A 129,127-nucleotide genomic window follows, 5' to 3' on the forward strand; every position below is an offset into this window, starting at 1 on the left:
ATTTTAACCTACATATCCATGAATTTAAACTGTAATTTGAGTATGACACCATAAATAATACACATTGTTCCAAACAACCTGCTATGCCTGCAAATAGCTTTTTGACTGATGACCAATGACTTTTACTAACTGAATGTTTAAATCATCATAAAAGTGTCCTGACATCACTGCACAGAGTTGTTAATTATTGTTGAAAATTCTGACATTTAACACTGAAATGTTTGATTAAGAAACACACACAAGACTAGTTCAATTCAATTCAACTTTATTTATACAGCACCAAATCACAACAACAGTTGCCTCAAGGTGCTTTATATTGTAAGGTAGACCCTACAATAATACATACAGAGAAAAAACCCAACAATCATATGACCCCTGTGAGCAAGCACTCTGGCGACAGTGGGAAGGAAAAACTCCCTTTTAACAGGAAGAAACCTCCGGCAGAACCAGGCTCAGGGAGGGGCGGGGCCATCTGCTGCGACCGGTTGGGGTGAGAGAAGGAAGACAGTAGTTTCAACTATTTATAAGAAAAATAATCAAAATATAGTAAAGTGACTTTGATTGAGTAATCAACAGGGTATTTAGTCATGTGTAAACTATTACGTTGCAAAAATAACCTTCCCAACAATGGTGATGATACTCTATGTCAGTATTGTGTCATAGAAGTGTTGCTGCTTCCCTCTTAGTGGCCAATACTTTTGCATCAGTGAAAAACAGTGAATTAATGTTAAAAGGTGTGTCTTCCCAAACAGGTTAGTGCCGTTACCATGGCGAGGGCTGGGCGCCCTGCATCTGAGAGCTACCAGCCAGCTTGCTTTTCTGTCAGTCAGTCGCTCTCTTACTCCAGTGGAGCTCCAAAGGTGGAGGATGAAGATGATCAGGCACCGATTTTCTCCCTCTCTAAGAGCTCCGTGGATGTTTTAATGGCTGCAAGTCCGCCACACAAGCGTGATCCAGCGTGGACCAGACTGGACCTGAGGCGCAGCTCAAGCACAAACACCCACTATGAGCAGAACTCCGTGACACTGCAGCCGCTGCACGCTTACATGTGGCAACATGTCAACACCACCAACAGCCACCAGTTAGCATCCACAACCAATAATGTTAACATCAATAGCTCTCCTGCTCTCAGCGAGCATTGGGTTTCCAACATGCAGCGATGGAGTGGGTGTAGTGGTAGCACACATAGCCGCAGCAGCACTCCAGACACAGTCGTGTCACGCCCCTCCAGTCTCATCCATGAAGCCACTTGTTCTGCAGCACCAGATTCTCCGATGTCCAAACTGACCTCTCCAGAAACCACACCCTCACCGTTCATCTCCCCGCTCAACACGCCTACTTTACCACCTGTACAGACTTCTTCTTCACCACTTCCACTGAACTCACTGCAGCAGGAAGATTTACTAGAACTTTCACCTGCATTCTCATCCCCAAAGATTGACAACTCTTCAAGCTTTCAGTCCCACTCTCCTGAAACACTCCAGCTCACCAGCACAGAAGATGAAGGCTTCTTGGAGAATAATTCCCTTTCATTTCAGTTCCCTTCCCCAATCCTGTCCTCTGTTAGTTTAGATGAAGCAGGAGTGTCTTCAAATCCCGAATGCCTTGTTGATGACGTGATAGAACTGCTGTCCAGCCCTACAGGAATACTGGAGGGTGAAGAAGCAAGAAGCCCTGTGCAAATGCTTAGCTACCTGACACCTGATTCTCCAAAGCAGCAGTCAAAAACAGGACCATCTGTCTGCTATCTTGAGCTGCCGTGGCAGCCAGAGCAAATCTGTGCAACAGGTCGAGGTTGGGGGTCACCACTTCTCTCTTCCCTGAGTGACTCACGGTTGGGTGACACTTGCAGGTGCTGCTTAAATGCCAGAGAGGGCACTGAAAGGGCAATGAAGGTAGAGCTGTTCAGGCAAGAAGCTCCACCAGTGTCACGGCCAGAAATGGCAGATGCAGCTGTGCAGACGGTCTCTCCTGTTGGCTCATGGTGGGACCTCAAGAGGAACATTTCCACATCCAACATGGGGTCCCATTCTATCTTGGGCTCGCCACCTGGATCCAGACTGAACCTGAAGTCTTCAGCAGGGTCTAACTCCAATCTAGTATCAGCATCTTCCAGCATGTTCCCAGTTAGCAGTGCAGAGGAGGAGGAAAAACAAGTTGAAGACCCTGCATTGGAAGTTACCTCTGTTTCTTCACATGATCTGGAGAGCAGGAGGCCGTGTCTGAAGATTCAGGCAGAGGATAGGGATGAGCTAGGTGGAAGGAGGAGCAGTATGAAGCAGGTGCAATGGGATGAGGATGGTATGACATGGGATGTTCATGGGGCATCTGTGGACCCTGAAGAGTTGAACACAGCCATACTAAAACATCTGGAAAGCAAGAACAGCCCAGAACCGCCAAGACGTTCCTCAAAGAAGAAGAAAGCACCTAAACCTCCTCAAAACCTTGATATCACTGTGTCCCCTAAGAATGAAGGAACAGCAGAAGCAGAACAGGGTAGAGAAGAAGAGCAGGAAGGAGGGGGAAATAAGATAGAAATAGAAGAAGCTTCACAGAAAAAGAGTACAGCAGAAGATGACAAAGCAAAAGAAGATGAGCAAGAGATTTGTGGAGAGGAAGGCAGCCACCATTCTAAGTCCCCCTCATCTGGGAATGGACACAGCCGGAAGAAGAGTGTGTTAAGGTCACTGAGGAGGCCAAGATGGTGTGGAGCCTCCACAAAGGCAGATGACTAATATAGCTGGCTAAATTAAATCTATGATAACTAATTAAATCCTCAGGTTGCACAATATTCATAACCTTGGATTGAAGCTGAAAGAGTTTCAGAGTTCTGTTCAGCTCTATTCTAGACTTTCTGTCAGCATGTTTTCTGTTATTAGGTACATCTTTCAACAGGTGCAACATTAGTAATGTTTTCCTCTCTCACTGGTATTCACTGTTTAGTTGAAGATAGATGTAACTCTGCTAAACTTTTCATAAAAGTCAACAGTCATCACTAAAACTTGTTCCTGTAGATGTACAATAAAATATTGGTGTCCATTGCTGAAATTCTTTGGTTTGTGAGTGATTACTACAAATGAGCAACACAATGGACATAAGGATAAGAAGTGAAGGGTAAGAGTTTTCTATGTGCAAAGACATGCTTTTTGGGTTCATTCGTCATTCTAAATTGAATCTAAATATTTTTTATGTGTCTTATCGAATTCACAGCCTCAGACATCTGTGAGACCCAAGTCGAGATATTTTCCACACTCTCCTTCAGACATACTCGTACTACTGGAAAAACTCTGTTGTTTAGGTCAGGGAGTTTCCTTGATGTAGCCTTTAGCAAGGCAGTACACACGTTGTCCACTGGTTGGCAGTGAATGCATTATTATTCTCACACCGCTACAATCTGACATTACTTTGACTTTGTACAAGAGAATTGGCGTGCTACCATAAGACCAGTTAATGTCTGATCCACTTGGCCATTTGTATTTTCAAATGCACCACTGTGGGTAAAGTCAAAAGTACATGTGTAAAAACAGCCTGTTAGCCCTTTGAAGGTTTCGTAACTGTCCAGGGCTCTAGCCTCACTGAGCCCTAGTGTAATAACCAGATCAGAAAAGAGATTGATGGATGGATTGATGTTCCTACACACATTGGAGTTGGGGGCCAGTCGAACTATTGCCCAACTCTTTTTGCTTAGTTTGTTTAGTTCAAGCAAAATAAATACATACATTGACATTTCACTGCAAATAATTGTTATGTACTGGGCAGGTTGCTGGTTACCAACCACTCCGCACATTATGACTTTAATAAACACAACAAAGGAATATACACGGTAGCTAAGTTAGCTCTCTGCACAAATATGTGTTTTATGTTATTAAGCACGAATCCCTTAAAAATGTACTTTTGCGCGTTTGTGTTAAAACTATGAATGCACGAATGTGTTTGTAAATGGGTTTTTTATTTAAAAAGTGCTACCTGGAGTAAAGGTCTGAGTCCTTCAAAACCTATTACAAAAATCTTCAACAACAGCAACAACAACAAAATAATAAAATGAAAATGTTTCAGAAATACACATTTTATAATTTTGGTCTCTTTTCTAAAATGTGTAATTGTTTGGCTACTTTGTTGTTTGAACTTTTGAAGCAACACATCACCTCACTCAACTCGTTCACTGCGGGGGGAAAAACACACACACAACGTTCAACTGTATGTAAACTTGGTGAACCACAGTTGTGAGTTTTGGCCATTCAGGCATTGCCATTCAGATGAGCAGGCACATTCTCTCTCATTCACCAAGGGTAAAAAGGCTCAGCTCACTAGTGGCTTCTACTGCAGTTATTGTTGTCATATTTTCACAGATCTGGATTTGTGTGTAGAAGAAGCAGGAGGGTCACTTGTATTTTTATGAAAATTGATAAGCCAATAAGTTATAAATAATTTACAAAATAGTCTGTCAAAAGAATTTAATTTAGGTGACATAAACACATGAACACGTTGTTGTTAATATTTGGGTGAACGGACTGTAGTAGAATCAATAATGGTTCTTTAAAGCTGATATATTTTGTGCTATTTAAAAGTTCATAAAATTTAATAAAGATGTAAAGTATTCAAACACTTGTGGCTTTTAACGTCCTTCACCAAAATACCCACGAGGTGAGTGACAATTCAAAAATAAACCTAGCAGCTCTGTGAGGCTGGAAGTGTGATTTGGCACACAAGTGCAAATAACAGTCAAGGTCCATTCACAAATGAATAGGAAAGCAACCCTCTCAGCCACCAGAGAAGACCTCAATATAGGAGCTCAAACTGCTTTCCAACCAGATGGTGACGCCTCCAAACCATCATGGTAGATGGCTGCAACTCTCAGACCTGGTTCTGATGGAGGTTTCTTCCTGTAAAAAGAGAGGTTTGCAAAACTATTAAAATTATTGATAATGCTATCATTAGTTCAACAGATATTTAAATGTAAAGCAGTGGAATTTTGACCTGATTGTGGACATTATGATCGGGAAGTTGACGTAGGAATCATCCTCTGCGAAAAATTCATGTTCACACAAAATATTATGCCAGTCTAGCCAAAAGCTATGGGTTTATTTTTTATGTATTTCTGTAAATAGTGAGAAATGAATTTAATCTTATTGAAAATTTGTATGTGTAAGAAAACCTGAAAATCTAAAAACCTAAAAATGAGAACAACTGAAATATTTGACATCTCTTCACAATGATGTTGACAGCGTGAGATCTGTTACGTGTTCTAGCTGACCAGAGTAAAAGTTTGTTTGAGTTTATATGAGTCATTTATACACTGGGTGTTGTATTTTGTCCTCTAGAATCCACCCCAGTTTTTATTTCCCCACTGCCAGTTTCGAGGGACACTACTAATCATAGGAGCTCAAGGTAAAAACATGTTTTCTTCTGGGTCATCTTTACACAGTGAGAACTACACTGGTTATTTGGAATACCAGTTTATCTAAATAGTCCACATGCAGAGATAAAGGTCATTTTCAGGTCACTATGTCACTGCTTTAAGTCACGTGACATGATGTGATGTTTGTTTGCATACAGTACTATGTTGTCTTTGTCTTGCATGCAAATTAGTGTCATGTGAGCAAACTATATGTGTGTGAAAGTGCTGATGGGACTCCCCAAAATCCCCTGTTTTTCATTTACAGTGGAAACTCCAAAGCTAGAGGAGAACTATCCAGCGCTCAGCCTTTGTTGTGACACGGCTCATTGTCCCTGGAGGTGTGTTGTTTTTGCGTGTGTGTGTACCTGTTTATGTACATCTGCATGTGCTTGGTATAAAAAGCGTGGAACGCAGGCCGGCCGGTGATTCTCTGGAAGACGATGGCTGTACCAGGACCTCCTCTGCTTCTGCTGCTGTCTCTGTTGCTGCCGCTGCTGTTGAGCAAGGCGTCCCTGCCTGCAGCTGCATACACACTCACCTCTGAACAACAGCCAAAGCATAAAATCCTTCACCTGGGTGAGGACTTGAAAACACTTCTAAATATATGAGGAAAACAAAATATTTGGTGCTCATATTTTCTGCCTTTCTCTTTTTAGACTGGCCTAAGGATTGTGGTATGGCCCACTTCAAGCCCAACATGGCTGAAAGGATTGTGTCTGGGAATGAGGCCAGGCCTCACTCTTGGCCCTGGCAGGTTTCTTTGCAGGTAAACCTCTTTGACGTGGCTCAGTATTCAAAGAATCTGGAGGTCTTACATTGACCTAAAAAGGTCATATCAGTTCTAGACTGTAACTAATCATTATTTTCATTATCATTTTAAGTGATATGTCTAACCTATCTGTATTCTTAAGGAGAATTCAATTGTGGTTTAGGGATGGGAATTTTAGGAGCTTCTGAGAATCACTGGTTTATTCAGAAGTGACCATGAAAAGCCTTTAAAGCACACAGTCTTCACTTTTATTGTCATCTCAAGTAATATTAATCTGCCAAATTGGCCGAAAACAGTCAAAAGTCATAGATGACCTGAACATTTAGCCAATTACCCAGCACATGCCTTCCACCCAGAACTACATAATTTTTGGACTCTAATTTCCACTCAGGTTTTGGACCACCACACAAGGAGGAAAAATCACAAACAAATTTACTTGATCAGCAGATGCAGTTTTGTTTCTGATTCACACCCCAACCAGGCGAGACAGATGGTCGCCCACTCGGAATTTGGAGACTCTCCTCTTTACTGTAGCCAATTGCTGCTCACAAGGGAAACTGATGAGTTCCTCTATGTGATATTCAGTTTATTTGCTCTGGAACTTCTTTGCAGAACGTAGTATTTAAAATTTACATTTATTAGTGATGAGAGAAATATGTATGACTAGGCTCATTTTTTTTTTAAAAAATAAGGAAAGCCGGTTAATTTCAGTATCTGAGCAGTAAGAAGCCACGTTTTTTGAGCTGGTTGTTTCTCACAGGTTCGGCCTAGAGGAAGTAAACAGTACATTCATGTCTGTGGAGGCACTCTCATCCACAAGACCTGGGTCCTTACTGCTGCTCACTGCTTCCAAAAGTAAGAAAACATTTAGTACACTTATAATTTCATGCTTATACCAATTCAACAACTACACAAAAACTACACGTGTTTTTCGTCTATCAGGGGTAAAGCTGAGGATGCTGGGAGCTGGAGGATTGTCCTGGGGAAGCACCAGCTGAAGCGTTCAGAGACTGCAGAGAGGATTATCCCGGTGAAGAGGATCTACCGGCACGAGAACTTCCGCTATCCCACTCACAGCGAGCTGGACTACGACATTGCCCTGGTTAAGTCTGCCACAGATATCGTCCCCTCAAACTTCATCCGCTACGCCTGCCTGCCGCGCAAGCAGACCAGCCTCAAACCAGGACACTACTGCTGGGTGACTGGCTGGGGAGACACCCGGGGTGAGTAGTGCAGAAAGGTACTGAGATGCTGTGCAATGACAGAACTTTGAGCTTAAATCTTAAAAGCAACTTAATGCATTTTTTAGGAAAATTTCTAGGGTCTAGGGTTATTGGTAGAGGGTTAGTGGTAGAGGAACAGCAACACCTTTTTAAAGAACGATCATGTTTGGTATAATAAGCTAAATATTTTTAGCCTTCTATCTCAGATTCCAGCTGGTGCTTTAAGGGATGTCAGAAGTATTCATCCACCGAAGAAAATGTCCATTGATATAATGTAAACACAGTTAAAAAGTCAAGAAGAGCAGAAAGACGTTAAGAGATATAATTTCTTAAATCATGTCATTTTTCAGGTGGGAAGGAGAACGTGTCTCTGGCAGAAGCTCTGAATCAAGCCCGTCTACCAATCATTGATTTCAAAACCTGTCGGCAGAAGAAATTCTGGGGAGACCGCGTCCGAGACTCCATGATCTGCGCCGGGTTCAGAGACACCGAGGAACCACCAGCTGCATGCCAGGTAGGACTACACTTTTAACTATCCTGAAGTCAAATTTCATCCACCAGACTCAATTCTCATCTCATCTTCCAACACCTGTCTCCATCCTCCTTTCTCAGGGTGACTCTGGCGGTCCTCTGCTGTGCCAGCTGGACCGGGACCGCTGGGAGGTGCACGGCGTGGTGAGTTTCGGCCCCATCGGTTGCACTGTGGAGAACAAACCCAGCGTCTTCACCCGCACCGTCGCCTACATCCCCTGGATCGAGGCAACGCGCATCAGGGACTTCTTCCTGCACTGAGTGCTCGCAGCAAGCATAAGCTCTGCCGTTAAATGTCCGACGTCTACAGACAGTCTCACAGCCAGTTCTTTCCACTCCATGATGTTAATTCATGTTCTGAATGTGTTGTCATCTTCTTACAGTATATACTTATATTCTGGTGAAGCACTGCATAGTACACACTGCTCACCACCTTTTACATCCAATCTCATTTATGCAATAAAATTGGTTAAAAGCAAAAGCTCTGAACCGCTCCTTTGTTTTTGTTTTTTATTTTAATCTATAATACAGTGGGTTTGATGGACACATTAACAGCATGCACTTCAAGGTACAGTTTACAGAGATTTCTTCTTCCACAGTGGGCCAGAAGCCAATACGTTTCAATAAATAGAAGAGTAAACTGACCCCAAGGCTTCCCTCTGACTGCAGGTCTGAGCTGTTCTTCTATTACAGAAGAGTCTTTCAGTCCAACATGAATCAGAACATGAATCTGTTGTTATTCAAGGGCTAAACAACACGACAGATGCTGGAGGTCATCTTACAAATTGACTCACTGAACTCAAATATCATGGGTGTTTAAAATCTAGCGTAACATTAACAATCATCACAAAAAGTCATATTTTTATACCGCATCCTCACAGAGTGCTCTCATTACTGATCAGATCAGTGACAGGAACACCTCAGAGAATCAACATAAATGAAAGGAGAACTGTCACTGGATGGTCTACGTCTGGATTTCATTTTAATTCAGTTCAAAACTTTTCCAAGACACATCTCATAGTTCCCAGAATGCTCCTGGAAAACAGCTATGATGGGAAACCAGTGAACTGCGACCAATTCGCACCATGAAAAAACCCAAAAAATCAAACAAAAAAGAAAAAAAAAAGAAAAAGCATTTGACCAGAGTCTAATGTCTTTTAGCGCTGTGGTTAAAGGCTGTGTCCTCAAAATATTTGGCCCTAATGTTGAAGCAGCTGTGTGGGGGAGTTTAGTACAGCCTCGATGAAGGAGAGCCGGTGAGATGGTCCCAGTTGTTGTAGAGAGCGTAAGCACCAGACAAGGCTAAACCGACCAGACCTCCACGGGCTACGCCCTTTAATCCACCTGAGAAAACAAACAGAGTGAGTCATACGGCTTAACATGCATCACAATAATCATTTTAATTACAGTAAACAATAATTGCTTCAGCTTAGCCAAAGTACCAGGTGGGCAAAGATAAACCTAATACTTCAAACAGCATGAAGTAAATTAATAACACAAAGTTTAGGTGCTTTCCAAAGATAATCTCAGTGCCTGCGCATTCACTGTACTGCCCTTTGTAAGTCACAACATGCCCACACAACATTTATACAGCATAAGATGAAAAAGTCAGTGCAGTATTAATGATTACGACATGTGGTTCAAAATTTAGCCTTGATTTAATATAAAGAATCCCTGCTAACAGCTTTTCAAATAAGAGAATAAGAACACTGTATGTGTCACATTTAACAAATTCTTTTGAACAAACTATCATTTTAATAGGATTTTAAACGTCTGCTAACTGACAACTTAAACCAGCATCTTCACTGGCCCTTTTATTTAGTACACCTGTTCACCTGCTTGTTAACGCAACTGTCTAATCCGCCAGCTGAATGGCAACAGTCACCAGATCTCCATCCAACAGACCACCTAAGTGGTGAGTCATCGTGGAAGTGCAGCTGACAAATGCACAGCAACTGTGTGATACTATCATGTCAGTGTGGACTAAAATCTCCAGGACGTTGTTGAATCGATGCCACGAACAATTAAGGCAGCTCTGAAAGTAAAATGGGGTCCAAGTCTGTACCGGCAAGGCTTACCTAACAAACTGAGCATTTCCATACATGTTTGCGTTTACTTTGTTTATGTTGTCACCCATTTCGTAAACAAGGACCTAAGAAATTTTCAGTCTTTATCAAACTGCAGAGCAAAATAAATGACAAATAACTGATGAACACCAACATTGGTAAATGCCATTTTGCTTGCTGACAGCCTGATATTTGCTCAAACTAATGTTTGGATCATTTATTGGTAAAAACTAATATTTAAAAGGTTAAAAACACACAGAGGTACATTAATATACATTAATGCCAGATATAAAGTAGAAGCAGAAAAAAGGAAAAGACACCAACCGCCGGATTTAAAGAGCATCCCCGTTAATGTCCCAGCAGCCACTGTGTTGATATCGTCTTCTGCTCCTCTGGCTTTCTCTATTGCAACACCAAAAGCACTATACAGCAAGGCTGCAGTGACATAAAGAAAAACAAAATAATTAAAGTATGATTATATACTGATTTAGAAAACTTAAAATCCTATAAATACATCCATCCATTTAAATCAGTAACACTAAGATCTTCCAACCATGGGATTCATAGATATTCTTGTTACAGTAACACCTCTACATCATTTTTAAGTAACAATAAAGCTTTACCAATAGAGCCCAGAGTGTTGGCCCATGAAGCGCCCTGCCTTGTCACCATGTTGAGAATCCTGGGAAGGGAAGATAAACATTTGAACAATATGCAACCCAAATCCAAGCGTAAAACCATTCGATAAACTGAATTCTGTAACCAAACTTACTGTACGTTACGTGGTTTGGACCATGCCATGTCTCTGGTCTCCTTCAAGCCCATTCTAAGGCCATTTAAAGCCCCAAATGTCGCCCCTGCATTTCAAACAAGGATGCAGAACAGGTCAACAAAGAGTCAGTGAAAGAATTATTTCACACTATTCCACCTGCATCATGCTTTGGGTTTAATAAATAACATGGACAGATTTATATGCCATTAACTGTGTGTGTTCTTGTTGCATTTGTGTTTCTATGCCCACACTTTATGTCTGTCTCTTGTGTTTTTGTTGTTTTGTTTTGCTTTTTAAACATAGCTGAAGCTCAAGGTCTGGAAGATGACCAAAACTGTCACCCTCATATGACAGGAAATTGGTTAACACGTTCAGGAACAACCTAGGAACCACCAAGGCTCAAGCCTACCATGAACTGGAAACCGAAACACCAGCCTCACTGTCCATAAGTCAAATTCAATGTAAAAGCCAGTTTTACATTACCATGGGCTGAGAAAGTGCCAACCATGAAAGATCCCCTGCTCCAAAAACCTTCAAGCTCGTCTTAAATTTGCAGTTACCCATATGAACATATCTGTAAATGTTACATGAATATGTTCCAAAGTTACAGACTCTGCTTAAAAGCCAGGTCCATGCGGGAAACAGCAAATAAACTCTATCAATTCTGCCAAGAAGTGTCATCAAATATCCAGCCACAGTTATACCAGAAGCTTGTTGATGGAAACCAAAAGCATCTGATCCAGGTGGAACTTGCTAACCAAATAATAGCTGGTATACTATATTTGAGCCTCTACGTGCAATTTAGACTCTGTCAAAAATAAATTAAATCTTGATTTCACTAAAGATGTATGCAGTGCAATCATTCCTCCTTTATGTAATCTTCTGACCACAGCTGTCGCTCTCAACAGAAAAAAATGTAGATCAATTGGACAGACAAAACAAGGACATCAACATACTTGTACTTAGTCTGTACTATACAGTACTTTAATTTGTATTTCCAAGTCATATTCAGCATTAAACCCGTTTTGTCAGTGTACCAGTTTCTTACCAGTCATGCAGGAGCCTCCGATGGTAAAGAAAGCCAATTCAAATCTTCCTCTTGTCTTATTGGCCCCTGTAGGTAAGATGAATTCATCTGTGTCCTAAAACACAAGATTCAAACAGTGATGCCCGGAAAAAAAATCCAAAACATTCTCACTCACAGCAAAGAAAAGGAGACAGACTCAGCTTTACCTGAACCAGAAAACGTGGGTCCACGTTCAGATAAGGGGACAATGGGCTCATTCCAGTCACTGTAATGTAAACGATCAATTATCGACCGAGTTGATTTTTCAGATACTGAATGACAGTACAGCAACACTGAAGTAATGTAACAGCAGCTAGCATCACAGTTAGATTACATGACACTTACGTGGGACACCTGCGAGCTCTGTGTTGGAGTATTGAGGTGCACCCCCTCCAAAAAGACTCCCCAGGCCTGCTTTAACACCCCCTGATCCTTGTGAGTTGTTATCCATGCTTGGATAAATGTTCCGAGTGTCAAACAGGAGGCTGAAGGGGAGCTGCTACAGCAGCCGACTGGCTAACGTTAGCAAGATATGTCGAAACCCTTAAGCTATTAGACAAACGTATATCAGACGAGCTCCTGAATTCACTGCTGTCAAAAGGAAACGTCAACACAGGTCGTATTTGTTGGTCTTGCTGGATTTTTGGAGCGAAAACTACGTCTTTTTTGCTTCGATATTACCAATCTCGCGTTATCGTCATGCCTCTGACCTCTAGCAGCACGCTCCGCCGTAAAGCGATGACCGGTGCTGCACTGTCGTTACGTCATCAAAACCCACAGTAACTTGTGAAAAATGAGAGAAAAAATCGGCTCAGACTTATTTTTAACACCAAAAGTTCGTACTACTGCGTATCTATTAGTGATAAGTCGACTAAAAAGTCTTTCTGATGTCGTTAATAAAACCACGGTTTTACGACAGTTCAACGGATCTGGGATCTGTTGACTTAACTGAAGGGCAAACTTGAGGAGCAGGCAGAGCATAAAAAACTGACTGCATGGTAGTTGTGGACACGAGATCCTTTTAACCTATGGAAATTCAGAATTTCAACCCTATAGAGATCATATAATATAATAATATATGTAATATTCTGATAAATCAGAATTCTGATGAATCAGAATATTACATATACCAGTGACAGACTTTGTGATACTTTGTGAAACTACTCTAAGGTAGTAGTATCCAATAAGACAATGTGGTTATTATGGTATATAACATATTTACACACAAACCTGCATATCACCAGTCACAGCCAACTGCTTCATGGTACTTGGTGAAGCTATTGTAATCTCAAGTAAGATAATTTGGCAAATGATTTATACATTTCTTCAAATATTTAAGTTAATGTAAGTTCAGTCACACAGTTTTGTCTAAACCCAAATATGTTATGTTATTCTCTTGCATAGTACTGAATGGGCAAGCTTCCATACAAGAGCCAAGTAGACCACTGCAAAAAGAAACAAGAAAAAAAAAAATAGATCTACCAAAAATGAAATGATAAAATATTGACGCAGAAATTTTAAATATATAATACAAAGTGAAAAAACATTAGAACTACTGGTGGTACAGTTTTTTTCTTACATGTAATGAAATCAAAATTAAGTAAATCAAATCAAAATTAAGTAAATCACAAATATTGAATTACTAAATCATTTTTAGCATTAATAAGACTAACAGGGAAAATAAACACCAATATATGCAACTTAAGTATAATAAAAACTGCTAAAAGGTAAAAAAAAAAAAAACACGTAAAATTACACATATTTAACTATTATAGCCTGAAAATGTCTGAAATACGAAATAAGTACGGTTCACAGATCCATCCGGTGTATGTCAAAAAATGTTCTTACCATTGCTTGCACTAGTTTCAGGTGAACAGGGCCTGTGATCAAATAAGGTGCCACCATTTTTATGCCACAAAAAATAGAACAACTTTACCACTGTTAGTTTCAATGTTATGACCGCAGGTGTGGGAGTTGGTAGGGGGTAGAAAAATTCAATTTCCTGAAAGAACACTGAGGTGTGAAATACCCCAGGTCACTGCTGATTGATTGCATGCAATAATGTCATTATCTGTCACATAGCCTGATCTTTGCTGATTGGCTAGGATAAATCCATATTGTTCTGCAGCCAGCCTCATGATTCCTTGCATAATAAAAGCAGATATAGAATGTTTTTAAGATAGAAACTGCATTGGTAGTACAAGAATATATTCCGTGTAAGTAAAAGTAATTATATGAAAATGTCAATAATGGTCAAATATAATAAAAAAAAGAGAAAGAGGAACAATCAAGTAATCTGTTTTAACATTCTGCTACTCCTGGTAATAATGATTATACAGTATAAACTGGTAAATATATAATATTGTTCTTGCACTTGAAAACAAGTTTGACTTCATGATTTGTAAGTATCCATTGTCAGCTTCAAAAATGCTTTAATGAGCAATTTGCAAATATACCAACAATTATTTTATGTACAAAATACTCACGGCACACTTCTTTTTACTTAATGGGTATAAAAACTTGAACGTCTTAAAAATCCAATCATTATGCCTCATTGTCTGAGAGACACATCTATTGAATGAACCGATAACATCACCAGATGAAGTAGATGAATTTCAGATGTTTGACATATGGTGCAATAAAACAAATCAGATGTACAACAGATAACCCCATGATTATTAATCATTATTTAATTCTCATAGATTTACTGCAACTTTTACTTATTTTATTTCTAATCTAATCCTTCTATCAGAAGTTTGTGAAATTGTGAAAAAAAAATCCCCATCAAGACTCATTGTCTTACCTTTCTTGGAACTAGTCATTCAATCAGATAACGAATTGAGCTCTACTGCTGACGCATGCTGTGGGTTTTTTATTTTCCTGTCTTTTAACTCCTTACCTGTTCGGTTTATTGCAAACATTTCGCGAGTAAAAGGTGCAATTCCTCACATTCGGCACAGGGCGGCAGCAGAGAGCCCACCGTACAGATGAAACCGGTTGCAGAGGGTCAAACCTGCTGGTTCTGGTCCTTTCGGTCCTCGCTCTAATTAGGCTTGATTTAATTAAATGATTAGGTTAAATTTGTTACCAGTCGTGGCACATACAAGTTAAATTTGCATGACGCCGTTTGCATTTACTTGAAGCAGGGAAGCAGAGCTGAGGAGGTAAAACAACTTCCACGACACCTGTCACACCTTTCAGGCCAGCTGGGTGCCCTACCTGTCGTGCAACACATGACGTGCACGTTCAGTGCAGCTCGGACCAGGCCATCTGCTGCTGGCCAAAGGGATGGAGGCACTGAAGGAATGTAGTGTGTTAAATTTCACGAATAACAGAGCATCTTATTTGGATTCTGCCATTGTATGTGTGTATTCAGAGGGGGCCAAGTGGAGCGATGAAGTTTGCCATTGTCGCCCAGTGTGGGTGTTTTCAGACTCTCTGGCATGATCTGTGAGTTAGTGTTCTCTGTGTTACTGCCCAGTGTGCCCACTGTCTTTCCCACAATGCCCCATTCAGCCCTGGGCCTCTCCCCCCCTCTCTCTCAGATTGAGCTGCTACCCATTTTGTGCCTCTGGCTACTCATCATCATAGTCATCATCACTGTTGGGCTACAAACCAAATTTTCAGTTGTGGGATAAAATAGCAGTGATGTCATCTTTGTTGTCTTTTTCAGTAAGTCTTGTTTTCGTCTCCTTCCTCTCCTCTCTTCTTCCTCTCCCTCTCTCTCTCTCTGTCTCTCTGAGCTCCCAAACACAAAAGACAGAGAGGCCACGACAGGACCCCAGTGTATGCTGGTTGCCAAGGATACAAGGAGACAGTGTTGGGTCTTTAAACTGCCTCAGAAGGGTGTGTGGAGTTAGGGGGAGTTGGCCTTATTTACATGGGAAGAGGACAAGAGAGGGAGAGAGAGGGGTTTGAAATACAACTTTTAAGCAGCTTGTAGGAGTCCTCTGAATTTCAGCTAAAATCATTCCACCGCTCAGTCATCAAATATTTACCAAGCAGAGGAAATCAGGGGTTGTTCATTATGTGGAGAATGCTGTGCATACATAGCAATGTAAATCAACCTGTCTTTCCTTCTCACTTTTTGCTCATTTTCTCACACACACACACACGCACACGCTAACACACTTTGATTGTAAGCTCTGGGAGCCCTGGGCCCCAGTGTTGGCAATGGGGAGCGCTGACTGCAGAATACATTACCAGATGCTTAAAGAGTGTTTCATACCAGAGAACAAGAATTAAAAAAAAGCACAAAAACTCAAGTGAAAACAGGAAAAACGAAGACAAGGGTACACACCCATCCAGACATGCACGCACCCCCACCCATCTCTATCCACACACACACACACACACACACACACACACACACACACACACACACACACACACACACACATTCTCTCTTCTCTTTTTTTCTCTCTTGCTATGTCCACTCAGTGCTTCCACTCTGCTTCTTCCTGTCCAGAGGATTGTCAGCAGCGGTCACATTATGTCCCCTCTCTCTCTCTCTCTCTCTCTCTCTCTGCGATCAGTGGGGTTGCCTCCACAGTGCAGGCTCAACTCCAAGCCTGAAGTTCAATATCAACCCCCCCACCCCCTCACCCCCCGACTCCACAATGAAAGCAGGAAGGGCAGGGAGAGGGCGAATGAGCCACCCACGGGTTCATTCACCACAGAAAAAACCCTCATGTGATTTTTTTTTTTTTTGCATGTGAGAAACTTTAAATCTGCAGTTTTAAAAAGAACTTTTACTTAACTACAGGTGTCGACAGGCTCAAATTTCTCAGTTTAAATGAAAACAAGCAATAGCTACCATGACACACAGCATGTGGGTTATTAGCTGTGGTTTTCTGAGGCTTCAGGGACGGACCGTGATCATGTGGAATATTTACTCTGCAGATGTTTAAGGGCGAGCTTGCACAATCAATTTCCCTTCAATTCCCCAGCCATCTCGTCCCCCAAACCTGAAACCCACACGCCGGTTTTATTTTTTTTTCTGTTATACATGTGCATGCCTGTGAGAAACCATGGTGAGCTGGGTGTTTTCTTCTCTCTTATTACACACATCAATGTGTGTAATGTCCACTTAAATAACAGAGGAAGACAGAGAGCCAGAACACAGGAAGAAAAAAAAAGGAGAAGTGGGAAAAACATGTTTTGGCCCTTTTCCCTCCTTTTTGTCTTTAAGTATCAGCTTGGGTTTTTTCCCCACCCCTTGTGAATCTGAGGAGTGTTTTGTGATTAGTATGCGGAAAGGAAGCCGATTTGCATAATTAAGTGCTACAGAGAAAAAGCAACAAAGTTTGTTAGTTTTACAACTATGAGTTTAATCGTTTACAAAGAGTTATTTCTGCTCAGAATACTTTAAAAGTTAAAAGATCATCGTTCAACACGTATCTTCCTGTTTTCATTTTAATTCTTTTTAGACACACATGTATTTTTTTTTAAAAGGCAGAGACAGATACCATTAAAGAGGTTAATAATCACAGAAGTGGTAACAGTTAGTAACCTACACTTGGCACTGAAGAGTAGATTAATGTTGTACTACACTGTTAATTGTCACACTCATAGTATACAAAAAGGCACAGAAGGCAAGCAAAGGAGGCTCAAGTTAATACAGAGAACATCAGAGACTCCAGTTTATCAGGACATTGTGACATGATTACTTATGACACATGAAGGATAGTGATAGTTATCAAATTATTCTCCATAATAAGGCATAATGTTCTCATCTGAAAAGGTCATTTAATGTTATTTTCACGTACAAAATAGGATATAAAAATACATTATAAACTTGTTACAGATGTTACGAATGCATGTTTTCTCTTATATCAAGGCATCACTTGGCTTGTGTGTGTGTGTGCGCGCGTGTTTGTAAAACCGTACCACACCCTCGAAAAAAAACAAAAAAAACAACACATGCAGAGACATAAGGACGACTTCATCTCCAGCAGCACAATCACCCAAAAGAAACAATAAAACAAAGACATAAAATGTAACACTGTTCTACGGAGGCGTCCGAACCTCACATAAACATTTCAGACGTAGCTTCGATACTGCGCTGCACTTCTAATTCAAATGAGCCACCTTTTATTATTTTTATTTATTCTCTTGGCACCGTAATTTGAATTGAGAAGAGCCGTGGATGTAAAGTCGTAAAAATGGAGATGATATAATACCAAGCTGGGCACAATGCCATGATGCCATAGTAAAAGATTTAGGTGTAACATTGTTCCATTGCTCTCAATAAATAAAGGCACTGTTGTTCAAGCTCGCTGAATACTGTAGTGTGGAGAAAAAAAAAGGCATCGTTGTGTAAGTCCTCGAGAATTTGACAAAAGGAGTTCAACCTTCCCTCCCCTTTATGTGTGTATTCATACTGCACAGGCTTGGCATTCGTCCTGTATGTGTCGTCTCAGTATAAAGACACGTTACCTATTAGGAAACACTCAGAGATACTTTGGCATTTTGGATTCCAGTTTGTTCTTTTTCCCCATCGAGCACCTGTCGCTTTATAATGAAAGAAGTTTTTTTTAAAAAGCTCCACGTTGGCATTTTATGTGTTACCAAGAGGAAGTAAGAGACATTTTTGACGGTACGTGCTGTGCAGTATCTGACCTGTCAAATGCATATCTGGAACCGTCTTTTTAAAAGGAAAGCATGACAATACGTGAGCATTTGTAAATGAATTATAAATGTTATAATGTGAATAAGGTAAGAGAGGTGCCCGCTGAGGAAAAAAATGTATCAAAACACCAACATATCTCCGTCAGTTTAGTATTTATGGAGGGTTTCTGTGCTGGATAAGTATCACCATTATCAGTTTAGTTACCATGTTATTATTATTGCATCAAATGGACTGAAGGCATGGCAGCTCAGAGAGACAGTGTGGCACAGCCGGGGGTTATTTAGGAGCCCTTCACCAGTTTGTGGCCCATCCTCAGTAAAGTCTACTGCTTAAGGTTGTAATTTCGACTGGCTTTGGGCTATCGGAAGAAGGCACGTTTGGTAAAGTTTGGGTTAGGACTCGGTGATGGGCGGGGTCCTGAGGTTTATTCCCATGATCGCTGTCGTCTGGTTGGTTGGTTAAACAGAAGCAGCTGGGTTGCTCCCAATGTTCTGGTCTCTGGTTGGCTGAGCTTGGGGGAGTGGCAGGGCCGCGGGCCAATGAGCGCGCCAGCGGGCAGAGATGGGTGGGTCATCAGTGGACGGAAAGGTCAGAAGGTCAAGGGGTCATGGGTTAGTTGCCGTGGCAGCTAGAGTTAGACGGACAGAGACGGACAGACGTGGAAAGGAAACAAAAAGGGCACATAAAAGGGGGGACATAAAAAGAAAAAAAGATAGAAGAGAGATTAGTGTCAGCTAGTGGCGTCGGGATGACAACAAGGCAGATCTACTGCAGTCACACAGCAGGAGGCGCATTACACAAGAGCTGCACAACACCTTCATGAGCTCCGCATAACCATTCGCGCAAACTTACATCAACCTCTGGGTGTTGACATAAGGAATGGCTGGTTAGCAATGCTCACATGTGCTCATGAATGCGTTAGCAGGGCTGAGGTTTAGGAGGCGCCCCTCCTGTCATGAGACTGCTGCTATAGTGATACTACTCATGCTAGCTGGGCTACGTCTAGCACAGACAGACAGTGAAACCATGGACAGAGAGGGAGACGGCATGGTTTCATGTGGGTGAGAGAGTGACCTTTATGTCCAAGGAAAAAAGTGCTCAGGCCTCAGAAAAACTTTCATTTACTCACAAGTGGAGCTCATGTTTAGCAGCAGGCATAAGATCTTGGTGATTAACTGATTATTGATTATGGTTTGATCCATTTGCTATGAAGTATTAGAAGAGCGCCTAAAAACTACAGTAAGCAAAGAGGCACCGTAAGAGACAGCAATGAGAGGTTAAGAGATGGTGATTTTAGAGGGACTTAAGAAACAGTTTCACAATAGACAAGTCTATCTGCAAGAATTTAGAGGCTTTGGTTTTCCTTAGAGATGTTGTTTTTTTTTCAATAGTCATCTTTATTGCCTTTTAGTGTTTTTTTGTCCATTGTGTACAACAAGAGCGCCACCGCTCACACACACATATATTGTAGCTAGCTAAGTCCATTTCTATTGCATAAAACAGTCACGAGGCCCGTGAATCGAGAAGGTCACCTCATCTTAAATACACAGAGCAAAACACTGCCTTCATTGCCACCTTCGCGGTGACTAAAACAGTAGTAGCTACACACTTTGAATAAAGTTTTACATGGAGACACTTCATCTATAAAAAGCATACCATAAAAACAAAAATAAAAATTTACAAACTAAAAAAAAAACAAAAACAAACTACAAGTATTTCCAAGCGATCTTGTTCCATAAGCTTTATATAAGCACTTAAATCCTTACTTAAAATCCCTATATACAAATTTATTTTGCAGCTAAATACATGGTAACAGCACCACTCTGGCTAGGAAATAAATGAAAGATGTAAACAGCCCCAATGATAAAGTCCAGTGGGCGACCGATAAGACCACAAACAACAGTATTTCGTACAAAAGAGCTTGTAACACAGACTTCAGTAGTTATCACACGCTGTGTTTTAGTAGTAAAAACTAAAGATCGCCATGAATTGAAAGATCTTTAGAAGAAAGAAAATCCGTTTAAGTGTCATGTAGTAAGTGGGCGTAACACAGGATTTCATCAGTAATAAAAAAATATCTGTGGAATCTAGTGGAATGAAGTTGGGTATAAATATGTTTCCCACAGTATTTGCAGGGTCAAAAGTAGTACTGAAGAGATAAACAACAACAACAAAAAAAAAAAAAAGTTTCTGAGAGAGGACTCCGAATCCAGAGTCACAAGGACCGAGTCACATGAATGGAACGATCCATTCTAATTGAGAGGTTCCCGGCCTGAGAGCCATCCAGTTTAAGTTAACAGGCGAGCACAGATAACCGCTGCAGCTGTCACCCCTAACATGGTTCCTCCCAATCCGCTCACTTATTTCACTTTCACTGCAACAAATACTGTTTCACATTGTGACCTTTTCGCCTGACACAGTTACTTCTTATTTAGGCATGCCATATTACAGACACATGTAAACTGAAATTGGTCCATTGGTCTGCATGCACACACGCTAACACTCACACATACAGATACACATACACATAAAGTGGCTGGTGAGCTAACTAACCTCTGTCTGTGGTCACTACCCTTTGGTAAGGATGGATTCTCTTGTCGTGGCGTCGTACCTTAGTGGTCATGGCACCTGCTAACAGCCATTGGCATCGCCAAAACAGAACACAGAAGGTTACTCATCAGAAAGACATCAGACAGTCCACCCATGGCACCAACATCAGTGAAACCAGGAATTTACAAAGTGTTCAAGGCTGAGGGTGAAAATAAGTCAAACACATCTCGCTTCTAAGAGAGAGAATCTTTTGTTGTTTTGTGGTCTTCTGTTCTCTAAAGAAAATATTAAACCAAACCACTAATTTCTCATTAAGCTTCACTAGTAGATTCAACATCAGCTGTAAGCAAAGTCACTCTATATAGCTCTGTGATCAAAATAAGCTTTAACATAGGTTAAATCACAAACAGCAGCTCTAAAATATCTATGGGTTCACTAAAATAGGTTAAAAAATTACAAGCGGAAGCTGAACTATTAAAAAAAGTTAAATAGCTGTCACACCACAACACTAGTGTGCTAATACAAAGAGGAAATTAACAGGAATGGACACTTGACTACATAATGACTGTTGAGGAATCTGTCATCCTAAAGTATAAGCAAACTTTGCATGTTTGCTCTGTGGGATAAGTGTGTAGGAGGATGGGAGGGAGAGGAGGAGGAAAGGGGAGGAGGGGTCTCTGCAAGCCAGTCCGTGTGTGTGCTAGGAAGGGTTGCTATCGCTTAGCCTTTGGTTGGGAAAGCCATACCTGCAAAAACACAGGGAGAAGGGACTGTTAGCCCAGCAATGAGCTTCTGCATGCATCTATATATGCTGTGGATGTATTACAAGAACTGGATATGGTAACCAATTTGTCCCTGTGGCAAACTGGGCCCTTTAATTAAGTTAAACTGAAAACTTTGTCGCTAAAGTGCAGTGAATAAATAATTTATTCCTGCTTTTTATCTTTTGAAAGGGTTTAGAAACACAGTTATCATGATTTATCGTAGTTAACTGCCTTGAAATGCATCAAGATTGGTACAATTGCTGTATTGTAACTGTATAGTGATAGTGTCCAGTGGCGATTATAGAATCTTTTTAGCCCTTGGACAAAATTTCACAACAGGGCCTCTCCAACTAAATAATCTGATACAACACCAACAGCAGTCCTGTAAAACAAACAGGTAACACATTAATCTAATTTTTATTTTTGCAACAGCACCAAGCTGACTGATTATGACGTTTTAATACTGTAACTATTAGCTTCTACGTTCATCTAGCCTGCAGGCTACATTAACAAGTAAATTGTAAACAGACTTCCCAACTCACATTCAACTGTCACGTCATGGCCAGCAGATCTGGACACACCAGGCTGCTCTGCTAGCTACGATAACAAATGGCAAACATCAAAGTAAACAAAACAAATTATTTGATGCTTGAGGAAGTTATGTTATTTAAGTGTCCGTTAACCAGCGTTAAAGCTAGACTAGCAATTAGCATTATATTCTGAGGGACACTTTCGTTGAGTCGTTAGTAGGGTTGTTTAAACAGATTCATGCGTGCCACAGTAGAAGGGGAGTGAGTGGAGTCAGGAGAGGCCCTGTTAGGGAGGTCAGGTCTCTCCTACTGTCATCATAAAGGATGCACATTTCCATTGCTGTAGTTTAAAGTTCGTCAGCCCTGGGGCCGGGAGCCCCAAGCAGCACCTCTGACAGCACTGCACGGTGAGCTACACTGTGATAATCTTATCTTTAAATTAAATGTAGTAAAATAATAATGTGCACTTTTATATGACTCTGCTAACCACAAATCTATAAATGTAGGTTTGGTGATGCTAGTGCAGAACTTTGCTGTGGCCCTGTTCAGTATTTCAGTGTGAAATTTTGGGGGTAAATGGGAAGGGCAAGGAAAAGAAACCCTTACGGAAGGATTTTCTTTTCTAATGTTTGGTAAGAAACTTTTATTGGAGTCCAGTATCCAGTTCTCATAATACATCCATTGACTACGCATGACAGTGCAGGACTTTCCATTTTTATATACCTAATACTCCAGTTGAGTCAATCGGGTATTCCAATATGGAGGGCGTGAGTGTGTAGGGATACTCATAGGGCGTGTAGATGATTCCAGATTCGGGCCCTTGCTGCACCAGCGCCGGATGTGGATTGGCTCCCGGCACGAGAGTGGAGCTCTGGATCTGACGGATCAGAGGCATGAGTGTAGGTGTGGTGACAGGGGCGGGGTTGCGCAGGGTGGGGGGCAGGACGGGCGTCGGGCCTGTGATGATCCGAGGCGCCTGAGGGGTCGCTAGAGGAAAGGCAGCGGTGGCTGTAAAGCACACAAACATATAATAATGAAAAATCTGAGCACACACCCACATGTGAGCGCACACAAAGTGCACATACAATAGACAGAGAAGAAGAAGGGAGAACAAACAGTCTATTTAAAAGGAGAAACAGAGGCATTGTTCATATATACAGTGGACTCCTGTACCAAGACCCTTCCTTTGTCACCCACCAACCCTCCTCCACATGTATCTATGATGTCATCCTTACGCGTCTTGACATTGGCGTCTCTGTAGGTCCCATTGAGAATGGCCAGCTCCATCAGCTGCATTTTCTTCAGGTTGTCCTCCCCCTCAGCCTACACCAGCACATGCAAGCAGAGCAGCACAATCAGCTTCCTTAGCCATGACTGTCACTGACCAATTCACAAGCAAATGAATGAACTTTTGTCAGATTCCCTTCAAGAAGTCATCAAATCTTACAGTATGCTAAATGTTTTCTAAAGGGAAAAACGTCGGGGATCTTAAACACTGCCTGTGACGAAGCCGAGCAGACCTTGAACATAGCCGCCCCACCACACAAGACATATTCAGTGTCAGCGACACTAGCTTCTTAGCTCTAGTTACAGCGTGGTGAAAAGCTTGACTGATTTACATTTCGAGAGGAAGGTCATCTGGGTTAAACTAACACATATCATTGACGTTATCCTGCACACAAACACACATACATGCACAACCATAGATTAACAGGTGTTTTAGCTCCTGACTGTCTTCACACACTCCTCACATACTTTAAAGCTGAGGGCTGGCGTGTACCGTGCTGTGACGGAACGGGAAGTGACGGCTGATTGCTGCAATAGACCCCCCCCCCCCCCCCCCGCTGGGCTTTTCATTCTGTTTCTATTGTTGCAAATAATGCAGAGATGAAAAAGGAAAGGCTTTGTGATTTCGAAATATGTGCCTTTGTGGTTATGTGTCAAACACGGGATAATTTAGAGTATTGGTGTGTGTGTCCCTGTGTCTATATGCCCGTGTGTGCGCAATGTTCCAGTGTGATCACTGTGTACGTTTATGTGAGTCTGTAGGGGGGCAGTAGGTGGGCTGGGGAATGTGAGAAATGTTGAGGAGTGCAATCAAAATGTTCTCTTGTGTGGACAAAAAAAAAAAGAAAAAACATGGAGAAAAAGGAATACTGTAGCCAGTAGTTGGGAATGAAGTGAGTTGTGAACGAGTGAAAGCAGTGATGGAGTGGGGAGAACGAGTGAACAGACTCTCCATTCATTCCCTCAGCCTTTCAAACAACCCGGGGTTTCCATGGAAACCCCTTTATGCGTGTTCCCTAATTACCCTAACCCTTTACACATACTCTCTCATACACACAGAGACACACACAAAAAAAGGCACAAACACACACATATACACACACACTTTTGGTCTGACAATCCCCCTTCCCCCTTCCATGCATACCAACACAGCGAACTCTGATCCAGTCACACAGTTTTTCCCTCGGTTCTGTACGTAAAACGCTATACTGATACTCACAGCGGGCACGAGAAGTTTCTTGACCTCGTTGATGGCCCGCTGGAGTTTGATCTTGGCGCGGTTGTGTGTGTCCTCCACTGTGATCAGGACGTGGAGGTCCTCGCTGAGGTGCTCCCAGTTGGGCTTCCCTCGGTTCATCTCCTCCTGAAACACACAAACAGTTTAAGAAAAAAAAGAAGCTCTTTTTTGAATGCACCACACACAACCTCGGTCCTTTTGCTACGGAGAGGGAACAGGATTTTCACTTTTCTTTCTTCTTTGGCTCTGGTTCTGGTTCGCCCTCAAACTACACACAAGGCTCAAGGTTGTCTAATGCAACTCGGGAGGCGTATCAAACTCGTGGAACAACGTGCTGTTCTTCAGTGGTTACACAAGATTGGTGTTGCATTGAACTGAACTGAAGGTTTTGCACTCTCGAGTTTTTGTGTAACATCTCCCTAAATCTCTTTTGTCTTTAACACCTCCTTTCTTCCCTTCTCCCTGCTCTGTCACTTCGTTAAAACTGATAGTGAAATGACTAATAAATCAACGCTTATGAAGTCGTTGTCAAGTAAAACACCAACGACACTGCAGCTGATTGCATTTGTCGGTTTCCTGGTAAACCTGGTTACACACATGTTTTGGATGCATCTGTGTTCCAAATAGCTCCATTATCTGCTTTTGTGTGTTACAGATAATTCATAGTTTTCATGTGACACATCATTATACAAGGGCCCACCTGGAGGGCAACACAAAGCTTTCTTACACTGCCCGAGTTATTTTTTTTACCAGCTTTGTTTTGCCGAAATGCCGGTTTTTCGGATGCACTAATGAGCTACTCGTTTTTTTCGCAACTGATAGGGAAGAGCAGAGTGCAGCTATGCAAACCAATTGATCACAGCAACTCTGTCAATGGTGGGTCATTAAAACCGACATCAGACATGGGTTTTGATTAAAAAACGTCATGTAACCTTTTCAAAATATTACTGCCTTGTTTTTAATGCCCCAGAACAATGACTCTCAATCTAACAACAACCAATCCATGTTAGATGGCATGCTTCCCTTAACTAGTCCTTACTATTGCTTTGACAAGGAACAAGTCCTTTTCCTGTCTCATCTCCCAAATGTCATAAATGTTGGCTCAGATTGAATAAACTGTACGTAAAACTGCTGTTCTTCCAAAAGAAGGTATAACCCACAACACATATGTAAAACACTGCAAATGCTGAGCTCTGGCACAGACTTCACAGCTTTTAGTGAAATGCTGTGACAGATGCAGTATATGGATTGCAGGTACCCAAAACTTGCAGTTTGTTTACACATCTTTTATTTTTTGGGAAGATCATCTAAATATTTAAGGCTCACAACAGATGGAAAAACCAACAGGCTTGTGTTGGAGTTTAATGGAGTGTGTCCAGTATGTTGGAACAGGCGCCAGTCATGTAACTGAAAACGGTGAATTGCAATTTCCTATCATGTAATTCAAGCAATTTGAAGAAAGTCTGTTTGGGAATAAGCTTGTTATCGTCAGCCTCACATGGACACCTGGGTTGGCAAAATCTGTTGGGTGATTCGGTCAGCCATACTATTAAAAACATTACATTAAAACTTTATTTATTAAAAGAAAATACCAGAACTCTGACACTCCAAAGTTTTCTCTTTCTTTAGTGATGTAAATAAGTACATTCTGGAGATTTCCTCCTAAAAGCTGAACACTGACCCCATTCTTTTAAAAATCTGCCAGACAAAGCAAGACATAGATCTTGGTTAATAATTTTCACATTTAATAAGTGATCCATTTAGAAAATGGATGATGAGCAGCATGAGATGTCATAAGACAAGGTGCGATTTCAGTTCAACTCCACATGTAAGCCTATACTCACTCTGTGTGGATAAGAAATTAAGAGATTACAGTGGAGAGCCACAAACTCTTCACTTGCAACAATACTAGTGTACTTTTTAAGATTTACACAACTTATTTGCAGATACACATACTCTTTACTTTCACACAGCAGGTTCCTTCTCCTGTGTAGTAAGTATCTTTGCTGAACTTCCAACTATTTTTCAGACTTTGCAAATCCACCTATTGGACCAAATTAGATCCCTTGATGGACTGCTTCTGGCCCCCGGGCTGCATGTTTGATACCCTTGGTCTAGACTAAAATATCTGAGCAAAGGTTTCAGATTTTTCTTAGGCATTCATGGTTCACCAGAGATCTTTTCCACTCAAGTCTGACAGGAACATTCTTGGTTTTCAACTAAATAAAACAGCATGTGAATGGGACTGCTGTGGAAATTCACGTCCGCCCCCAGCATCAACCGCTACAGCTTTGCCTACAACTTTTCCTCCAGCAACTCTGTCAGTACAAATTTCCTTTTTTCAAATGCTTTGGTTTGCCATTGTTGTTGTTGATGTTAGCCTTAGCTTCAAGCACAGCGGTGCATAGAGGAGCAGCACATTGTTTGCAGCAACTTGAATAAACAAGCAGACACGACACTCGCAGTGTAGTGCAAGGGGAGGGAAACATGGGTTGAGCCTAGAATAACAAAATCCGCCGAGTAACAAACCAAACAACAAAAGTTTGACAAAATGGCAAATTCGTGGCTTATGTGAGGAAACATTTCTTGACTATGCACAGTTTAGTTGCCAGGCTTGCTTCTTTCCTTTCAGTCTTCATGCCAAGATAAGTGAACCCTCTTCAGTTTCAAATTTGTTATACAGAAATGAAAGTGATAGCAATCTCATCATCTGACTCCGAGGAAAGAATGAGCAAGCTTGTCCTTCAGAGCTAATCCTCTGAGTGAAGCTTCACACAACTTCTAACGCGACAGCAGAATCGTAATTTTGTTTTTCAGAATTGACTGCCAGATATTACAAATTATAAATAGACTATTTTCCCAGTGAAGATAACTGCGAGGTGCAGCTACAGTTAAAACAGAAATTCCGAGATCTCAGTGTGGCATTCCGGCAGATTGTGTCCTCTGTGGCTGTTTTGTCAAGTGAGATGTATCATTTTTGAAGAGCACTAAAAGTCAACATCTTTCTCCCTTCTCCCCCAGTTGCCTCCCACTGTGTCTCTGTTTTCCTTCCCTCTCTGTCTCTGTGTGTTTCTGTATGTGTGAGTCTCTGACTGAGGGGCGTGCAGGGTAGGGAATGTTCTGGAGAGAGAGAGAGAGAGTGACTGGGGAGGGGGGTGGAATGCTGGACTTGCTCCACCTGCCGTTTGGAAAGCTTGAGCCGACTCCGTCCAACAGCAGACACCAGGGGAGAGGAAGGGAGGACAGATGGACCGAACACCAGGACAGGAAAGAAAAACGGAGCAGCAAAACTCAGTTTGAGAGAAGGAACAGACAGACAGACAGACAGACAGACAGACAGACAGACAGACAGATAGATAGATAGATAGATAGATAGATAGATAGATAGATAGATAGATAGATAGATAGATAGATAGATAGATTTGCTCCCACTTAATCTGTCTCTCAGTTTCTGAGCCAACTCATCTCAACTCACTGCCTTTTCCAATTAGCTAGAAAATTATATATAACCTACATTTTATTTATCTATCCGCCCTTCTTTCTGTCTTTCAGCTCTTTGACCCATCATGGGATACATGGTCTGCTTCTGCGTGCACGTCAGCTCGTTAGGATGACAATTATCATGGTCTCGGAGAAACATTAAACTGTGTTTGTGGCTAGATGTGGCAGAGTGGTCAAAAAGTCATGCATAACTATGCGTCAGTTTAATCATTTCACCCAGTAAGGCCCCGAGATTTCCAAAACTGTTACATCTAGTTGCTCTCTGTCAGGGTTTTTCCTGCATAGGGGGAAATTTGGGTATTTTTAATTTGGAGTTTTACATGCAAATAAAATATGAAGTGAAGGAAAAAGGACTCATTGTTTCTCCTGTGCATGAACCACATGTGCGTATATTGTTGTCTCTCCCCCCCCCCCCCCACGACCTCAGAAGTCCCATTCTGGGCCTGGAAAAACCCGTCTCTCTTCGTCCACTTCAGCCTCGCTCTCTATATCTATCACACGTCCCCAATGTCCTGAACATAGAAGCTAATCGTGCATGCTGCTGAACATGGATAAAATTAAGCTACTCGTTAAAGGTTAGACACTAAGATCATCTAAACCACAAAATAACATATTTTTTTTAAATTACACTTACTAATATAAACATTTTTCATTTAGAATTATATAGACCCACATGGAAAAGATATATATAAATCTTATAAAGTTTGTATCTGTCTTGTGTGAAAACAGATATAAGATCCCTAGAAAAATTATATAAATGAAACTTGTATGTTTTGGATACTTACTAAAACAATATATGAAAGTGGACACTTTCATGAGTGAATCATATAAGCCTTATATGATTCACTATATGAAGTAGGCCACATCTGATGCAAGGTTTTTCTATTTCTTTTCCATATGGGGATGCTTGATGATTCACTCAGCTTATATATCATATAGATTTCTACAATTTTAAGCCATGTTTCAGTGTGTGGTGGGTTAAAACATTCTTTCTCCAAATCACAGGTACTGTTAACAAGTTACAAAGCAAGTCTTATCAGTTTTTAAATCTCTGGAGGAGTGTAAAGGCTTTTCAGATTCATCTCATTGTTGAGCTGTAAAGCATCTAAAACTAAGATCTATAGGAAACACACCAAAAATGAAGCTTTGACAGTAATGTCTTGCCTCAGCCAGAGTTTCTCCAAGTCGACTTTCAAGCTAAAAGGAATGTAAACCTGCCATGAAACACTATTACACTTTGATTTGATTTCTTCCAGAGTTACATGAAGAGAATACCATCACTGCCACAGCTAAAAGCTTAGATTGGCTGCAGACTGAAAAGAGAGGAAAACAGCCAGCTTTGCAATGCCCCGAGGCAATAAAATCTACCTACCTGGGCCCCACTTGTTAAAATGTTATATCATTTTCTTTAATATGTAAAAAAACAAGTGAACAATGGATCTGAGGTGGAAAGATTGGAGGTGCAATCATTCTATACCAGTTTCCTTCATCAATAGTCTTTCAAATTCATATTTCCCAAAATATATTTGCTCACTCCCACCTCCATGCTGTCAGATTCTAGTAGAGTAGCTTTGCCTGATTCACCATGCAAAGTAATCCTTCTTATACTAGCTATTTATGTAGACCCTTCAGGTCATCTTCTGCATTAAACAGCTCATTTAACTCTTCTCCCTTTAAGGCTCCTTTTAGCTAGCCTTCTTCTCATTGGCTGCCCCTCAGAAACAGAAGGTTTGATCAGCAGGTGGTTGGAGCTTCAAAGGTCGCAACCAGAATTAGAATTTCACAGATCAAAGAAGAGAAACCAACCAAGCAGTTGCATTTTTGGTGCAATGGTATGACCTATTAAAATTAACCACATCATTGAACCTGTGGATAGAGATGACTGAAAATCGAGAAAAGTACATCAGACTCACTTTTAAAAAAGATAACGTGAAGATGTACGAAAACAGTCCTAAATGTGATGATAAAACACACGTATCTTCAGCGTTACTTGGTGCGTTTACCTTCTTCTTGTCTCTCATGGAGCCCTTTCCTCGCACCATAATCTTGCAGCCGGTTTCCGCTTCCAGTTGCTTGGCCGTCAGTCCACGTGGGCCCAAGATCCTCCCAACAAAGTTGAACTGCGCAAAAGGGCGAAACACACAGATATAAACAGAGCTGAAGGAAGAAATGATTTGATGCGCACTGCAAGCCAAAACTGTGTCTTTACTATGTGCCAGTATTTGTACGAGCGAGTGTGCCTTTGAGGTTTGTGCATCTGCGATGTGTTTGTGTTACTAAGAGAGACAAAAATAGCTCATTATATGGGTGCTGGCTGGTGCTCGTGGCATGACAGGATAGCGACATTCTCTTAACCTTATCTGTCACTAAGACTGAGTGATTAACTGGACAGCTGCCCCCCTGTGTGTGTTTGTGTGTGTGTGTCTTTTTTTTCTGCCACTATTCCCTATTGCTCTGTCTTTATCCACTTGTCTGATAACAACTATCCAGCTTCTTCCACCTTTTCTTCCCTCCAGTTTAACCAGAAGTTAACTTGAGTAATGGCTGCAACATATTTCAACCTCTAAGGTCACCCTCGACTTTCACCTACACTCACACAAATCCAGGTTTGTGTGCACACTCCTCTCTAAATTTAACCCTGATCTCAACCATTTTCCAATGTAGTCCTGCATGTGTCCTGTTAGTCTCTTGTCATGTGAGCGAGGACAGCCTGTCATTGTATTTGGTAATTTGGCGAGCTGATGCGTGGAGAAAATCATGTGAGTCGTTCAATCTGGATCAGCATAACTCATATTGAAGTGCTTAGCTTAGCTGTACTTGGCGTGAGCAGGGATGTGCTGGATGGTAAAGTCTCTTCGCTGCAGTGCACTTGTCTTTATATTTGGTGGAAAATCTTAATCCACTGTTTTGAGCTCCTGTAAATATTTATGGTATAAACCTAAAGGTGAAAACAGCGTCACAGTGGGGAGATTTACATCACAATATTGGCTTTTGGAGTAAACAAACCGAGATATTCCTGCAAATTATTCATTTATATGCCATTGGACCCACTGGCTATGGTTCATTATTGATCTATTTTAAGTTCAGATTACATCACTGGGTGTAGACAAAGATGATCTCAGAATGAAATCAGCTTTTAGATGAAATCTAAATCAAAATGTCCCTGTGATCAGGAGCCACGCTGATTTTCTGGCATCCTTTCTGCACTAAGAAGAGATAAAGCGACAACAGTGAAAAGTAAACAGAAAGGTCAAAGGTCACTGATTTGCCCACTCACATCTGGGTACTCTTTGACAGGCACGAAGAGCTTCTCCTGCAGCTGAGCCACGGGACCGACAGCTTCGGGAAGTTCCTCCATGTCCCGTCCGTTGAACATGCCGCCGTTCAGCGTGTCGTTGTACATGTCTTTGCGTACCCTGCCAATTTCTTTGGGGGGGGGGGGGAGAAAGAGAGAAAGGAGGAGGAACTATGAAAGTCTGTCCATGGAGGAGGGGGACAGCAAGTTTCACATTTCTTTCTTCTCTTCTGTCCGTTTCTTAGGACGATGACTCACCGTCGCCAGAATTAAAGGAAGCTCTGACAGACAAACAGGCAGGAGACAAGCATTCTGCACCACAATGTAAAATCTGAATGCTTTGCAATAAGGTGTCCTCCATTTCTGACAGCCTCCTGTCTATTTCTTTCTGTGTGACACACACACACACACACAACTATAGATCAGATCGCTGTGTAAATAATGCGAGTGAAAAACAGAAGTTACTGGGGGCCTTAGTGACCTACCAGTCAATGAGGGTCCTGTGCAGGGCAGTCGTTCAGAGGCAAATATGGAAAAGGTATCTTATAAAGCAATATGAGTAAGTATTAGTATTAATACTAGTATTAGCAAGAATTTTAATCTGTAATCGCTTTTTTCACTTATCAGCATTTTTTTTGTGTACGAATATCTTGTTTTGTCCAAATATCACTTGGATAAGTTACAATCAATGAATTTGGCTTTAAAATTAACTTTAAAAATAGATCCCGAATGATTTTCTGAAACGTTTCAGCTCGACGAAACATCAGAAGAGACTATAAAACATATTAGCATACGCAGTCACTGAAAAACCAGAACAGCTGACTTAAGTGTAAAAATTAATTTCTTAAAAGGTCTAATCTGTGGCTGGGGTTTGCTACAGAAGCACCGTTATAAAACAGACTATGTTTGTCTGCCTGTGTGTTTGTTTAGTGCTGTCTCGATGACCAATGCTAGCCTCTGATGCCTTTGTAATGACACACTAGCACAATAATAACTGGTACTGGAGCAGACAAACACATATGTGACACATACACACAGACCCCTGGTTTGAACTCACACACTGACAAACACACTTACACACACACACACACGGCAGAATAACTGCCTTGAGGCGCAAATATCATCTGACCTAAGCACGCTGACAGGCACGTCTCCCTGCTCTGAGAGTGATAAGTCTGACCGTAATAACTACAGTAGGACGCTATAATTACAGCCACTGCCGCAGTGACACCGATGATCCCCTAATGACCAATTCTAACCTATTGGACACCAGAAGTGACTATTAAAGCAAGCACACAAACAAATCTGTGCAGACAAACACGGCTTTTGTCACACTTGAGTTAAAAGTAGCTCGAGGAAAATGAGAAGTGAAAGAAGAACAAGAAAGTCCAAGGAGAAAAAGACAAAGCAGGGAGCTGCAGCAGGCCTTATCTTAACACTTCAGCCTGTCATAGGACTTTATATATAGACTGGGCAAGAGTGCAGCCTTGGAGGAGTCAAGTAGCCTGACAATGCCTTACATAAACTTTTTTTTTCTGATATAGAGGCCTTACGTCTGAGCAGCTTGACCACATAACTCAAGCAGAAGACACAGGCAGCCTCAAAAATGGGAATGGCACAATGTCTTTCATGCTAACCATGGGTGTCACATTATCGCCACTGAGGGATGAATACGCTCAGCTGTCAGTCCTTAACACGAACACAACCAGAGATGTTAACTCGACCTCTTTACCGAGCTGTAGAGGTCGTCTGATATGAGAACAACCTTGCTGCGTCACGAGACTTGTCACAGAGCGCAAAGTCGGGACCTCTGTGATCCTGATGTGCAGCAACCGCAGCAAAAACAGGCCTTGATAGCTGGTGGCAACTAGAGACATTTGAGCTGTGTCTCTTTGCGATTCCTCTCTTTTATCTTGCATATCAACAAGTACAACTAATCAGGTGCATTGATCCTCTGTGCAGAAAGCATGACTTCAGGGTGTGTAAGCAGCCAGATACAGATATCAAATATTTTGCACAGTGACAGAGTCTCGTTCCTGCTCAGGGATGGGCTCAAGCATTCACACAAGCCTGCGCATTAGGTCACTGGGAAAGACTAACAACTGTCTGTTTGTTCCCATCACCAACTGCCCCTCTGTGAATGTGTGTGTGTGTGTGTGTGTGTGTGTGAGAGAGAGAGAGAGAGAGAGAAAGAGAAAGGGAGAGAGAGAGAGCTTTGCTTCTCTCAACAAATTAAAATGTGACTTCATGCAACAAACACATCCCCTACATCCACAATTTGAAGCCAAGAATGTGGGTTTACACTCACAGCTCGGCAAATGTTTTGATATCCAAACAGTCTTATTGGACTGTGAGCAGGATAATTTACCACTGTGTGATGTGGGTAACACTGCTGTTACGTTTCTGAGGAGCCACTGAGGAATTCCTTCAGTTAATGACTAATTCAATAAAGTCAGTCGATAACGGCCACGTTTTATGAACACTGACCACTAAACTGGACGAGAGACAGAGAGAGAAGATGGCCTCATCTCCCCCTGTAGTGTGACAAGTGGCTACAGAGTTCAAAGCTTCAAACACATGCGGGGGTTACCTTCATCCAGCAGCCGCTCCAGATGCGTGAAGATGCCGCTGAAGTTGGGCAGGGAACTCATCACCTTTCGGTCGTTCATCAGCTGCATTAGATAGTCCGGGTTGGACTTGGGTCTCTCCTTCACCTCTGTCTCCCCAACCATGGCTTTTGATTAAGCAATAAAGTGACCTAGCGAGCAGGGAAAACTTGATGAAGGGTTTATTTTCTTTTTTCTTATTTATTATTTTTTGAGGGGGAGAAACACACGCCCCGAAAAGCGATGCGAGGATCCCAGAGGACTCCGCCGAGCGCGACCCGCTGACCGCTTCTCCACCTACTGAGAAAATTCAACTCTCAACTCCTGTAAAATCGACTGTCCCTCGGTTAATATCTCGTATGCGAGCCCTGTCTTCTTCCACACGGTTCCCCCTCTGCCCGACTCTCCAGAGTTTGAAAAAGTTCCTGTACGGGGAGAGAGTTCAGCTCGGTTTGACACTTTGCCCGACTCCGCGCACGTCTCCGGCGGTTACAAGTTTACCATCAACTAGTCTGATCCGCCGCGGCTCCTCTGCTTATGTCCGCCGGTGTGTGGGTATTCTGCAGCGGGGATCGGCTCACTATCATATGATTACAGTACAGCAGCGAGACGAGTGGGCTATCGGGAGCGTGCTGCGCGAAGCCGATATCTGTGAGATGGGCGGAGGAGGAGGAGGAGGCTCGTGCCCGTCCCCTCGGCAGCAGCAGCAGCCTGAGAAGCAGCACCCCTCTTTCTCCCTGACCCCGCACACACACACACACACACTGAATAACAATAAAACAGCTCAGCATAGGTATGCACACCTGTTCTACAACAGTTACTGTCCATCACTCGAATCATGAAGGGTGTACGCCCCCAGGATCTGAATGTTTTGAGGTTCATGCACTTTATTATTATTATTTTTTAACTTAAAGTCCTGCAGAGAGGACGATTGTACTTTTTCTTACCTTACTGGATTCGTTTTCTTTTGATTTCAGTAGATCTGTTCATTACAGTTTAGGTTTTCTTATAAATATGTTCGATTTTTGGTTTAGTTTTCACGAGTTTTCAGTACTAATTTTCCTTTTCCTTCGTTATGTAATGGGTAGCACGGCTTATATTTTGTCAGGGGTAGCAGATGTGACGTTCAGAACTGAACGGTACACCAGTACAAACACAGACGGGGGGGTATACTCTCCCAGTATACCTCCCAGTCTCACTAAACACAGGCACCAACACCTCCTCAAACTGGTTATGCTGACAAACATTTTCAGGAAAAGGCATTTATGGAAAATATTATATTTTTGATGGTACACAACAATAATCAATCACAATAACTAATGACAACATAGAAATAAATAAAAAGTAAAACTGCCAAATAATAGCCAGTAAAAATACTAGAAAAAAAGTTGTGCATGATTTAATGTAATACTTAAAATCAAAACTTCAAAGATAGGTATTCTGAAAAATGACCTTTGTGACTGACAAATGATCAGACATGATATTACTGTGACTGAAGCAACTGAAAACAGCAGTATTCATCCTATACAGCAGGGAGTCCCAGCCTCTAAGATAAGCTTAAGGGGACATGAGATGATTAATGGAATACGAACTGCAAAAATCTAAGCTTTTATCAACACTTTTATTCCTACATTTGATCCTTTAATCAGAGACGTTTAAAGGGAAACCTAAATGCTCCTAAATGTCTGAAACATTGCTTTCATAAGAAGTCGCAAGCCACACATGTTGGAAATCACTGGTTTACTCTGAGCTGTGTATTCTATACATGTATATAAAAAATAACCTTGAAGTGGGCTGAAGCTGTCAAATAAAAAAAGTGTTTCATATGCAGGTGTTAAATCAGTAATATAAGCACCTCACAGCTGTGCACAAGTACAGTACTTGAATAAATGAACGAAGAGCTTCCCAACACTGCTGATTGCATTTATTAATGATTGATATGTTGATTGCTTTTAATGTCAGGAAATGGTCACTTGATCCAGCCACCTATAGAGAGAAAAGCAGCAAAAATTTCCTATTTGAAAGGAGATTTTGGCCAATAGATTCAAAATTGACAGATTTTCTCTTTTCAGATTACAGTTTTACACAGATTATATTTATCAGTTAAGAATACACAGCCCTAAGATCTAAATTGAACATTGAGGTGCCTCTTAATTAGTATATGTATATATTCTAATTGCTTTTTGTTGGTAGTACTGTACTCATCCTCCAGTGGAAAACTCTCCTCTCCTCTCCTGTTCACTGCTTTGAAGACTTTTGTCACTGAAATAATAAGATGGTGTGAGTGCTGCATTTGTCCTTTGTGGGTGGTTACGGCTGCTGCTGCTGCTCCAGCAGGAGAAATGTTACTGCTGAAGAAACAGATAGGTGCGAGGGTCTAAACTTAACTTGTTGTAAATCACACGCATGTTCGCGTCCACTCTCTCTCTCTCACACACACACACACACACACACACACACACACACACACACACACACACACACACACACACATAGTGGCGACACAGTCTGTGTGCCCATGCATGCCTCAGCTTAAGCCTTTTGTCAGGCGGTGCTGGCCTCCCACCTGGTTTCTCTCCTCTCTCCAGTGTTATACACACAGTGTGTTTTTTCCTTGTAAGACCAAACTTATGATTGAGGCCGTGTGTGTACGTGTTTGTGTGTGTCCGAGCAGCAGGAATTGTAACGGTGCAGCAGTGCTGGTAATGGCTGGTCAGCTGGTATGGCGAGTATTCAGGGCGGGGGCAGTGCATTGTCCTCTCATAGCTCTAACAATGCCCCTCTGAACAGGCCACACATCTACCAGTCACGGGCCTCTCGCTCGCTCTCTCTCTCTCTGACTTTCTCTCTCTGCTTTTCTTTCTGTCTGCCATATTTATTCAGGCCCATAGTGAAGTGTAAAGTGAGATGTGATAGCAGCTAGCGTCCCTGACCATTGACAGAAGCGTCAAGGTCAACGGGCTAATATTAGAGCTCGTGTCACTCATTGCCTCTCTGCAACCACATCACACCTTGCATGTTCATTATCGCGTTAAATAATTAATAAACACCTCGAATCTTGCATGTATTCATAAGTGCCACTCCTTTATGAATAATTAATGTTCAGCATCAGTTGTTAATGCACTGATTTTTAAACAAGTCTCATATATGAGAGACTGGGGGCTTGGTTAGTATTTTTTAAGTATTTACATAGCAAGAACTCCAACACTGCTGCATATTTTCTTATGTCTCACTGGGATGGAAGAATTTCAATCACCAATTAGAAATGACCATTTTTTTCTCATTTTATTTGTTTTTTAATAACTGATTCGATCTGTTTAGTGTGTCTCAGCTTTTACAGCAATAAGAGTTATTGTGTCATATCGTTGTATGCATGTTATATTTTACATTTTGAAAGAGCAGCTGCCTGGAATGAACTTTTTGAAAATGGTTTCTGATGTTTTACATGCAAACTATTTTATGAGGAAGGAAGTAAATAATAGGTTATTTACTTAACAATTTCAAAAAGTTGGTGTCATTTTTTAAACAGTTTTCTCTTTTCTAAGTCTAAATTATTTTTAAAGAAATTGTCAACAGATTAATTAAACGAAACTCAAGCAATATAGTTCCTCTTCATTCCACAATGAGAAGGCCACGCCTGCTGCATTATCACTGATGGAAAGACACCCTCTTGTGGGCTTCTAATGTAAATGAAATCATTCAGTTAATTAACAGTCAGTGATAGTAAGAAGTCTGTGCATTCCCCAACTTCCATTAAAAGAGCTGTGTGTGCCTGCTTGAGGAGCAGGTATAAGCTCAGTTAACTCACCCTGTAGTCACTGGCAGTAACATAGAAAATGGGCTGGAAAGCCAGCCAGATGATGCAGGTGGTGTACATGGTAAAGCCGATGAACTTGGCCTCATTGAAGTTCTCGGGGCATTTGCGGGTTTTGAAGGCGTAGACTGTGCAGAGGATAATGAGGATGCAGTTATAAGTGAGAGACATGAGCATGCTGGAGTCCTTGCTGTTACACTTCAGGGTGACCACATCTCTCCTCTCTGGGTTCACTTCCTTCCTCACCCCTGGGGTCTCCACCAGCAGCCAGACCACCACCACTACCAGCTGGCAAGAGATCAGAGCACCACAGATGGCAACCTGGGAAGCTGGGCTGATAAAACGAGGCCTCTGGGCTCCATCCTTCACTCCACTGAAGATCCGAGCAATGCGATTGGTCTTGGTTAAGAGGGCTGAGTAGCAAACGGCAAAAGAGGTGCCTAAGCCTAGCCGGCGTAGCGTGCACACAGCTGTGGAAGGTTTGGCGATGTAGATGAATGTCATGCAATAGCACATCAGCACTCCAAGCAGAAGAATATAGGAGAGCTCACGTCCACTAGCCTTCACTACTGGTGTCTCATTGTGTTTAAAGCTCTACAAAGCACCCAATATGACATTTGGAATCCAAATAAAATAAATCGAAAGAGGCAGATTATAAAAGTTAGCTGTACTTATGAGAACAGCTGTGGCAGCGTGATTGTTCTGTTACAGATTACATTGTCACAGAACAGTCACACTGTCACTGCTGGACTTAATTAATTAAATAGATCAACATGACGGTCAGCATGATTTGGTCACAGCTGGTTACCTGCAGTCACCAACAGAGAGCAGCAGAATACAGACGACGTATAGGATGCTCTTAGCAGATTAAAAGTTTAGAAGCTGCCTCTGTGGGAGGGAGTACTCACTGTCTGAAGACAATACTCAACCTTGTTTGCATGGTCACATATTCTGCAGGTGTATTACCATTAAAAGGAGAAGATGCTTTTTTTTAATGCAGTATGCAAACAAATATGAGTGTGCCATTAGAAACATAAACACAGGGGTGGAAACAAAGTATCTACATCTAGTCAGCACAGTTCTTTACTTCCAATATCTCCAATTTTGGCCAATATGTTTTATTTCTTGTCCATTTAATAATTTAGCCACCCAATTACTTTTCACTTTGCATTTTAACAGACAAAACATATCTATTTCTAATAAAGTATGTATTTTTTAATAGATTAAATCATCCAAGAAATTAAAGAGCATAAAAATATCTCCACTACTAAAAACTGACAATGACAAGAATGATCCAATTATTCAGTAATACAACACCTATATGGAGTCATGTTCAATTCAATTCATATCGGGCCAAATCACAACATTCACAATCACAACCAACACTTCAAACCTCTTTATAATGTTGGGTGAAGACCTACAATAAAGCTGTGTAATTATGACTTTTGAATGTAGTATTTTCACTTGCACCTGAGTACTTTCTCTGTGTTGCAATGCTATTTTTGGTTAGGTACTCAGCTAAATACTTGACACTATAGCTCTAGTGGAAATTAAGAACTTGCATTTAGATACTGAACTGCAATGCTATTTTTTGACTACTACATTTTATAAAGCCCCAACATTAAAATGTCAGTGATTACCTGATGAATAATAAATGCTTTTATGTGATACTTCAAGAAGTTACTTTAATTTCACATATTTAAAAAAGAAGAAGAAAGAAATTCAATAAAGTGGTGCCTTATTTTTCTTTCATACCACCCTGATCTTCACTTTCCCTTGTTTGTCTCTATCTCTGTCTTTCGTGTCTCGAATCCTGCAGCAGGACATCACCTGCTCACCTGGTCGAGGGGTTCGTGCTAATCTAAAGCCGATTAAGCTTCTTATCTACTCAGCGCTGGTTATGTGCTTTGGTCCAACAAAAATACAGCACAGAGTTGGCTTCTTTGCCGTTCCTGCTGACTCTTCACAGCACTCCCTCACATCTGCTCTAACAACACCACACTGGCTTTAATATCATGGCTCGTAATTCCTCATGGCTAAAGTTTTGAGAACATGTGGCTTTCGATTCAGATACACACGTTATTAGCGGATTTAGTTTCAACAGGATGGATAAAGAGTACCTTACAGGTTATTATTTACCAATATATCAACCAAAGAGATCAAAGGATTTTCCGACTTGCGCCCTCTGAAGTCAAACCTCATTTTAGAGTAGGTTTAAGTCACAAAAAGTGCATAAAACCAAAGAAAAGAACAAGTGAGAGTAACATTTGTTGCATGTTTCTTGAGAATGCATCCCGTGCATAGCTCCTCCTCAAGCACACACACATACTGTACACACATGTCCTTACATTGGGCATGTGAAAAGTCATCCCATGGCCATGTGAAAGCAGTAATACCTTAATAGGCCTTATCCTATTGGCTTAATAAGGAACCCAGTGGCACTCACAGCATGCCTCATGACTCAAGGTCGAGACAACACAACGCCATCATTGCACTGCTGTATGTCGTCTCTAATATCCTTTATTCGCGTATACAGTCAGCATAATCTCTCCTCTACACAGTCACACAAAGCCAAGAAAATTATTTGGAAAAAAGAAAAACAACTTTACATTGATTCAAATAAAAGATTCAACTTAATTACATTCTTTTAAAAAAGTAATTTTTCATCTTTTCTACGTCATATACAAAGTTATATACTGTACATACACATATGTCAATATACAGATACTGAATGCACTAGGGAAATATCAAAGAGGATCTGAGATTACAGTACAGGGGTCAGGAACCAAGATTTAGCTGCCAATTTCAGGCCACAGGTTTGGAGTCACCCCATGTTTCTGAACTTCCTGATTCCCATGCTCAGTCTTGATCCATGTGTTGCACTGTTCATGCATGACTGATTCATTTAATTGAAAATTATACTCCATCTCAGCTGCTTATCCAGTGAACTGGAGTATAAATGGGGGCAAGTCAGAGGGGTTAATTTGTCTGCTTTGACTATAAAGTAGCCTAGACGGGTTAGCAAAAATAAAACATTGCAAAACCTGAGTTAAATATCTTCAATCTGCACCATTGGGTTCCATGAGAGGGGGGGATTGCATAGCAACCACCATCCCCGCCAAACTACGTGACAGCAAAATAAAGGAGAAAATTACATGCTTTCAATACATATAACATTTACTTGATTTATAACTTTGCACTTTTTTTGGAGAAAAAAATGCACAAAGTGTCAGAAAGCAGAACTGTAAACCTAATTAAAAACATGCTGGTGCAAAAACAAACAAAAAAACAAAAAACCATGCTGGTGGTTGTTTTACTGGGGAAAACCAAAACTAAAAACCCATCCAGCTGCTATTTATCAAAGTATGAATATGCAATATGATCTTTTCACGTCCATTTCTAATGAGTTCATAACCAAATATATGAGTAGGCCTACAAAATAAATGCTGGTAGAAAAATCTCACATGTCTTTGATTTTCTCCTCAGGTGGGAGTGGGGTCAGTTTGTTCAGGTGGCGCTAGCTCAGCTCACTGTTTCAACCGCTGGCTCACCCTCCTCCACCTTGATGCCTTTGCCCATGGACTTCATTTTGTCCATGATGTCAGTGAACGTCTCCTTCACTGTCTTCTCCAGGAGCCAGCCCTCGCTCTCGCTCTCTGGATCCTCCGGATTAGCAAGGTTACACAGGGAGCTGTGGACATACTGCAGGCCCACAGTCACACTAGCCTGCAAGGAACAGGAACACAGATCTGATAAACTTAATGTGAAATGTAGCCATGCCACATGAAAGAAAACGTTTAAGAAGGGAATTTATTATACACTTGTGCTACAATAATTTGATTGAAATTCCAGTTTAATCAGAAAGATAGAAAAATGATATTATATGAAGGAAGACATTGAATTGAAGTTAAACAAATGTTGTTTGCGGTTTAGAACATAATATTATCAAGACAATTAGCTAATTATCAGAGGATATCTAGACAAAAATCTGTATTCTCATCATTACTGGAAGTTTCAAATCAGAGCAAAGGAAAAGTATCACCATTGCTCAGCTCCAAATTAATGGGCCTGTTCTACTCATCTATAGTTCCATATTTTATTCTTGGACTATACTTAAATAACATTGCTTGTTTCAGCTAAAAAAAATTTTTTATCTTCTACTGGGTCTTGGTGCTGCATGATGCATGATTTTCTCTGATTGGCTGCCCTGCCCAAGCAGAAGATTGGAGTAATAGGCGGTGTTCACAGACTGTGCTGTTTGTGTGGGATGCCCACATTTGAATATCCCCTCTTTAAGACATCACACAAATCCAAAAGTATAAAAATGGAGCATTCAGTGCAGATGTGGGATGACCTCATTCTTATAATTCCGCTATGTAGTTGTCTTTAATTTAACAAACCAGGTATAATAGGTCCACTGTAATGCATCAGTTGTACGTAGTGAATTTTAGCACTCATGGATGCTAAAAATCTGCTGCAGCATAACAATTCTGATTACTTAAGCTGAAATGTAATTAATAATGCTCTTTCAGATAATTTAATAAATCCTTTAATTAAATTTTAAAGCAAAAATGGAAAATATCTGATGTTTTCCAGTGTAATAATATTAAATTCAGAACTCCAGTTTCACTAATAATTAAAAAAAATCTTCAGCTATTATTTTGAATATCTTCTAAATGCTTAGAAATGTTTGCATGGTTTTTATAAGTAGGACATGAAAAGATGATACAACTTTACATCTTTCAATAAATGTATGAGTCAGAAATTGTGTAATATACTGCAAATATGTTGTGTTAAGGCAAATATTCAAGCAAGGAAAATGAAATTAGGAGCTTTTTTAAATTCTTGAAGTAATCTATAGCCTATAGGGCTAACATCTCATTAGGACAGTTAAGATCCAGTTACTGTAAATGGAGACATCAGATCAGGAGATCAGACTCCTGGAAATAAGTATTTCCTTGTCACCTCTTGCAGATTAACCCATATGTGTCGGCACAGAGATGCTTGCGTAACTCCTCTTTTAAATCTAGGATTCCTCCGAGCGTGCATCTGATTAGCTGAAGCTGTGTTTTTACAACAAACAATTGTCTGCTGGATTTCTGGAGCAAAGATGTTATCTGTATGGCTCTATTTACTGTCTCCTCAAGGTGATGCAGGAACCCAAACAATTTATATCATCGCTGTGGTCACTGGCTTCAAGGATTCACCTGTACATGTCTATTTGTTCTGCATAATCATAAGCAGATATTTTGGCTTTACAAACAACCACAGATGTTGGCAGTGGAGGCCAAGGAGAAAGTAAAGAGAGGAAAGAGGACACACATGGCTGTTACAGGATTTAGGTAGAAAGTAGCAGGTGAGAAACCGCAGGTGAGCTAAATCGTGCCAAAGGTGGCACAGGGTATCTCGATAGTAGGGCAGGAGAAAATATATTTAGGTAAAGAGGATAGCGGTGTTTGGGAAGGAGATGCAGTAAGTGGGTATTACTGATAGCGTGGGCAGACTGTGGAAAGAAGGGAAGAAGCAGGGATGGAGGAAACTGATGGAAGAAATGCCAACTAGGTCAAGGCTTTGCATGTTTATTCACCTGACTTCCTACTAGCTGGACATTAAAGACTTTCTCTCAATTTCAGTCATTTAACTGAAAATGATCTGAGGAAAAAATGCAGAACAATTTAAAAATGAATAAAATCTAGTCGGATACAGGTACAATATTTGTGACTTAAGAAGGCTGTTGTTACTTTTATCTGCTGACAAGGGAAGCTGCGGTCCTTAATGTGTGCAGGAATGTTATAAGTTGGTATCTATTGTTTTAGGCCCACTATCCAACTGGAGCAAATGTGATGAGGTAACTCGAGAATTTCAGTAAAAAATAAACTGAGAACTGATTTTCCTTGAAGAAAAAATCAACATATTTAGTTCCAATTGTTCTTCAAAGTGCCTCTTGCAAACTGAAATGTATTGCTAGGCCTGTTAGAGACTGTCTAACCTACTGCATGAAAGTGAATTGGACTGAAGTCATAGGTTAAGGACAGAAGGGGAGGTTAACCAGTTGCCAGACTAACCAATTTGTCTTTGTTGATATAAAAAAAATGGGAAGTACTGCTAGAAAACACTTAGACACATAAATATCTCTGATTTGTCAGATCGAATAGGCTGAATTATCTGTATTATTTTTCTGAACATAACAATTTTCCAGACTATTTCTCATTTCAAATGAGGCTTTTCCCTGTTCAGAATTCTTGGGATGTTAAGCCCATTGGGAATATGGGAAAACATTGTCTGGTGCCCATTTACCTATCAGTTGTTTCTATTGTAGGCTCCACCAACAGATTTCAAGGCTAGAGTAGTGCTCCAAAGAACTCTGTATTTCTGATTAAAATGACTAACACACCTGCCTGGCTTCAATTTAGCTATCAGCAAGGTTGTTGCTATTTCTAGATATTGATATGCCAAGACCAGCTGTTTGTATCTTCAAACAAGCCTTCCACCAGTGGACATGGAAATATATACTTTTCTGTAATAGTTGTGACAACAACAATATTTTGTGCATTAAGGTCACTTCTGCAATTGGGGTATTTAAAAAAAACGCCCACTACAACTGAAACACTCAACAGCTCTCAAGCAGTCCCCTCTATTGTTTATTTTCTTTCCATGTGAATAGATTAATGAGGACATACTGTTTGCAAAACCAACATTAGACAGAGACAATGTTACAGTAGAAGACTTAATTAGACATTTATGCACGATCTCCATTCCTCCATGCAGTGGATAGTGCATGGGATTGTTCTAACTTTTAAATGAAGTTGAAAAGAGCTACATTTTCCAACTAAGAAGTGAACATTGTTTCAGTTAATATATTTAAGTAAGTCTGTGGCACTGACCTCCAGCATAGTGACCAGTATCACCAGGGCTCCGATGGTGTTCATCATGCCACCATAGTAGGACAGCAGGGCATCGCGGCATCCCCGGTTCCACACGTTGAGATCCTCTGTGTAGTGGTCATAACTGTAGTGGGCAGTGTTGTTGGTCATCTGTGCCTGAATGCAGGGTCTGGGGGAGCTGGGGTTACAGCAGCTGAAGGGCACTCCATCCATCAGATACTGGCCATCAACATTACTGCCAATGCGGCTAGGAAGAAGAGGAACAGTAAAGGGGAAGATGATGTTGAAGGCCAGGAATGGGCTGTTACTTGAATTAGCACACCTGTGTTAGACTTCCCTTCGTTCAGATTTAACTGGAATCCATACATTACTCCAGGTCAAAAGTTGTTGTATTATACTTTGCAGTACAATCTTACCTTGACAATAAACAACATTAAATCAGCTATCCAACCTCCACAAAGCTAGCCTGAATTGGCATTCAGTCGTCAGCTAAAATGTTCCATCATACACTGCTGTTTCAAACTATCTCAAGGAGTACATATTAAGGTCTGAACAACTGCGAGAAGCAAGAAGGCAGGCACTCAAACACTGAAATTAGAATCACTGCTCAGTCTGAGTAGCTGATCTTGACTATGATTGAGAGTAGTAGGTCAATGGAAAGACAAGTGTAATTGGATCACAAAGAACTGGGGGGTGTCAGATATGTATCCGTTATTGCAAGAAATGTCACCACCTACTTGAGCTTTCCGAATTATGACCCAGACAACTTGTTGGTCAAAAGCACAGAGACTTTATGATGTAGAATAATTCTGGAGTTACTGTTACTAAGAAAGTTGGCAGTGAATGTGATATCTTGCATGTATAAGTACAACAAAAACCTGTAATGGCACCACAACAACACTGACCCCAAATGCTGCCCAATTAGAAGGCTCTAAAGCATAGCTGTTTCCTGTTTTCATGATAACGCTGTTGTCCTTAGTTTATGCTAATGTGAGCATCTCTGGCTACACTTTTTTTGACTGGCAGTGCTGTTATTGGAGTGCTGCCATGTCCTCTGCTGATTGGACAAGACACTGGGTTCATGAAGGACAAGACACTGTAATCCTGGAGATTAAACACTAATTATGTCCCGGCACACAAAATTGTTTACAAAAAGTTAAGTGGTGCTGGTTGGCCGAGACATAAACAGGCTAGTGTAAAGCTTTCTCGTGGGACTTGACTGTATCTTTTTCTGCAACCATTCACTAAAGTCCAGATCTTCACATATAAGTGCCCCCAGATCTCTTCTCTGACCCCAAGAACACATCTCTGCTATGAACTATAGCAGTCACCGTTTCTGCTATGGTAATCCTCAGTGGATGAAAGTAAGTATTACGCCTGATCTGATCTACCTTCATTTCAAATCCACTTATACTGAACTCTAACTTTGCACAGATCACCCCACCTCAGCAGCTTGGTGCACTTAGGTTCAACGGCAATCCAAACACATTCATTTTACTTCCACATTAAATAACTCTGCAACTTTTAAGGCCAACAATAAAGGATTTAACTTTTTTTAAAAAAATCTCTGTCACTTACTCTTTGACTTCCTTTGAGCTGAAGTCCAGGTAGCGGTTGCTGACCCACTGAATCTCAAACCAATCTCTGTAGTTGTCATTTCCACAGCAACGAAACTCAATCTGCATCAAGTCCAGGGTCCTCTTCATGTAGCAGCGTCCCGGTGTGTCGGTGTCCTTGTAGTACCTCATGCCGTTCCTCAACCCTTCAGCCAGGGTGAACTGCATAGGGATTCTCATCAAGAAACACAGCACGGCCGTGACAAGCAGCAGGGCGTTGAATCCTACACAGAATACCAAGTAGTTCTTCAACATGGGCTTCCACTTTGCAAACTTATCGGGGTCCAGTGAGTCATAGCACACTTTGCCTCCAAAGACGTTGATGCTGCAGGCTATTAGACCCATGAGAATAAGCAGATTGGGCAAAAAGTGGCTTTCATTGTTGTCCATAAGTTCAGAGCGTTTTCGCAGCTCGATCTTGAAGAACAGACCCATGCTGAGGACCAACACGCCGGCCAACACAGCAAACCAGTACATGAACCAGACTGTCTGAGCCAACTTTACTCGCTTTTTCAGATCAAACTTAACTGGCAACAAAGCCATTCTTCAATCTGTGATGTGTCCTTGCTTGTAAAAAACACTGCAGGAGTTCCAAGATTTCCACTTCGGTTTAGATAAAGTTCTTGAGTATGCTAACCTGCACTTCCCTGTTTGTTTGTAATCAGTATGTCCTCTGGCTGGTCCGAAAGAACAGAAGAGTCAGCTCAGACTGTAATCCATCCTATGGCAAAAGAACCGCTATAAAGAACTCAGGAGAACAGCACCGGATCCTTATTTTAAAGGTTCTTCTGCACCATTGAGTCCTAAACTTCAGTGTTCAAAAGGGTTTATTTCTTCAAACCTTTACAGGAGAAGCTAATGTTGCGTTCTCTCAAAGAGGTTGAGGATGGCCGGGGATCCTCATGATTAAACTCAAAGTTGCAGTACGTCATGCTAAGCCCCTGTAAGCACCCTGATCCAATTTACAGAAGATGAGCCTGATCGTAAGCTGCTGCCAGGGGCCATAATTGGTTTGAGTGTTCATGTGGTCATGGTTGCCTTGATCAAACACATCAGGAGCAGCACAAGTTTCAGCAGATGGTTGACAAAGGTAATGGACATGACAGTAGGGCTAATGATAAAGCCTAATCATTCATAGGTATGGGGTCCACAAGCTCAACACAAACCAGATGTCTTCACAACGAATCAAAAACACTGAGTTAATAAAGCCCCACTATGACTTTACTTTGGAAGTAATTGCTTAATAAATCAAGACCAAACTGTGACAAACTGGACAAATTAAAATTTTGCTTAAACATTATTAAACATGAAAATTCAGTGTTTGCAGTAAACGTTGTCTGGCAAGCTGATAAAAAATATTCTATTGCTTTCATTGATGTTCTTGTTGTCATTTGCTATCTTGGCAGTTAGAACCAACACAGTGTCTGGCACATACACGAGCCAGATACTTGTGCTGATCAAAGCCAGGCCTTTCCCTGAACGGTCTATTCTTCTTTCTCCTTGTGGCTGGATGTGAGAGCTGCAGTGTTGCTAAATGTTTACCAAATGCAATTGGAACACTGAACGCCCAATCTCCTGATGCTCTTTTCACAATGTCTTTCATCAAACCTTTGTGCGTGTTTAGCGCTGTCTCACTAACAATATTTATGTGTTATAATCATAAGTTTGCAGTTGTCATAGACATGAATGTCATGCTAACACCAGGTATTCAATGATTTATTTAAACTGTTGGCCAAATGAATATTTCACAGCACTACTGGTTTATTCAGTAGTGTCTTATACTGCCTACAACCTGAGTGAGCAACGATATTTTTAGGAAGCAGCTGCCAAAAGCTCTTTCTTCTCTACCCCATGCAGTAACTCTTGATAATGTGACACATGTTTAGCAAAAAATACTCTTTATTGCGCTTAATTTCAAAGCTGGACTGTCCACTACATTTTATATTATGAGATATTTGCTGTGATTGTTTTAACTACATTTATTAAGCCATTTTATTTTATTTGCTTTATTAAATTTTAGGAGCCATTTAACTCTATATTGCCGATTTATTCTATTATCTTCCGTTTTTCCATAGCATTCTATTTTGTTTCCTTCTTATTTTTTGGATTTTTAAATGGCTTAGACTGCATTTTAAATAAAATACAAACACAGAGATCTTTTCTTTTCTTACTATTTTTCCCCCTCCTCCTTTATTTTGTGTAACTTGCATTACCTTTGTGGGCAGGAATTTTAAAAGGCAGAGTCGGTATAAAAACAAAGCCTGAACTATAACAGACTTAAAAATAAAAAATCTCAGACTTGGTGTCTTAATATTTTTGTGTAATAACAATTTACTTTCTGTTCCTTCTGCAAGAAAACCTATATAATCTCTCAAAAGATGCACATTTTACATTAACTGTAAACACTACTCCCATTTTTCCCCCCACATATTTCAATGCAAAAATTATTCAATATAAAAATGGTTGAATTAATTATACCTGAACTTTATGGTCATCAGAAAACACATTTTGAGAGCACATGAAAGCTAGAGCTCCTTCAGTGTTGGTCAAGTCTTACTGAAACTTTATCAGTAACTTAGTAAGAAGGGTATTTTCAACAGGGTGCTCTACTTTGTTCTTGGGTCAGTGACTAACCCATGTCCACAAACTTGTTTTTTAACTGCATATTACCTGTTCTTCAGTGCAGTATTTTTTTCCCTCTGCATGGGAGTTTATGACATAAACAGCTACACAAGGGAATACCTATTGAGTACTCTGAAATATGGCTGGTGAGGTTTTCAAAGACATCCAAAGTTGGATCAGACTTAACCAGTTTGATTTCCTGCATTGCCCAAGTAGTGAAAACATCCCTCGTGATATGGATGGTGAAATTCCACAGCTAAACGCAGACCATAGATAATGATTGAGTATGTTTTGGTCCCTTTATACTCCCAGATCTTACTCTTCCTCCCCTTATGTACCATTTTTGATTTTGCAAAATGTCCTGAGTTAATCCCAAAGAGGTACACATGCAGTATGAATTTCTGAATACTTCTGTTTATACACCTCTTTATAAATGTGGTGAATAGACTCAAAACTTCATATAAGCTGTAAAAATCTGATAGCTATTGAATTGGAATAATAACATGAAACTGAAAATCTTCATGTTTTGGTCTGTTAGGTAAAACAAGTGATTCTGAAAAGCTCAGCCTGTCCCAATACCAAACTACTTGAAATCTGACTTTGACCCTAGACTCTTAAGAATTACTTATTTTTGAGAAAAAAAAACAAACAAACAAAAAAAATAACCACACAGTAACAGCCCAAATTAAGTGAATTTTTATTTAAATATATTAATGAAGATTATATCCATGAAATAAAATGGACATTAAATGTGCATTCTGGCCGCAAGCAGTTCATGTAAAATTTCTACTATCATTTGTTTTAGTGCATTAGGTCATTAAAAGTCCCATTCTAGGAGTCCCAGTTGGCTTTTCTGTCTGCTTCTGGAATAACAGTCCAGTTTGGGGAAGGTGTCCCAGCAGCAAGCCAGTTGAAGTCATCCACCTGAGTCCAGTTGTTTCGGGCCCGGTCCAGCCCAGACACAGTGAAGTCCTCTTCCAGGGTGGGATAGGACCATGTGAACGGGGCAAAGCTCACTCCGTGACAGTCCTCTATGATGGCTCGGCTGGTGACGTGCAGATACACTTGTGTGTCGGTTGTGTTGTGGGTCCGCAGCTGCTGACAGGGAAAGGCCAGCACGCTGTTTCTGCAATTATCTACAAAAACTGAACTGGACACCGGCCCGCACAGGATCTCACAGCTGTCGATGTGTTTCAGGTGCAGCGTGCTGGGGGAGCCGAACAGATGGACTTTGCAGTTGGTCAGGTGAGTGAGAAGCACATCTCGTTTTTGGATCTCTTCAGCCGTCTTGGTCAGAAACTCACTGGTCATGTTGGAGAAGCCGCACTGCTCGGCGGGTGCTGCTCCATCCACCTGGGTCCTACCTGTCTCTGCAGGTGTGCCTTCATCACGGGGAAGGGGATGAGCATCTTGTGCAGAGGCTTTATCTGTTGCCTTGGTGCGAGTTCGAAAGGCAAACTTCTTCCTGGGCAAAGCCTCCTCTTTGGTCTCAGACAGCGAGGTTTGGAGTTTCTGGAGAGCAGCCTGGGCTTGCCTGAGCTCGTACTGCGTTAGAAACTGCATACTGTCATTCAGAAACTTTTGCAGCTGGAGAGTTTTGGTCGTGGCCTCTTCTAGTTTCTCAGTCACCACAGCGCGCTCAGCTCCGGAACAGCTGGACAGTAGCTCCTCTATACACGCCCGCTCCCTGTTGAAGGCGATGGAGAAATACTCGCTCTTCTCCTCGGCGACAGAATGGCTCTCTTTAGCCTCCTTCCTCCGCTCGGCATCCTCGATCCTTGCCTGGTGCCGCTTCTGAAGTCGCTCTTGTATCCTGGCCGCCCCACTTTCGCCAGAAAAACCACTTTCCTCGTTACCTTCAATCACCGCTGCCATATTGTCGCACTGATAGTTGTGTCGGAAGTGATGACCCTCTTCTTCGTGACTTTCGCAAAGCCAACATATGCACTGTGGCACACCGCCACCTGCTGCATCGGAGTTTTTAAGCTAATTTTAAAAACTATATATATATTTTTTCTTTTTCAAAGATGAAATAAAACCTGCAATTTAACCACAAAATTATATAATTTCTTCTACATTTGGTCTCTTTATAAGCTTCGACAGACTTCTTTACCTTTTGAACAAAATGAAACAAAATATTTGAAGCCAGTGACTGGCTAATTATAGCAAGTGAGCTTATTTTAGCCTCTGTGTAATAGAATATAGTATTATATTAATATGTATGTGTATTATTAATAAAACGCATTTAATGATACTGCTAGACCAAAATGTTTCTTTCATCATTTTAAAGTAAAACAAAATAAAGAACAGTAAATACTTGAACATTTGCATTATTTATTTAATTTCTTTTTATATTTCCATTCGTTTTATATTTATATATTTCAATGAAATATTTATATATTTCAAAGAACCTTTTAATTTTTTTTTTCATATCACCTTCATTTTATCTACCCTGCTCCCTACAGTTTACCCATATTTATAGTGTGGTTTTTGTGAAACACATTACAGATATAGACAACAAATAAATTTAAATAGCATGCCATTTATTCATCTATCGTTTACTGTAAGGTCCCATCCCCCTGGTTGTGCAGATTGAATGAATCAAAAGTAAAAGTAAATAGAGCTATAAAAATGTTAGATAAAGATATGAAAGTAAATATCAAAGTATTAATATGAACAGCACACAGTATCTTAAAGACCATTTACAATAAGTGTTTATGTATAGAAATATGAGGTATTTACACTGAACTTCTTTTTTAAATAATATTTTCTTTAACGTTTTTATAATAAAGACATCACATACAACACTAGAAGGTGGAAGAAATATTATTTTTACTCGAAAGTGTGTGTAAAATGCGATTGAATTACATATAAAAAAAACAATAAGTGTAATAAATGTAAACGCTTTGCTTTCTTATAAAGTCTGACTGCTTTCTGAATACGAAATAGGCTTCTCAGCAGGCAACTAGGCATACCTGAGCAACATCCAGGTGTGGCACACACAAAGGCCCGCCCTCTACTGTTGGCAGTGATTAAGTGTAATAACGTTTATCCGCTATTTATAAAGACAGAGCCACGTGTAATTATAATTCACATAAGCATTAAAAAATAGTTTATTAATTATTTGCGGTTGTTTTTAAGGTTTCGTATTCAAATGCATGGAGCCATATGCAGTCGTTGAGGACCGCTGATTTCGCTGTGTGCACTACCCCAACAACAACCCGTGCGGTGATGGCGAGGAAACCCCGTTGACAAGGCACTGCTTTTTCATGACGGTGAGTTTCCCTTTGAGTGTATTATAATTTTGTGATAAAAATTTCAAGGAAAAAACACACACAACCTCCTTCCTCCCTTCCTTCAGGGAGGGAAGAGAGTTTGAGCGGAGAGAAAAATCTATCCGAGACAGAGCAGGGACAGTGAGAAAAATATATGAGTGGGAGAGGGAGAAGGAGGAGGAGGAGAAGGAGGGGGGAGCAAATTAAAAGTTGCCAAATGGAGATATTGGGTTTCAAGAAGGAGTGAGACAGGAGTAAAAGGGTTTGCCTCTTTTTGAGTCGTCTTTATGTTATGCTAATCGGGATAAATATTTATGGCTCGACGCGGTTTTAGCCCTTTTCGACGGATTCTGGCTTTCAAAATAGGCGTCGTCATCGACGCCGCGGCTAGCTAACCAGCGCAGGCCGATATTTAAAGTTAAAAATGTGGCGGAGCCGCTGAGTTAATGTCCCGAGCAGGACACGGACTGGGGACAAAAGTCCCGGGTTGAAACGCGTCGATTCGGCTATATCGAGGCAAAATGTGACGTTTTTCATGCTGGCAGACGAGCCACATAGAGGACAAATGAAAGCCTTCCCCAACAGAGAAAGAAAGAGCACGTCAGCGACGACGGGCGTTTTGTGCTGCTTGAATGCGATTATCACTCTCTGTCGATTCAGTCTATTTTTGGAAATAAAACTTGCAAGCTGTACATTAGCCGTGTTTTTGTGCGGCTTTAACGGCGGGGACTAGCCGTGGATTTGCGTCGAAGCGCACGTGCTGTGCTGGATTTGCTGGTGGTTGTGAATTTGAGCTCGAAATTAGGCAAAAAATGCAACAAGAAATACGCCAGAAATATGCCAGTTTGATCAAAACTGGCATTAAAGATGCAAATCTGGCGATATCGAGCTAGATCACATTTTTTTTAAAGGTTATTATTCTGGCCAGCATAAACAGCTCGTCATTTCATTTTTAATGCAGCTAACATTACAATTTGAGGTGATCGCTTGTAAACGTTAACTTTTTGCACCTTGGATTTAATTGGATAATATAGATTTTTACAGCCCGTATTTGATGCCTTTTTTTTTGTGAAGTGTTTATGGCTTAGTTTGCGTTGTTTTTGTCTCGGAATCTCGACATGGTTTTCTGTAACAAGTTTCGAAGGATAAATGACACTCGTTTGCTCGACGAGAAAATGTCGTGTTATTTGCTGTGGACACACACAAAAAACAACCGTGATTTTCCAGCGATTTAAATCGCTCAAGCGGTCGTTGTTTTTGCTTTAAACTCCAAACACGGTCCGTGTAAACGGCCTAATTTGTGCAGCAGCCCTGTCCTGTCTTTGTTCTCGCTCAACCAAAGATGGAGGCTCAACGTGGCTCTGCTGTAAAGACAGCCTATGGCATGGTAACAGCCATTTTGTAGAGTTGCAGTCGCCTTTCATGGGAAAACAAAACCTACATTTCCCCAGTCACCTGCAAACACACACACACACACACACACACACAGCAAAATAAAATTGAATGTGATACAACCATTTTATTCACATGCTCTATTAGTGATTAAATGAGTTTTTTATTATTATTATGTGATACAGTAAATAAAGCAGCCACAACCATTTACTTACAGATATTGAATCATTTAAGTGCCATTAAAAAAAAAACAACAACCCCTAAACCCCCAATTATTAAGTAGCACCAAGCTGACTGACTGACACAACATAAAGCCAATACCTCTTTCAATGGAGAGATGAAACCCAGAACATCAACCAGAACTATAATGTATAAATGTTGCAGGGTGGGGTTGTTTACACTCAAATACTCTTTTTCACTCTGCACACTGGAAAGACAACCAATGTGGGACAGCAGAGAAGCTTTATGGGTGGGAGTTTGTCATAGCTAAGCATTTGTAGGAGGGGATGAAGGCCATTCTGTCCTTATGTACTGAATAGCAAATATGTACCCCCCCCTCCCAACTTCCTGTCCACAACCCTGTTTCACACTTGAACCATTCTTTTATCTAGCACCTGCCTGCACTGTCTTACGCCCCTTATCTGACATACATGTCCAGTTATGTAGTTCTACTAAATGAAGTTTCTCACTCTGCAGCCCAGCCTTTTGCAGGAAAGAAAGGGTGTTAAATGACTGAGCCCATGCTTCCTGCTGGAAACCTGTGAGTGAAATGTCTAAAAACATGCCAGCCATTTAGAGCTCAAGCACTTCTACTTTAGAGTAAAACAAAAACAAGTTTTTTTACTCCACTGTTCAGTGATTAGACCTTAGCGTGTCCCATGTCCTCATCTGATGGCCTTCCATACTCTTTCAGGTGTCATGGATGATGATGACGATCGCCGTCTTCTGGATATTTTAGGGTAAACGTTATAAGATTATAAAATCTGCACTAAGATTCGAGCTCTTCTTGCCACACCCCGGGCCATACAGTTTTATACTTGTGAATATATAGTTGCCTTTAAAATCAGTGCCACAACTATCTGCAAGATCTGTTTTTTTTGGTTTTAAATCTTTCATTGAATAAGGGAAGTGAATATTTTAATGGTCATAAGCACAAGACACATGTAGTAAAGCAAATGTCAGGGAACTTTAAAACCACAGATAGTGACGCAAATAAAAAGAAACTGCTAAAGATGTTGCTTCTTTATCTTTTTCAGAGATGTAGATGCGTTGAATGACTATCTCCATGGCAGCAACAGCAAGTCTGTGAGTGACACTTGGAGAATTCAGAGTTTGTCTGAATGACTTCCTTAGAAATGTTCCTTAAACACCAGAATTACCCAAGTCCATTCACTCGCTTGTCTTTTGTTCCTGCAGATTGAGGAGGATGATGTAACAAACGCAGCTTATGGGTCTGATGGATCCCTCTTTGGTAACGACACCGTGAGTATACCTATGATTACCTTGATCCAAGCCAAACCACAAGGACATTTTGTTACAGTTCATCATTAGGAGTGGATGATAAAATGGTAACGATAACTACCAGGGATAACTTTTCCTCAACAGAAATATGAGTAACGATTAATAAAAAGTCAATCGAACTCATTCCGTCCATTTTTTTGACAGACAAGACAAAAGGACAATGACAATAGCTCTACACTGAACCAATCGTGGTTGGAGCAGAGTTAAAGCCATGTCAATTTAGGTCGTCACACACATACACAGCACTACAGAGCACTACGTTAGAAGTGTGAGTGAGATAAAAGAAAAAATGTTCAAAACGTCAGCTACAGCATTACAAAACAAGAGCCCAAGTGTCCAAGACTCTGTTAAAGGGAATTCGGTGTTGTGGAGATATTCTTACCGTTTAAAGATCGACAAAGACACAGAGTAGCATGTTTCGACAAAGGCAGGTAACATCATGAATCGCTTTTAGATCTGAAGCAGTGCTATCCCAGCACAATGCACAGTTTATCTGCAGTTACCTGAAAAATACAGTGCACACACAGTACAGGAGTTTGCAGTTCTAGACACTTGTTTGCGGTATGACAGAAAATGAAGAGGGACAGTGATCTCACAACGACAGTTAAAAATGTCAAATTTAGGCTGGTGATGAAAGGACCTGATCCTCATTACCAGTCTCTGGGCTGTGGACAAACAACACCTTTTCCCAGCTGCACAGGAGTGCAGAGAGACAGCTGAACAAGCGGTGTCATACTTCACTGCCACATCGGATTTGTGGTCAAATCACGCATCTGACCCATATATAAGCTTCACTGTCCACTTCGTTGGAGTGTACTGCACTGGTATTGCCTTTTAAAATGTCTTTACTTGTTGCCTTGGAGCATAAGCAGACCACAGCTGAGTGGATATGTCTGGTTTGTTTATGCTCTGTTAAATTGATAGTTTCTTGAATTTGTACTGAGGGTATGTATAGAATTTTTTTTTTTTTTTGGGGGGGGGGGGTGCTATTTATTTGTGTTTGAACAGTTTGAATATATACAAAATAATGAATACCGTTTGGTTTATTGAGATTTTATTTTGTATTAATATCTGTTATTTGAACTAACCAAAGAATTTTCAGTTTGTGTTCTTCTGTAACACTAACAGATACTTCTTTATTAACTTTGAAATACAATATTATATTAGTATTTTATATTCTATAATAGATAATCATGTTCAATTTTTGACAGAAAGCTAATAATATTTGAAATAAAATTAGCCTGATATCTTAACTTGGGCATAAAAAGAAGCCTTTGACTTTGAAATCAGATATGCAGTTCACATGCAAATAGTTCTCCATTTTCTTCTCTCAATACTTCCTTCAGACTGGCTCCAACACTGGCCTCAAAGATGGTTCTTCTACAATGGGTGAATTTGGCGAGGATTCGACCGGGGCAGGCCTCCAACTCTCTAGCAGTCTCTCGTTTATTGAGGATGAACTGGGGCCTGAAACCTCCCCTGGAGGGGTGGATCTCGGGGGAGAGGACCAGCCCTTTGACATCCTTCAGAAATCTCTCTTGGAAGCTGATATCACTGAGCAAACGCTGGCCCAGGAAGCCTTACTGGACTCGCAGCCTGCTCCCACTCTAGTGCAAGCTCCTGTTCCCTTCTCCTCCCCGCTGGTCTCGGGGAACTATGGAGGCGGGGTAGGTGTGGTAACGACTGCAACTGCTACGTTCTCTGCAGGCCAGTTTTTGCAAGGCATGCCGTCACTGCCTAATGGTTCTGGTCAGCCAATCCAGGTGTTGGGTTCTTTTGGTGCAGGTGGCGGAGTGATGACTTTGAGTAGCTTAGAAAGATCACCACAGATCGTGCTAAGGCCAGGTGTTTCTGTAGCTCCAGCAGGGACAACAACAGGGGGGCAGGTGTTTGCTCCCACCCAAGGCCAAGTTGGCTTACCTTTCAAAAACATCCCGCTTCAAAATATCATCATACAGAGAGGCCCAGGAGGGACCCAGACTGTTGTCAGACCAATCCAGCCTAAACCCCTCCAACCGGGGTCTCAGACTGTCTACAGCCTTGGTCTTCAGCCCACTTCCACCACCGTGACTAATGTAGTGAACACTAATACTGCTGCTCCTGCAGGACAGTACACACCTAATGGCTCCATTGTAGTACAACCACCCCTGGACCAGCAACAAGCGTCTACACTGACAAATATATCAGCCGGACAGTTCTTGCTACCCAGCTCCTTGGCTCTCACTTCATCTAGCACCATCCACAACGGGCCCATCAACCCCAACTCAAATCCCCTAATTACCAGTCAAAACACAGTGCAGATTGTTGCAGCGCAGAACTTCAATGCACCAACAGCTGGTCCACTAATTTTGAATCAGGGAGTAGTAAGCGGGAATCAGGTTGGAGGAGGTGTAACTCAGATGTGGACGGGAGTTTCTTGTGCGAGCTCCACCTCCGTGCAGACACCATGCGCTCCTGGACGTCTGACTCTGGTTGGCCCGGCTACAACAGGGATCTGCAATCAGAGCCAAGCGTCGGCTACTCCCGTGCAGCGCCTTCTAGTGACTCCATCCCAGAACTGTACTTCTCTGTCCCCTTTACCTGGTAATGTGACACAGCAACAAGACTACAGACAGGTATACAGATGGCAGTCTTTTTATTAATTTGCTCTCTCCTTATTTGTTCTCTCTCTAACATAACTTTTACTTGAAATTTTTCAGAATTCTTCATCACCTGCCCTCAAACAAGCACATGCCAGCAGCATCCACGGTAAAAGAGGCGCCAATGGCTTCAGTGTATAATATGTTTCAATATAAGCTGCAGAATTTCAGACTGATAAAGTTGCTTTGTTTGTGTGATCTCTTGTAGCAATCAAACCCATGGTACAGGATTCAATACTAAACTCTGAGGTATGTTAGCTGTTTGTTTTACATGCTTGTGTGTCTTTTTTAGGTGGAACAATCTAATGTAATGACATCTTTGGTTTTTACACTTCCCCATCATAGGTCAGTGCACAGAAGAGGCCTCTGCTTCCTACTCTTACAAAAGGAGAAATGTGAGTTTTTTTGACATGCCATCTGTCCTGTGTAGTTGTGCTTTTGTCTTTCAGTCATTTAACAAACTTGTGTCTTTCTCTGTTATTTTTAAAGGATTTTACAGCAGGTGAGGAAGGATCATGTTGCAGTTCAGACCCCAGATCGACGTCGATTCACTTCAGTTGATGACGCACTCCTGAGACTTATCCCGTACCACGTGTTCCAGGGGGCTCCACCCAGCCCGGACGAGTTCTCCCAGGGTACAGTCATGACAATACTAGATTCACCCCAAGTCTTTTATGGAATTAAAGTTGTTGTTGTTTTTAATAAAAGTAGTGTGTTGTGTTTTGAATTTCCAGTGGATGAGGAATTTGAAGCAGCTGCAACTCAGGTGCTGATGAGGACACAGGGGATGGTAAACAAATACAGGCGACTACTGATGGTGGAAGCTGAGGTAGGTGCACGCGCTAGTTAATGACTAGATGTGAGGGATGTTAGGAAATGCACAGGGCTAACAGCATAACCTCACTCTTCTGTGCAGCGTTTCAGTCCGTCCTCAGAAATGGTGATGATCGACAGGACTTTCAACCAAGAGGAGCGCAGCACCTTGATACAAGACAAACGCATGGTACTAGTGGACCCAGGTAAAACAGAATTGGAGTGAATCCCATTGTGAACTAATATTCCCTTTTCAGTTAACTTTGATTTAACACTTTGCCCTGTCTGGTTTGTAGACAGTTTCTTGGAGGAGTTCTGTTGTGGGACGAAATCCAAACTTTTCCAAGTCCCTTCCCCGCCTCAGCCTATATCCAGCTATAAATGGAATGAGTCAGAACAAGGCTCTATGGAGCCACCATACAGGACAGACTCCCAGCCTGGTTATGAAGACCCAGGAGGGAGTGAGCCTGTAGGACCTGGCTCAACAGAGAGACTTCATCCACCACACTTCGAAAGCAAGAACGTGCTGGAAATGAAGAGATCCCAGCAACTCTACGGACCCAGCGGCATCAGCAACAACAGCCTGATTGCTGCCAATAGTTGCCCCCATAATAAACCCTCACCTTTCCCAGCATTGTCAGGAGGCCCGACAAACTACCAGGTGTCTCACCACCCTGTGCAGCCTCCATATACCCCTCAGCTCACCTCACCCCCTCACCCTGACACAGATTCTGCTCTTGAGGCGGCAGTCAACAGCATCCTGGAATGTTAAGATGTATAAACCATATTACACCCAATGTATGGTTTCTACTTCTTTTTTGTATGTGCATTTCTTTTTCTTTATGTCCCCTGTGTGAAGAGAGGCTAACTCTTCTTTCAGGTCTGTGTTCTTAGTGATACACAGCCATGTAGCATGTACGTAGTTTGCCTTGGGTTATTTTAGAGGAATTTTATGTTGAAGTCAGTTAGTCTGTAAAGGTGTTACGTGAACACATGCACTTACAGTTACCTATAAAGACCCGGGAATGTGTGCAATGCAATGTACTAACAGATGCAAAATGTTCTTTTGTTTATTTTACAGTGGTAAGGTTTGCGACTGAATGCAAGAGTGTCCCTCTCTTCACACACTAGTTAATACTTTTTGCCAGTTTATTGTTTATTCCCCACTACCTATGCCGAACAAGAGGGATGAGGAGGAGGGACTCTGTGCCTAATTGTAGGTTTTTATATGGAAGTGTTTACATGAAGAAGCTCTAAATATCAGAAAATCCATTTATTTCTGTTCTTTCTACATCTAAGCACGCAAACAGTTGCTTTTGTACAAGTAGTTCATGGTGTAGATCTCCTCACATCTAAGCTCAGTAGAGATACCTTCAAACAGGCAAGTTGCACTAAACATACTGTGGCCTATTTCAGGAACTATATAAACACAAGGCTTTAGTCAATATGCGGTGTATGCTGGGCTGAACTGGATGGACACGTCAAAGAGAACCAAAATCTTTTTGCCTGCTTTTGTGTTTTTGGCTGCCTGTAACAAGGACAACCTCTTAATCACACTAGAAGCCAGTTAAACTAGTCCCATTGACACATATGGTAGTGTTACAGTGCTTTTTTTGTGCTTAAGTCACCTTTTTCATTTTCTTTTGTACCTTAAAGGTATGCAAGTCCCGACACAGACACAGGACATATCTGTAGATCTTTGCCACCTTCATCATTTCACAGTGAGTTTGTGTCTGTGGAGCTACGTCCTCAGATTGAGGAAGAGATGTTAAATTTGCTGAACTTTTTTTTTCTTTTAAATGACATTGAAAGAAACAGGACTGTTTTTGTTTGTTGTTATGTGTTCCCCAGCGTTGAGAACGTGACAATACTGTCAGCAGTTTAAATGACCCAGGAGGGTCATTGATTGTATGTATGTTTGTTTGCCTTTTGCATATAATTATATATGAATCATATCTTTCTCTCTATGCTTTACTACCCTGACACGTCAATGTGTGTGTGTGTGTGTGTGTGTGTGTGTGTGTGTGTGTGTGTGTGTGTGTGTGTGTGTTAATTGGCAACCATACACACTGATTTCCTGTAGTTTGGTAGTGTGATTGCCATACTTTTGACTTTATTGCCAAGCGTTTTCTTAGTTCCCTGGGATAGTTTTCTCACACTTTCGCTCTTTTCCTTCTCAGCAGCACAACCAAAATTATTAGGAGAGACTGTGGTCTCATCCAGAATCCCCGTCATTTGTCTCACCAGCTCTGTGGCTAATTATTTAAAAAAAACCCTGTAGTGTTTCCTCTGAACTCAGAATGATTATGTTTTTGTTTTATTAAACCAAGACTTAAAAGTCCTAAATAATGTCCCTCTACTTCTGTTTTTGCAACAACACAAAAGCCCTGATTAAATGCATTAAATGCTCTCAGGGTTGATTCTGGACAGCACCACCTTTCTCCTATGAGCATGTATGTGAAATATGCTTGCTAATAGACCACACAAACAGAATGAAGGCCTTTCATATGGGATGATAGAAGACCCTTTTTTAATTTAAGTGCCAGTGGCCATGGCAGCCTGCCTGCATCTCTGCCTCAGCTCTTGCAGACCTCTTCTTTCCGAGAAAAACTGGGCTGTTTGCTTTGAAAGCAAATCTCAAATGACAAGTGAGGGTCAAGTGAGATTTTGCATTTGCTCCTCCAAGCGACTGCTGCAAGATTTTGTGCCTCTATAGCACTTATATCTACAAGGATGTTCACTTTAGGCTTTCAAAGTAGGGACATACCCAGTGTTTGTAAACCATTGTGTTATCAGAATGCATATCATGGTCTTGAGAGCCTGGTAGGAACAAACTGTGCTTTTTCTCCCCTATCATCATCATTTTTTTTTATTTTTTTTTGTGCACAGATGCGTTTTCTGCCTTCATTTTCATTGTTTATTGTCCCATTTGATTTGTATAGTTTGTTGTTTTGTATAAAAAAAGTTAGACACAAAATATTTATAATTTTTGTACGAAGAAAAAGAGAATGTAAAGAAAAAAACGTAAGAAAATTATTTTTTATTGTGTTGACTAAGAAGCAGTGTCAGTAAAGTCATTACAAAAGAAAATGCTGTTGTTTCTTTATTTGTATTTGTTCAATACAGCAGTTAGGAGATTCAACAATGAATTCATTTTGTGTACAACAAGGAACAAAAGAGAAAAAAAAAAAAAAAAAAGGAAGTGGTCCAGTCCGGCTGAAAACCTTCAATTTCCCTCCATTGCTATTCTGTGAGGGTTCACACACTGGCACTGATGGACTAAGCATGCATAATCACATCATGTGACAGAGGAAGCAGTGGCAAAGGAAAACCAGATTTGTTACCCTCTGCTGCACAGATATGATCTTTTCATTGATGTCATGACATTTAGATTTCATGTTTCTCTGCATCACAGCTGCCAAAGTAATATTTTATCAAGTTAGAAATCTGTTGGTTCTCTTTAATCCTTTTATGGACTCCAGCACCGATGCCTCTACACAAAAGAGCTGAGAAAACTGCACAGCAGACATTAGACTGCCCAGCCCCCTTTGGTTCAAGTAACATAACCCAACAGTGACAGCTAGTGGATGTCTGGAGCACACAGTGGTCACTGATGAGGAAAAATGTTTTGACCCTTAAAAAAGCTGGGTTTTTTTTTAAAGCAAATACTTGTTTTTTTAACATTTTCTCCATGAAATAAATAAGACAGGAATAATAAAAGAAACATACAAAAACATAAGCAAAATAAAAATAATACAATTTAGCATGACAAGCTTTCATTTTAGAAACCTTATACAGATAAGAATGAAACTCTTATCCTGGTCACCTAGAGATAGAAAGTTACATGTTTTAGTTTTGTATTCATTTGCAATTCATTTAATTAGGAAAATTCATAATCATTCAGTCTGTCTTCAAAACATATGCTTTTAGATTTTATACAAAAGATGGACAACCAGAGAGACTGAAAGAAACACACGACACCCAATTCTAAATATAAATATCTGGGAAAATTCAGCAAAAGCAAACAAGGTAGTAGGACAAACGGGGAAACAAAAAAGGCTTATTTTGGGGAAAAGTCATCAGGATTAAGCCAGTTTTATCAGATCTGACTGGTGATACCACACATGCAGTTTTATGTCCCAGTGACCACTGAAATGAAACTGCCCAAACAAGAACCCAACGGCAAGACTTGCTTCTAGAAAAACTCTAGAAGCACTATGAAGTCAACGCAGTCCCAATGTGAAGCTTAGAGATGAGCATTTGTCCTGTTGTCATGAGTGTATCTGGGGTTGAATTGAGGGGGAACTGTATGCTTATATGGAAGTGACCATTTAATTAAAAAAATAAGCATGTTGCATTCAATCAAGCTTGAAACTAGCTACTGAGACCCTAAACTCACTGGAGAATTGACATAGACTTCTATACACCTGTACTTGTTTTCCAACCAGAAGAGTTGTATACTTATGGTCACTACAAAGAATTCAGTTTAAGGCACTTTTGCACTTACTTCACTATTTATCATTTACTATATAGTGCTCCCACAATGTATGCTGGTGACAGAATACACAAAATTGGCTGAAGGGAAGGGCTTACATGCTGACAAGTAACGGTACCAGTTTCTCAGTTATAAATGCTGTGCAAATTCATCATATGGAGTCCTGAAGTTCTGAGACTTTTCTCTGTCAATGCTGCTGCTTCAAGTATCTTTCCTTGACCCTTAGTGATACTTCCTCCAGCGATCAAGCTCTGGGAAAAGAAAAAAAAGAAAAGAAAACCAGCTTATCTCCAAATCCATCAGTTAAATGGAGCACACACTTAGTAAAACACACTTACTTATGTGGCGGTAACTCCAGATGTAGCTGAGCACGCAGTATCCTGCTAACAACATGCCCAGTCCACCTACACCTCCTTTCCTCACATCAATATACCGCCTGTAATACCACTGCCAGCCTGAATCACGCACAGAAGAGTTGAGAAAGGACAAGCACAGAAATCTTAAAGAATAGACACCAATCTCACATCTGTATAGCAGATATTAAGCAGCTGCTAACAGCTGTTGGCTATAATGCTTTTGTTCTGAGGTAACATCTGACTACAAGCATCTACAATGTTCAATAAAACCTCATTTCTGAGAGATAACACTGTTACAGGAAGTTAGAAGTGACAGACAAACAAATGGGAGGACGGCTTTTGTGCTGTGAGTAGCACAAATACTGTGTCTCTCTGTGTGTGAGAGAGAGATACTGACCTCTTTGCAACATTCCCACAGCATCTTTTGGATGGCTTGGGGCTTTGCAGGCAAGCCATTTAGGTAATTCCCTCAGTCTCACCTGTCCAAGACTCCGGTGTGTCAGAGCTCCTGTAATCCATGACACCGACAGAGAATCAGGAAGCTGAAACACTACAATCGAGCTGAATATTATTCCAAAGTCTTTATTATTGGTACTGGCCCAGTAAAACTGACAATATATGGCAATAATTTTTCTTCATTTATGAACTACTTTATCAATAAAATCTGTGAAAAACGCCTAACACAGTGCGGTGAGCCACAAAGTGACTTGTTCAAATGTCTGAATATAATTCATTAATTATATTATTTTGTAAGTCAGACAGGGAAAGAATCCGGACCATCAGGTCTGTATACATTTTGGCTGGAATACAATTATTTCCAAATACTTACCTTTGTTTGGATTTTCAGCAGTGCTTTGCTTCCTGACCTCAGGCTTCTCCACTGTCTCCACGTTCACTGGCAGACTTTGTGATACAAGAGGGGAAAGAAGGCTGGAAAACTGACCCACTGGTGCCGATTTTGTGAGGAGGCCTGTCATGTGATGGCTCACCTTCAGCCCCTCATTCAGGTTGACTGGAGGAGGCATAGCTTGCCACTGCTGAGATGACGCACGCAGGAAGGGAGCTGTAGTAGGGGTTGATTCTGGCACATCTCGCAGAGGGACTAAAGCCAGTTGTTTAGTCTTTGAGGTTATTTTCTTATCTGATTTTAGGCCTGCATGTTGTGGGCTAGGGCTCAGCAGCTCATCAGACTGAGTTGCAACATACTTTTGATTATCTTCTAAAAGTGGAGCTGGTCCAACACCCGTATCGACTCTGATTTTACTGCACAGGTTGTCATTAGTTTGAATTTGGCTCAGGATGCTCGGCCTGCTGGACTGACGAGGCGATCTAGCTCGGCCTAATGTGGCTTTAACATCCTGGAGGGTGATCTTTGCCTGGTGGCCATTCAAAACAAAATTATTCATGGATGAATCCTCAATCTCCTGCTTGCCATCCTCCGAAAACTTGTGTCTTTTCTCTGGGAATTTTGTGCTACTTTCACTCTGTTTGGTTGTGGAAAGCATCTGATTAACATGATTCTTTGTCTTTGGTGTCTTCTTAGGTGCATCTTTGGGTTTAGCGTCTGCAGACAGATGGGCATAGTCTTTGCCTGAGATAGTTTTGGGCTCTGTCTGAGCTGTGTTTCTGGAGCTTAGAGTTGGTTCTGTTTCAGACACCTTTAGTGATTCCTTTGTAATTTGGTCATACTTAGCAGCTTCTATCAATGCACGGAGACTCTTCTTTTTTGGTTTAGAAGTGGTGGGGGGCAGAGCTGGAGATGGAGATAACAAAAGGGTGCTTGTCTTTATTTGATCAACCAGCTTTTGTTTCTTCTTCTTAGTTGGTGAAAGTAATGTCATGGATGATGATGTTCGTGGTGATGAAGATGTCGCATTTGATGGTCCTGATGCTGTGTCCCTTTTACGCGTCTGTCCTTGTAGATCTGTTATGACTGATGATGATGACTTCCTTCCCTTTGCTGTTGCTCTGGACAAAACCGAGTCCAGCTGAGAAGACGATGCTGTCTGGTTTGCTGTGACATCTGGTTTGGATGGTGGCGCTTTAGAGGCAGCAGCTGCCTTGCAATGTGGCAAGTGGCTCTTCAACCTTTTGTACGTTTTCCCGCAGAATGGACACACCTCTGTGGGTGGGTGGGTGACAGAGAACGGGTCAAAATGGGACTTCCAGGGCAAACATAGAATGACCAGTGAAGATGTGTTGGAAGGACATAATGGCTGAATATAAATAAGGTATAGTTTTAGCTTTATATGAACAATTTCATCTTTAAAGAAAGAAAATCATATCAAGCACCAGCTATGTGTGCATAAACATACTGATTATGATCTCATACACAATTTAGAATCACAAATTAACCTAACATGCATGCACGATCGTAGGAGGAAACTGGATCACCCAACCCCCGACCCAACCAGGACGTGCAAACCAAGAACCTTATTTTTGTGTGGCAACAGTGTTAACCACTGCACCAATTGCTTTTGAGGTTGTTGGGTTTTTTTAAATAATTAAATAAAGTCCATTTTGATGTTAAGTAGACCAGAAAATCAGCTGCACAAAACAGAATACCTATCCTTTCTTTTACTGTAAAGAAGAATAAGTTAAGGTCAGCCATTAGGAACAAAAATAACTAAAATTAAAATGTCACTACATTTTTACACTCGCAGAGCAGTCCACTTGGAAAGATTGGTTCCTTTGGTGGGCCGACACCTCTTCTGGTTCCCAATCTACATGTTTAACACACCTTGCATTCAAAATATGTCACACGTACAGTTGTGGTCTGAAGTTTACATCTACACATCATGGGCATTGATGTCGTGGTAATTTTCGACTTTTAACTTAACTTTTTCCAAAGTAGCATGGTTATACAACATACATCTTTAATGACTTTAAAAACAATACATAAGTGCACAGGTCTGGCTTTACTTTGCATTTTCTCTAATCCACACAGGGTTAAAAGTATACATACAGTACAACTGGTAACTTGTCTGCCAGCATAAAATGGATTTCTTTGACAGCACTCATTGAATGAGAAAGTCCAAAGAACTTGGTGAAGATCTCAGAAAGGCAATTTTAGATTTAAACAAGTTGGGAAGATCTCTTGAAGCAATTTCTAAACAGCTGCAGATCCCAAAATCATCAGTTAAGACAATTGTACATGTTGGATGTGCCACCACTTTGCCAACGTCTGGAAGATTACCCAAACTGTCCTCCTCAGATAAGATGTAATTAATTGGGATGTTCAGGAACAACCTGGGAACCAACAAGGCTCAAGCCTGCAATTAACTTGAAACTGCAGCACCAGTGTCACTGTCTACAGTGAAGCAAGTTTTACATAGCTATGGACTGAGAGCGTGCCAACCAAGAAAGAAGCCCCTGCTCCAAAATAAAAACCGTCAAGCTTGACTGAAATTTGCAGCTGCCCACAAGGACAAACGAAATGTGAGAAAGGTTTTATGGTCAGATGAGAGAAAGACTGACCCACAGTGTTTGAAGAAGTAAAGATGAAACTTTCTGACCTTAGAAAGCTGTCAGTGGTACTAGTATATTGCACAAAGTCAATGGAATAGTGAAATTAAAAGCCCAAAACTACCATGACATTCAGACCCATAATTGAGTGTCAATAAAATACTGCTTTGCATTGAAGACTACCCGATTAATGGGAAATGTAAGGTAGTTACAAGGGTGACCTTGTCACCTGAATAATAGGTTCTCTAGACCAGGGGTGTCGAGCTTATCATGGGGCACATACAACCAAATTTCAAGTTAAATAGGCTAGATCAGTGAAGCCTTAACTGTTTTTGTTCAACTTTCAGCACTATGAAAGTTACCCTTGTTTTCCCTGAGATAAGAAAAATCCCTCAGAAAAATAAGCGCAATTTTATTTAACAAAACATCTCAACTTTTCCATATTACAAAGAAATGCTGATTTAAAAAAATTGTAAGAGCTGCAAGAAATAAAGGACTTTATAATCTTTATTTGAAGTGTCCATATTTTCCAAAGCCATCCAGTGGGCTGAATTGGAGCTTTTTGGACCTACGTCTGGCCAACAGGCCATATAGTTGATACCTAGTCTCTAGATCAATTTTACATCAAGGGACGCATACTGGCCACTTTGAAATTAGCTAGAACTGTGAAAATCCCTTTTCTGTCATTGTAAAGTAGTTTAACTGCACATTTAATTCCTGGGATATCTCGATTTATTAAAAAGAAGTGTAATTTCAACAGTATGCATTAGTTTATATACTGTACATGATAAGGACATGTTTGTCAGCATGATTCTTCACACCTAAATTGCAAGATATGAATGTGTAAAATTACAGGAAAAGTTCTGGTAGCTCATTGACCAGCTACCAGTAATTATAAAGAGAAAGTTTTTGTTAATTTACAGAAAATGTCCTTTATTTTACTGAAGACACATTTGAAATAAAAACAGAAATTTCTAGTAGTTAGTGAAGAAACTGGACATTTTCTGTCTTGTGTTTGTTACTTTATTACTTTCTTGTAGCACAAATGGCTTATAGCATCAGCTGCGTAATTTGTGAAAATATAGTTGAAAGTCCAAATTTTATGACCTCCTTCACATTTTACATAGAGGTCCAGTGGGCCGGATTGGACTTTTTGGTGGGTCAGTTCTGGCCCCCGGGTCTTATGTTTGTCACCCTGGCTTCTAGACGAAGCTATAAACATATTTTTATAATTCAGCAAATTAATATATTGGTCGTTATTATATCACGTCTTTTTTCCGCTATTCTGAATTACAGTTGTGTGACACTTACCACAGCTCATTTCGCACGCGCCTGTCAAACAGCCAATCGGGTGAAAGCATGACTCAGAGCAGCAAAGTTACAGCGCTAAGGTGAAGCGTCAGTAATTATCACATTTACACGCGGGAGTGTCACTTTTAAACAGTTTCGGTTAAGTAAGTTCTCAGAGTCGCGACGGTGAAGTGAAAGACCCCGCTTTTAGGTAGCGAGTTCGAAGCCTGAATGTAAAATCAAAAGTTATCGTAAAATCATCAATATATTGACGCCCTAGTTTAAAATTACACCCCTTGGATGTGGTTTATAACGGTACAGCCCGTTACATTGCTGTGACAGATAAAAGTCTTGTACGAACACGCAGGGATCTGCTCGGTGGGTGTGTTGCGTCGACTTTATGATTCACTCCTCCCCACTTCCGCCTTTTGAAGTCCCCAAACATGGCGACGCATTTTTGGATGAAGTCAAAATAACCACTAAACGTTTCACAGGTACGCTTGAGGCGTCGGAAACTATGTATCCGCAGAAATGCTTACGTATTTTTCTGGCAGAGTACTGAAAAAAAGACGTCTTAGCGGTACAGTAAGGTTTATCTACGTAACACGTGGTCCTCGTGTTTTGTTAATCATTAGATTTTGGTCTAAGTGGTAAAGAACCCAGGTTTCAATTTGCACCTCAAAAAAATTCACAGTGAATTTCCAAAGACAATAAAATCAAGTTTTTCAGGCATAAAATGGCACCTCACGATTCACAATGAACCAAATTATTCAAAAAAAGCAAACATATCAAGAGAGCAAGACATAAGTAGAAAAGTGGATTTTATTGAGAAGGTTAGACTGGCATGAGAGACAACACAAGCAAGAATTTCAAAAACAAGCCGTGATGGAAAACAAATACACTACATCAAAAAGTCATCTTCATTGGAAAAGCTGTGATTTGAAAAAGCAAAAAAAATCGGGATGGGAAAAAAGTCAGCCATTTCTACAACCATTTACATATAGGAGATAAACCTGGATATTATTTACATGGCAACAGATTACAGTATTTACAAAGCCAGGGCTGGAAGCAAAGTGAAACTCTCACGAGCTGCATTTTTGGAGTAAAACTGGACACGGTCAGTGTGCACAGTCCTGAAAAAGCACAGGGTGATTTTTTGGCAGAGAAGCAGAGATTTTAACAGTGCCTGGAAATGGTGATCTAACAAAGATCGGCCCAGACCAGAATACGGTCACCAACAAAAGTATTCAAGCTTTTGTCTTTTTTTTTTGGTCACATATAATTCAAAATGTAGTTTTGAGGGAAATCTAAACAACACAAGGAAAAAAAATGTTCAAGGGGTTTTCAGAGATGCCTGGAGTCAGTGCCAACACAGATATTCTCACATAATGGGTTATATCTTACCACATTAATATTGGTTATAGTATATTCAAGCAATCTAGAGCAAATCTCTGTACATTTATTAACACACATTCATGATTCAGGCAAACAGGGGAGGACTGTCCCTTTACAAGGCATCTAATCACAGATGGAAACAAAGAAAGGGAGGAGCTGGGGGTTCTGGGTCAATGTCAGTGGTCAAAGCCAGGAGGATACGGTGCTAAACACCACCCGGCTAACGGCAGGGAGGCCTGGCTGAGTCGCACCACTCAGAATTAAAAAATAAAAATAATAATAATCAGAATCAGAATATTCAGTTAGCTCATCAACAATTACATCAGCATCGACACCGGTTTTGATTCAACCCTGAGAAAACAGTGGACTGCATGTTCACTAAGTGGCACACCTGCCTAAGAAGGTAATCTTTTTACCCTCTGAACACCCAGAAATAAGGGACAATTTATACGGAAACTGGCATCTTAATTATCTGATTAAAGATTTAATAATAAAGCAACATTTAAATAGTGATTAAGTCTTAAGAAATTATATCAAAGGAAATAAAAGGTTCAGTCTGTTGTGGTTGTGCCCTCGTCAAGCAGTTTTCTGCAAAACAAGGTGCCAGTGCTGGAGCCAGTTCACTCCTCAAATCTTTAACTGTAATTCTACTACGTCTTCACTTCTGATCGCGGGCGTTAAACCTGCTGATCTGAAATGGAAAAAAAAGAAAAGCTGATGACCGCCAAATGTGACTAAAATGACTTAGCAACAACTTTCAACAGACGTAACAGTAAATTTGGACTAGATGAATTCAGTGCTCGGCAAATCAACTCTCACACACAGTACTGGTAATTAAACGTTACTTAGATTAATTCCTGCGTTTGTTTGGAAGCCGTGCGTCTCATTTTGGAAAACCTTTTGCTGGCGCCAGCAATGACACCTTGTGAGAAAATAGCCCCAGTAACTCGTGCTGTGAATGCAGAGCTCAGGACAGAGGAGGTGAAGCAGCAGGTTTCAGATGTCATCCAAGATCCAAACGAGGCTTCTTCTCCATTTATATTACCACGGCGTGCACGGCTTACTCGTTCCTCAAACAAATCCTGAACTTACAAGAGGGACAACTCTTCAAAGAGGAGAGTAAAAACTAATATAAAATGTCTGAAGAAGAATGCTGACGTCTCATCGGATTCTTCTGATGCTGCTCTCTCTCCCAAGTCCTCTTCATGAGCGAGGGGGTGGTCTGTCCCTGTTCAGGTCCTCCATTTTCACAGGTTGTCAGAGGTCATTGGAGCATGAGCTGTTTGAGGTTGTCGTGCAGGATGGTGTCCTTGACGTCCCGAAACACCAGCCTGATGTTCTCCGTGTTGATGGCGGTGGTGAAGTGGTGGTACAGGGGCTTCTGAGTACAGTCGCGCCTCTTGGCCCGGAAGCAGTCCACCATGAACGCCTGGACGTCCGGCAGGCTGTGCTCCGGTCCGTTGTACTCGGGAAAGTAGTCCTTGAGGGGAACGTTTTTCACTTTCTCCTCCAGCAGATCCGTCTTGTTGAGGAATAGGATGATCGAAACGTTGTTGAAGACACGGTTGTTGACGATGGTCTCGAAGATGTCGAGCGATTCACGGAGCCGGTTGGTCTGCCTGTCCTCCATCAGCACCTGTAATAGATGACGGAACAATTAAATACTACTGCCAGTACGGATGGTGTAAATCCTTTAACCTGTACATGTTACATCCTGTCAGGTAATCATAAGCTTCCTTTTAATAGCATTTCCTGTTAACCAAAGTCAATTTGGATTAAAACTGTGGTTTTATGGTATGCAATAGGTTTAAAAAAACAAACAAACGAGAAAACCCCCCCCAAAAACTAGGCTATTTGGGTTAGCCTGCTATTGCATGGCTCTTACAACAACAGTTGGTATGTTGCACAGGGCAAATCAAACAAGAGCTTGTTTTTTAAGTCAGTTACAGCAAAATGAGGAAAACAGTGAGGGACTTGAAACTAGGGGCCAGCATAGCTAAAATGAAGTTGGTTAAGTCCCAGAAAACATATTTATGATGGCAAAACACTTGAGGTGGTTCAATCAGAGGCAAATAATTCTTCCATCTGCTTTCAAGCAGCTTGATTCCACATTCAACCATTAAGAAAGCAATGCCATTGGAATCCTTAAAAGGGGACCCATTCTCATCCTTATTTTCAGCCATTTATATACTGTTATAACGGTGGACACTCATAAAACTCACTCATATTAAATATCATCAAGGAATTCGGCTTCAGACTGCTGTAAACACTCAGTTTCAGACAGGTTTTTTCCTAATCTTGGGTCTTTTCATGTGAAAAATCTTCTAAATGGTTCTCTCAAAGAAGCCATACCTGCCTGACATTCAAGCCTTTTGTATACGAGGGACAACCAATCAGAAGTTAGTCGGCTCCATTAATGCTTGAGATAATTTCAGTTTGTGTAAAGTTAGCAGCAAAGCAAACCTTACATCTGCTCTGAGCTTCGAATCAAGTTTCTGCTGGACATTTCAGCCTCTCGTTTGTGTAAATACTTCAATCCATCACAATTTAATGTGTACTTGTAAAATGTTGTCTTGCAAGTCTTCTCACTGTTTTCCCACCGCTCTGAAAAAGTACCAAACCACAACCCCCCGAACTGAGCCTTGTAAATGTGATGAAGAACAGACCGATTCATGCTGTTGGTGCCCATTTAAACATATCAGTCACATTTTGGGGATTCACATCAGCCTGTCGCTAGAATACTGAAGACGGAAGGGGAAACATGGTAAATAAATACAGCACGACTAGCAAATAAATGAACCAAAGTTGTCACTTGCACATCTAAGAGGTGGTCAAATCAGAGCTTTAGTTAGAAACTCAAATAATTAATTCGTCTTAAGGAAAGTCTTGCAGCTGCACAAGCAGAAGCATCAATGAAACGTTATCAAAAGTTACCACACATTATTGTCAAGAACAAACTGGTTAATGTGCTTCTTATCATCCTATCTGTATTGAGCGTGCTTGCTTGTGAGTGGCAGGAAATGAGATGCCATGGTTTCTTTCTGCATCTGATGCAGCAGCGGTGTTTACTTTAATTTTTTTACCTGGTCATATTCGGAGGAGGAGACGAGGAAGAGGATCGAGGTGACTGAGTCGAAACACTCAAACCAGCGTCTCCGCTCGGATCGCTGCCCTCCCACGTCCACCATCTTGAAGGGAACATTCTTGATCTCAAAGTCATACTCATGGATGCCCTTAGTGGGTTTACGAGCCAGCAGGATGTCCTGTTGAGTGGGAAGATAATCCTAGCAGGAGAGGCAGAAAGACAAACTTTTAATTATTGAGACAAAAATACCATTTGTCCTCATTTCCACCTAACCGTTTGATAGAAAATCCTTTCCAAACCAGGATTTGTTTGCAGACTGAAGACGAAACACCAGACACATAACAAAGTTCAAACTAGCAGCCAATTCATCTGTAAATACTAGAAATGTGTTTTATTCTTCAGCTCTAACTTTGGGTCCTGCAAAAGCAAGACTGGAAATGACACACTTATGAGCGCTGAGGAAAACACAGCAGAGTTTAAGACTACACAAAAACGATTCCGTAAATATTCACAAATATGGGGATTTCCCACAGAAAGCAATCGATGGGAAGGTCAGCATTTTGTAGAAAATGAAAGTAAAGGTTTGACATAATAAGTTTAACATCTGCTTCTGCTGTAACCTCTGTGGCTCTGTGGAGGAGCTGAATCTAAAGGTGGATATTTCAACTGAAAATCACCAGGAAGCTTGGGTAGGCTCTGTATACAAGCTAATCATCTTTGTAATCATTGTTAAACTGGCTTTAGCAGGTTCAGATTCACTGCTTAATAGAGGGGACGGTTCCAGATGCAGGCTAGGTGTGTTCTGTTTAAAAAAATAACTTGAGCATTTTAAACGTGTCTTACCAAATTAAAAAAGACTCATACACAGAGTGAAACAGGGAGGAGAGAAACTAGCACAGCTACAATTGACAGCACAAAGAGTTGAAATGAATATTATGTTCATATACTAAACACAAACACCCACAAATGGATGCTGTTTGTAAAATGGTGATGAAAGAAAACACAGCAACTCCATTATGAAAACAGTCATTATGAGTTTGATTATACATTTAGGGGGGGGATTTCATTCATGTTAGTAGAGCCCATTCAAAATGTGCCCATTTGTAATGAGGACACTGTGGTTTGCAACTGTGTGTGCGTGTATTTCTATAATAAACAAAAAAAAGCCTGAGGTCAGCCACAGGAGTGAAGTTAACATACACACACCCACAGAAACAAAACTAGCTTTTTAGCTTCATAGCATTTACAAAAGCTATGAGGATGTGTGTGCATGCAACATTATATTCATTCAAACACATATAAGGTGAACCTGCTAAGCCTCTGTCCATTTTCTGTGATATGTAAACTGATATGATGGAAGCTTGCAGTAAACATGACAATGGCATGGCATTTTTTTATTCTCCTAGTTCTGGTTGACATCATCAAGATGTGACACCACCTTAATCTTGTCATCCCAGACATACAGATCTGAGTGAGCACAGTATAAGGATTATTTTTAATATGAATCATGCAAAGCTACTCTAGTAGAGTCTGAAAAGGTGGTGCTGGAAATGAGCAGAAAAGGCTGGACTTTATGTATCGAGTTCATACTAAAGGTGGCTGTATTGAAGAGCACAACATGAAAGACGCATCTAAAAGAATACAGCAGCCTTTGTGCTTACACCACCTGTAAGCACAACCTTGGTAATAAAAGTAATTAAATTTACAAAACAAACATACGCACACAAACCTCATGAAGACAGTAAGATTGTAGATGTTAGCATAAGCATGTGTGTTTGTAAATAATAGTACAAGTATAAACACTTAATGTCCTCAATGTAAAAAGGATGTGTTTATGATGCACAGAAATCTGAAAAACAATTCAACTTCCAGCATGCTGATGTCAGAAAAAAGGAAGTATTGTTAAAACTCAGTTGGGAGCGGTTAAAATATCTCTCATGTTAATAAAGGAAAAACCCTGATTTACTCTCAATAACGCCCTCAAGTTTTGGACTTTAGACTTAATATTAAGGGTTTATAAACTGTTTGAACTTGCTTAGTGTGTTCATCTTGATGTTTTTTTTAACTAAACTTTTAAACACCTGAAAAAAAATTGAGCTTAACTAAATATAAGGAGCTTCTTTCACAAAATGCCAGCATTATCTGCGGCAAGCAACCACCTTAGTCATTTCTAAGGTAACCTTTAATTGTCTGGACATGTTGCAGTATTAACTATAACATGCACAAGTCTGATTATCACAAAGAGTACAAGCAGAAACAACTTACCAGCTCGCCGAGCTTATCCAGATTATCCAAGAAATACTTCACTGACTCACCCTGCGACAGGACAGAGGAGGAATTTCTGTTAATTCTACACAATTAATTAGGTTCTGTCATTTTTACCACAATCAGCAGAAAACATTTTGCAGCAATATGTTTGCAAGTGGAAAAGGCGCTGAGATACTAGTGGGGAGAGTGTTTAGCTGCCACACAGACAGAAGTAACCTGACTTTTTTCTTTCTCCCGTGTCTGCCCCAGAGCAGAGTCTGTTCTGAGGTACTGAGGCAGGATGCGCATTATTTAGTAAGACTGTGACACGTGTTTCTAAGTGTGTCTTTGATGTATTCAGAAGTGTTGGTTAGTGTGTGTCTGCGTGGTTAGAAGTGTTTTATTTGAGTTTTTTCCCAGGACTTTTTCGACACTGCTTTTGTGCAGGCAGTGCAAGACCAGACACGGGGCTGCCAGGACTGAGATGCATTCCTTTATCTGTGAGCTGGTGCGGGTCCTGCACTCGACATAAACCAAAACACTGTGTGCAAAAAGAAAAACAGATTTAACCCATCGTCTTTCCTGTGACCTGCAGCGCCTCTACTGCAACGCACTACACTTGCACAGGGGATTTTTGTTTTGTTTTTTGCATGTATTTTGCATTAATGACACGATAGGCATTTAAATGTTCCCAGTTGCAGCGATCGGGTTGTATTTCTCTCTTACCACCATGTACGAGCATTACCCACCCCAGCTTCTTCTTCTTGTCACCTTTTGATCTTTAGGTAAAAAAAAAAAACTAACCTGACCTGAAAAACCTGTGATTGTGTGTGTGCATTTCTGTGTGTGTGTGTATGTGCACGGCTAGGATTACCCAAGGGAGGAGCCCAATGGTGTGGCGCTCTACTAGAGTTAAATGAAGAAAAAGCTACTTTTCTGATTTCACATCCGACTCCGCCCGAGTAAAAGGAGCTCATAACTAAGAAGGGTTTGGTTGGTTTTGAAATAATCAAAAATCAAGTCAGATTTTTTTTCCTGTTTTTTTTTTTTAAAAAGGAGAAGAGAAACAAGAAGCGCAATCACTCTGCGTTCTCCCTGCTGAGGCATGACAACGCCTGCAGAAGCAAAACTGAAACTCAGCAATATGTCATCTGAACCGACACTTACATTAAAGGAAGATGTGACTAAATAATTCTAATACTATGAATCTCAGAATCTCCGATGAAAAGATTAAGACTATTGTAACGAGCAACGCTGACGTCTGCACTGCAGGAAGTGAGAGAAGCCATGTGCATACTCACAGCGCTACGTGTGTGTGTGCTTTTTTAAACATGATAATTACAACCAGGCCTGAAGGCACGTGCGATTTGTGATGCAAATGCTTAAATGGGGCACGGTCAACACGAGGGGATTCTGGGTAATCTGCTGCAAATGACACAAATGTCTTCTTAGAGAAGGAAAAAATTTTTAACAGCTCCCAACAGAATTAATTTTGCCCTCAGGGTTTACAGTGTACTCACCATTAAAACTTAATATTAAGGTTTTGTACACTGTAAGCTTGCAATTGATATTCAGTTTCATTTCAAGACATCTAACAATAATAAGTTTATTTTAATATAAGAGAAAAGGCAAAAAGAACCCAAAACATCCCAAACACTTTTCAAAATGTGTGGTTGGTTTTTATAAAAGATGGACATTTGACAAAAACTACACTGTTCTGTACATACATTGATTTTAATACATATACAGAGACTTTTTTGACCCTAAAATAATGCTTTTTTTAAAATTAAAGTCAAATACTGTTTCACTTTGTACCCTAGAACAATGAATTGTCACATATGAATTAATTTTTTTTTTTTTTTTTATAAACTAACTGTCTTGGCTGTGCAGTAATGTGTGTGTGTGTGTGTGTGTGTGTGTGTGTGTGTGTGTGTGTGTAGCCCTGTGTCTGTGGTCCATTGACCCTCCACTGATATTACACAACAAATAAAGGCTCAAAGCTATTTCTGATCAATTGTTTAGTCTATAAAATGTCACCTCATTTTCCAGAGTGGGTTGAAGTGACAGGTGACCAACTATTTGGTTTGTTCAACCAATCCGCCAAAATTCAAAGAGCTTTAATCTGTAAACATGTGCACATGTGAAATAAGGATGGGACAATATATTTTATATGGCTTCCATCTGTGGTATCAATATCTTTATCAACACATGTAGGCGATTTCACTTGTTTCGTTTTCACAGATATTGTGATGTATCGCAGATGATCGCCTCGCAGCACACTTAGGCTACAGTGATTCTGTGATACCAACACCTAGCGTCCAGTAACTGAACAGCTAGTCAGGCTTTCAGCGATCCTGCCGCTCTTCAGTTACAGGCTGTTTCCATAGCAGGCTGCTTACATTGTTCCGTTTACTACTGTCACCGAATGAGTCACATTTGTGTGTTTATATGAATGATCAGTCCAAGTGACAGCTCACTTCCATTATTAAATGCACAGCTCCAGCTTCAAAAGTCTAAAAGGTGCGATGTTTTCCGTGATAATTAACGCTTTTGAAGATTTCGGGGGTGGGCGGGTGGAATAAAGGAACTTGCCAATTTGAAAAATGAATACTTACACTCTTACACAGATAGGTTATGCACGTTAGTGTGTGTGTGACCTTGTGTAACTCGAGGTGTGTGACACTCTTAGTGTTTGTGTGCAAATAACACTGAGTGGGAGAGCCAGGGATCTGTTTGTGAGCATAAAGCTGTTTAACTACAGATCAACATTCCTGCTCTGATCACACTTATTCTCCTTGTCTGTCTGGAAAGGTTTGCACCAACAAGCTGAGTGTGTGTGTGCCAGAGCAACAAAACGCCATTGACGAAAGTTTGGTTTTATGCAACCCACTGGCAAATTGTAATTTTCTGCTTTTCATTACTGAAAGCCACTTGGAGAAGCGCAGCCCTTATTCTGTCCTCAGTTGGGGGCCCCTTAACTGCTGAAGTGTTTAAGTTTGTCACATGAAGGCAGGGCAATCAGGGTTATTCCTATACAGACAACATTTTGGCAAGAGCCACAGGAAAATCACCAGCCTTTTGACAAACACACTGTTTTCTTAATTGGGGATTATTTACTTGGATAAAATTGGCATTTTTTTGGCTTATTAAATAGCCAGAATACACAGATTTCTGTCAAATCAGGTAAAGTAATCAGTGCTTTAACTGTAAAGCTACACTCATGGGAGAAAGGGGCTTATTTTGAGTCAGGAAAATCCCTGACAGCTGGTCATTTTTTAAAAAAAGCCTAAAGCTACGGTAATAAAAGATAAAATAAGAGCATATCAACAGCCCAGAAAGGACATGTGAACGCACTCCCGACCACATCTGCTCTTCTGGGGTAAACGTCACAGAGTTAAGACGTCCACACTGACAGCCAAAAGATATACGCAGCTGGGAGAGGTGTAAACAGGAAGCCTATTGAATCACATGTCTGACCACTCGGCACAGAGAGAGCACCAGAGACTAAAGAATTAGATGCAGGGAGAGTGGAAAGGGAGGATGAATTGAAAAGTCAGTTTCACTTTCTGTTATCACTGCCATTTTCATCAATATGACTTTTTGGAAAAACCCATTCAGAAACACCAGAAAACCCTTATTGCACCTGGTGAGAGAGCTGAGATTGAGAACGTTTTATCAGACAAAACTAGGCCACCATTATCTGTCAGTTATGCCATTTCAGCATGTGTGTGTGTGTGTGTGTGTGTGTGTGCACGCTCTAACCCACCAGCTGAAACTCCCTGCGCCTATCGTAGGCGTTCTGTATGCCCGAGTCTGCCCACAGGGCCTTAATGGCGGGCAGGTACTCCAGGAAAACCGATGTCTCAAGCTGCCCACTGGTCATCTTGGCTGAGCGGGTGTCGAACGCCATCAGGTTGTCGCCGTGCGGCTGGTTGTCTTCATCACCCCACGGAATGTGCAGCTTCTCACGGGCGTCCACCAGCACACGTATACCTGGAAAAGGAAGTCAGATGGCAACTTAATAGTGGAAAGGGGTAGTGAGAAGGGCAGGTGAAACAAAAGTAACCCAACACCTGTGTCCTTTGGAGGCCTGCTGTGTCTAAAAAATAAATAAATAAAATACAAAAAAAATGATGATAGGGCAAGAAAAAGTGGAGTTGATTTTAAGGTAGCACATGATTAACATAACCCTGTTACTAGACAGATTTCAGGGTTTTTCCTGCTTACACAAAATTTCCACCAAAGAGGTCTTAGCCTCCCCTCAAAGGAAAAAGAAAATCACCACCTTGTGCTAACCATCACTCTACCCAATTTTTCTTTAACTGAACTTTCATTCAGTCAAGAATAAAGCACATTTTGCTGATATAATGACCAGAAATAACAAGAAAATGTGCTTCGAAAACCACATTATAATCCGGGGAAATCCCTGTATTCACAGCTATTATTTACATTTATTTCAAACTGTTTATTCATTAAAAAAAATGTACAGGATGTGCTGGTCACACCAACACCTTACTTTGAAAATGGCCGAAATAACTGTCGGGTTATATAGAATTTCGTGACTATTAAAAAGCGACGCTTGAGCCTTGTTGGTATTTACAGACGATTTTGTTTAACGTGGACAACACCAACGTAAAGATTTCTCTTTCATTCAGTCCGTGGACAAAGAGGAACACCTTACAGCACACTACACTGGCGGGTTGCCCTCCATTAGCTTCATCCCGAGCTTAGTTATTGAGCAACAAAACTTGCCTGTAGCTGATTTAAAACCGCGGGTAGTGTTGGTTAAAGATATCACAAAAAACTTGATTCGCTGTATTTGGTATAGCTATGCTAAACCCCTAGAAAAGTTAAGCTTTTAGGACAAACGAGGCTCCTATGGGTGTGCCGAGAGCAGATGTAGACTGTTTATGTGTCCTCTCACCCAGCCCAGCGCTGCTAAACAGATGTGGAAACTTTCCAGTGCCTTTTAACCGAGTAAAAAGGGCGATTTTCACGCCCTTTAAGTTTCCAGCCCTCGGTAGCGAGGTTACCTTTGATAACATTGCTGTAAATCGTTGCTCTGAAATCCTCTCGGGCGTGCTGGTCGAAGTCCTGGCCGTGGATGATCCGCATTTGTTTGAGGAAAGTCGACTTGCCGCTCTCGCCAGCGCCGAGGAGAAGGATCTTCACCAGCCGTTTTACATACGTTTTCTCCTTGGAGAGACATCTGTCGATCTCTTTGGACTTTCTCAGCTGTTCCACCTCGCCGCTGTTAAGCAGGCAGACGGGTAGACAAACTTTTAACACGGACCTGGTCGGCAGGAAATCCGCCATGTTCGCACAAACTTCATCGATGCTAATTTGATGCGCGTTCTCGGGCGCAGGCACGGGACCAAGCCCCTTCCCTAAACTCAGGAAGTACCGCTGCTGACTGTTTACCATCAATCTTAAGGCACAGCCTACTGTGCTATTTACGCGGATATGCCTCACATAAACACGTAATATTGTCCGTAGCTACGTTTGAATGGAAACACACAAAAATAACTTTATAAGCAGCATACTGAAATTTACACGCGAATACATTTTCAAGTTTTAGAGGTCTAATTGCACGATACACTATAAAAAGAATTAATAGGCGTTAACGGCTATAATTAAAGTAAAAAATAAATACATAAAGTTTTCATAATTAACATTAAAATAAATATGAAGGAAAAAAGGAGAGTTGACCGGTGGTGGCATGTCGCCCTCTACTGGTGCAGTATAGAAACACGTTGGAAAAAAAAAGACGCGCTCCGATTGGTTGATTCGTTTCACACTTTTAGACATGCTGCTTTCAGAGACTGCAGGAAATATTGCTATCTGCAGTTGAACGCTCTGCTGAAGAACAATACAATTTGAAATCTTGACGGAAAATAACTTGGTTTTGTGAAAGTGGTTGTATTTGACCTTCTGTCTTTGCGTTTATAGCATTGATGAGATAAAGAACACTAAATTATTGCCTATACTTAACTAAAACGGCTTCACATTGCAATTACTTAAACCTATTTTAGACAATTCTTTGTTACTCTTATTGGAACTGTCAACTTTTTATTACATGCCTGAAGTGCCACACGGGTAATTTAATCCTAATTCAATTTAAAAATGATAAAATATTGGCACATTAACAGTTTCCGTTTTTCCAAGTGAGAGGTTTAGAGGGGGGACATTTGAAGGCAACATCACCATCGATCAGTGTTGCACTTCCCCTCAAGCATCCCCACACGACACACAGGGCTCTCACAGGCGGCAGCAGTGTTGTATGTGTGTGTGAGAGAGAGAGAGAGCGAGAGAGAGAGCGGTGCAAAGCATCACACAACATGACCATCCGAAACGTTCTCCGGGATCATGGACAGAGGTACCGACCACGGATGGCTTGTCTCAAAAAGGTGGGCTGCACAGCTTACATTAGATGATGTAAACCAGAGCACAGGCTTATAGATTATACCTGCTGCAGACGCATCATTAGTGACTTGTATAAATTCTCTAACGCAATGCTTGGACTGTATTGGCTTACAGGAACCTCACAAACCCAGGCTGTTGTTGGCATTTGCACTATAATAATCTATAATATTCTCTGGAAATCCCAATGCTTTCATTGAATAGATTTATTAAGGATGGTCATTCCATTAAGGATTAAAACCCACAGGTACCATTTGGACTACAACAAGCTTTAGGGAAACCCAATAGCAAAATGCATTTCTTTAATAATATGGACTTTAGTTATTAAGGGTTATTAGAGATGTTATTCATATACTCGTGTTTCAGAATGATGCCAACATACTGTAAATCAGATGTCATGTCAGCTTCCCCCTTACACTCTATATAGCTGTCAGACTGTGTTCTGTTTCAACCTTTTCACTGTGATAAGGTCGTTCTGTTTAATAAGCATTAGGCCTGGATCAGTATCAATACCTCCATCTACACCAACCAGCTGCTGGAAAGAAGTTAATCCAGGCGCTGTGTGAATTGTGTGTGTGTGTGTGTGTGTGTGTGTGTGTGTGTGTGTGTGTGTGTGTGTGTGTGTGTGTGTGTGTGTGTGTGTGTGTGTGTGTGTGTGAGGCCAGCCAGAGCAGTCCTTCATTCATCATCTCATATTTAAAATTCAGTTGGATGGTCACCAAAGAGAATGTTTTAACATTAGAAAAAATAAATAAATAAATGGAAGGAAATAATCAAGACATGAGCTTCCAGATGTAGCACTCACACAGTGTCCCCCTCTCTCCAGGGGAATACACACAGAATCCATTTCCTGGAGAACTTTGTGTTTTGGTCAATGAAAGCCCACTTTGGTCCAGCTCAGTCTGGGGCTTAGCCTCTCCAGGTTGACTTCAAAGCACAAAGCCACTTCAAAAAGACCCAGGAGTCAGCTACAAACACACTCTCTTTCTCTTTCTCTCTCACACATGCATACACACACACACATAAAGTGAATTAATGTACTACAGGATTTCTTCCTCTGCCGTACACACCTAAGTTGTGGGGGAGCGCTGGGATCAGATGGTATGATGGCTGAAAAACTGTTTAGAGGGCAGTGAGTCATCACAAACCTCCCACACAAGCCAAACAAAAGCCATGAGATCAGGGCTTGAAACAATCCCGTCATCTCGCTTCTCACCACTTTCTAATGCAGCATTAAAACTGTAATCCAGTCATTGGACTAAAAAGCTGAACAGTTGTTTGGAGAGAAACAGAAACCGAATCATTCGGCATTTGTCTGATAGGAAGTATTAATTACAAGCTTACACATCAAGCCTTAACATCCCAGGGGGGAAATTTGCCCTTTTTTAATCAGTGAGACACAGTTTAATGCAGCTTTCTCTGCCTTTCATTAAGTAGAAAAGAGGTTAATGGTAATGCTGTGCATGCTCGAGGTTACACTAATGATCATCATCACCGTCATGTGAATTTCACTGATCAAAATTTAGGATTTACAATCAAATCTGCTGCCCCAAAAACCTACACTGTGAGCTCTGATGTGACACCTCCTCACAACCTTTTTTTGAGCAGGCGGAGAAGGTGGTCCTCGAGATGCAGGACCCCACAACGGGAGTGAAGCTACAGCCTCAGAGACTGGTTATCACCACAATACCACATGCTATTACTGGTAAAGTGGACACAAACACTCTCACATACACTACAGTGGCTTGATTTTTATCCCGTTGAGTGACTGTACCTGCACAGCCTCGCCAGAGGATACCACGGTGTTGGAGCTACAGATTTCATCTCCATGACAACCCCATGGTCTCAGAGACAGAGAGAGGGAAGAAGTAGGAGGTGAAGGAGGAGGATGATGATTGAGCAGGCGAGAGGAAACAAACATGTAGCGCCCGAAGCAAGAGGAATGCAGGCAGTAGGTGGTGGAGGAGGAGAAGAGAGGGAACCTAGACTTCTACGTCACCTGCAAGCTTTGAATGCCCACAGCTGAATGAATGAAAACATACCAAAGGCTTCTTCTCTGCTGCTCTCTCCACTTCCCTCTCTCACTTTCTTTGCTGTTTTGTTTTCTCTCCATCTCTGATTCCTTTGCTTTTCCTGTTTCCTTTTCCTCCCCCTTTCCCCCTTTCTTTCATCTCACAAGCTTTCCTTTCCTTTCCTTTCTTAGTTTCTTTCTTCCTCTTGTTTCTTTCCTTTGCCTTTCTGTCATTTTCTCTCTTCTTCACTTGTCATCCTTCTCCTCCTCCCTTTTCTCCTTCCATGTCTCTCTTTGACATTAGCTTTCTGGCATTTACAGGCATGCACTGATGGACATAAACAACATACAGTATATTTAAAGTTGTTTGCTGTTCAAGCTGCCCTTTTGACTAGTGTTGTTTATTTCCATAGATTCTTTGTTACTTCTGACCTTGAGTCCTTTTTCCTCAGGTGAAGACATAGTTGTGTGGTTAGCAGACAGATTCCAAATCGATGCACAAGGTGAGAGATCAGGCAGCTGATGCCATCCCAGTTCAAAGTGTGTGTTTTGATAAAAAGAAGACAGTTTTAGGATGTTATCATGTTAGCTGACAGTGAAAATTGGTGATAGAACCTCATTTATAGCAAATCTGTCTTTTTTATTCAGAGGCGAGGAGTTTTGGCTCCATGCTGGTGGCGTTAGGATACATCTACCCTATACAAGACCACAAGCGTTTAGTGGTCAAACCAGATGCATCCCTGTATCGCTTCCAGGTAAACACACCACATTTTAAAGCTTAGCCAAAATCTCAGCTGCAGCAAAGCCAAACGATCTTCCAAAACAGTATTTCTGGTTATGGGAAGATTTAGTTTTCATTGCTGCACACTGAACAGTGTTTTTGCATGTTGTTAAAATGTAAAAAAAGGGATGCACATAGTCATGCAGAAACACACATAGTGTGCACTCCTGTTCCTGCTATCTAGTGACTCCACAACTCATGCAAAAAATGCAGTGTAAACTGAAATGCTTGCAAAGGTCATTTAAGTGTGACTGTTGTTTACCTACAAGAAAACAGAAAACAACAGAGCAGTTGCTAATTTATTAGGTGCAGAGCCTAAAAGATTGTGATAAAAACACATCAGTACATCAAATTCATTTGATGTAAAGGCTAGAAAGTTGCTGTGTCTCTTAGCCTGAGCACATAGCAACTTCTAAGAATAATTATGTCGGTATATCATGTAAGTTCAAAATAAAAATGCAGAGCCATGGAAGGTTAAAAAAAAAGGTTGATCGAGCCTTGTGAAGTAAAATCATGCACTTCCTGGAAGTTTTTCCATCCAAAAATGTAAAAATGTGAGAAACCTTTATTTTCAAAAATGTGTAAAAATTAAATGTAAAATTCCTTCAGTTTAAAACAGTGCTGCATTTTTTTCAGTGCAGAATAATGTTTTTTTTTAAATACTTTTTTTCTTCTTCAAAAAAAAGACAGAAAGGCCCTACACTGAAATAAAACAAACATCTTTGTAAAAACATTCACCATTTTTAAAATAAAGGAATTTTCCATATTACTTTTTATGGATGTTTTTCACTATGCATTGCATTTTTACAATACATAGAAATGCCCGTACATTTTGGTAAAAATTAGAATTTACTGTCAGAAAATTTTGGGGATATTTTTAGTTTTTTGAGAGATTTTTTTCAGTGTGATATACATATTTAATTCTGCATTCAGTCATTATTTTTAATATATTAACTGATTCATTTTATCAACATTATTGACCATGGTAATTTCCCATTGGTAAATTGGTTCCAGAAAGCGGCATGTGCCAGATTTTCTGTAATGGGTTTAGCATCTCTGCTGTAACATGCAATGATTAGATAATAAAAGAGTTTACCATTACAAGACACAAAAACCACTAAAGCGAGGTAAAACCAATTTCCGTCGTATTTATTTTATGATGTGAAACCCCAAATTAGTCTGGCTTTAGTTTCCTGAATGACTGCAAATTGAAAACAACCAACAAAAAACACCCTTAAATCTGCAAGAAATGAATCCCACTCACAAAAACGCTTACTGCTAATCATCACCTCTGCCCTTCATTGTTTCCAGACACCATATTTCTGGCCCACACAGCAGTGGCCTGTTGAGGATACAGATTATGGTGAGTGTATCTGAATGCATCCTGTTACTAAGAATCACTTACCGTTAACATCCATCTATGTTTTTGTTACTGAAGCAATCTACCTGGCAAAGAGAAACATACGTAAGAAAGGAATCTTGGAGCTGCACGAGCAGGTGAGAATTGGACACGAATCCCACGGCAATTAATTTTCTCTATTGGCATTTACTGAGGTGTTGTTTTATGTCCTCAGGAGCAGTACAACCATCTTCACAAGTGGATGAATCATAAATGGGATTTTATAGTGATGCAAGCTAAAGAGCAGTATAGGTGGGTGTGCAGGAAGCTCAGTGATGTCGGGAAGCGTTAAGGGTAACAATGTGTTATGACTCTCTGTGTTTGGGTTGGGTTTTAGAGCTGCGAAGGAGAGAAAGAAACCGGACCGTGTGGTGTTTGACTGTCAGGAAAGAGCCTACTGGGTGGTTCATAGACCTCCGGTGAGAACACACACATGCATGTTTCTATCACTACAGAAGACGTTTGTGAATTTATATTTGAAGACTTAGACTAGCCGTCACTCAACCAAGTCCTTTATGATTTGCGTGAATGAGAATGGCTTTTTGCCACCAAAAGGAGCTGGGCCTCACTATGTGATTATATAAACACATTTATGTCCCCACAACATGAGATAATATAAGCATACATGCACAGATATAGTTATCAAGCCTGAACAGTAAACAGCAGATATTGGTACATTGCAGGTAAACAGAGAAGTAAGAAAGTAAATTGCACCACACTGCAGTACTTCCCAAGGTATCTCATTATCTCTACCCATGATGTCTCATTACCACTGCATGTCCAGTCAGAGGAAAAGGGCACAACTGATTAATATTTCACACTGCATGGGAGAAAGTGGTACAGTGGTTTGCACCTTGTGCACATCGAGCTTCTTGTGCTGTGATGCTGGATTACAGCTAGAACAGTTACCAAAGACAGTGACAGCTCCCAACCAAAGACCCATGTGTTTCCCATGAGTTAATTGGTTTGCAGTCATTTGATTAGGTGCAAAGATGTTTGAGGATATTCTCACTTCAGAAACTGCTGATCTACTGGGATTTTCCTGCACAAACATCTCTCATATTGCAGAAATATGTCTTTCTAAAGTTTTGGTTGCATAATATATGTGACCATAAACTATATGGTCACATCATATAAAGTAGGGCCATAATAAAAACACAGTTAAGTGCATAATGTTAAACAGTTGTGCTTTTCATTGTTTATGACTTCAGCCTTTAGGAAGAATATTGTGTTGACTACTGGTGACCTTTTCAGTAATGTAGCACGTTGTAGCCTGTGCTCTGTGACTTGTGTTGTGTCCTTTCAGAAGTGAGGTACACTATATTGCCAAAAGTATTTGCTTGTCTTCATTCACATGCGTATGAACTTGAGTGACATCCCAATCTTAAGCCACAGGGTTTATTATGATGTCGGCCCATCCTCTGAAGCTATAACTATTTCAACTCTTCTTGGAAGGTTTTCTATAAAGTTTATGAGTGTGTCTATGGGAACCTTTGGCCATTCTTCCAGAATCCCATTTGTGAGGTCAGACACTGATGTTGGATCAGAAGGCCTAGCTCCTGGTCTCTGCTCCAAAGGTGTTCTTTTGGATTAGGACTCTGCAGGCCAGTCAAGTTCTTCCACACCAGAATTGCTCTTTAATGTCTTTATGGATCTTGCTTTGTGCCCTGGTGCACAGTCATGTTGGAACAGGAAGGGACTATTGCCATGCTTGAGAGCATGAAATTGTCCAGAATTGTCTTGGTATGCTGAAGCATTAACAGTTCCTTTCACTGGAACTACTTATCCATTGTATTGCCAGACAGAGAAGCATGATTCATCATTCCAGAGAGCACGTCTAGGTTGGGCATGCTTCACACCACTGCATATGACGCTTTTCTATTGTACTTGGTAACGTAAGGCTTGAATGCAGCTTCTCAGCATTGGAAATCCATTCCATGAATCTCTCTACATGCTGTTCTTGAGCATATCTGAAGGCACACGTGAAGTTTGGAGGTCTGTAGTGCTCAACTCTGCAGAAAGTTCATGACCTCTGTACACTATGCACCTCAGTATCTGCTGACCCCACTCTGCCTACTCATGCCTTGACTTGTTGTACAGGTGGCATCCTACCACAGTACCACGCTGGAATTCACTGAGTTCCTAAGATCTGTGAGTGTTTGCAGAAGCAGTCTACACGCCAGGTGCTTGATTTTATGTCTGTGGCCACAGAAGTGATTGGAACACCTGAAATTAAATAATTTGGATGGGTGAGTGAATCCTTTGGCAATATAGTGTATGCACAGAAGACTTTGACCTAACGAGGGTCACTGGCACTGGCACTAATTTGTGTCTCATGGCACATGAGTTATCGCTGCAAGGGTGCTCTGTTGTCAATCCCTCAGTTGAGATTTCCATATGCATGCTGTAAAATAAAGCAATAAAGCATATTAATCAGCTACCAACGTTAAAAGCTGATAGGTCAAGTTCTGCCGGGAATTTTGAGGTACAACTACAACTAACCCATCCGAAGTTCTTAAATCCCAGTTCGATCAAACGTCCTGCTGTCAGACACAAAAGGGGCTCCTGTGTCTGCTGACACAGTATTAGACAGGAAGTTTAAATGCTGTGGCCGATTGATACTTACAAAATCAGAGTATTAACTGCTTTGCATTTGTTGGTTTGTGTATTTTAAAGCTTTTCAGACAAAAAGGATAGATATTTCTTCCGTCTTCCAGCCTTCAAGCATTTCATTCCTTCTAAATACTAAATCAGATATGCACACTCTTAATTTAAGATGCACAATTTAAAAAGGAAGAAACTTTTGACCTTTTCTAAAAAAAATCAGTATTCAATAAAAGCAGAAACAGATGTTTCATGTTGAAAAATAAATATAATGACACCTTGATGTAAATAACATATGCTGTCCTTAAAACTTCATCTTACAGGTTCAGATTGATCGTAATGACTGCTAAATGTGATTTAAAGTTAATGCATTTTAAAGCCCCCCGTGGGAAACAAATAAAGTACTTGAAGATGTATTCATAATGACCAAGAGTGAATTTGGTGATTGGCCTCTTCTTGTTTGAGATGGCCATGAGAAGTACGACACATTATCCGCTGATGATTAGCATTATAAAACAGCCATCTGTTTAATTAATTAGTCCTTTGGTAAACACTGTGTAATTCTCTTTTGTTGATGTGTATGTAGCCAGGGACTGTGAGTGCCATGGACTATGGACTGGAAAGACTAATAGATCCAAATGCACACGAGGTAACAGGTGAGTCTCTGCCTGACCCGCATGAACATAATTCCTTTCAATCAGCTTATATCCCATAAGAAGCTTTAATGCATTAATGCAGGTACAGTAAATGATATGTATGCTGTTTTCTTTTATTAAAATTAAGGCCTTCTCTTTTCCTTTCTTCTTCTCTGCAGGCATTTCCTACGGCTATGTTTTCAAATCCCAGACTTTTAGGCTGGTTGTGAACACATCTGCACACACTCACATCACCTCATGAATGCACTTGCTATAATACTTGCTAACAAAAAAAAAGTACCTGAATCTCAGCTCAGGTTGTGAAATGATGTTGAAGGTTAGTGTTCACAAGTGTTCATCATGAGTCCAACAATGATAAAGAAGTGATGTATAAAACAGTGCTTTTTTCTGTGCAGAAATACATACAGTGTCCTAACTGTGAAGTCATAAAGTATATGGCTTATTATCTGTACTCATACTTTTAATACATTTTTCCTCAGGCAAAAACACCCGATGACTACGAGAGGATCGTAAGTTTTTTTCTACTCACTTGTTGGATGTTTTATTGATCACGTATAGTGGCAGCTCTGTGTTATTCTGGCTGTCATTTCTCTCCCTGTAGATGATTTTCACCCAGCAGTCCATCATGCGTCCCAGAGTGAAATCATCAGTGTCCATTGGCGCGTAAGACAGTCCCTCATATAAGAAGCTCGCTACTATCTGTAGCAAACCAGTACCCCTCCTATACCCTGGCTGCTCCATTAGCTGTATGCCTTAAAGTAACACACGCACATTAGTTTCAGCATAACCCCACTGAGTGATCTGTAAAGGTCAGACAGGTTAAAGCTGATGAGAAAGTGGGACCGTTGTGGAGGGCTGCTTAAGCTTATTGGTGGAGCCCTCCACAACAGTCTCAGTTTCTCAGTAAAAAAAAGAAAAATACTGGCCCTGATTATATGATAAGTAGCTAGCTCAGTGGCTAGCTAGTAGAAAGTTCACTTGAATCTTTGACATATTTCCCACGTGTCTTTCCAGCAAATAAAAAGAAAATGAGAATCTTCACAGTAGACAAACATGTATTGTCAAGTGTATTTGCTGTTCTCTGACTGATGAGGGATTAGATAATGTGAGTTATGCCTCCTGTAGGCTTGGCTGCACTTGCTTTACTGTTTCTGTGTGGCTGCATCATTAATGGTTAAAGACGTTATTTTCCTTCAGTGTGGTCGATGGTGACGTGTTTTTCCCTCCACTGCAGGTTGGTGAAATACTGCGCCACTTATAAAGGCCACGACCCTTTTCTGTCCAAGTGTCCTCCCAGCAACCCCTGGCTCACTGATGACGTCACATACTGGGCTTTGAATATGCCCAAGTGCGTAAGATGATTATACTTATAGAAATCACTGATTTTGGACAATAATTAAGAATATTTTGTTTTTGTTATCTGTGCGGCACAGTGTGGAAATACCCACTAAAATGCGTGTGGAGAGGTGGACGTTCAGCTTTGGAGAGCTCCTTTCAGACCCTCGAGGACGAGATGACTTCAGACTGTTCCTAAAGAAAGAGTTCAGCGGTATGATAGTCTGATGCAATTTAAAGTCACTGTTGGTCCTGATGTTAAGCTTTCCTTCAGTAGAAGGGGTTAGGAATAATCTGAGTTTATATCTGGTTATTTTCTCTAAACCTACTCAGGTGAGAACTTGGCATTCTGGGAAGGTTGTGAGGATCTGAAGTGGGGCACTGCTGCGACAATGAAAGAGAAAGCAGAGCAGATCTACAAGTAAGAACTTCTTGAAGAATATATTAGTCTTCTGGTAAATATTGAAGACAGTGGAGAAGAAAGTATTATTTGATTTAAAAATCGCCAACTATGTTTACTGACAGTGATTTATGACTCTTTAATAGTTATATTTATTAGTTTAATAGTGACACAAATACATGTTGGACATTCAGTGTTTTTAATTTTTATTTTTAACATTAAATTCACTCAATTATTTTTAATTAATAAAGATTAAAGATTAAAACTTAAAATAAAACTGAGAATTAATACAAATTTTGGTTGCCATCATCCAGAAATAATACGCCTTAGATTAATTACAGTTTAAATCTAAACTTTGCATGTAGTGAACTTTACCTGCAAGTATAGTGTTACTTTAACTGATGATTAAATGATGAAAACAATGCAGTGGATATTTTTTTTCTCACATCTTTACTGAAGAAGAAGTTTTTATCTGGCTTTTGAGGTTTTTCCATGTAAGTGTCAAAGCATTTCCTCTTCATTCCTCCCACTTTCATTGATCTCAGGACTTTCCTGGCACGCGGTGCTCCACGATGGATCAACATCGATGGAAAGACGATGGAAATCACAGTGAAAGGTCTGAAACACCCACACAGATACGTCCTGGATGCAGCCCAGACTCACATCTACATGCTCATGAAGAAGGTCAGTAAACATGTCAGTAGGTGTGATCAGTGCAGAGACTGCATAAATTAAAACACCTTTTTGGATTTTGGTTTGAGCTGACTGTGGAGCTGATGGCGCTATGCATGCCCATGCTATAGCAACGTGTGTAATTTGCTCTAAATGGGAGCATGATTTGAAACTAAACATCACAAAGTATCAGATTAGACTTTTATTGAGACTATAAACTCACAAAAAAATGTTAACTGGTGTCATAAATGATTAAGTAGCAGGATAATGTTCTCATTGACCTTTATACAATATGAACTTTGTGACCAGATGAGGTGCCCCCTGCTGGCCACTGTAAAGAAAGGAAGTTTAAGGCACTTCTGCATTGGCTTCACTTTTCAGACCTGGATGTCTATGGTTAAATCACAAGGGAACGGTGGGGTTGTATCTGTACCTGTAAGAGACCAACTCACTGGACCAACTGATAGCATTTTGCATTTTGCAGGACTCATATGGCCGATACCTAAAATCTCCAGTGTTTAAGGAAACAACGAAGAAGGCCGTATGTCCCGAGGAACACAAGTTCAGGTAAGAGGCACTTTTTGCATTGAATTTGTGGAGCTTTTCTCAGACATTGTTGGAAGATTTATTTGAAGGTTTTAGTTTGACTAACAGAAAATACGTCTTAGTCACAGCAAAAAGGAATGTTGCAGTCTAAACAACCCTAACAAATATATAACATAAACCTCAAATTTTCTCTTCTCTCCTCCGTACTCTTAAAGACAATCCTGAATTTTCAACTTTCAACTCTTACCTTGTTCCTGTTTCTTTTCCCCTCCCCATACATCATCCCAGTGACTCCCAGTTGGAGCAAAATGCAAGAAACAGACGGCCCAGTCTCAGTCCCATCATCATCCGGCAACAGGAGCAGGAGCAAAAGGCCAAGATGGCCGCCAGTGCCCCTGTTGACATCACACAGGTCATGAGCAAACTCAGCCAACAGGGCAAAGAGGCGCCTCCTCGTCGCACCTCAGTTAAAAATGACTAATTTTATTTGTCTAATTGCTATAGTAGTTACATATAATACATGTAATACATTATATGTTTAGACAGGATATAATGTTATATAATAAATTAGAAAACATCTATAATATGTTGCTATTAGACCTTTCAGTGAAGAGTCATAGACCAGAGCCCAGCTAATTTATCAGCGTGCTGATATATCTGCTGAAATTAGCTGTTTGCTGATCTATTGGTATCCATATTGGTCATGACTGATAAATAAAATTTTTAAAATTTAAAGAATTGAAGTTGTTGTGCCTCATAACAACTTTAATCATGTTTGTGCATTGATGCTGCATAGGTAGATTTTAGGATATGTGTCAAAATATTCGATTTTCAAATCAACACATATCGGTCTTAAAAATCGTATATCGATCAGGCTCTATGTAAACATACTTTATATTTCTGTGTGAGTCACATGTTTGACGTCTTTGGAAATGCATGTTTCAAAATCTGAACCAACCTTTTTTTGCAACTCATGTTAATAAATTACTACAAGAAGAAGACAAATAGCCATCTATTGTCATCGCTGACATTTACGTCCATGTAAGCTGTAAGTGTTGTCTGCTTTTTTGTTTGTCATGATACATTTACTGTGCTGTCCATCTCTGTGCATTCACTGTTGTTTAGTATGTTTTGAGTTGTCTTTGTTATCAGTCATAAGGTAATAAAACATTCATAAAACCACCTCATACTTATGTGTTTGGACTTAAGCCGTCATTTATTCACCGTTTTCATTTTTCCATTTAATTCGATTGTAGCGCAATGCATTCAAATTCCTTCCTTCCTTCCTTCCTTCCTTCCTTCCTTCCTTCCTTCCTTCCATTGTTTCTTTCTTTCAAAACCTGCTTTTTTGTGATGCGAAAGTGCAACGTTAAGACCAACATAAGTTTGCAAATTTACTTAACCATTTGCACTTGTTGTAAACATACGCTTGTTTCTACAGCTTGATCATTGAGATGATATTAAAATGCATATTAACTTATTAAAACAGCATTTTTCCACCATAGAGTGAGGTATGGTTCTCCACCTATCAAAACTGATGAGCATTGCCGTTATATTTTATAGCTTACATTTCCCTTTGCTAAAAAGCAGAGTTAAACAATAGGAAACTGAAGCTAAGGGCAAAACAAGTTAAAAGGAGTGTACTACAAATTTATTTGGCAAGAAAAAAAATTCTGGATTTAGCTAATAAAACAGAAACGTGCCTCCATTCACAATGCCTGTGATGCTTAGGTTGGATATCCATTTAAGGTAAAATTAAAATGCTGCAGGCAACAAGCAACAGTGAGAGCTAGAATCAAAAATCTCCTGGGCTACTGCCGACCCTGTGATAGCTCATAAGAATATTCTGGAAATTTTTTATCAGTATTGCAAAAGCAGATTTATGTGCCTCAGGCAAGGCACCTGCAAACAATTGTGCAGAATGGGGAGAACATATTTTAAAATACTTTGAAGTCGACAGACAAGAAACGGCATCATAGGCAAATGGGATAACACATTATGAAGATCTCGGGTAATCATCGCAGCACTGTGGGGTTTTGAGACCAACACTGATATCATGGGTTGATGATAAAAGTGATGACTGTTATCGTCATCACTTAAAACAAAAAAGTTGTTATTGTTTTTCCATCTGGAGCAGGACTCACTGTTATGACATCATAGGCACTGAGGCATTTGTCCCAGGGGTATGTCAGCCTGAGGACAAAAAACAGCTGGAAAATCAGGATACGCTATCAAAGCCCATTTTCCCTACTCAGTTACAGATGTTATGTTTTTTAAAGTGCTGTGCTCTCTGAGATGAAAGTGTGGTGCTCTAATGTGAGCTTTAATATCATGAATCAGCAAAGCTGAATGCTGGTCAGACCTTTCTTTACTTTGAGCGGACAGTGAGATTGTCTTGGAGGCTAAATATTAATTTCCTGTGGTTACAGAAAGTGAGAGGGCTCTATATTGTTATAATGAAGTTGATGTTATGAAACCTTTTGCGTGTTATGTCTCTTGTTAGGTCTGTAAACAGAATAGTGATGTATTCAGGGAACCATCTGCTAAAAAAATTCCAAACACAGACATGTATTTATCTGTCTGGATGCCCTCTGACTTGTGTCTCTTGCCCTTTGACCTCACAGCTGTGCCGCTTTACCACTCCTGTGCCCCACCTCGCTGTCTATTCTGGCATGACTGACCCCCCCTCCGCCAACGCCTCGCCCTCTCTTCCCTTTTTGGCCCACACCCCAGCCTGTCCGTCCCCCATCAGCGTGGCCTTAGACAGCACCTCTGCCTCTGAGCGGCGAGCGGAAGCCAGTGAGGGGGAAAGTGAAGGGAACCCTGAGGCCCGAGCATCTGCAGGAGGGAACGTGTCCAAGTCTCGCATGGCTCTATCCCTGCGTCGTCTACTCAAGCGTGGCTGCACTCCCTCCTCTATGTTTGCCAGCTTGTCACCTAAATGTAATCCAGCTGCCGGGACAAGCAGCCGCATACAGCCAATCAGCCCAGATGAACCTAGTCAGGCTCCGCCCAGACGGATTGGCAAGTACGTGACAGTCATGCAGGACTTTTACTTTGAAAGACATATGTTTTCCATCATTTTCGCTCCAATCCAGGAGTCTTATTTTACTTTAAATTTAGGTGGAAGCGCTGAAACAAGAAGTGAAATAGTTGTAGAACAGGCCTGAGGAAGAGGCTGTTATCTGTAACTTGGACACTAGGACTATTTGTTAATTGCAAGAAAGGAAAAAGAAATTCAATTTTTAATACAATTATTTATTTTTGTTTTTATTGCAAAAATTCATACATATGCAATATTGGAGCTACAGTTCCTACAAAACCAATATGATGGGAACATCTTTGCATAAAAGCTGGAAGTCAAAACTGTCATCTCATATTCAGTTATTTATTTAACTGACACAGCACATGTAAATATTGTTATATTACATACAATGTATGTATTTTAGTCATGCCTGTGTATGCAGACTTTGTATCTAGTTGGGCTACTAAGGTACACAAAGTAAAAGTTTATGTTGCTAACGTGACAAATAATATCAGATCAGCCCCTGATGACCTCGTCTTTTTCTGAAACATTTCTCAGCTTTTTTCAGATCAAAGTGGATATTCCTCCCGAGTGCCGCATCTACCCCATTGAGTCTGAGGATGAGGATGAGGAGAACAGAGCTGTCTCTCGGGAAAGAGTGGGAACCAAAGAGATCATCTGCCCTTGGGAGAGCCTCACTCCACAGAATGGGACAGGCTAATACACTGGAATTACACAGGTATAAAATGGTGGGACCAGACCATAATGTATAACATAAATTCAATCAACAAGAGGACAGACTGACAGTACTCTTTCTGGGATACTCTAAAAATGGCTGTCTAGAGTGGACCAAACATTAACTTGCTGAACCTGCCTGCCTGTTGGCTTGAAATGCCCCATTGTCACACATGTTGCAGCATAATCCTAACTTCACTGTCCATGCTCAGAACTTTCAAAACATTTTGTTTTCAACAATATGGCTCAGTACAAAGAGTTTATGCAGGCGTAGTTATGTCCATATATAGTGAATAATGGTCTGAAGAGTGTTTTAAAGCCTTCTTTATGCTAGCGTCACATCAAGAAAAGCAAAACTTGCAACCTTGTTGTCACTGAAAGACCGAGACCACATCTTACAGTCAGGTTTCACCTTCAAACCAACTTTGGTACATCAAGTCAATGATTAAACAGCAACATGATGGGTCAGACTGTTGTCTATCTGCTATCTGTGACTGAATAAGTTTAATGACAGCAAAAAAGCTGTTTGTGATGATATGGTAATTAACTCTGATAAATTGGCAAAAATTGTAACTGTTGCCCTCTGTTGCAAATTTGTTGCCATCTGCATAAACAGAAACTCGCATTAATCAGAAATTCACATTTACTACATACATTCTGACTCCACCCAGAACCTCATAGATTTGAAACCGAAATTCTTCAACAAAAAGTCCCGTATTTGCAGCAGAGCGGTTATTTAACTGCAAAATAACACTGTTGCTTGGCAACCTTCCTTTTTGTATAGGAATATTGTCCTGAGAATGAAATCTTTCAGTTTAATATGTTTTGTGATTTGCGTGTTCACTACAGAGGACATAAATAAATGAGTTGAGTCTCAGGAGGAAATGACCAGAATAGATCTGGCAATGAGTTTGTTCAAGTCCACAGAGAACTTGTGCTCATTGACTCAGACGTACTCGGATTGACTGCAGTGTGTTAGAAATCTGTCTGAGAGTGATTGCAATCAGTCCGAGTTGGACCGTGATTGTTTGGAGACAGGTTGCCTCCCATCAGGTGACCTGTGCAGCTGTCTTGCAATTCCCAGTAGCCTCCCACAGGCTGAAAGTGTTACACACTCAGCCTCTGGGTAACCAGGTGCAATCGGTTACTAAATGTGAAAAAAAATCATTGTGCAATCACAGATTTTTTTTAGCAGCAAGGAGGTTGTCATCCTATTTTATACTCAAGTATGACTGAGCCATTACACATTCGGGAAAATAACGAAACCTATAAAAAAGTAAAAGGAAATCCTTAGTATTTGTTATATATTTGCATAGAAAACACTGTGGATACAAAATACGAGTCCAAGCCAACAGGCAGAAAATGTCTTAACACTTAAAATCTAGATTTTGCTGGAGTATTCCTTTAACTACAGCCTTATATTCACCAACCCTTACTAATGTGAGCACCAGCTGAGCCCTGTATTTAGGATAGAGGTGTAGTTTTGGCAGAGGCTGCTCCACATGAAGAACAGGGTGAGCGCTTTCAAAACATGAGCCGTAGCTTTCATACCCAAGCCTCATTCTGTACCTGCTGATGAACTGTAGCCCAACAGCAGCCTTATCCGCCTCCACACACTGGAGATATTTTGCTATGTTTGGTTTGTTGTTGGAAGTTTTTACTAAGCAGGCATCTACACATACTTCCTTAGAGCCAAGTGGACGGGAAAACAAAACAGCATGAATAAAAAGAGATAAACTGAAGTATTTTTGTGATTGCCAAGGACCATAAGTACCACCGGTAGTTCTCAAGAAGTACATGTTTACATCCTAGAGTGTGATAATCCAAAGCAGACATCTGTAGACTCTGCTTCCACACATGCCTGCTAACTGATAATGTACCTATATATCTATTAAAGTCGAGATGTGTTCTTGTGATGCGAAATAGACTTAGATGCCTGAACCCTAGTTTACTTACCTCTTACGCACATGTGAAATGACCAAATAGATGCGTTTCAGGTCAAATGAGAGCACATGAGCAGCTTGTCTACATGCTACTATTTTTGCTGATCTACTCCTGTGAGACGTACGCTCTTCATGCATGAAGGGTTACTTTAAAGGGAGTCGGTCAGTAGTTTTTGTATTTGACTCCACTGCTGTTTTGTACACTTTGTGTAGCTGTTGTGTACTGTACACTACTCTGAGTGAGGTGTTGATATTTTTCCCCTCACTCACAAGTCTCTCCTGTATGAGGGACAACATGGACTTACTGTCTGAATGTATTATCTTTATCATGTTTACAGATGCAAGAATGTGAAAAAGACCTTAAATTTGTTGTATTTGATATGTACATTCCATGGCTTGTGTCAAGTGCCTCAATAAAAGATTGTCTTTGCAAAAAGGTTCACCTGAAATCTGGGTGGACTGGCCTTTTAAACTATTTTTAATGCAACTTTCAGAATTTTATTTTTTTATCGTAGTATGCAAATAAAAAAATTGAAATCAGGGGGCTAATATGATAAAATAGCACAAAATTTCGTCACCTCCCAGCATGAAGGTTCTGGATGTGAATCCACCACCTGTGTGGGTTCACACTGGCATTTTCCCACAATCCAAAACATGCAGTTATTGGGGTTGGGTTAATCGGTAACTCTAAATTGCCCATAGGTGTGAATGTGAGTGTGAATGATTGTCTTTCTGGTTGCCCCCCAGCCCCCCATGACCCTGAAAAGGATGAGCGTAAGAAAACTAACTTCAATAGATGCCTCACTCATGTTTAAAACTTCTAAATCTGCACAAAAAAGCACAAGAAAAAAAGCACCATTCTTAAAACAAGTGGTTCTTAATCTGTATGCTGCAGAGCACTTGTAGGTGGGGCTTGGACAATCATGGGAAAACATCAAGTTAAAATAAGCTGAAGAAATGTTGTTACAAAAAATAAACAAGAATCTTCTATTGCAATTATACCAACCCTTATTTTACTTTATATGGTCTTTTCAAAGATGGGGACAAAGTCTGCAACCACTCACACTCAGTTGTCATTTTTGGTGCATCAAGATGCTGATAAAATGGCAATAAGATGGAAGCAGTCTTCTAACAGTTGTCAAGTTGGCAATTACATGCAAGCAGTTTGCGATAATATGGAGATTTACTGTGATAAAATTGTTGCACATGTAGTGACATAGTTGTGGCAGGACAGCAATTTAATTGCAAAATGACATTGCTTTTATATAAGAATATAACCAGATTACAACCAGTTGAGTAAAAACAGCACAGACTGTCATCGGCCTATCTGCATTTATAAATTAGATGGCAATTATTTGCAGTCAGTGTGAGTCAGACTGTGACTGAGAAAACAGGTTGCCTCCCACAATGAAACCTTTGCAATGTAAAATAGTTGCTCAGAGTGTGAGGGTGTTGCATGCTCGATCTTGATAAGTTGGTTGCTGCATCTGCATGCAATTGGTTTCTTACAGCACAAAAATCAATCACTATACCACCGCAAGGTTGTTGTTCTATTTTCATTCTAGTGTGACAGAGCTGTTTCAGTTCACCGATGTGCTTGATTTGCAGCTGGACTTTAGTCAACATTAAATTGAAGCCACTGACTTTACTTTTACTGTGTTCATTTACTATTAAGGGAAATACGTATGAACAAAGGCATGCCTTAAACATGCTAAAAGGTATTTTCTTGTTCCACTAAACAAATCGTTTGTTCTAGTGGTAATGAAAATAATCAGAAATCAACAGTTCCTGCAGAGTATGGTGGAAGATTTAAAGATGTCCACCTATTTGTGTTGTCAATATGTTCATGTATGCTTAAAAAAGTGATTTGTTTTTGTATAACATATTTTTTTTGACTCTTTTGATATTAAAGGTTGCCAATTGCTGACCTAAACAAACAGTTTGCAGACATTAACCAAAAGCGCCTTAAACTACTCATAAGAACCCCTGCTCTCTAAAACAAAGTACATTACAGTTTTTTCTGATGGCTTATGCACATTTTTTGTAACTATTGGCTGTTTTTGCAAAACTCTACACACAACTAAGAAAACCCTTCACCAAATCAGCAAAACATTGTAGTTGTCTTGCAAAAGCTAATAAACCTTGCATAACTCTCCAAACCTTCGTAAAAATGGTATTTTTTATATCAAACAGTTAACACAAGCCATCACATTAATAAGCACACAATGCACCAACTACACACTGATGGCATGAATAAAAACCACATCTGGCTTTTGCTTTTCTGTGCACAAGGTAGGCCATGTCAGTTTGAGGTCATACTTTTGTCATAGGTCCGTAAACACAGAGGGATCCAAACCTCAAGTACTGGTGTTTAGTCACACACATCAAAACAAACACAAGTGTTTATTTCCAAGTCAAAACAAAATAGTAATTTCAGTGAGGAAAAAAAGAAATCAGTCTACATTGTGTCGTCTCTGTGGATCCGGCCACAAAATTTCATCTACATCACATGCAATGTCCTCTAGTCCAAGGCACCGGAGAAATTATCTTTTGGAATGGTGTATCCAGGCCTGACATGATGCCTAGTCAATATCCCCACATGCCTCCTCCATTGCCTGTAAAAGGGCTATGTGTTGATGGGGATGACGGTCATAGACCTTTCAGCGCCAGGCAGAGAAGAACTCTTCAGTTGGATTCAAGAATGGAGAGTATGGGGGGAGGTTGAGTACAGTGAAGAGTGGGTGATCTGTAAACCAGTTGCGGACCAAAGCAGCCCTATGGAAACTAACACTGTCCCATATGATGATGTATCTGGTCTGCTCTGGTCTCTGAACATTAGTGAGCATGTCATGTAAGGCGTCCAGGAATGTAATAATGTGTGCAGTGTTATATGGGCCCAGGGTTGCATGATGGTGAACAACACCATTTTGACTTATAGCTGCACACATAGTTAATGCTCCTGCCACGTCTTCTCGTCAAAAGGTACTCTGTAGATTTGTTTCATTCGGATTTTGTTGCGGGCAAGTACACGACCCAATACAGAAATGCTCACATTTTGTATGTTTTGCCCCCAGCATCTGGTCGTCTAGCAATTCTGTAAAGGAACAATTTCAGTGTTTTTACATCTATGGTATTGTTGTGTTTCTCATTAGCATATGGCAGTGCTACAAATCTTAGTGCAAAGTGACTGTACTAACCGATTCTCATTTTGAAATGTCCTTATGATGCTTGCTACAGTGTAGCGGCTCAAGTTAGGCTGAACCCGTTGGCCAGCTTCCCTCAGGGTCGTTCCATGGTTGATTACATGGTCCACTATTGTAGCTCTGATGTGATCAGCAATTCTATTTCTTACTCTTCTTACCCTTCCTCTCCCCCCTCCTCATCCTCCTCTTGCTCCTCCTTGTCCTCTTCCTCTAACTTCACCTCCTTGTCGTCCTCTTTGTCCTACTTCTTCACCTCCACATCCTCTTCCTCGGCCTCCTCTACTTCTCACTCTTCTCACTCTTCCTGCTCCCTCCATTGTACTCCACACACACAGCTTACCTGTAGCTTATTTATAGTGCTGATTGCAAAGTGAACTAATTATCTAAAACAGTTTTCACATGTGACAGTGTGCCAGACAGTTGGCAAAGTAGTGTAAATAATAGCCATAAATGTGTATAGTTTTGCTAGGAGTGTGTTGATCATTTGGAAATTGAGTGTAAAGCAGTGAGTTGTGTTTACAGTTCTGCAAAAAGAGTGCTGTGCAGTGGATTGTACCTACAGTTTTGCAAAGTGTGTGTTACAAAATGGCAAACTGAGTGCAAAGCAGTGTTTGTGCTTTTAGTTTTGCAAACTCAGTGAGTGGTTTTAGTATTAATAGTTTTAGAAATTGTGCTATAAGAATCACAGTTAGGGTTTAAGCACTCAGAAAAAAACTGTAATGTAAACTTAAAGCCTCAACAAGTGTTCATAACATTGTTTAACCACTGGGAGGCAGTACAGCAATGGCAATAGGAACCATGTTAGGTCTCTGAAAGCTGATTTTATTTTTTTATTTTTTATTTTTTTTTGTTAGAAAAACACACTATTTCTGAGAGTATTTTTATGCTATATTTAGATTATGCATGTTATGCATGTAAGTGTTATTAAACACAGGGGACTTGGGTGTTAGGCCTTATGCAGAAACACCTCTTCTGCTATGAACTCCCACATAAACCTCCTGTTAGTTTAAAATGTTGGTAAATGTATGGAACATTTTGCAGTTACCAAGACATTACTATAAGCTATTTGCTATATAAGAATGTTTGTTTGTGGGAGACACCACCTTCCATCTGTTGCACATCTCCCTGACTGATCTATAGAGACAGAGCATCACTGAGGTTACTGAACTGAACCTGGAGCAGAGCTTTGATCTGTCTGCGTGTTTGGTGTTGGTCGCTCTGAACAGAACCATCTGATTGTTGTCTCACAATACCCACAGTGGGACATTCACAAGCAGTCCATTCATTCATTAGCTCACCAAGAAGGAGGGAATTTATGCAGCATGGTTAACATTCATCTGAGGGGTGCATATATTAAAATACATTTGTGTGGAAGCATCTTTTAATGATGCCCTTGGAGTTTGGTTTTACACCTGAATCATTTTTTATTTAAAAAAAAAAACCCAACACGTATCATACATATCATAATCATGGCTTGTGTTGTTGTTGTTTTTTAAGAATAGAAATCAGTGTTCTTGTCACACAGTCTCAGCCAGACAACATTTGTACATTTGTTCATTATTTGTTTGCAGCCTTCAACGCTTTGATCTCTCCGTTTCTACTGCTGGAATATGCGGCTGCAATGAAAGAGAGAGAAAAACAAAAACAAAACACTTTTCAACTCAGATATTTCATCCATAATGTAAAAATGCAACATCCTAGTAAGCAGGAAGTAGAAAAAAATCAACATTTAATTAAAAGAAGATGTTAATTGTGATATTTACTCCAGTTTGATGTCCGCTGCCTCCTGAGAAAAAGGTGTGTCTATTTAGATCGCGAACATGCAAATTACTCAAGTCAAGAATAAGTTCTTTTAATAATCTACCCTTTTCATTTGAGTCATCTAAGGCTGTCTTTGTCATTTCAGCTTGAGATGAAAAAATAATCAAAAAAGAGGAAAAAAGCCTGAATACACACACACACACACACACACACACACACACACACACACAGGCTCAAATAGTCTCCACAGACATAAACATGTGTCGGCTGTTTTGTGACCTCGCTGTGACATGATGAATGACCAAATCAGAAGCGTAATGAAATGCTGCACAATCGCCTGCTGCTTCTCCGTGTATGCAGCCCGTGTGTGCACACATGTATATGCGATGGTGTGCACGCCCAGGACTTTAATCAGAATCACAGGTGACCTGGCTTCTCACCGAGTCTCCTAGGTTTGACAAGAGCAGATAATTACCAGTGACCTCCCACCTAGTAAAATCAAACAAGGGCAGAAAAGTGAAGATAGTGGTAAGAAGAAATGACCTTGAAACTATATGGATTTACTCGCAGCTCCTCACCCGACTCCCTCTGTTGGTCTTTAACCTCCGACACAGATTCTTAATCTGTTCTAATTTTTCATCCCTTCCTCGGTAGGTGTGGCACTGCGATCACTGTCTGAGAAATACTTTGCTAGTTCAACTCTGTGAAGACTGGTTGCACAAGTTTAGGAATTCTAGCTCCATAAAAAAAAACCCTGATCTCAGACCTCAAGCTGAAGGCTAGCAGATTTGTTTGCAGATTAGTGACAAGCTGAATCTGGAGATTCACTAGGTAGAGGCAGGCAATGGACGACAGAGCTGGGTAACTGGGTAAAAGGATGAGCTGGGCTTATTCTTTTAAATAATAGCTCATATTGAGACACAAGCAAAAGGTTATAGGTCACAGTCCTCTCAAATAAAACATGAAGTCGATCCTCAAAAGATTCAGACATGAAGACGTGCAGATAAGGCAAACCAAGGGGAAATTTAATTAAACCTGAGAATAAACTTAAGGCACTGAAGGGTTCAAGAAGGAAAATCAACCAATGTCCAAAATGAATCCAAAAACTGACAACAAAAAATTAATTATTGGAAAGATATGCAGGGGAGGATAGTGGACAGCAGATAAATTACCGACTGGAAATAAAAAGGAAAATAATTGTGAAAGAATACTCAGGTAAAATGAAATGCTGTGAGGGAGGGAATGTCAAAAACAGGAAAAATACACAAAAATGAAATGAAATAAAACACAACAGAAAACAGGAAGAAGTACAAAGAACTGGGATATACAGGAATCACAGGAGACACAGGGTAAAGTTAAACACACAGAAATATGAGGGTCTCCAACTTCCAGGGGGAAAAAAAATCAACCAATAAAAACTACAAAAAGAAAAGAAAACCATATACATTTAAAATAAAAATATTTTTTGAATATTTGATCCTTTCAGTAAAATATTTAGAAACTCTATCATATGATTATTTTATCGTCTGTATGCAGGAGCCTCCGTCACGGATGCTGTCTACTGATGTGACTGGTTAGTTCATGAACATGCTTCTCTGTCAGGGGAGTTTCATTCAGAATAAAACTGTAAAATCTCTGTCAGCTGTGCCTGGGGTAAAATTTCATAAGAATGACAAACCAGCCAAGCGCTGTCTCTATGTCTCTTTTTCTGCCGCTCACCAAACCCCCCCCCAAAAAACATGCACAGTCATGCTCATGCACTGTACACATGTGTAAACACACACTAAAGTACACAAACACGCACAGACTTATAGAGAGACAATCTCTGTCTCACGAGAAATGTTATTAATACCTGGCAGCCTTTAAAATGTCAGCTGATCTCAAACAAGACCCAGGTTATTTATGGATCTATCGCTTCTCATGCCTTTCTGGACTCAGGATATTTTTACTTTCAAAGTGTGTCTTTAGAAGTAGGAGAAAGAGGAGGAGGAAAAGGAGGAGGAGGAGGAAGGGGGAGATGAAGATGCAGTCAGACAGAACGGTCAAATGCTAGGAAAGGTGTGCGAGCCAGCAGCCAAAGAGATCAGCCAGTCAAACCCTGAGGAGGTGGTATTTTAGACAACACCCGTGGAAAAATGTCCCTTAAGATGATTCTTCCACTTCTGACACATGGCTGCGATCAAAGAGTTGCATTCAGAGATAAAAATACCACAAATGTGGGCTAATCACAAATCTGCATTCAGCCTTGATGGCTGCTCTCTAATATGAGCTGATAGGCTTTATTTACTCCACCTCTTGTGTACTACTCTTGTCTTTGCACTCCCTGTCCTCCTTTCTTGGTATTCACCTCCAGTCAGACACACACACACACACACACTAGCTCAATCTCCAGAGCCGTTTACTCATTGAGTGATGATTGCCTGTTTAAACATCTGTCTTCACCAGTGTACACAACTACACACACATACAAAACACACACACAACTGGTTGTCTATGTGTAGCCTTGTCATCCAATGGGCTCTATGGATTAAAGATATATACTTGAGATATTCTCTTTCAGTAAATCTAGTAAATCTTCAGTACAATTAGACACGTAGTCGGGTATCTGATTCTTGACTGCACCTGATCTGTTTATTGCTATAATTCTTCCATGTTGTGTTCCTAACTATCTCTCTCTCTATATATTTATAAGTCAGATTGAAATAAAATAATATAAAACAAAAACTGTTACTCAGAGTTGCACTCATCTATATATATATATCTATATATCCATATATGTATCTATATCTCTACATATATCTATAAAGAGATATAGATATATATAGATATATACATATATATATATTATGGCAGGGATAGCTCAGTAGAGTGGTGACCCCATGATCGGAAGGTCGGGGGTTCGATTCTCCTGAACAGCTACCCTGAGGTACCCCTGAGCAAGGTACCGTCCCTACACACTGCTTCCCGGGAGCCCAATGGCTGTCCACTGCTTCACTGAGTGAATGGGTTAAATGCAGAGAGGAATTTCCCCACCGGGATCAATAAAGTACACTTTCTTTCTTTCTTTCATATATATATAATTTCAGCAACAGAACAAGTGAATGCTTAATAAATGCACCGCTTATGACTTGAAATATTCCACAATGCTCCCCGCAGCTCTATGGGAATTTTCTTATCTGTTTAGTGTTACAGGGGTAGGACTCTCATTGGTAGTGACAGGCTGCAAGTAGAAAAGTTCAGATAATCTCATTATACAATACCTGCCCAACACAAGATGACAGAAAGTCGAAGGCACTGACTAATGGGAGAATGTTGAAAGTTTTAGGCTGCAAGTTGACAGTGTGCAGCCATTTTCACACATGTAGCAAAGTCCCGAACTTTTCTACTATTGTTACCACATGTTAGTGCATGTGAGAGAGTACATTTCCAACTCAGTTGGACTGGATATTAAATGGTTCTTACCCAGCAGACCACCTTCCACAAAAGTCAGTGTAATTTCTGATTTAGCTGTGAAAACAGTGCAAGTAATATCTGGTGAATTCACAGCCACAGAGTGAGCACCATGTGCGCCTCATGCGTCACTCTGACCTCATGCCTGAAAACAGCTTTGGTCACACTTGCTCACTCTGAGCTATCAGAGAGGGTTCATTTATTAAAAATAATTATTAATTCATTTTCAGAAATTCTTCATTTCACAGATTCAACAAGTACTGGAAATATCCATGACATCAACAAGGTATTTTCTCCCAAAGAACTGCCACTCATTGGAGATTTTCTCTTTTTCATACCACTCTTTGTTAACCTTTGATCAGCAGTTTTTGAAGGACTGCCTGAACCAACTTAAAAGCAGTGTTAATTTTGACAGCAAATTGGTTTTAGTCACAGTCTTTTGACTAGAACATTTTAGTTTTAGTCGTAGTTTAGGCATCTATAGACTTTTAGTTTAAGTCTAAAAGAGTCGCTTAGATATTTTAAGATTATAGCAGATTAAATCTCAAGTTGACTCGAATATAAAGCATAAAAGTTTGTCATGTTTTCAACATTTTATTTTCCTTGACATCAGATGTGAAAGATGTGCCAACCTGATGCATGTCCACATGTCTACACTTCTCGTCCTCCAAAGAGTTGACATTTTGTTTTGTTTTTATGCAAAACAGGGAGTGAGGGAGCTAGTTGTGCTTTTCTAACCTTACTGCAGATTAGTTCTGATTGGATCTTGCCTCTCCAGAATATTTCTATCTCGTTTTTATTCGTTAACAAAAGTGTCTGTACATTTCATCATAGCTTTTGTCCTTGTGCATTAGGTCATTAACAAAAACTATGATGTAAGTTGTTGGTCAGCTAAATTAAAACTGTTTCAGAGCAACTTAAATCACCTTTCTTCTCCATTCTGATGCAGGTTTGAAGTTCAGAAGGTCATCTACATGCCTACTGGCATTGCTGCCCATATCACAGATTTGAAATTTGGGCTGAGCAGTTTAACAGGTGTACCTAATGAAGTGACCAGTGTGTGTAAATACAAATAGTAAAGTGCTTTGGATATAAGTAGAAAAAGGAAGCCCAATTCTATCTAACTTTGAGGAAGAGACTCACAGTACTCCTAAGTGAGTTGTTAATACTTCCATTCCTTCTGAATGTGAGTAACACACACTGTAAAAAAAAAAAAAGTAATATAAAAGTATTTTACTGTGTATTTTACAGTTTTGTACTGTTTTTCTAGAATATCATTAAATTTACATAAATAGACTGATTTTACATTTCAAATGTAAATTAACGTAAAATCACTGTAAATGTAATAAAACACAATTTTCTTGTTTTTTAAATGTATCTGTCTGTACATATGCATATTTAGATTTTTAAAAACATTCACAAATGTATCATAATTTCACAAATATTTGTCCGTTATTTAAAAGATTGAATTGTTAAATTCAAATGTAATGCTATGGAAAAATATATAAAATGATTCTTATAAACTTTTTTTTTTACATCAAATAATAATTATTATTATTGTTATTTAGGGTGATCGTTGCTCAAGAGTTGGCAGTTCGCCTTGTAATCAGAAGGTTGCCGGTTCGAGTCCCGGCTCGGACACGCTCGGTCGTTGTGTCCTTGGGCAAGACACTTCACCTTCCACCTACTGGTGTTGGCCAGAGGGGCTGATGGCGCGATATGGCAGCCTCGCCTCTGTCAGTCTGTCCCAGGGCAGCTGTGGCTACGACTGTAGCTGCCTCCACCAGTGTGTGAATGTGAGAGCGAATGAATAGTGGAATTGTAAAGCGCTTTGAGGTTTCTCGAAAAGCGCTGTATGAATGCAATCCATTATTATTATTTAAACCAACTGTTAACTGTATATTTCTGTACATTTAAGTATTATTATTCATATTGCCACATTCATTGACCTTGTTTATAGGTAATTTCATTGTTTAATCACATTAAAATGTTCCTAATTTAATGTTTAAAAGCACTTGGAAAAGGCAAAATCCCATGTAAAATTAAGGCAACAAACTGTATTGTCATTACTGAAAATAACCGTATTTTTATGAGAAAGTTATTATTTTGCCACCCCAGCTGCTGGAATAGAACTGTTTTTTTAGGATTTTTTTTTTACAGTGCAATCTATAGCTCCTAAGTGTGTGAAAGAGAGACAAAATAAACTTACAGCAAAGGAGGAAAATAAGCTTAACCTAAAACCCAACTAAAAGGAAACTAGCCTTTGGATCTGAGTAATTTGCAACTACTTGGAAGCGAAGTTTTCCTTTTCTTGCTGCAGTTTCATTTCAGATGTGATACTCATTTCTGAAATGTTTGAGCATGCAATGTCATGTTATGAATAAAAATCACTAACTTGATAAATTCCACTCAGAAGCCTCTCCACACTCCTGAAACTGCTCTCATTAACGTTTCCAGAGATCTTCTGATTGCTGCTTAATCATTCAGTTTAATGCCACTGCTGCTTACAATCTACAAAACAACTGGCTGACCACACAGACTTTAACTTCTAGTGGAGACGTTTCTGTTAAAAGCATTTTGACATGTGAGTTCTTCTCTTGCTCTGCTCGTCCTGTTATGTCTTTGTTCTACAGGGCTCTTTTTGGGTTGCTTTCTTTTAATTTTGCATTTTTCCTTCAGGGCGCATAATTTGTAAGCATGATCATTTGTAAACGTAAAATTGCATCTAATTGCTATGCAGACGACACAGCTTTGTGTCTCAGTGGAACACAGAGATGCTGGCAACTGACACTGTGACCCGGATATTACTTCCTCCAGCAAAGCAAATTAAATTAAAGATTTAGATCACTTCTAACAACATTATCAGTACAAAGTATATGCAGCAGTCTCAATGGCAAAGGCTCTATTTTCATTCTCTCGGAGCGGTGTTTTTTAATCATATTGGTATTTTTGCTTAGTCCACTTTTAGCTAAAACATCTCTGAAGGTTACTTGTGTTTCAGTCTTTAAACAGTTATTCTAACTCCTGCCATTTATTTTGCGCAAGCCGTTTCATCCTTGTGAAGTATTTATCTAAATTTGGGTGGATGACTGAATGTAGTGTAAAGCGCTTTGGGGTCCCTAGGGACTAAGTAAAGCGCTATTCAAATACAGGCCATTTACCATTTAAATTTATATGGATAATATTATCTGGTTTCGAGGCTTAGAGTCGAGAGTGGCTCAAGTTTAGCTGGTGGAGTATTATTGTAGTTCTTAATTTTTCCTCCATTTTAAGTCATTTTAAAGTATATTTAGGTTTGTTTTTTTATTTACGCACATGTCTGTGGTGTTGTATTACTGTAGGCTTGTTATTATTATAAAACACTTCGCTGAGCTTTTTCAAGTTTTTAGAGCATAAGCTCCTACGCTTGAGGTTGTACTCAATTTGTAAAGGTATTTCTGTCTTTAATACAATGTTAAGCCTGAAAAGATTATTGATATGAGAATAGCACACAGCAGAACAGTTAGTAGTGGGTGTCTTGGCGTTGACCTAATCACACCCTGAAGCATGGATGCAATCCTACATACAGTAAGAAAGAGATTGAGTGATGATAACAGATGTCTTTCTCCCAAGAATGGACGAGGATGCTTATGGAGGTGGAGCTGATTAATGTTAAGCAGACAGAGAAGTGGGGAGAGCAATGAGCGGTATCGGCAGAATACAGCAAATGTTATGTCGCATTAGTCATTTGTTCAAATACTCAAAAGGACCGGTGCTTAAATTAACCTGACAAAGACTTGGCCACCTAAATTGTGCCTTTTGAATGCTTATATCTGCCTTATAAAGATGCAGGAAATTAGCTCGGTAGTTACATTAGACCCCAAATGACATTAGAGGTAAAAAAGAAACTGCTTGATGCCACATCCCATTTGCAGATCTATACTCTGCTACATGTGCTGCCGGCAGTGCTGGCAGTGTCGTCTTATTATTATATATTTAATCCAGTTCAGTTACATTTAAATAGCACCAAATCACAACAACAGTTGGCTGAAGGTGCTTTATATTGTCAAGTAAAGACCCTTTGATAATACTGAGAAAACCCCAACAATCAGAGGACATCACTATGAGTAAGCATTTGGCAACAGTGGTAAGGAAAAACTCCTGTTTAACAGAAAGAAACCTCCGGCAGAACCAGGCTCAGGGAGGGGCCGTCATAGATACAGTTCTACTCTTAGAAGGATTTTTTTAGGAGTTTTGTTTGTAGTAGAATAGTAGAATACCTCTTTGCAAGTATGAGGGTCGTCACAACAACAGCATACAACTTTGAGCTCCTGATGGCAATGATCTGTTTTCCTACACATAGATGTTTCTGTTTTGATTTAACTACGCTTATATTAATTTAGTTATTGTATATAAATGGGTGCCACTGAAAAAAGTCCTTCCTCGTTTTAAATCCTTAACCAGCCAATCAGCATGCATTAGTCAGATGCTAGTGTTTTATAGTGTTTTATTTATTCCATATAAGAAAAAACTAAAGAACACATTATTGATGCTTTATTCACAAAGTTGCTTTTTTATTGATACCGGTATAAATAATGATTTTAGCTTCATTCTCATGTGAGTGCCCAGTATTAGCTGGAAATACAGTGGGGCAAAAAAGTATTTAGTCAGCCACCGATTGTGCAAGTTCCCCCACTTAAAATGATGACAGAGGTCAGTAATTTGCACCAGAGGTACACTTCAACTGTGAGAGACAGAATGTGAAAAAAAAATCCATGAATCCACATGGTAGGATTTGTAAAGAATTTATTCGTAAATCAGGGTGGAAAATAAGTATTTGGTCACCTCAAACAAGGAAAATCTCTGGCTCTCACAGACCTGTAACGTCTTCTGTAAGAAGCTTTTCTGTCCCCCACTCGTTACCTGTATGAATGGCACCTGTTTGAACTCATCATCTGTATAAAAGACACCTGTCCACAGCCTCAAACAGTCAGACTCCAAACTCCGCCATGGCCAAGACCAAAGAGCTTTCGAAGGACACCAGGAAAAGTATTGTAGACCTGCACCAGACTGGGAAGAGTGAATCTACAATAGGCAAGCAGCTTGGTGTGAAAAAATCAACTGTGGGAGCAATCATCAGAAAATGGAAGACATACAAGACCACTGATAATCTCCCTCGATCTGGGGCTCCACGCAAGATCTCATCCCGTGGGGTCAAAATGATCATGAGAACGGTGAGCAAAGATCCCAGAACCACACGGGGGGACCTGGTGAATGACCTGCAGAGAGCTGGGACCAAAGTAACAAAGGTCACCATCAGTAACACACTACAACGGCAGGGAATCAAATCCCGCAGTGCCAGACGTGTTCCGCTGCTGAAGCCAGTGCATGTCCAGGCCCGTCTGAAGTTTGCCAGAGAGCACATGGATGATACAGCAGAGGATTGGGAGAATGTCATGTGGTCAGATGAAACCAAAGTAGAACTTTTTGGTATAAACTCAACTCGTCGTGTTTGGAGGAAGAAGAATACTGAGTTGCATCCCAAGAACACCATACCTACTGTGAAGCATGGGGGTGGAAACATCATGTTATGGGGCTGTTTTTCTGCCAAGGGGACAGGACGACTGATCCGTGTTAAGGACAGAATGAATGGGGCCATGTATCGTGAGATTTTGAGCCAAAACCTCCTTCCATCAGTGAGAACTTTGAAGATGAAACGAGGCTGGGTCTTCCAACATGACAATGATCCAAAATACACCGCCCGGGCAACAAAGGAGTGGCTCCGTAAGAAGCATTTGAAAGTCCTGGAGTGGCCTAGCCAGTCTCCAGACCTCAACCCCATAGAAAATCTGTGGCGGGAGTTGAAAGTCCGTGTTGCTCGGCGACAGCCCCAAAACATCACTGCTTTCGAGAAGATCTGCATGGAGGAATGGGCCAAAATACCAGCTACTGTGTGTGCAAACCTGGTAAAGACCTATAGTAAACGTTTGACCTCTGTTATTGCCAACAAAGGTTATGTTACAAAGTGTTGAGTTGTATTTTTGTTATTGACCAAATACTTATTTTCCACCCAGATTTACGAATAAATTCTTTACAAATCCTACCATGTGAATTCATGGATTTTTTTTTCACATTCTGTCTCTCACAGTTGAAGTGTACCTCTGGTGCAAATTACTGACCTCTGTCATCATTTAAGTGGGGGAACTTGCACAATCGGTGGCTGACTAAATACTTTTTTGCCCCACTGTATCAGCTAATCGATGTATCATTCAGGCTCTAGCAAAAACCCTAACAAAGCATATGATTTTCGCAGGGAAACACATTTTTTGGAAGTACACTTATTAGCTTTTAGAGTTAAGTGTCCTTCGGCAAGACAGTGAACCCCAGGTTATCCCTGATTCTTCTATGCGAGTGTGTGCATCATAGTTATAAAGCACTCAAAGGCATCGTATAAAGAACTGCGTGGCTTGGTGAACATGAATTCTGGTTAAAAGTACATTGGGTGCTCAGTTAGAATAAAAAGGAATTATATAATTTCCAGTCCATTCACCACTTAACACTGGGATTGCCAGGCTTCTACCGTTCTACCTTTAAAACATGGGCGTCCAAAACACAGACCTTTTGATTAGTAGATGGTCAGCTCTACTGGCAGAGAATGCTTTACTATTATCTGCTCGGCTGTTTCTTAAGCCAGTGCAATACTTTCAGCATTTTGATGGTGTTTCAGGATCCACTTATCATGAGAAGGTGTACATGATGGTCTGGGTGGATAGTCCACATGTACAGTGGATATGTGCTGCAGATAGTAGAGTGTGTCATTTATGAGAGTAGCTCCACAGCTTGAGTTGAGTGCATCAAGTGACTCACAGGCTTGGCTCTATAACTAAATATCTGTTCTGCTTTTTATAGAGCGTCATTGAAAAACAAGTTGCACAACTAACCCCCAAAACTGTTTGGCCTCCAGCACAAAAAGAGAATTTTCAGTGAAGACGCTGATTCACCAAATCTGCAGAGACCTTGGGATTGTTGCCTTTTTTCAGGTCTTTTTTTCAGAGCGCTGTCCAAGGTGCTTCATTGTTTTCTAGTTTTCTTTCAACATGATGACAACTACGGGTAAAGACATTTTCATAATGGTATGGATTCTCCTGGAACTTGCTGAAAACCAACAGACAGTGAAACTGTTCAATGAGCCTTTAAAATTATATAACAAATTATATTGCATATGGCCTTCTGATATGCCAACCCCTCCATCTATTTTCTTCTGCTTATCCAAGTCAGGCTTGCAGGGGGGACTCTTCTAGTTATCATAGGGAAAGAGATGGGGTACATCCTGGGCAGGTTGCCAGTCTGATGCACATTCACACCTATGGCCAATTTGGAATCACCAACTAACCTAACAACCATGTTTTTGCAGTATGGGGGTAAAAACCACAGAGAACCTATTCAGATAAGGCGAGAATGTGCAGATTTGACAAAGAAAGGCCCCAGCCTGGATTTGAAAACAACAGTCCGACGTCACGGTGTTAACTGCATCACCATGTCACCCTATATCAATCCCATTGGTAAATTTGTGACAAACCACTGTTGTAAAAACAACAAAAAAACAACCTACCTGACAATAAAGTTCTTGCAAGGTTTAAATCAGATTGAAATAGTTTTATTAATTATGATGAAAAAATATGTAAACCGTCTTTATTTGGCTCATGAGATCAATAATAATAAAAATAATAACAGTACCTAAAGATGGCAGCTTATTTTCACCACTTATAGCCACATTTTTTTCTCCTTCTGTCAGTACCCACTGCTCAGAGGTTGACGCTTCACTCAACATCCTCATCACTGTTGATACCACACCAATCCATCTGTCAGTCTCCAATTTCAACTCCGCTCACTCATGACCACAAGATACCTAAACTCCTCCACTTGGGGTAAAAGCTCATCCCCACTCCAAAGTGGGCACTCCACCTTTTTCTGGCTGAGAGACTTGGAGAGGCTAATTTTGACTGCTATCACTTCATACTCGACTGGAAACCACAGGAGTGATAGGGGGAAGTCGCCTTCTGGTAAAGCCAAAAAGCAGAGGTGATCCTCACGCCACCATAGCGGAGACCCTCTGTCTCTTGGCTACATGTAGAAACTGTGTCCATAAAAATTATGAGGAGAATCTGTGACAAAGGGCATCCCCGGCAGAGTCCAACTCCTACCGGGACCAAGTTTGAGTTACTGCTGGTGATGCGAACTAAGCTGTCACCATACAGGGAGAGAACAGCTTCAAACAATGGGCCAAGTACCCCCATTCTCCCACAGAACGCCCCACAGGACACCCCAAGGGGACTTGGTTAAAGGCCCTTTCCGAGTACACAAAACACAATCTTCTGACAGATATAGAGCTTTAAATGATCTATGTTCATTTGATGAGCAAACTAGTGTATTCATGCCATTCCCAATCCCGGATAAGTGGGAGGTTTGCATCAGGAAGGGCATCCAGCATAAAAAAATGTGCCAAATCAAAAATGTGAATCCATCCACTGTGACGAACGCTTGGGAAATAACAGAGCAGTTAAAAGTACCGCAATGAATTAATCTGTTACTAAAGAGTCTATATAATCGGTCTGTTGACAATCCCTGAGAATGAGTACTGTATTAGAACAAACTGCATATAACATAAATCCTCCGTGGCAACACACAAAATAGTAGAATTAATTATTTGCTTGTCAGCCAGCAAGCTTTTCTCTTTCAGTAAACACAATTTTGTTACTCACTGAATCAATCTGAGTTAATCTGAGGGCCTGATCAAGCTGCTGTCCAGAGAACATATGTTCCCAACTGGCTGGTTTACACACTGTCCAGCTGCTCACAGACAGACTATCCTTTAAAACATCTGTCAGCTATTGTCTCTTTCCATTTACCAGAGGTATTGCTGTATCCTCTACACACATCCCGCACAGATATAAACACCTCTGTCACCCGTCTTACATCTGAAGCACTCTATTTTAACACTTGTCTGTATTTATAGAGCAGAGTCGAAAGGCTTGTCACCTGACCAAGCTGCCGAGTGAGGAAAAAGAAGAAAACGGCTTTTATTAGAAGTGATGGTAACCTGCAGAAGACGGCACTCTGTAAAACTATGAAACGCCTGTCCCACAGCGTGAGTGAGAGAAGGGAGGGGGGCACAGTGAAATTGTTTCTCCTTCCTCTGCTGAAGTAATGTCAAAAGTAAGCCATGAAGAAGGGAAGAGACGTAAGAGGCAATCAGACTGTTTTCCCTCTATCTCTCCGGCCCTCAGCATTATTCACTACTTTCTCCTCTTGGCACAGCGATACACACTTATGCGTGTCAACATGATTCCATTCAACATAACTTAAAATGTTTTCCTCTAGCAGAACGAAAGGTCTGAGAATTATGATGGATTGATTTTTTTTCTCTTTTCTCTCCTGCTTTTCAGTCTAATTGCAGGCAGATGATTGCCTTTGTAGCATGCTCTTTAATCTGTGAACGAAACGCACAGCAAATAATCCTGAAAACCATATTTGTATGGGTGTAGCACTTCCAGGTCCATTGTCCCATTTGGTGCGCCTCTTTTATTTTTACTGGCTTTTGTGTTTGATGTGGATCAAAAATGATCAGACATCCATCTATTAATTGAAGTTTCAAGATGTGGTGGTAAAAAACAGAGCAACAAATGCATAAACTACTGAGAGTATTACAGACACAAGTGAATGCTAAGAGTTTTGGGGAGAAACTAAAAATACATGCCAGTAATTAGTTGAAGCGATATCCAGCCCGTGCGTTATTATTCCCAAGGTATCAAATATAGCCTTTTTTTGGCATCTCTAAATTACTAACAGAAGGTGTCCTTTGGCATCTGTGCATGATGCACTCTCAACACATCACATATATGTGATAATAAAGAACTTCCTAACACAACATTTAAGCCCACTGGGTAAACTACAGGTGCAGGGGACATATTTTAATCCAAAATCCAACCTTTCTAAACCTAACAAGCAAGTCAGAGTGAAAATAAAAAAACATGTGACAATGAAAAACAAAAATCAGCAATCTTCCATCCATCTCTAAATGTTCAACATTGCTGCAGCAGGTCCGTCACTGCACGGACGCCGAATGACACCTTGCCTGTAATTTCACCTGACAGTGGTTATAAAGGTGAAGACAGAACATAAAAGTGGGACAGGAAAGTAAACTGAGGGAAAATCTGACAGAAAGGCAGCTTTGACAGCCAACTCAAACTGAGCAATAGTAGCAAAACAATTTTTACTCAGGTGTGCACTTGTCAGATTTTGGAGCCTTTTAATGGTTTGCACATTTTCCAACAGCAGCGTGTCTGTATATGCAATGCGTTTGCAATACTAAGCAAACATATTTATGTAGTTGAATTCATAGATATATATTTAAAGTTATATAAAAACATTTATCTGGGAACAAGTAGAAAAATGATATCCAAATGTTTTTCTTGGCCACTTCTTTTATTCAGTTAATATTGATAACGAGGAGCTGCTCCACACATTTGGGATAGTTATGAAAGGAAAAGCCCCAAACCGATAGCATCGTTCATTAAGGCGGGTTTGAAAGCTAAGAAAACTAGAAAACAAATCCTTACTCTGCAGCTCCGTGAATTTACTTCATGAACATAATGAGATGGGAACACAAAAAGCGAGATACTGGAAGACAAAGCTGGATTCCCTGGTGGGTTCTGATATCAAAAACACTTCAGCCACCTACAGTGTGTCCATATGTTTCGAGCTAATGCCTGTACAGCTGGTTCATGAGTTGATTATACACAGACACAGACTATATTACAAAGCAAAGATTTGCTTTCTCTGCTACTTGGAATATTTGCATTCATTTAAATTTGCAGGACTCCAGACAGTTAAAAAAAACCCTCTTTCAATTATTTTCACCACCTGAGCAGTACGGCTGGTAATTAAACTGAACAAATCTAAAATAGGTGTACTGTCCCTTTACTGGAGTATTTGCTTCAACACTTTATATGCTTGCTTAAAAGCTGCGGGCTTGTATGGTGGTCTGTTGGCTTATTGACATTTTAAAACTGTATTCCCACTGATAAACAACAGGCACAGGCTCTGGGCTCCTGACCAGGAAAACAAAACTGTGATGGGATTCATTTTGGACCTGTTGATGGTGGAAGGGAAAACAGGGGGGGGAAGGCAAAGGAGGGAGTGAAGTGACTGAGCTATACACTGAGGTGATTAGGGAAAAGACGACAGGATATGTGACAGGATGAAGGTGAATGATACCGAGAAAACGGGAGCAAAAGTGGGCTGGGAGAGGAGGAGGGGTTGGTCTGAAGTGAGCGAGAGGGAGGAGAGGAAGGGAGGCAGGCTAAATCCTCACACCATTATTATCAGGACTCACAGGCAGCCCCTCCTGTGATGGAGTGAGAAGAGATAGAGAGAGAGATACAGAAAAGATGGAGTTATAGAGGAAATGGAAAGCAGGATTACTGGTGTGGCAGCAAAGGCAGATGAGCGGCAGCACAACGCTGAGAGAGAGAAAGAGAGAGAGAGAAACTCTGGTGGGAAAAAAAAAATCAGTGCAACAGGATGAGGACCTGCTAGTGCACAGCCGGCCCGACCCCACAGACCTGCCATCTGCCCCGCTGTTCTCTCCGTGTTCCAGACGCTCCCATCAGCCAACATCTGGATCACCTCTCATCCATATGGCAAAGGGGGCGAGGGGGGGAGGCAAGCCAACACAAATCTTATCCTTCTTTCCTCACCTTTTCTGATCGCACAGGACCTGAGGAGAGTCATCATCACTGGGGAGGGGGACCCCTTACTGTGGAGTACCATCTCTGAGGGAATTGATAACTGGACCGGAGGAGGGAAAAACTTTTGCTTCAAAGATGCAGATGCGTGCACAGGACCCTACCTTATAAGTCTGTGAGATTTACTAACTTCCCGTGGATCTGTCATGTTTCTCACTCCTGAGCAGGGAGAGGGAAAAACAGAACGAGGAGGCGGAGGGGGGGAGGAAGGAAAAGACGGCGGGGAAGCGTCACCGTCTCTTCTGCTGAAGTGTTACCGGCGTCTGTGCCCCTTTCACTGAAGAGGCATTTTATCACTCTCCCCCCTCCTCTTTTGCTTTTCTTCTCATCTGAACAGCGGGAAGCCTGAGGGATATAGACAGAGAGCTAAACACAGTGGGTTTATGCACATATGCACACACTCGCACAAACACACACACACACACACACACAGGCTTGCTGCTCATCCAGGGGCTCCCACACCTCTCGTCTTCTTTCACCCTCCTTCTCCTTCACTTTCCTTTCCTGTCCCACTTTGATGTCCTGTCTTCACCTTCATGACCACTCGCGAATGCGTTGACTGTGACACATGCAGAACAGGAGAAGGAGAGAAGTGAGAGGAGAAGTCGAACAGTTTCAAAGAGAGATTTTTGGAAAATTGGGGATATCACATACACTTACTGTCATGTTGTGAAGTCCTCGAGGGGAGTGTGCAGACATCCAAAGCTGCCAAATACACTCACAGACACAGAAGCACTGATAACCTGCTCGGGCTTGCACTCACGCGGGGACTTGGTCTAAATGCATACTCCTACAGGTGCTGCGAGGAGAGAGAGGCAGGTGCAAAGCAGGTGAAAAGGAAAGCAACAGAAAAAGACACTTGGAGGAAAACATCTGGGAAAAGATGGAGCAGCAGGAGTTCACCCAGAGCAGAAAGCACAGGTAAGTCTGCAAGTCACACATACTCGCTGACACTCATGTCTCTTAATCTGATCCTCTGACAGAAAAATAGAAGTGGCAGGGATGTATGTGGGGCAACAGATAGATACAAGATTGGAGAAAAGCTTTCAGCAAGTGAGAGTGTAGACACACTGCATGGATGCAGGAATACTATGATAAGTGAAGAGTTTCCTTGAGAGAAAGCTCCTGTTTGCTGCTGACAGAAACAGAGCAGCCAGTTGTTACTATAAGAAGAAATACTGTAAGAGGACATATTAGCATTTTTCACTCTGGGGTTTGGCGGTTAGCAGCTTTGTAGATGTGCATGTGCGTGTGCATGTGTTTCTGTGTATTTGTATGTGTGTACTTGTGTGTGTGTGTGCGTGTGTGTGCAATTCCTCCCCACCTGTATGCAAGCTTCCTCAAAATGACTCATTTACTTATGGATTATGAATGTTTCACTTGCAGAGTTTTGCTGCTGTGTCACTTATTTGGTAATGCTCATTGATTTGTGTCATAAGCCGTAGGTAGAGACTCATTCTTCTACATTAGTGACAGAGGCTTTCTGCTCCAGTTTGCATTCAGTTTATCGTGGAGCAGCACAATCTAGCACAGTTTGTTTAAAACTACTTAATCCACAGGCTAGTGGTTCCCCAAACAGGGGTTTGTGGCCCTCCGAAAGCTCACAAATTTAATCTGACGGCCACAAGATGTTTAATCGGACAATAAAATGTTTTTTTTTCCTGCTCTATTAATATTGATTCACTGGGTCTATAAATACAATGCTGGCATATGGTTTTTGAGCTATATATACACCTGTTCTCAGCATGGCATCTCTGAATTTGGAAGAGTTCTACAGACAAATTTAATGGATCACAAGCTCCTGGAAAGTAAATAAAATGTATGTTAATAATGTATTATCATGATTTTTACTCAAGCAGTGGTACTCAGGGGTCTTTGACCAATCTGAGGACCACAGTGTGGCAAGAGACATTTTAAACAAGTACAAACAGAAGTAATAATAAAATTAAGTATTTCTGAAATACTATAATTCTTCTGAAAAAGGTTGAGTAAAACACTACATTACAAAGTTTGTGTTGCGAACAGTTACCGCTGTGGTTCCTTTTTGGGGGTTTAGGCCACAAGAGGACCCTAAAAGTTCCACACTAATGTAATATTTCTTGTGATTTTTGACAAATCTTTTTATGTACATATTAATATATACAATTTCATGTATGGTTTTGTGAGAGTGACAGTGTCTCTTTTAAGAAGGTGTGGCATGCAAATTGGGTGTCTCTGAGGTTTTGATTGCTATACATTTGAGCAGCTGAGGGCTAAGCAGATTTAGACGCGCTCTTACCATGTCAGCGTCAGTCACGTCTGCCGATACATCTGGCTTGCAACGATTTCCTTTTAAAGCTGTCAAATCTTTATGTGCGAAATCGGGAACCTACTGAGAAATGAGCAGAGGTGTGGACTCGAGTCACATGACTTGGACTCGAGTCAGACTCGAGTCATTAATTTTATGACTTTAGACTTGACTTGAAAAAATGTTCTCAGACTTGTGACTTGACTTGGACTTTTACACCAATGACTTGGGACTTGAATTGGACTTGAACCGGTTTACTTGAAAAGACTTGATATTTTACCCCAAATATAAAATTTAACATGCATATTATATAGAGATTGAAAATGTGACGTCATTCACGGGTAGAACCGCAAAGGATTCTGGGAACTCGTGGCAAGAGGTACTAGCCCACGCAGGCTTTCAATTGAAATCAGTCACACAGCGATAAAAAGAAACACAAAAATGTCAAGAAGCTGTTGTATTATTAACTGCAATAGCCGGTCGCATGACATCCACGGGAAGCCGACGGGTAAAGAGATCGGTTGTTATCGGATTACGTCGTTGAAGAGAAATTGTTCGAGCCATGTTTCCGAAGTAACAAAGACGCGACGGATGGCCTGGATTGCAGCCATTCAAAGATCAAATATAACGTCCCAGAACACTCCAGCTCACAGGTTAGTCTGCTCCAAGCATTTACACGAAGGTCAGTATTTTTTAGTAGTTAATACGTCATTTTCATAACATAATTAGTGATATAGGTTACAAGCAAGTCTGGCGCTGAACAGAAATTGTCGCGCTATGCTCCTTTATTTATTGTGCATAAATAGTGAATTGTCCTGACACAATATTGTGTTTCGCTTCTGTTATTATGGTACATTAACAAAAACATATACTTTTATTCACAGGATAAAACAGGTTTTTTGTATCACTAATTGTCCAGTACGATTACAGCATACAGTATTATTGTCACTGCTACATTTCTGTGATGCTACCAGAAATTATTTCCACTACTAATTAATTACCCTTGAGCTCAAAGGTCCTATTAATAAACGGTTAACGAATGTGTATTTATGACGACAATTTGTGAGACTGGTAAACTTATGATACGTACGATGGTCTTTCGTTCTACACGGTGCATTTCAAGGTCCTGCACCCATCCGTCGGTAAACTGTACCTGGACTTGTTGCAGTGACCTGAAGTTACTAAACTTCACGAGTGTATGCACTCACTCCAAGAACCGTATGATTATAAATATGCATATAAATATGCTAAGATGAGATAGCTGACTTCATCTAACTAGCAAATGTTGTCCAGGCTACGTTGGTGATGCAGTTTTTTTTAATGTGTATGATATTTTTGTCATGCGATTTTAAAGCTGGTCCTACAACCGCATCCAAGAATAACATGCAGCTTATCTCAGAACTGTCGGTGAAAATTATTCTTGGAGCTAGGTTTAATTGAGCTGCATTTTAAAGAGGTGCAATTTCACAATTTGTGTATATTTTCTAAGTTCACTATTTTGTCATGTGTTGAGAAAAACACAGATTTTAAAATTACATGGTCTAATATTTACATTTAGCATAACTGCAACATTATTTTTTCGTTTTTTTTTTAAAGACTCGAAAGGACTTGAAATTCAAAGTTTCAGACTTGTGACTTGACTCGGACTTTTACACCAGTGACTTGAGACTCGACTCTGACTTGCCTGACATTACTTGAGACTTGACTTGAGACTTGAGGATAAAGACTTGAGACTTACTTGAGACTTGCAAAACAATGACTTGGTCCCACCTCTGGAAATGAGGCTGTGAAGCTAGCTGTTAAAATCCTTATTATGATAATTTTAAGTGGCAGACATGTGATGTGTTTTATAATAAGCTCAGAGGTTAAGCATGACACACTAATTTATTCATATTGTGAGCTTGGTTTGTATGTGGAAGGCTGATTGGCTGTAGTAACTGTATGCGAACATGAGGATGAGAGAGCTCACATATCAACTTAGCTTCTTTAAGTCATTCAGACGGAGGAATAAAGGGATAAGGGAAAGGATGTTGACAGAGTGGCTGTGCCCAGTGGACAGTTATTGGTCATATACATAGCTGTTACTTTAGGAAATGGTAATGGAAGTGCTTCATTGAGTGGATTCTCAATAATCTGCACATGACTGAGTCCCTCAAGTCTTTCCACTTGGCAGCCATGTTTTTGTTAACACTTCATTTCTCTTTCAGATATACACAAAAGAACGGAGAGTAACAAAACAAACCAATGAAAATCACCACATCACCCCACGAACAGTCTGATTTACTTTGTCTCTGCAGTCTGTTTCTGTGACATCAGTATTTCAGCCTTCACCTTGTCATTATCATGTGAACATGGTCCATTTCTTCCGTTTCTCTCAACACAGTTCCTCATGAAGTGGTACCTTATGAGTCAGTTACTCCATAACATATATTTCACTCGCTACTTTCAGCCATTTACAGGCTGATAAAATTTTAAACAAATATGTGTCTTCTCTTGGCACAGTATTTTGCTATCTTACCTAACCACAACACCATATGTGACCATAGGATATCGTAACCCAGAATGTTGATAATAACCAAAAAATTTACATTTACCGCTCCAGCATGGTTGTGTTACTGATGTGTTTTCCCAACACTGTTTTCTCCAACTACCTGATGATGTAGTAGATTGTTGTTTTTGCCATATGTGCAACTATTCAGAAATATTCATGCCCATTTCTTTTTCCCATTTCTATTCAACATGAAGTGCTGCATTCCTTTTCTTTTCCACTAACTCTTGATGTAATGTAGATATTGCCCAATATTACTTGAATTGTAGACTTCTAATATGGTTGTAATTATGCCATTTTTTTCTCAAAACTTTTGTAAGCGGGACGCTTTACATCCCACTTATAAAAATCTCTTGTACGTATCTTAAAGGGTACTGGTTGTCTTATTACGTTACACAGTGCTGTTATTCGGTTTGGTATCCATTGTTTGATGCTTTTGTCCAAAGTATTTGGAGTAAAATAATTGTCATAAGGTACCCATCGGAGTTATTTCTCTAACTTATATTTTTCTATTATAATTTTAGTGTGAATGATGTGAATCTTTTATCTTCTCCATTTTCAACTTTTACATTTTTACACCTTGGCTCATAATCCTGAGCACACCAACAGATTACAGGTGGAATTTGTATGTCATCAAAATATTCTCTAAGTTTTAACAATGCCATACCTCTTATACAGTTTCAAAGCTGCAGAGTTTCAAATTGGCAGCCATCATGGGCTTGATATGCTTTCTGATTTAGGGGGATTGGGGATATGATGTGTGTCATGCTGCAAGGATCATTTTACCTATTTTACACTGGCTAATTCCTATCTGCCTAATCTAGAATCGGAAATACAGGGTTCCTTGTTTCAAGTGAGAAAACATGGCTTATCCAAATAAACTGCATGTGATGCAAACATGTAAAATCCACGACAGTACATAATGTCTTTCTGAGAGTGGGCATAGCCACTCTATACACCACTGAACAGCCATAACATCACGCCCCAAATATTTTCTAGATTGTCCTTTGATCGACCATTTGGGGCATGGCCATGGGAACTCTGGGAGTGTGCCGTGGTGTCTGGCACCAGGTTGTTGACAGAACATCCAGTGGGATGTCCTGTCCTGTGGGTTGCAGGACAGCGTCTCTGTGGATCGAGCTTTTTTGATCGGATTGGGATCTGGGGAGTTCAGGAGCTGGGTCAAAGCCTTGGGTCTCTGTTGTATTCCAGAGCACTTGTGTGATTGGGCGGGGGCATTGTCCCACTTAATGAGGCCAGTGCTGAGGTTGCAGAGATACTACCATGGCAGATATGCTTGGTCTACAGCAACACATAGGTGGCACCCACATCAATGTCAGGACCCAAGGTTTTCTAGTATTTCATGTAACAAAAGTATCACGTTTATTAAGTTCACTTGTCGGTGGTGTTGCAATTAGAGCAATCAGTATTGCATCTAAAATTCTTTGAATCAGGTATTCACTGGGAATTTCCACTGTCAGAATATCAGTATCAGGAAATGAAATAACTCTGCAGAATAAAGGCTCATTTTGGGATTTCTTGGACCCTAGCTCTGTATAAATGGGCTCTAGAGATTCCTAACGTTTCCTGCAGCTGTCAGAGCACTGTGCATGCTGTATGTTGATGAGAGGATGTTCGTTTTTACTACATTAATTTTACCCACTAATTCAGGCTCCCTAATTAGTGCCGTGGAATTCTTTTTTCAACAACACCTTTGAAACTAAGGCTTTTAAAAAATTATTTTTATAATTCTCACATACTAATCAATAATACCAAAAATGACTATTGGATTAGATATTCCTTTTTTCTCAGTAATGATACCAATAATGCTGTTTTTACCTCCTCCACCTGCACACAGGGAAGCACACAGCCTCTTCCCTCATTAGCAGATTAAGTAGTTTTCACAACATGAAACAACACTTTAGGAGGAATTTAGGGGAGGTCAGTAATGCTGTGTTCCAACAACACTGAAGTATCAGTTATCATAAGTGTTAACCACAAGCCAGTGTTCTCCTAGTTATGGTGTTGGTCCCAAGCCCAGATAACTGGGATGTTTGCATCAGTAAGAACATCTGGTATAAAATCTTTGCCAAATCAAACATACAGATACAAATTGCTATGGAAGGTCCTGTAGAAGTAAGTGAACAGCTGAAAGTATCTTTATCCAATAACCACATTAGCTGTCAAGTTATCATTAAGCAGTGCCTGATGGCTGTGGCCAAAAACAAATGAGCTAGGCAAAAATGCTATCAGTGCTACCCACTGGTAATGTCAATTTAAAAAAATATTTTTTTTTTGCCCCTGTGATATCAAAAATCGTATTAAGCATTGAATAATTTCCTGGGTATCAGTATTGAGCTTGGATTTCTTGTATTATGAGAACCCTACAAACAAGGCATGCTGATAATTTTCTGATGATGATGATCCTCATCCCATCAACTAGTTCCAATCTGCTTATTCCCCTCGAGAATAGAGGGAGGCTGTCATATCCCAGCTGAGAGAGAGAACTGACTTACACATCAGCTTAACATGTAGTCCAGTATTTGATTGATAATGTTAAAAACAAACATTACTGCAGACTGTGAAACAAGCCCACTTATAGGCTTATGAGAACTCAGATGTGTGTCAGTGTTTTCCCCATTGTTATAGAGAAATTACATAGAAAAATAACATTTTAATTTGTGATGACAGATTGTGCAGCAATTAATCGGCTAAAAGGCCACATGAGAGTTTTGATTGTTCCACTATTGTAGCATCAGCAGAGAGGTGAAAAGTTCAGTACAAAAAGTAGCTTCCTACTTTAGCTATGATTAATTTGATCAGTTCTCAGAGGGCGGCAGGCTTGAAATATTCTGTACTTATTAGGCAAAGATATTACGAAAAACAACAACCGTAAAAAACAAACAAAAAACCCCCACAAAAAAACCAATGATTATTTTATATGAGACACTGTCTATTAGGTATGTTGTTTGTTTTTGTTTGTTTGTTTACTAGTCAAATTAACCAGAAACCATTCTTTTTATACTTCTCATTGTTCTTGTATTTCGCAGCTGTTTGATTGTTTTTTTTATTAACAGTGATGGCAAGAGGAATTTGGATTCACGTTGTCGTGTTGATGCTGAAGCATGCCTACCTAAGTCCCAGTGAGAGAGTTTATCACACATGAAGAGCTGCACTCCATCTGGAAATTTCCATAATAATAAAAAAAACCTGTGCATGCACTACCATGCTCATTCGCTCAAACTGTGCATGTGAATATAAACCTTAAAAAAAGGGCAAAACATCCAAGGATTTGGGGAAAATGTGTGTACACACTTACTGACAATCTGCTGTCTGACATCTTCACATCTTCACATTTATCTTTCATTGACTGCATCTTCTCTAAAACAAGCCATGTGATTTTTATAATTCATTTAAAAAGACCACAAGTCAGTTGTTGTGTGTTAAGTTTAGACACATTGTGGCCTTCTCTTATGTTCACATCCTTTGTGTGTCATAATCATACTCTTGCTGCCAATCTAGAGCAGAGACACCCACTCCCTCAACTTCCTACCCACACGTACACACAGACACTCGCACACAAACACACTGCTAATCTCTTTTTCCAGAGATTACACTGGTAAATGAACACTTGACCTGCTCTCTAGTCATATGATCCACACAGGCTATTTCCATCTTTTGCAGATATCCTCTGGTTTCCCCTCCACCACATTTAACATTTGGAGGTATATTTACATTAAACCCGTTACTGACTTTGTGTGTGTGAGCTTGAATTAATATAATTTCAAGCAAAATTCAGCAAGCATTGTGTAAACAGTTTATTATTCACTCTGGTGGAAGGAAATGAAAAAGTAAATTATGAAAGTTTATGACAGATTTGCAAGTTAATTTCACATTCATGCATAAAGCATTGAGTTATGGCACAACTAAGAGTTAATTTTCACAACAAGCAACCTTTATTTGTCATTATACAGAGTACAACACGTAGTGAAATTCTTGTGTCCGAGCTGCGGACAGGCTGCAGGGCTTGTTTTTTTTTTTTTTTTGCTTTGCACGGGGGGTCTAGCCAGGACCCTTACTAGATACCGGGTGGGAATCAAACTTGTGACTCCCGCTCCGAAGGTGTGTAGTCTTACCAATACACTATCCAGCTGCACAATTTTACTTCTAATTTTCCCTTTTAATCCTCTAGCTATTGGAGATGCGGTGTAATTTCTTTTAAATGACAAATATGTTCCAGAATATGAACGTCTTTTGATCCACAGGCTTTAATAATGTTTCGCAAAAAACAGCTCTTACCCTTGAAGATATAACATTTTCTCTCAGTACAATATTAATCTTACTGTGTAACATCCAAATTGTAAAATGAACATTATGTGTGATAATTAGGAATATTGCCTACGTTTTCTGCTTCAGATATTAACGAAGGTCAGTATGTGTTTCTTTATTTGCCTTTTATTTCACATATTTGAAATATAATCAGCTGTTCTTTGTCTATGGCTTTCAGTTTAAGTATGCTGCTTGGGGGACTAAAGTGCTAATTTTTAGTATCCAAATAACACAACAATTTACATTAACATATAATTATTCACTGGAAACAAAAGCCCCTTTTCTACTACTGCCTAATCGGATTGACTCGCCACTGATCGATTACTTTTTCATTACAATCCACTGATACCTAACCTGCGTGGCTGTTGTGAAAGCAATGCACCCCCCCCCCGACACGAACACTACAAAAAAGGTGAACGAGGCAAGAATATCCCTGCTGCTCGCTCTGTGGCTTTTCGTTAGACTCAGATGAACACCACGTTGTTTTTTTGTGGCTATTTCGCTTGTTGTCGGGCCTAAAAAAATTGCGGTTTAATTTTCGTGAAGGAGAAGCTCTCATGACTCATCGAGTGAGGCTACTGTCCAACCAATCGGTGGCATGCAGCCTGATGACGTCACATTTTAGTACCTGCTCTGATTGCTTGGAACACCTGGCGAACAGGTACTAAGAGAGTACCTGGTGCCAGGTAATGGAAACCCCCCAAACCGTGGCGAGCCACACTGAGTTGATCCAAATAGTGTAGGGGTTTTTTATGATAGAGAAAACAAATATGCTCTAATTATAAATATTCACATTTTATTTTAAAAATGAAAGAATTTCAAATTAGTTTTTAATGGTGCCAGGGACCTCAACTCTCTGGCCAAGAGATTAAAGGCTGCTGCGCCCAGGCAGTAAACACTTTTCTTTGCGGGCCATAACATGATTAACATGATTGGCTGAAAGACTTGAGGGTGGCTTTAGGTCTGATACCGGCTCATATTTCACCTCCTGTAGCTTTCTGGGCATCTCCAGAAAACTGGAGAGGTTGGATTTGTTAAATTGTTGACCTAGCTAAAATGAACTGACAAAATGTCACAATATGCATATGACATTCGATAATAATTTTCTAATATGTGCTGCACAAATTAAAAACATGCCGCATCGCAGAGCTTTTGAAGCTTAGAAAATGTCAGTAAAATGGCCAGTGTGGGACTGCTGACCATTACAATCAATAGAATAAAAGAAAACTGACAAATATAAAGCAAAACTTGAAGAAAAAAAGTCTCATTGTCCATCAGTCCCATTTTAAACACAATGGTTTATTTCTGGAATAAATCTAATAAGGATAAATTGCCTTTCAAGGGGTCAAACTGCATATTTATTGCTATGGGCACGTAAAACCCAGGAGCCTACAAACTTATTAAGATGAATGATTGATATGCCAGGAGCATGAAGTGTGTTGGAGAGATGGGACACATTTAACCCAGTGTTGCTTTGAATCAAAGCTGAGAGGTGCTGTTAATTATCAGGGTGTCTCTGATGGCCGCAGATGAAACCAACACGCTATCTATTCTGTCCTACCTATTAAGTACTGTGTGAGTGTTTGTGTGGAGATCCTTATTTGCTATATGAAAGCCCACCTGGTTTAATCAAAGGCTCAAGGTTATTGATTAAATAGGAAATGATCTTCAAACAGCAAATGCAAAGTTGAGTTGTACTGTGAATGCATGCCAAACATTAGGTTTTAATTAAAGCGACGACCATTTTAGAAGACCAAGTACAAAGAAATATAATTTTTACTTTTCAAAAAAGTTACACGCCACTTTGCCTTCCAAACATCCTTAATTCTTTGTGATTGCTCTGCACAGTTGGTCCCTGAGCCTGGAAGCGCCAGAGGTTTCTTCCTGTTAAAAGGGAGTTTTTCCTTCCCACTGTTGCCAAGAGTTTGCTCAAAGGGCATTGCTGGAGTTTTCTCTCTATTATTATATGGTCTATACCTTACAATTTATAGATCATTGATGCGACTATTGTTGTGATTTGGTGCTATATAAATAAAACTTAGTTGAACTGAATTGATTTGTGCATCCATAATGTGACTCTCCTGTTAGACTTAGACTTAGA

General features: G+C 40.5%; 10 protein-coding genes across 13 annotated transcripts; 4 read left to right on the forward strand and 6 right to left on the reverse strand.

The window, feature by feature from the left end:
• Positions 1-767: 767 nt before the first annotated feature.
• LOC146626975 (uncharacterized) lies at positions 768-2,735 on the forward strand. The gene is made up of 2 exons (XM_085360944.1): positions 768-1,349; positions 1,392-2,735. The coding sequence occupies exons 1-2, from the start codon at positions 768-770 to the stop codon at positions 2,733-2,735; spliced, it is 1,926 nt and encodes a 641-aa protein (XP_085217070.1).
• Positions 2,736-4,767: 2,032 nt separating this feature from the next.
• Positions 4,768-8,241, forward strand: LOC146626976 (elastase-1). The gene is made up of 8 exons (XM_085360946.1): positions 4,768-4,897; positions 5,322-5,388; positions 5,664-5,974; positions 6,055-6,164; positions 6,928-7,022; positions 7,110-7,390; positions 7,741-7,904; positions 8,003-8,241. Exons 3-8 carry the CDS (start codon positions 5,839-5,841, stop codon positions 8,180-8,182), a joined length of 966 nt encoding a protein of 321 aa, XP_085217072.1. The 5' UTR covers positions 4,768-4,897; positions 5,322-5,388; positions 5,664-5,838; the 3' UTR covers positions 8,183-8,241.
• Positions 8,242-8,435: 194 nt separating this feature from the next.
• On the reverse strand, positions 8,436-12,540 carry timm23a (translocase of inner mitochondrial membrane 23 homolog a (yeast)). Its single transcript, XM_085360947.1, has 7 exons — positions 12,171-12,540; positions 11,993-12,051; positions 11,808-11,901; positions 10,760-10,844; positions 10,611-10,669; positions 10,312-10,422; positions 8,436-9,265 (listed from the first exon to the last, which is right to left on the reverse strand). Exons 1-7 carry the CDS (start codon positions 12,274-12,276, stop codon positions 9,150-9,152), a joined length of 630 nt encoding a protein of 209 aa, XP_085217073.1. The 5' UTR covers positions 12,277-12,540; the 3' UTR covers positions 8,436-9,149.
• Positions 12,541-17,186: 4,646 nt separating this feature from the next.
• On the reverse strand, positions 17,187-34,825 carry qki2 (QKI, KH domain containing, RNA binding 2). Of its 3 annotated transcripts, XM_085361546.1 has the most exons (8): positions 34,211-34,825; positions 31,603-31,751; positions 30,329-30,445; positions 24,807-24,950; positions 23,536-23,623; positions 23,024-23,308; positions 21,010-21,084; positions 17,187-19,084 (listed from the first exon to the last, which is right to left on the reverse strand). In XM_085361546.1, the coding sequence occupies exons 1-8, from the start codon at positions 34,350-34,352 to the stop codon at positions 19,062-19,064; spliced, it is 1,023 nt and encodes a 340-aa protein (XP_085217672.1). In that variant the 5' UTR covers positions 34,353-34,825; the 3' UTR covers positions 17,187-19,061. The 3 variants fall into 3 exon arrangements, with proteins under 3 accessions (XP_085217672.1, XP_085217674.1, XP_085217673.1); XM_085361548.1 differs by lacking the exon at positions 17,187-19,084 and having other exon boundaries at positions 21,075-21,752; XM_085361547.1 differs by lacking the exon at positions 17,187-19,084 and having other exon boundaries at positions 21,075-21,776.
• Positions 34,826-41,562: 6,737 nt separating this feature from the next.
• Positions 41,563-47,083, reverse strand: prph2a (peripherin 2a (retinal degeneration, slow)). The gene is made up of 3 exons (XM_085360948.1): positions 46,503-47,083; positions 44,925-45,171; positions 41,563-41,766 (listed from the first exon to the last, which is right to left on the reverse strand). The coding sequence occupies exons 1-3, from the start codon at positions 47,081-47,083 to the stop codon at positions 41,563-41,565; spliced, it is 1,032 nt and encodes a 343-aa protein (XP_085217074.1).
• Positions 47,084-49,921: 2,838 nt separating this feature from the next.
• Positions 49,922-51,061, reverse strand: tbcc (tubulin folding cofactor C). The gene has a single exon (XM_085360949.1). It carries the CDS (start codon positions 51,035-51,037, stop codon positions 49,994-49,996), a length of 1,044 nt encoding a protein of 347 aa, XP_085217075.1. The 5' UTR covers positions 51,038-51,061; the 3' UTR covers positions 49,922-49,993.
• A 1,340-nt stretch (positions 51,062-52,401) lies between these two features.
• bicral (BICRA like chromatin remodeling complex associated protein) lies at positions 52,402-60,776 on the forward strand. 2 transcript variants are annotated; one of them, XM_085360951.1, is made up of 12 exons: positions 52,402-52,437; positions 54,743-54,788; positions 55,086-55,134; positions 55,246-55,311; positions 56,697-57,965; positions 58,050-58,098; positions 58,198-58,238; positions 58,335-58,384; positions 58,479-58,624; positions 58,724-58,818; positions 58,906-59,008; positions 59,099-60,776. In XM_085360951.1, the coding sequence occupies exons 2-12, from the start codon at positions 54,748-54,750 to the stop codon at positions 59,572-59,574; spliced, it is 2,385 nt and encodes a 794-aa protein (XP_085217077.1). In that variant the 5' UTR covers positions 52,402-52,437; positions 54,743-54,747; the 3' UTR covers positions 59,575-60,776. The 2 variants fall into 2 exon arrangements, with proteins under 2 accessions (XP_085217077.1, XP_085217076.1); XM_085360950.1 differs by lacking the exon at positions 52,402-52,437 and having other exon boundaries at positions 54,636-54,788.
• Positions 60,777-62,761: 1,985 nt separating this feature from the next.
• LOC146626982 (uncharacterized) lies at positions 62,762-68,568 on the reverse strand. The gene is made up of 5 exons (XM_085360952.1): positions 68,430-68,568; positions 64,483-65,775; positions 64,051-64,161; positions 63,636-63,752; positions 62,762-63,548 (listed from the first exon to the last, which is right to left on the reverse strand). The coding sequence occupies exons 1-5, from the start codon at positions 68,437-68,439 to the stop codon at positions 63,520-63,522; spliced, it is 1,560 nt and encodes a 519-aa protein (XP_085217078.1). The 5' UTR covers positions 68,440-68,568; the 3' UTR covers positions 62,762-63,519.
• Positions 68,569-69,313: 745 nt separating this feature from the next.
• On the reverse strand, positions 69,314-80,462 carry LOC146626983 (guanine nucleotide-binding protein subunit alpha-13-like). Its single transcript, XM_085361550.1, has 5 exons — positions 80,169-80,462; positions 78,902-79,128; positions 75,154-75,204; positions 72,887-73,087; positions 69,314-71,439 (listed from the first exon to the last, which is right to left on the reverse strand). Exons 1-5 carry the CDS (start codon positions 80,449-80,451, stop codon positions 71,068-71,070), a joined length of 1,134 nt encoding a protein of 377 aa, XP_085217676.1. The 5' UTR covers positions 80,452-80,462; the 3' UTR covers positions 69,314-71,067.
• Positions 80,463-81,473: 1,011 nt separating this feature from the next.
• Positions 81,474-95,705, forward strand: LOC146626984 (regulator of G protein signaling 9-like). The gene is made up of 19 exons (XM_085360953.1): positions 81,474-81,542; positions 83,164-83,260; positions 84,019-84,069; positions 84,215-84,321; positions 85,659-85,710; positions 85,786-85,844; positions 85,922-85,998; positions 86,084-86,165; positions 88,937-88,999; positions 89,486-89,515; positions 89,608-89,669; positions 90,241-90,354; positions 90,440-90,555; positions 90,675-90,762; positions 91,287-91,425; positions 91,898-91,980; positions 92,248-92,371; positions 94,584-94,987; positions 95,543-95,705. The coding sequence occupies exons 1-19, from the start codon at positions 81,474-81,476 to the stop codon at positions 95,703-95,705; spliced, it is 1,980 nt and encodes a 659-aa protein (XP_085217079.1).
• Positions 95,706-129,127: the final 33,422 nt, after the last annotated feature.

The sequence above is a fragment of the Diplotaxodon limnothrissa genome, linkage group LG8 (genome assembly GCF_057381915.1).
Source record: "Diplotaxodon limnothrissa isolate DT_005_m linkage group LG8, D_limnothrissa_male_GT1.1, whole genome shotgun sequence".
NCBI lineage: Eukaryota > Metazoa > Chordata > Actinopteri > Cichliformes > Cichlidae > Diplotaxodon > Diplotaxodon limnothrissa.

Excerpts from the sequence above, each read along its gene's own strand:
- tbcc (XM_085360949.1), bottom strand. The coding sequence starts at position 51,037 with ATGGCAGCGGTGATTGAAGGTAACGAGGAAAGTGGTTTTTCTGGCGAA.
- LOC146626984 (XM_085360953.1), top strand. The coding sequence starts at position 81,474 with ATGACCATCCGAAACGTTCTCCGGGATCATGGACAGAGGTACCGACCA. Across the intron at positions 85,711-85,785 it reads TGTTGAGGATACAGATTATG|CAATCTACCTGGCAAAGAGA; the intron begins GTGAGTGTATCT and ends TTGTTACTGAAG. Across the intron at positions 91,981-92,247 it reads CCCGAGGAACACAAGTTCAG|TGACTCCCAGTTGGAGCAAA; the intron begins GTAAGAGGCACT and ends ACATCATCCCAG.
- timm23a (XM_085360947.1), bottom strand. The coding sequence starts at position 12,276 with ATGGATAACAACTCACAAGGATCAGGGGGTGTTAAAGCAGGCCTGGGG. Across the intron at positions 12,052-12,170 it reads AGAGCTCGCAGGTGTCCCAC|TGACTGGAATGAGCCCATTG; the intron begins GTAAGTGTCATG and ends TTTACATTACAG. Across the intron at positions 10,670-10,759 it reads TCCAAACCACGTAACGTACA|GATTCTCAACATGGTGACAA; the intron begins GTAAGTTTGGTT and ends TTCCCTTCCCAG.
- prph2a (XM_085360948.1), bottom strand. The coding sequence starts at position 47,083 with ATGGCTTTGTTGCCAGTTAAGTTTGATCTGAAAAAGCGAGTAAAGTTG. Across the intron at positions 45,172-46,502 it reads AGCTCAAAGGAAGTCAAAGA|CCGCATTGGCAGTAATGTTG; the intron begins GTAAGTGACAGA and ends TCTTCTTCCTAG. Across the intron at positions 41,767-44,924 it reads TACTGGTCACTATGCTGGAG|GCTAGTGTGACTGTGGGCCT; the intron begins GTCAGTGCCACA and ends TGTTCCTTGCAG.
- LOC146626975 (XM_085360944.1), top strand. The coding sequence starts at position 768 with ATGGCGAGGGCTGGGCGCCCTGCATCTGAGAGCTACCAGCCAGCTTGC. Across the intron at positions 1,350-1,391 it reads ACACGCCTACTTTACCACCT|CAGGAAGATTTACTAGAACT; the intron begins GTACAGACTTCT and ends AACTCACTGCAG.
- bicral (XM_085360950.1), top strand. The coding sequence starts at position 54,721 with ATGGCCTTCCATACTCTTTCAGGTGTCATGGATGATGATGACGATCGC. Across the intron at positions 57,966-58,049 it reads AGCAACAAGACTACAGACAG|AATTCTTCATCACCTGCCCT; the intron begins GTATACAGATGG and ends GAAATTTTTCAG. Across the intron at positions 58,385-58,478 it reads ACTCTTACAAAAGGAGAAAT|GATTTTACAGCAGGTGAGGA; the intron begins GTGAGTTTTTTT and ends TTATTTTTAAAG.
- LOC146626976 (XM_085360946.1), top strand. The coding sequence starts at position 5,839 with ATGGCTGTACCAGGACCTCCTCTGCTTCTGCTGCTGTCTCTGTTGCTG. Across the intron at positions 5,975-6,054 it reads GCATAAAATCCTTCACCTGG|ACTGGCCTAAGGATTGTGGT; the intron begins GTGAGGACTTGA and ends TTCTCTTTTTAG. Across the intron at positions 6,165-6,927 it reads CCTGGCAGGTTTCTTTGCAG|GTTCGGCCTAGAGGAAGTAA; the intron begins GTAAACCTCTTT and ends TGTTTCTCACAG.
- qki2 (XM_085361546.1), bottom strand. The coding sequence starts at position 34,352 with ATGGTTGGGGAGACAGAGGTGAAGGAGAGACCCAAGTCCAACCCGGAC. Across the intron at positions 23,624-24,806 it reads AGAAACTTCTCGTGCCCGCT|GCTGAGGGGGAGGACAACCT; the intron begins GTGAGTATCAGT and ends GTGCTGGTGTAG. Across the intron at positions 21,085-23,023 it reads TGACTCAACTGGAGTATTAG|GTGCCATGACCACTAAGGTA; the intron begins GTATATAAAAAT and ends GGCTGTTAGCAG.
- LOC146626982 (XM_085360952.1), bottom strand. Across the intron at positions 64,162-64,482 it reads TGCTGAAAATCCAAACAAAG|GAGCTCTGACACACCGGAGT; the intron begins GTAAGTATTTGG and ends CATGGATTACAG. Across the intron at positions 63,549-63,635 it reads CTGGAGTTACCGCCACATAA|AGCTTGATCGCTGGAGGAAG; the intron begins GTAAGTGTGTTT and ends TTCTTTTCCCAG.
- LOC146626983 (XM_085361550.1), bottom strand. The coding sequence starts at position 80,451 with ATGGCGGATTTCCTGCCGACCAGGTCCGTGTTAAAAGTTTGTCTACCC. Across the intron at positions 73,088-75,153 it reads TGGATAAGCTCGGCGAGCTG|GATTATCTTCCCACTCAACA; the intron begins GTAAGTTGTTTC and ends CTCTCCTGCTAG. Across the intron at positions 71,440-72,886 it reads CCTCCTCCGAATATGACCAG|GTGCTGATGGAGGACAGGCA; the intron begins GTAAAAAAATTA and ends CATCTATTACAG.